Source organism: Melozone crissalis, unplaced genomic scaffold (assembly GCF_028551555.1).
Source record: "Melozone crissalis strain CALT ecotype California unplaced genomic scaffold, PUWL_Pcris_2 ptg000006l_1, whole genome shotgun sequence".
Lineage (NCBI taxonomy): Eukaryota > Metazoa > Chordata > Aves > Passeriformes > Passerellidae > Melozone > Melozone crissalis.
Genome location: NW_026535784.1, coordinates 9,487,422 through 9,631,600, shown reverse-complemented (window position 1 = coordinate 9,631,600; position 144,179 = coordinate 9,487,422). Strand labels below are relative to the sequence as shown.

General features: G+C 37.6%; 1 protein-coding gene across 2 annotated transcripts; it reads right to left on the bottom strand.

The window, feature by feature from the left end:
* Nucleotides 1-74,636: 74,636 nt before the first annotated feature.
* RAB28 (RAB28, member RAS oncogene family) lies at nt 74,637-137,592 on the bottom strand. 2 transcript variants are annotated; one of them, XM_054295793.1, is made up of 8 exons: nt 137,197-137,592; nt 130,222-130,318; nt 124,920-125,008; nt 116,291-116,420; nt 84,288-84,391; nt 81,423-81,500; nt 76,215-76,312; nt 75,223-75,309 (listed from the first exon to the last, which is right to left on the bottom strand). In XM_054295793.1, the coding sequence occupies exons 1-7, from the start codon at nt 137,272-137,274 to the stop codon at nt 76,220-76,222; spliced, it is 669 nt and encodes a 222-aa protein (XP_054151768.1). In that variant the 5' UTR covers nt 137,275-137,592; the 3' UTR covers nt 75,223-75,309; nt 76,215-76,219. The 2 variants fall into 2 exon arrangements, with proteins under 2 accessions (XP_054151769.1, XP_054151768.1); XM_054295794.1 differs by lacking the exon at nt 76,215-76,312 and having other exon boundaries at nt 74,637-75,309.
* Nucleotides 137,593-144,179: the final 6,587 nt, after the last annotated feature.

The window sequence follows — 144,179 nt, the reverse complement described above, 5'->3', positions numbered from 1 at the left end:
GCTTTTCATAAACTTCCTAATTTACCTTTTCAAAGAAATAAGAATTGATGTTCTATCAATAATCTACTCTAATAGTTATGTCCAAGGAGTAGATTTCCTTCAGGTTACATCCTGCAAAACTGTAAAAAGGCATTCATGAAGCAAACAAACTACATCATGAAATCTGGTACTCTACTTTGGTATATTGTTATATGCACCTTACAAGAAATATCATTTGAGGGGCTAGGGAAACCCAGAAAATCAGTCCCTCTCCTGTCATTTCCTCTGTCTCTCATGTGCAGTCACACACCCATAGAGATAAACACATTGCTTCCAATGACCACAGACATCATCATCCCTTTTCCTCATTCACCCTCCCTCCCTGCTGCCCTTGGAAGCTCATTCCTCTACCAAACCAATTTTATCTCTTTGATTCATTCACCACTCTGAACAATGTTGCTTTTCCACAGCATTTTTAGATCTTACCACAGGTCTGCTTATCTTACATACCACTCACCCCCTTGCTTCCAGATAACTTTATAATTGCACAGAGCATTTTCATTTCTCAGTGGATGAATTAACACATGTAACAGCAGCTAGAAACCAGAAGTAAATTCCACACAGATCAATCAGTCTGCTCCCTGCAGACCGCCAACAAATTCTCTCTGTATTTGTGAATGTTTTGGATTTAGGGTTTGTGAGTTACTGCCTAGACAACACAAGGTTTGAAAACTCTTCTGTTTGTGTCCATTAGGAAATTTACTCCAAATGAAACTACACCTGGAATCTATACAAATAATGAAGTATGACCAAGTTTTCAGAAGGACAGAGCTTTTGAGGAAAAAGCTGGTGAGTGATCACTTTCATATCAGTTCTATATGGGCACAGAACCTCATCCAATTTCCCTTTTCTCCATTCTATGGTGTTATAATAATCAATACACACAAAAATAAATAAAACTCACTCCCCTTTCCATTTCCAGAAATGCCTATTCTGGCTAACAGAATAATGAGGAGTAGAAGGAAGTATCAGGTACCTTACACAAAAGTGTTTCCTACAAGGCAATTTTGAATGTAGTTTCAGTATTAGGCACTCATTCCCCCATTTAAAACATGGAAAGAGAGAAAAAAAAGCTTAAATAATCAATGCTCCAACTTAAAATCTGGCAGTGCTTGTCTTTCTGCTTCCCAGGAGAGGATTAATTTGTTTCTTCTCATTCTTTGCTCTTTATTATTTCAATTGGAGGATATAAAAGTGCTATTGAGAGTCTTGAAGGATAAACACTTTATGTGGTAACTGCTTAAATAAGAATAAAATTTATTGAGAGTGCAGACATTTTTATCACATTAATGTGACCTATTAATGATAAAGGAAAATCCCTTCATCTAACGAGCTCTGTGTTTACAAATGTAACAAGAGATGTTTTAATTCTCACCATAAATCTAAGGAAGTTAAAATCTTAACCCCAAGGTACTTAATATAGTTGATTCTGTATTTAATGGGAATGTTGTTAACATTTATATTGTTTTTGTTACCTACAACACAGAGATCAACTATTTCAATATTCATTTCATTTTATTGGTAAAGTTTAACAGGTATTTCAAAGAAACCTACCTGTAATAAAAGTGAGATAAAATCATACCTGCTATAAAAGAAAAGGCTGCAAATTTATTAACACAAGTAACACATGGAGTTGCATGTGACCAGAAGGCCACAATCTTATAATCTAAACATATTTTTTAAATCAGACACAATTAATTTGACAGTATTAATTTAATAGAGACAAATTAAGACAAGGCTCAGCCATTCTTTCTTTCTGAAAACACATTTTGTTGCATTTTAGCACAGTTTTCAGCAGATTTTTTTCATTAAAGCCAAAATATTTCCCAGAGTTAAAAGGCTATCCACATTCAATGTGAAAAGAGTAGGGTTTGATGACTGGTGTATGATGAGGTGCAGTTCTGTCACTAGGGACTGCCTTTCACACCTTATACTAGTCAAGAATGTCTGCAATTAGCTGTATCTCAGGTTCCTTAGAATACTCATTGTTAACCACTTTGCTGCAGTAGGGAAGTGCTCAAGGGCTTTGGTCATCTCTTATGTGACCAAGACTGTGCTCATCAAATGATAAAAGTGTAGATAGCATCTCTCAAAGTTTCTGACAGATTTTCATGAGCCTGGATGGTCCTAAGGATTTACCCACATATTTAAGGGATTTGGTTGGGTTGAGAAGTGCAGCATGAGGCAATGAACAGGTTTCCCAGCAAAAGCAAAGGGAAGCTCATTAAAACAAGAGGTTTTGTGGCTGGAGAGAAATCTGAGATATGGTCAGGTACAGATCCCAGGTTTCTAAGATGAGTCTCTATCATTTTGAGGCTTTCAGTCTTGTCTCCTAGTGTTTCAAATCCATGAATATCTGAAAAATATACCTTCAGCAAATACTGAGCTATATTCTCCAAGAATCACTTTACTTGTTAGCTCAACTGAAGTTTAAAACCAACTCCTGTATTGTTATGTGAGTTAAAGTTACAGCTAAAGCTCTAATGCCACCGTGCCTTTCAGAAAACTCTCAGAAACTTGAGCAGAAATTTCTTCTGCCAAGAATGAACCACTTCAGAGCCAGGAATCATGCCAGGTCAGTAACTTTCACTGGCACTGATGTATTCTACTAGGGAACATGAAAAATAAAGAATATAGAAGTCTTAAAAATGTAATATCATATCCCCTCATGCAAAACCACTTCCATTCTAGATAACACAGGCCATGATTTTAATATATTTCAAGATCCTTGTCCATTTAAAAATGATAAGATTTCACGGTTTTCCCTACGCCACTTCAGACATCATAACCCTTTTTCTCCAAGAGCCTGTCAGGTTAAATGAATGATACATTTAACCATCCACAGCAATTAAAGTGCATGGCCTGAAACCAAAATTTTCTGAGTTTCAGTTGCAAATATTTGTATAGTTTAAAAGGTAAAAAAAAATTACTTAGCAGTCAAAGTTTCACAAACAACTGGAAAAATTATTGAAGAGAGCGTTTTATTTTTAATTCAAAGTCCAAATAAAGAATAAGTACACTCTACATTTCTCTCTATGTGTATCTCAGCCATCAGTTAAAAAAAATTAAGTTCAATAGAAACTGGCAGTGTAAGAATCACATTCCTTCTGCCCTTTGCTCAGGCATGATGCCACATAAGTTTGATGCCATAAAATTTAATTTTTTTCATTTTGAATGATTTACAGTGGAGCAGAACCTATAAATCAGAACAGTAACAGGGGTTATGAATAGGGATGTATGTTTTTCCAAAATGTCTAAATGAAATATTTTGAAACATGGTAAAAGAACTGCACAGTTCTCCACCTGGCAGCCATAATTGAAGTTAATAACACTTGTTTAGACATAAGGAAACTCTTTGACACCTAGACTTTTTTTTTAATAAAATGATCAAACAATCATCATCTAGTTTCAAGAAATCAAAGGAGTTAGTTCTGGCAATATGTTATATGAAGACAGTCTTTCTTTCAGCTATGTTTCCAACTACATCCAATAATTTTGAAAATACACACCAATTCCTTAGCACAATTCCTTATTTAAATCATACACCGTATTATTAATTATTACAGCTCTTAGGAGCCATTGCCGTAATGGTAGTGACAGGCAATATAAAACACATTCTATGAGGAGGCTTTGATAACTTCAACATGTACTATCAATTTTACAGCATTTCAGATGCATGTTTAGACTTTGCAGTCTCTCCTTTGCATATGTCACAGGCAGCAGATGATAAGCTACAAGTGCTTATTTCCCCACAGACAGTTGTACCAAGCCTTGGGATATTCCACTTCTTGTCCATGATGGCATTCAGAAAGCAAAACCTCATAAGTGAATACGGTTTCTTCATTCAGGAAAAAACCTTTCTTAAAGTGAATGAAGCCAAACTGGTAAAAGTTTCTCTATTCACTCTGTTCACTAATTTCTTCTGGGCCTGGTTTTCCAGTGTTCTTGACAAACCTAAGGACAAGGGTGCAGAGAGATTGATGAAACTCTTATTTTCTGATCCTGAATCTTCAATCCAACAGATTTGCTCAGTCCTGGAAGTTGTGAAATAGTTTGTCTCTTTTCCTATAAGCTTTCTATGGCCAAGCCCTCATTGAGTTCTGGGTAGAACATCTAGGTCTTTTGTTACATGTTCATTTCTATTGTTTCCCCAAAAATCATGAAAGAATCACATTTGCAGGCCATCCTGTGTTGGAGAGCTGCTTGCTTACAGCCACTTTATCTCCACAGTGGAAGGGAAGAATCTTTCATGAGACCAGCTGCTGAGTAAAATATTCAGGAACAGGCACCTCACAACTAAGGTTTGTGTAGCAAGAGAAGGAATTATCCTTGTACCTAAATTCATGCTCTTATCACATTTTCCTTGCATGTGTGCTTTTTCCTTACCCTATTAAACTGCCTTTATCTCAACCCACGACCTTCCTCACTTTTGCTTTTCTGATTCTCTCCCCCATCAGACTGTGGGGGCAGCAAGAGAGAGGCTGTGTGGAGTTGTGTGGCCAGCTGAGGTTAAGCTATAACACCCACCTTTATATCATGCAGGCTGAAAATTCTCACTGTGAGGATTAATGCATCTTCTCCCAGATTTGTTAAATACCAACCACTCAGATGTTGTACAGAGTGTACTAATTCAGCATAAGGTGAGGCTATAAAACTATTAATTTAGAATAAGTGCCTTGCCTTGATTAAAACATAAATAATTTTAGGGAAACTTCCATTCAGTTGGGAACAAAGCAACCTAACCAGACACCAAATCAGAAGTGTGTGAGCTCAGTTAGGAATTTGCATTAAACCTATTGCAAGTTCATGTGTCTTTCAAAGCCTGAAGCTCATTTACCCAGGCCATGTCCACATGGATATAATTTATGTTAATAAACAATAATGACTGACAACCAAAAGATTTTTTTAAAGTTGTTGCAAAGGATCTGATCCTTCATGGACTGTTCAGATAAAATTCTTGTAGATTTCGAAAGGAGGATCTGCAGCAGCCCAGCAGCCCAAGTAGGCACAGAAAACATGAAAAGCCATCAGATGGTGATGTCACAAACCAGGGTCTGCCCTTATAAACCCAGGAAATGCCAATCCATTTATATCTCATCATCTTAACCCTGAACTTCTGGGTAATGGCTTTACCCCGTATTCCCTCCTTTTCCAAGATGTTGTCCTGTTCCCTCTTAACTTGATTTACTCTACTTATTTCAGCTGCTGACTTTGGCACTTTATTCCAGCTCTAACCAACCACAGTATAAAGACATATGCCTGAGCTGCTCAAGTGCAGAGGACTCATTCACAAAGCTCCAGCCCAGGTGAATAAGCTCCTCCTTAAACTGGGTTAAAAACATTTAACAAAGACCCTCAGACACCATGGACAAGGATGCCCATACCTACTAAGCCCAGGACAAAAAAACAAGGCTAAAACGATATCAGCATTTGATTTATTATTCAGTTTGGCTGTTTTATGTAGAAGAAAAATCAAAGGGAAAGGCATATTTTGTAGTCTCACAAGCCAAAGAGCACACTCACATGCAGCTGAGGGAAGCCCTGCATTTTGTCACTTGAAAGTCTTCCTAAAATTTTGTACATTTTTCACTCAAAAATCAAACACCAAGTGCACGTGCATAAAAGTCACAGTCAGATTCCTCAGCTGGGCAAATGAAGTTTGTTTTTCCAATTTGAACTACAGAAAACTCCTCCTCATATAATTCTCTTCAAAGTCTAAAATTTGTTCCAATGATAATTGCTGAATTTATGTGTATTTAGAACCCAGTACTTAAACAAAATAGCTACATTGGGTGATTATGTTTAAATACTGTGCCAATTTCTTTGAATAGGAATGTAGCAAATTACTACTGATTACACAAATACTGATTAAAATTTTAAGGCAAATAAATAATGAAGAGGGATGTTATTTATTTATCCAAATGCTCTTAAAAGTGCAGCCATGCCAAGCACAACTTCCAAGGAAAGCAGTGGATGGAAACACAGTGTTATGTCAGTGGACAGCCTGGACTGAATCATTAGGACAGCAGTGATTACTGTTTTAATATTTGCTCCAACTGCCTCTCTATTTCCCTTATTCTTTCTATAACACTATAAACTGCAGTCTTACCAGGAAAATTCTGACATTAACTTTGCACTTGCAATACATGTTGAGCTTACTTGGGATTTCCTTTAGCACAAGCTAATGGTGAAAATGCAACCTGCAAAGTCAAGGAAAATGTTTTCAAATTTTGTACATTGCTCCTCCACACAGCACCTGCAAGTACCTTCTAAAACCTTTGGATGCAAATGCAAATCTGCCTCTAGAAACCACTAATGCCTCTCCCAAACACTACCTTCAATCTGGTTTACAAGGAAGATATCGACAGATGAATAATTTCTGCCTAGGGCTAGGCAGAGAATTATTATTTAGATACTCTTGAATAAAAACTGCTTCTAAACTAACCTGATCCTTGGTAGACTGTGGTAATAGCACGTAGCATACACAGAGGATAAAATTATTGAAGTTCCATACAGTTCATAGTGGAGTCTCAGGTGACACCAGTCAGTAGAACTTCAGTTATACTGATAACAAGGACAGGAGGCTGATTTGCATGAGCTGATGCTATCTGAGCAGAGAGAGTTGAAATTATGCGATAGTATTGCAAACAAAAGTTGGGATCCAGGGCTGAGGTACAGCTGGACAAGGATGTGTGTTATGCACTGCCTTTGTGCCAGCTATGAAACTGATCTCTGAGAATGCCACAAACCTTGGCTCATACGGACCTGTAGGGCTCTAGACAGATCTTCTGTATTTCTCTCTCTGTATCAACATCTCCTCACACAAGCTGAAAGCAAAGTTCCATTGTGCTTTACACCATAGATGTGTCTCTTCTCAGGTATATTGTTTTGGTTTGAAAAGACAGGTGTCTGCTAAGAAAGGCAGGAGCCTCTCTTGAAATGGAAAATGTAAACCCCTCTCTCTGAATTATTATAATTTTGAAATTAAGGGGCCTTCAGGCGAAGATATGGGAGTAGGAATAGCTGTTCTTTATTAGGAAAATAAAAATAAAAATGCAGTAATACAGAACAACATTGACAGAGTCAGAATATGACCTGACACTCTGTGGATCAGCATGTTGGTAGCAGTCCCATTAAATGGTGGCTGCAGTCCTCCTGGAGTGACAGGTGTGGTTCTGTTGAAACAGTGATCCTGTAGAAGGATGTAGTCTTCCTCTGAAGGTCCAGTGGTGGTGTAGATAGGCCTGGTTCCTTCTGGGAATGCAGTGGGAAAAAGCTGCCTGTGGTGTTCCAAGGCTCAGTTTATACCCAGGTAGGAATGCTTGGCTCCTCCCCCTGGGCAGAGCATCTACCAATGGGATTCTGTAATTTTACCAGTCATTCAGTGACACCCAATGGCCCATTAACAGAAGATACCGCCCCAGAAGGAAGATGGGTTGCGGAAGACATAAAGAAAACTGTCCCACCTGGTTTTAACAGCTGACCCATTAACAGAAGATAATGCCCCACCTGGTTCTAACAGATGGCAATAGAATACACACTCCCAGCCACACCTCGCATTGCAACCTAAGACAAGAATTTAGTTCCATTATGTCCATCCTGTTCCCGTTTAAAAGCAACCTAAAAAAGGAACAAAATGGTCCAAGTAGAAGAAATAGGTACAGGCATTTTTATGATCGTGTTTCTAATGTGGGGTTTTTTTTAATTAAATTTTGAAACTGAATCATTCACACTCTAATTTCTTTTGGCAACCAGGAAAGAAAAGCTAAACCAGATGAAAACCTGTGGTTTATACACTGATACCAAATCTCATTCACAGATTTTCATACAGATTTTTCTTAGAAACAGAATAGACCTTAAATGAAAGGAACTGCCCCTGCCCATCAGCCACAGAACAGGATGGTTCAACTCACAGCAGAATTGACATTTTACCTTCACATAATCTTCATGTGGATATATATAACAAACCCACAGACACTGCAGAAGCAAAGCCTTTACTGATCATGAAGGAAATCTATAAACACACATACAGACTCTAATTATTAGATATGACCATTAAAACCTGGAATCACTTATCTGCTGCTTCATTTGAAATACACTATTACCACACACATTTTCTTTATTTTTGTCTTTTATTTTCTCATTTCACCAACTCCACTGGATAAACAGAAACAACCCTAACGTCCCCAAAACAGAACTAAAAATAAAACTTATAATTTAAGTGTGAACTGAAAGGTCAATGTGTATTTGCTACTTCCCCTTAAATATTTCAGAAATCAGGTATATAGATCTCTTATCTATAATCTGTAGGGAAAATAAAGTATTAAGTTCAGTTTCTGCACTAGTTTACACAATTTTCAGCCCTGGAAGTACTCACCATCCCTGTTTTTTAACTACACCATTACTTAATCAAAATATTTTAAACACAGTCACAGGAATAAACAGAGCTGAACTGAAATGTTATGGTGTCTAACTTTTCTGTAGCTCTCTTTGTCTTTTATTTTAAGAAAAACTGCTATGGTACAATGCAGATAACAAAAATATGATGTCATTGGGGAAATATATGCTTATTTTTAAAGATTCTGCTGGGAGTCTCTGTATATGTAGAACTGCTCAAAATGAAACTCAGGTTTTGTCCAGTTGATTTCTTGCAAACCATACACCAGATTTCATTTCTCTCTGGTGTTATTTGTAGAAATATGTATCAGTGAGATCAGAAAAATATTCTACATTCTGTTTTTTAAACATGTCCCAATAAGAAGTCTGTTATATTTCTAGTAGTGGAGCATATTAAGTTACCTTTTAAGTCCCTGCCATTTGGGAGCTCCTTCATTCAAAGTAGAACCCCAGTTTAGCTTCAGGCTAGAACTTAGCAATAATCATGTTATTTTAAGGATATAATTTAGACTTTCTATAAATTCAAAGTGTTCAGTTAACCGTGTTCTGTTTATTTTTGGAATATTTTCTGACACCTTGTTACACAATTAATCTACACCCTCAGTTTTGACCCTGGTCATAAGAATAGAGGCCTGAAATACATAACCCATGCCACCTGTAGCATAATGTACCCTTTCACTCTTATCCCACTCATAGATAACAGCTTTCTGAAACAAAAATGGTCACTCTGGAAATCATCAGCTCAACACTGCCAGAAGAAACAAAAATGTACAGAAGTGTAAACAAGAGAAAAGAGCGGATGAAAGAAATCATTAACATCTAAAGCCTCCAACTCCATTTAAGCAGGTAAGGATTTTGTCTTGGGCTTCACATGGGTGAGAATTCATCAACATCCAAAGGCAAATCAGAATTTGCATCTCAACTTGACTGAATGATGCTATCAGTACCTCTTGCAGTCAGGAGTTATGGACTCCTGCCATATGCATGACCTCCAGCGTTTTCTTTGACTCAAACATGAAACAAAATCAACCAATTGAAAATCCAGGTTACCCTCTCAATAACATAACAGACACATACTCAAATATGACAATGAATAAATACAAAAAACAAAGTGAATAGAGGTGGAAATGGTTGGATAACTAATAAAAATATTGAAAATCTGGGGGTTTTTGAGTTACTGTTACCATAATATCGCACTTGTGCTTCTCTTTTTGTCTAATAGTATATCCCAGTGAAAACAGCAGACATTAACGGTCCTGTCTTTCCAGTAAAATTCAATCTCAGCTGGTGTGGTGCAGTAAATGGCAATACTAACAGATACAGGAACAGTACTTAGAGTCTGCCCTCCTTTGGCACTCTCACCATCTTCACAAAACCACTTAGTACACAGCATCCTGGTTGCTCTTTGTGATGGTATCAAAAAGGTACAAATAAGTTTCAAAAAAGGGTTTATTTTAATTTAAATAGTAGCTAAAAGTTAATGCTTAAAATACAGTAGTAATTTTCGTACAATAGATTAATTAAGAAATTAGGTACTTAATCTGGGGTCCTTTAAGATCATTCAGACAAATTAAGGAAACTCTCCAGTCAGTAATAAATCTTAAACTATTCATTCCCTTTAGCTACTTCACTAAACCCTTTTACTTTGTAGTAAACTTTCTAATCTTTCATTTTCATTTCAGCTACAGCTACTGAGAGATCTGTATGAATAAGAAAACTATTCAAACTAAGTAGCAGTTCAATATTTGTCTGTCAGAAAAAGGAACTAATCAAAGTCATCCCCACTTAGGGCACTCTAGTGCAGAACAGCATGGGCATAATAATGTATAGCAGCTTTTGTACATACATGACAAATGAAGCAAGAGCTGATTAATTGTCTAGCAGTTCTAAAATGGTCTGTAATTTCCTTCACATGTCACTCCATTAGTTCTTAGCTCCTGAACTTTCCACTTAAAAAAATTACTTGTGATTTGCTGAGTAATAAATGTGCATTTTTATTCAACAGAAAAGTTTCCATCTCCCGAATCTTGAAATATGTGCAGAGTGTCAGATCCTATTATTGCTTTTAGATTGGGATTTTCTTTACAAATATTAGCATCAACTCAGAAATGCACGGAGAATACTCAGAGAAATTTCCCTGGAAGAAGGGTGAAGTATAACTTGATCTCATTAAGAGTTCCTAGCTTCAAGTTCAGAGAAAGCCAAACAGAGAAAGTCCATTGTTCTGGGATTAAGGTCTCAGAGGTTCTATATAGGCTCAGCCAAAATGAACCTTGGGCATCTTGAGATGTATGTATTTCCAAATCTTACTGACCCAATTCAGCTCTCCTGTCTGTGGTGGTTGAAAACTCACAGTGCCCAGGCTCCTAACTCGGGTTCCTTGTTTAGGTGCTTAGAGCTGGAATAGACAAACAGGGGCCTTGGAGCTCAAGTGAGTTGCTCAGGGTGGTACAGGTTGGTCTGAACAAGATGAGAAGTGGAAATAAGTTGGGAAATCCCAGCTGTCTTGTAGCACATCACAGAATCACCCAATCCTTAAGGTCAGAAAGGACACAGTCCTGAGGCCTCAGCACCAAACACTGGGCAGAGGTTCTGAGACTTGAGCATGCTTAGTGTAAAAAGGCACTTGAAATACAAACTGTTTAGGTGTTACAGACCCTGAGAAATCTGCTGAAGAGGCTTTGGTTCTAATGGCTTTATGTCTTATATTGTGGTGCCCAAAACACCAACCAGCGCATTGGTATCTTCACCTGAAAATACAGTTCTTCCAAAAGAATAATTAATAAAAGCTGCAATAAAAGGAAAAACAAAGAAATTAAAGTAAAACCCATTGTTTTAACACAAAGCTTTTCTTTGAAAAAAAAAAAAAAAGGCAGCAAGGACTCCATGAAGTTCAATTCAGGTTTGTTGATTACTATTTATTTTGCACAAAAGATGTTTAACTCCAATTATGATCAATAGCAACCTAAAATAGACATGTTATGAGCTGTGCCCAAGAAAGGCAGTCCCACTCAGCCTCTTGAATGCTGGAGCCCAAGAGTATTTATTTGTGAAATGTTTTACATGACCTGAGCAATCTGACATTTTAATGATCTAGCAGGTAGATTTTTGCTTGAGTTGTGAAAATAGGCTTTCTGGAGAGCGGTTATAGGAGCCCAGGAACAGCTGCTCCTCAGGCCTATAGAAAGCTTTTATTCCACAGGCTGGCCTCCTTTCAGTGAGGCCCTCTCTTTAACCTGCAGGGATCATGCAGGAAACATAAAAGTTACTGAGGCCTCACTGACCTTGTCAAGGCCACGTGTGGGAATTTTTAATGTTTGAGTTGCTTCAAAATTATAGCAATTACTAGAAATATTCCAAGAAAAAAGGACTTTTATTTTCTTCTGCCAGTTCAGATTTCCCGACTGAAATTGTCATTTTCATCTGCTAGTCCTTTTATTTAAAAAAAAAAAAAGTTATAGACACTGTTTAGTCACTGGATAACAGATGTTATCAAACTTTGTGGCACTCAGTCATAATTAAGTCAGTCTTAATATGCATCTGTCAGAAACCATTGACCTTTTCTGATGATGGCAGGGAAAAGGCTTTGATACTCTATCACACATTTAAAGTTTTTTGAAGGAAAAATGTCAAAGGTTTGGGTGTTCTGGCAGGAAATTACCTCTTGCGCTCTTAATGACAAATGTTTTTAGCTTAATCTAAGTAAACAATTACATGGTGTTGCTTCAGTTGGGATTTCTAATCCAAAATAACATCTTTCGTATGCTTCCCTACCAAAGAATCAAGGAATTGTAGAACTTATGTAAATTTTAAGGTGACCATCTATCAGAACAAAGGAGTAAAATGCAACTTATAGCTTGCACATACGAAATGTGGAGATAAAGGGAAATTTGGAAAAGAAATTAAAAGAAAATTTGTTTTAGGTAGAGTTTAACCATTTGATTTACCTTTAATGCTATGGACAGCACAAGGCCAAGATACTCAAAAAGCTGCTTGAAAAAAGGACATGTAGCTCATCAACAGCCAGCATTTGAAACCTGTCCCATGCTCCATGTTTCTCTTGGCTCTCCTACCATAATTTTTGCCAAAAATGGACGTCAGGTACCTGCTAGAGATCCTTGTTTGCAAAGTCAAGACACTGACTAGAACTACCCTGAATGTACAGGTAGCTAAAATGTCTCATGCTGTTGATACAACCTCACCAAGCAGGCATTCCATGACCCGGTGAGGGCTGCTAAGTGGGCTGACAAAGAGAACGCAGCACACGGAAACACTGCCCAGTGGCTGCAGCACTAATCTGACGTCTCCGCAATCCCAGGTGCAATCTCCTCCCTGACCATGCTAATGGTGTTGTCTGGGACAAAAAAAATTTCAATGCAGGTTCCCAGGCATATAGTCATCCAAAGCTCCCTGGTATCAGCATTATTGGAGGATTTATGCCATGAAATTCCCTTAATATCTGCCTGTGTCATAACTCCATATATAAAATATTAGTAATATTTCTTTGCTTCAGGGAAGTGTTGCAAGGATTAATGAGTTAAAGATGAAGAAGATGTAAGGGAGAGCATTAACTGCTTTTAACAGACAAAGGCAACATTATTTTTCAAGCGCTATCACTTTCAGAAAGCCAGATGTGTGTGCATTCATTACTGAATTTATGTAACAAAATTTCTAAAACCTGTATTGAGGAGTTGCAAAGAACATTTTAAAGGTCTCATTTCAGTATTTTACACTCATTTAATCTTTTATCAAGATTTTTTAATTATCTTTCAAAATGTGTGTCTATCCATTTAGATACCAAGCTCCTAAATATCTCATGGATTTACCAGTGCACAAGAAGAAGGTGGTGTTTTTATAGCTTGATTCTTTTAAGCAGGTTACTGTATTCTTTAGCTTCAAGGAGAACATAAATTTACCTAAGCACACACACAAATTCCAGCTTGAAAGCTGTACCAAATCCATGGCAAACAAACAAAAAGTTTATTTGGGAGATGAAGGAACATAATCTTTTCCCAGTGCATCTGCAGTGTAGACTGCAAGACAAATGGCAGTGACTAAAAGATCAAATAACATTCCTCATTGGCTAAAACAAACAAATAATCTAATACCAAGGATTACAGATCATTGTTTAATATATATCTCTCCTTGACCATTGGAAGAAATGTACATGGGTAGTGTTTTATGTTTAGCCTCACGAAAATTTGCCCCAAATACAGGGTACTCTGCATAATCAAATTTCAGTTTTGAAATAGTTTTTTCTTTCCTATTCCACAAAGGAAGCCAGTGCTTCCCAATACTGCCCTGGGAATGCCATTACTGCACCTACCTAAACAACAAAAACAGAATAGAAAATGAACTCACATGGATGAGAGAGGAAGGGAGAGGCAGCAGCCCCAAGATAGGAAAATAAAAATGCCCCTCACATTCAGATGTGGCAGGGATTGAGTTAAAGAGACAGTGCCAGGTGTTTCAGTCATCATTCACATTCTGTGATTTGATGGCACATAATATTGCTTGGTTTTTTGTATTAACAGGGCTTTAATGGGGTTTAAACCTGTCATTGTCCCACTGACAACTTAAAATTTTGAAGCATGCTTCTAGTTTATAGGAAAGACAATGAAAATCACTTCAAATGAGGAAGTGGTATTCAGAAGGAAAACCATGACTCTGCTTTTGCTTTTATGCAATGACACGTAGATGTTTCTATGAATTTTTTCCTTTTTACGGCTATCAAGTTTTACTGTAAAATTTACACTATCTTTATTATGAAATACCGGGCCTTTCTTCTGAAAGTTATTTCCCAACTGAAATAATGAGTATGGTAATTTCATCTGAAAGCAATTTTCTACAATGAGATTTGAAAGTGTAACATAATATTTTCTCCAATTAAACATTACTATATTGCATTTCTTGATATTTCTCCAATTTCTAATCATAATTAACCATGAAAATATTAATTATCAATATTTCACATTTGTATAAGCCAGGCCCATCACTGAAATATAATTTTCTTCCCGTTACACCTATTCTGATTTTCTGCAACCAGACACTCAAAGGGCTCAAGCTGGAAATTACGGGAGCAGTTCTAGAGCAGAGATTTGAGCTGAGCACACTGTCTTGGTTCAAGACCAGAGTCTCAGAACTGCCACACTTCCATTTCCTAGCTCTCTCTGGCTCCAGAACCTGCAGACAGAAGTTGCCAAAGAAGACATCAGTCATAACTTTTAACTCCAGGTGAGTAATCAAGACTTGGTCACTTTCACCCTCATTATTCCACTGAAAACTGACTTCATATTATCCTTAGTATAGTGCTCTATTGTCCCATACCTGTCCTTATTCTCTGTTTAGTGCTACTCCCTTCCTAATTTACGATGCCCAACATGGATGGACACCTTTTGGGTTCATTCCATATTTTCCTTCATTTAATTCCCTTATTAAACATTACTTTCTTTTCCCTCTACTTTTACGGGGGGCTCAAACCTCCACACTGATCTACAAACACAGCAGATGGTGTGGAAATTTGGACCCAAGCCTCGTGAACAGTTTCTACTTCTCTTATGATCCAAACTAAATGCCCTGATCTGGCAGGAGTTCAGAAATCCAAACAAGAGTGCTGATCCCGCCAGACTTCAGCACGTATCACACTGCAGGGAGGCAAAAGGGCCGTTTTGCTTCCATGTCCTGGCTTCCACCTTCAAAGTCAAGCATGCACCTTAGCTGCCAAAGGGAAATTGCAGTCAGAGCTCTTTTTCACTCATGCTAATCCCCTACTGCTGGAACAGCATCTCACTTGCTGCCCAGGGATCAGGTCCACATGCAGGTGTCACCAACCTTCCGCCCATCCTCTGCTCAGGCTGACCCTGATCTATCCAGCTGCAGGGAGAAGGATGAGGACCTACATGTGCACAGTCAGGACAGAACTGTCACAGCTAACAAGGAAGCATTGGATGGAGTTGACCTTACCTCCAGAGGTTGTTTTGATTTTTTTTTTCTCCATCTGGAGGGCAATGCTGGGGTCTAATATTTATCTGAACATTCAGGGAACACTCAATGCTTTGTCAGGACTTGGTATGAATACTGAATTCTGAAAAACTTTGAGTGTACCATGAAACTGGAAAAATTCAGTTGCATGCTGAGAGGGGTGCCTGGGATGGAGGGTAAGGTTAAAAACAAGAGTGATAGAAACTATAAATCTTGAAAAATTGTTGTTTGACCAACAAATATTCTTCCCTTGATGTCTATTAAATTCTACAGTGCAGGCAGTGCTCAAAAACTCAGAGGTAAATGTGTTACATGCAGACCAGCCTTGATGGTAAGCAATTGAGGGGAAAAAACCTCAAAGAAGATGATGAAAGGCTTAAATTTCAAATGAGATCTTTCTTGCTCAAAATTAGGCAGATTCAGAAAGAACCAGCCACTGTTGAAGGGAAGGAAAATTTCTCTAGGGGAAAAATGCCAAAGCTTCTTTGTCTGAGCCTGGCTAACACTGGGAACGCAAAACTGTCTGGAAGATTTCACTGGCCACACTGTGGTTTCTACCCCACTCTGACAGAGAAAGGCTAAAGAGGTATTTTTAAAGCTTTGAAATACCTCATAGAGGGAAGGAAGGCTTTTGATTTCCCATAAAGGCTCTATGCTTAACAAACAATCACTTGACTCAGACAATCCAAATTTCCACTGTCCACAGAAGGAGCTGTGATGAGAACTCTCACAGGGCCTGATTGACCACATGCTATTGACCTGAATAGGGTAGGAGATTGATATAATATGCCATGATATGATGATATGACCTGTTGACATCTATCCTCTTTCACCTCTCCATGGCTGCAAGTATAAGTATAGTGCTGCATCAGGAATTTCTCCTGAGAGCTGCACTGCTGTTAGGCAGGTTACAAACACGGGAAATTGTGAAGGTCTGTTCCTTTTCCAAAGCCAGCCATAGGCAATTGTTGTGCTTACTGTTGAGGACCTCATGTCAGACAGGTTTTGTCTCAGGCTCCTCATCCACAGGTCCTCTGAAAGGGTCAGGGAGCAGCTCTGCTCTCACACATCATCTCAGTGAGTAGATGGTACCACTCAATTTCCCTACCTCCTTCCACTCTGCACTGACTGTGTTAGCAACATGGGTGGGAACTAACAAATAAGACTCAGTATTGTTAAGCCTGAGCCAGTTTTGGCTGGAGAGAAGAAAGCAGCTAGAACACAGTTCAATTAAGTAATCTTTGACTACTTCTAGTGACTGTGACAACCGTTAGCAACCTGTAGGGGTTTATATCCCCACCTGCTGCTCAAAGTCTATGTAGCACCAACTCCCTTTTCTGTTACTGTGCCTTAGCTGTGGTCCTTTCTTTTATAAATAAACATAGACCCTTGACCAATTTATAGCCTACAAACATAACTGAGGGAAAGCAGAGGGAAAGTCACACTAGATAGGTAAAGATGAACGCCAGTCCGACAACAGGAAGTCATTAATCAGCTAAAGAACAAAAGTTAATATGTAGCTTGCCAAAAGCATTTGAGATTTCCATTTGTCTCTAAACAAGAAAAGATTTCACATGGTTCCCTATGCCATCATAACTATGTAAGCAGATTTCTGCAAAGGTTTTCCTGTTGTTATAAACTCATCTACTCAATTATGTCAACAAGCATACAGCAGATACAGGAAGCCCACTGTACTTGGAACCCTACAGATAAACAGGGATAGAGCTGCCACTTAGATCCACCCAGAAACCAAGTAAGGTGTGTTAGCTCTTAGAAATAGCACTTGAGCAGAAGTCCAGGAATTGTGCTGACTGCTTACCTGTTTGCAGAGGGAGCCAAGGGGTAAATGCTGAAGGGCAAAGCCCCATGAGACTCATATTTCTCCCTTTGTCGTGTTACTGGAGCGGTTGATGGCAGCAATAACTCAAAATGAAGTCTTGCTCCATATAAAAGAAAGTTTATCTAGTCAGAGGGACATCTTTAATTTGCTTCTTGCCCTTGGACCAATATATCAGTCTATTTACTGGGAAGAGACTGTGATATTACAGTGTCTTTGTAACCACGAACAGCAGAGAAAGGTGTAGAAAAACTAGGATTCCTGTCTCTTCCTCAATGATGTTCTGTCACAATTTTCCAAGTAGGATTCAGATTTCTAGGTTTCTCCTGGATTACTTGTCCCTGAAAAAAAATCTCAGAAGCAAAAACAAGCAGAAAATTGGCTGCAGTCTGAGAAGTAAAAGGGAGGAACTTTTATAGCCCTCTTCAGTTAAGGTGCAGACAGCAGTTAACCCTAAGTTTCTCTCCCCTTGCACATAAGGGGTCATGGGTAATCACTTATGACTAATTGCACACTTGTGTCAGAGAGATGCCTTTTCACATCTGGTTCGGATAATCCCACAGTCCTGAAATGTTCCACCAAATGTTGCAAAAAAATACAACCTGTGCAGTGTAACAGCTGGCGGATGACCCGAGCCTGCAAACTGACACCTAATAACACATTTGTACCCTGCAAGAAGATCTTATTACAGCATGGTCATTTTACATGATGAAGGATTATCATCTTCAGGATGAGAATTCCACCTTTAAAGTAGAGGCATAAACATTGGAGGAAATGCTGACTACAAACTGACCAATGTGCTACAAAGCCAAATGCCAACCTTGGCGAGAGAGGTCAGGACAAGGAAAAAGATCCTTGTTATGAAGTTTGAGCAGCAGCTTCCCAGTCAGGGGTCTGAACTTTCTGACACATCCACAGCTTCAACCTGTCCCATGATTATTTTCTGTAAAGCACCCCTTACCCACCTCAAATGCCTCCTTTCTAATCTCTCTACAAAAAGGTTAAGTTAGATACGACATTCCTGATACATGAAAATGGTGAAAATTTTTTTTTACTGCCAAGGAATTAGTGTTGCAAATGGCCATTTTCAAATGGCTTCCCCAAGATATCCTATACTTCATTCACAAGTGCTGATCATGCTTTGCCAGTCTACTCTCTATAGTATTTTTAATTATCCATTATTAGTGAGCTAATTAGCTCTCTCTAAAGTTTATGAACTTAGTGTTTCAGAAGTTTGATCCATGTATGACTTCTGTAGATATACTACAAGCAGTATGCAACATGTTCGGTGCCCTATCACAAACTGCTGAGTGTCAGTCCATAGCACAACCTTGCACACATGACATTAAGGAAAAGTCTCTCTCTGCACTGCAAGCACACTTCCAGGACTAATTATTAAATTACTAATGCAGAGGCACCCTTTGAGAAAAGGTAAAAAGATTTCCCTAATCTCCAAAGACACAAGCAAATAGCCTTCTCACTTTTAGAATACCTGTCTTCCAAGATAAAACTGTGTTTCTACAGATAATATATTCAAACCTATAAAGATTTTGTAGTGTATCAGAAAGAAAAGTGACAAAACTTAAGGTATGACAATTGTGGGTTTTTTAGCTCCAAGGTCTCAAGTGTTCAGTTTAATGATGTGGCATTTGTACAATCAGTGAACTATAATCACAGTGGATGTCTAGAGTTCCTGAAATTTTGGTGTATGTTGTTCTGTATTGCAGACACATAGTGAGCCACACAGTTCAAAGCTGGTTCCCTTTTATGTGTTCTAAGAATAAATTTGAGCTGACTTACAAAATTAATTGTTGACAATTCTGCAGCTAGGACTCCCATCCTAGGCCTCAGTGTTTTAAATACTTTAAAAAGAGAATATAGCAGAAGATGTATAAAATTCTGTCCTGGTCAAGAATCATGGATTTTGAGAAAGTGAGAGGAAATAATGTGCAAAGACTCCTGCACATTAGTAAGTTAATAATAAGGTAGTAGTAATAATAATAATCATAATGAATTTTACTAATGTTGAAAATAGGGAAAGACAAAAACTACATCCAATTCCAGAGAAAAGGTATAGCAGAAAGGAAATAGAAATTAAATTAATCACCAAAAGTGAGATGATGTAATACTCTAGCATTCAGTTCCCTCTAGCCTTCCTTTCACAATACAGTCCTCCTGGTTATACAGATTTTGTTTGTGTTACAGATTGGGAAGGCACATATATAAAAATACACTAAACCCTGAAAGACAACCTTGTCTGACTTTAAGTACCCCAATTGTCAACCTGTTCTTCAGAGCACTGCATCCTCTATGCTATGAGGTCAGCCTTGACACATTAGCTAAATAACCCATTTACCTCCCTGGTGTTCTTGTAGAAGCATCACACATTGATTTTATCTACCTGACTGTCATATGAGAGTACCACAGGAGAGCTCTGACTGCAAAGAACCTGGCAGGCCCTCCCTCCAGAGAGGGACAAACTCAGGTCGGTACTGATATCTGTCCTAGTCCCAGGATGTTCTGGCACGCACTGAGGCTGACTTCAGGCCACCCCAAGTCATGGGCTTGCACTCATACACTTTGGAAAAAAGGCATATTTGGGTTTGAGCCCAAATAAAATCAATACAGTCAGCAGGAGTGAAGTGAGCATTGGAAAAAGGTAAGATGTTCTACTCAAAGTTGGTTTTATTACTTAAAGAAAAAGTTTTTTAAAAAACCCCACTCATAAAAAACCCACACACACCAAACAGAGGAAAGATTCAGTCTTTTCTATTAAAAAAGTATGGAATAAAGGCACAAATTTTTGGTGCAATGTTCTGTTTTCATGAGAGGCCAATAACATTTAAATGCAAAAAGTTTCTGTTTGCTGTGCCAGATAGTGTTTCATGGAAGTGGAAGGCTAGTCCTTCTAACCAGAGAAGAGGGATCAATATCTGGTGAATGATGCTTCTTTTACAAGACCAATAATATGACCCTTGGAAAAAAAAAGTGCTTTTCTTTTATTAGTATAATCAAGAATAAATTCCACCATTTAAAAGACTTAATGCTAGAAGAGCCAAAATCATTGCAAAAACATTGCACAACATGGACAAAAGTAGATCTCCAACACACAAATGGAAACCTACATTAATGAAACCAGCTGGGAGTTCCATACATCCTCCAGCACACGGGCTGTATGTTCCACAAATCGTGAACTGCAGATGTAGGATAAGTCCTAAAAAGTTTATGTTAGGTGAGAGTCCACTTTATGGGTAGCACTGGCAAGACTCCACAAACCAAGTCAGTTTTGCATAATGAAATACACTCCTAGAAACAAAACCCAGCCCTAAAGTATAAACCATTTTGTCAGAGCTACACACTATAGGCTAAGCTGGAGAGCAACACCTTGTGCATTTAACTAAGTTACAAATATAACAAAAAATAACTTTTAGAAAACAGCAAGGAAAGTTGGGGGAAAAACCCTATGTAGTAGTTATATAATGTAACAAAAACTCCTGCAGTTGGGACCCTGTTCATAATCCCATCCCTTCAGCAGCTCTGCTAAGGCAGAACATGCTGGCAGCTCCAAAGAGCACACGTTTATTCACATCGTATTGTGCACTCTACCTCTTATTCATGCTGGAATATTTTGTCTCTGGAAAATAGAACCTAAAAGGACATGAAGGGGGCGGTTCTAAGGCTTTGTATAGCAGAAGGCTGCATGCAAACACACGAGACACGTTATCAGCACGTAGGCTTCAGAGCCCCTTCAGAACTTACACAGAGAAATATGTCAGAGGCTTAAATACATCTTTTTCTTACAAAGTGTAAAAACACAACATAACACAAGATATATGATGGTTTAAAACACTATTTCTTTGACTGTTGTAAAATAATATTTTCCTTTTTTTTCTGATCCTGGAAAGACAATGCAAGGGGGAAAAAAACAGCATAAAATCACAGAAAGGTTTGTGTGTAAAGGGACCTTAAAAATCACCCAGTTCCAACGTTCTGCTATATGCAAGGACACCTTCCATTAGATCAGGTCGATCAAAGCTCCATTCAGCCTGGCCTGGAACACTTCCAGGCATGCAGCATCCACGACTTTTCTGCATACCTTGTTCCAATGTCTCACCATCACCATAAAGAATTTCTTCCTGATATCCAATCTAAGCCTGCCCTCTTCCAGTATAAAGCCATTACTTGTCCTATCAGTACATGCCCTTGTGAACAGCCCCTCTCCAGCCTTTTTACAAGTTCACCTTAAGTACTAGAAGGGGCTCTAAGGTCTTCCTGAGAGCCTTCTCTTCCCCAGGCTGATCAGCCTCAACTCTCTCAGCCTGTCATAAGAGAGGTGCTCCAGCCCTCTGCTCATCTCCATGGCCTCCTCTGTACTTACTTCCACAGGTCCCTGTCCTTCCTGTGCTGGGGACTGCAGACCTCAGTGCAGCACTGCAGGTGAGGTCTCACTAGAGCAGAGAGGGAGAATTACTTCCCTTGCCTTGCTAGGTGCACATCTTTTAACACAGCCTGGAATATGGTTGGCTTTCTGGGCTGAGTGCACATTGCTGGGTCATGTTGAGCTTCTCACCAGCCAACATCCCTGAATCAATCTCCTCAGAGCTGCTGCCTATCCATTCTCCACCCAGCCTATATTTGTGCTTGGGATTGCCCTGACTCAGGTGCAGGACCTCACACTTGGCCTTATTGAACTTCATGAGGTTCACACGGGTGCGACTCTCAAGCCTGTCAAGGTCCCTCTGGATGGCATCCCTACAGCCCAGTGAGCAAATTCCACCACACAGACTGGTGTCATTGGCAAACCTGCTGAGGGTGCACTCAATCCCACTGCCCATGCTGACAACAACAACAAAAAAACATTCAATGAAAAAGCTAATGATGGCTTAATACAAAATTATGACAAAACTAGATGTCATCCTCCAGAACTACACAAGTAAATAATTACATCATACATAATAGCCTTTTTATGCTGTGCTAATAAAGCAAAGGCGGCATAAATTTGTCTCAAGAAATTCCTAGATTCAGGAGTGGCAGAGAAGCAGCACTGGCAGAGCCACAGTGCCCTGTTGCACTGATAACCTGAGAAGATGCTGGTGCAAGTTGTTACTTCCTCAAATTTATGCCCTGGCTGGTCCCGACTCCAGTTTTGTTTTCTTTACCCAACAGGTTTTTTTTCATGCTTGTCTCTCTGGAAGTGGAGGCCTTGAACCCTTAACCAGCATTTTGGTTGGAACTAGGAACTTCTTGATCTCACCCATGTTTTTCCAATTCGGATTCACAAAAGAAATTTTAAAAACCTTAATGAAAATCAGAGGCGGGCTGGAAAACTTGAAAAAAATGTGTGTTAGTCCCAGTCCCTGTTCTCTTGTTTTGTCTATAACCACAATTTATAACTACATAAATAGTAAACTCCAGATTGACAAATCTCTCACCCATAGGCTTCTGTGCTGAGGTAATCAGGTAAAATATGGATCCAGGTTCATGCTCATCCATCAGGTTTTGTTTAGAGGTATTATAAAACAGGTTTAACATTGTTCCCCCACCCTTTGTCCTAAACTTTGGGCACTCTTGGCAGGTAGATTGGGTTGCTGTGGGAATATTTGCAGTGGAAGACAGAATTTTTTCCTATATACTCCTGTTGAGACCTTCAATAAATTAAATTGGTGGTTTTGAAGTTTTTCTGCCTACTTGCTACCATAAGTCTCTAAATAGAGCCTCTATAGTTTTTTCTGTATAACGCATCTTAGTGTTTATAAGGTGGTAGAAGTTGTGGAACTTACCTGCAGGCTTGCCAAGGTCAGTGTATGAGCATAGCTCTGCTTTATTAGACTTTGGAAACATTCCCATTTGGAGGTTCATTTTCAAATGTATAAATCTCAGTTGGTAAAATACCATGACCTTCTAGCAGCTTCTAAGCAAAAACCTACACTCACCTCATACATCAGCATAAATTTAACTCATATCACCTTTTATTCCTCCTCCTTCCACAGCTGGTCCAGGGCTCAGTGGGAAGCTGCTGAGTTTCACATCCCAAGGGAGCACTTTGCTTTGCAGTGGTTGCCACCATACCAGTGTGGCAAGAGCCATTTTTATCTCTGTGGGTTCTTGCCAGAAAATAAAAAGATCCTAAAATTACTCTGAACTCCCAAAAATAATTGCTATAGCAAGTAATTCTGAGCTATAGAAAATGTGGAAAAGAATTGCTCTGCTTCTTCCCCTTAAAACCAAAGGCAATGAGATTAATTTTTGTTATGTGATTTCTGCAGAGCTGCTATCCATACATTCCAAGAAACTTTGGGTGAAAAAATCTAAGAGCAGTTTTATTCCAGCAGGGGAAGGAGAAACAGTTTGCACCTTCCAGTTTGCATGCATGATCAAGGACTACTGCCCTCTGTGAAGGCTCTTCTCTCTACCCCAACAAAATCACACCACAATGCCCTTCTCCCCAGGCCTTAAAACTACCTTGAATTCAGAATCCTCCCCAGAGAAGCTCCAGAGCTACCCAAAAATCTTCCTGGAAGATGTACAATACAAGCCTTGTCTACTGGTACCAGCCAGCTTGGCATAGGTGATCCTCATCTGAGCCAATTCCACTAACTCATTGGATGGTGGCAGTCTCCAGAGGAGGAAAGACTGCAGGCATCTGCATACTTACTCAGAAATTCACATTATGTAGAGGTCCATGTTGGTGGGTGTTCTTGTCAGGATCATGCTCAGCCAATTGATATCAAATGTGACTGAAAATGTGAAAATTCTACCATGTTGCCTCTTGGGCTTGGAATTCTTCCTCCTAAATCTTGAAGATGAGGTTAGATCTTATTTCCAATTATGGATTATTTATACAATCCATTTTAAACAACCAAAATGTTGTATTTACAACCTCTTTATTGCCCACCTATAACCCAACATATCCTCCAGTCCTTGGGACTGAACCTGTTCATGATATACTGTGGGCTGTGTCCACTCACAGTGTTGTTCAGTGCAAAATATATGCTTTTATGATCAATTCAGCTGCAAAAAAGGGACAAAGGACAAATTCATCTATTAACTCTCCAACGTAGAAACCATTTTATTCTATTTTTCAACAGCATTCTTGTGGAATGTCTGTTTATATTAGAAATGTTAAAATTTTGGGAAATAAAAGAGACAGGAGAAGAAGAATTTTTTTTAAAAGGAGGTAAAGTAAGACAAAATAAAAGAAATTTGAAGTGCAGAAACCTACAAAACACAGGAAACCAAGGAAAGGGAAGCAAGAGGGAAAGGGGGCAAGCATTGCACAGGAACACTCACAGCCAGTGTAAAGACTGGTCAGTAAAAGTATATGCAAAGATACTTCTAAACCTTTGCAAGTGCAGGGAGAGTAACACTAAAAGTGGTGCTGAGCTGAGAGAAGGTGACTCCATCAGCAAGAGCTCTTGCTCTTCAGCCCTGAAGTTTGGAGTGGGGGCTCCTCCACCTCCTCACTGCAGCCTGGAACCCACACTAGCTCCCCCATCCCATCAGCTCCATACAGCACAGTCACTGCTGGGGACCAGAGGAGACCTGTGCACAGTCACTCACACACGAGCAGAGAGGGAAACTTGTAGTCAAGGCTGTTCAGAGCATTCTTTTCTGAAAAGCTTTTCTTTTTAAAAAATCCAAATTCCCTGCACTATTCTATTTCTTCTGCCTCCTATAAACACTAGCATACCCTCAGTGTTGGGGTGAGAAGTGCACTCCTACCATCTTGAATGAAAAGATTAATTTAAAGCCTTCTAGAATTCCCTAAAATCAAAATACTCTCTGACTATTACCCTGTCGGAAACATTGCAGTCAACTGCTCAACAGCAGTATTACAGATATAAAGTAAACAATAGCATACTCTATTAATTAGTTTACAAAATGCCATGTACATTCTAGATGTTCAAAAAAGATCATTTCCTACCCAAAGAAACTACTTCATAGCACAATGACAGCACACTGGGTAGAAATGAAAGTAAACTGAGAAAGCAAACAGCAAGAGAGGCACCATTAAAACACAAGCGAGACATTCTGCTTTGGCTGGGGATAAAGTGGGAGACAGAATAATAGCCCTTCTAGCACTGAATCTACACAGCTATTAAAAGAAAGTTTTTAATTTAAAGCCAGTTCCATTCACCACATTTAAATCTCACTGAATTACAGATTCCTAGGAGCCAGATATTTGTGCGCGTGCTGCCGCGTGTGTAATTCACACTCCAGCCCTAAGTGATTACTGGCCCGGCCAGCTGACATATGGGAAATATTTGCACAGAGCTGTGACACAGGGAAGTTTGTGGTTAAAAAAAAAAAAAAAAAAAAAAGGAGGGGGACACACACACACAAAAAAAAAGGTGCTGTTAGTACAGAGCCTGTGCCACTCCAGCTGAGTGAAGCCAAAGTTTCACTTGGAAGGTTTCCCACTAGAACTTCCATCCTCTCAACAGTGTTAGTTAGAAAAGTCGTTTGCATTCATAATGCTTTGCTTTCACAGGAAGAGAGACCTATTGCAGCAGAGCAGCAACTGCATCTCTCTCTAAAAACCTACCTATTCAAAGAAGTATTACCAACTGAAATATTACTTAAATGAAAATGAGAGTTGTCAGGGGAACTCAGATGTTGAGCTCTACTTATGTTTGCGAGGTCTATCTAAGAGGAGAAATCTCAGCTGCTCTCGCTAGCAGTACTGGTGACACATTCAAGCTAGCAGTGCTACTCTGCCACGCTGCAGTGCCAGGGAATGCCAGAGAACAGCAGTGCTGCCTCCTTAGACAGGCTCAAGCTCCAGCTCATCCCAGCTACTGATCTCTAACCATCCCAGGCAGGTTTTGGCACAAGTCACCTCGAGCTGCAAGTCATCTCTGAGTGCACATTGTGCAATTTCATTTCTCCCTCCTGCTGCTCTCTGGGCATCTTCAGATGGAGATGTTTGCTGTGCTCAGTGCCTGCCATGCTGCAGTCTGCTACTACACTCTGTTGAACTGGTGCCAGCCAGAGGTGACTGGCTTTCAGTGGTGGGAGCATTAACACATTGTATAAACAAGCGAGGCTGTAAAGCCCTTTTGAATCCACCTGAATGATAACTGCTTATGTAGCAAAGGAGAGAGAGAGTTCACATTCAGTTTGTCTGTTCTGGTTATGTTGCAGAAGAGGCACAATTTTGTACCATGGAACACCAACTCATTTACATGCTTTGGGCCTCATCCTGTCTCATTTATTCAGCTTACCTCAGTAGGACAGGCACAGAGAGAGGGACTATGAGCCCTTCAGGCTACATCTTTGCCAAATAGGTTTTTGCCATTACTGAATTACTTCTAAGATACAGCTTCTACTCATATAACTAGCTTTTAGTAGGGAGAAAACTGCTCAAAATTCTTTCAATGTTCTTCATGCTTTAAAAAAAAAAAAGATTTGACACTTCATGCACGAGATGAACCAAACCAATTCATGGAAATGTACATCCCATAACTAGGGAAAGTATTTTGTTACCATTGGTGTTAGTAGCTTATGAGAACTGACAAGATCACAGCCCACAGTGGTGTGGCTAAATGCCTGCAGAAAGAAAAAGGCTTTTGTAAGTTTGCTGGAAAGAACCTTCTTGCAGCCCTGACTTCAGACTGAAATGGAAGAAATATTCTACTTTCAAATGTGAATCACAAAATTATTGCTAGCATATTTCTCTTCATCAGCCAAATGATTTGTCTTATAAATACATTTTTTTGCTAATTCCTCAGAGGATGACAGCTGGGTGGTAGATTTATACAGCTAAGAAAAAAATTTGAGAGGAATCCAGACATTTTGAGGCATCTGAACTTTTCCAAACTTCCAGACCTTTAGAGCTTCATTCCTCACTGTTAAACACACAGTAGATCCTCTAACCATGTCATTACAGCTTACCATGAATAAAACCACCCAAACTCTACATATTTAGGAATGTAAATCAATAATATCTTGCCATTTTATCTGAGGTAAGAGTCTAAAATGAATTACTTCTGAATAGTCAACTGTTATTATCAAGGATATTCTTTCAGGATTCAGGGAAAATATGGGAGAGGGGGAAAAAAGATGGCATAGTCTTTGGCACTCTCATCCACTAATTTTTTTAAAAATAAAAGCACAGTAATTTTTTTAACATTTTTCATTGGTTTCCTATGAGTAAGAGAGGAGTAAATGGATAGCACGCTGGTGTGAGGCAAAGCTTAGTACTAGAAATCATTAAATACTCAAAATTTTTCATGCTAGATTCAGAACTTCAGAAAAGCTATAAGTTAGTATTGGCAAGAGAGTTTTCAAAAAACAAACCAGGCCATCTTCCTATAAACTGAACTATTGGAATAGAGATGCCCATATTTACCCACGAGAAAGAGAAATAAAAACTAAGGAAAATATCACCACACCTTTGGCCTCACTGAAAGAAATATTTTAGATGTGGAAGAACCAAAAGACATCAGGATTTTCAAGTAAAAACCACCTGCATTTAATCTGAACAAATGCAAGCAAACAAATTTGGATCACAGGCAGAATGAGTAAAGTCTTTTAAGTTGTAGCTCCAAGTTTCTTGAGAAGGGCTGACAGACTGCAGAAACATCTGTAGAGGAGTTCCAAGCACCTCAGGAGAGCTTTGTTGAACAGTGTGTTCACAAGCACGATCACATCAGAGAGGGGTGCTCAGGTGATTCCTACCTGAGGTACCAAGAGCAGCTGAGGTCTGGAAGAGCAGACCTCAGGGCAGCTGGAGTTCAAGCACAGCTGAGGATCAGGTTCTTCTCTGGGGTGTTTGGTGTTCATTCTTTGTTGGCTACTGGTATCAAACAAATTGAGAAAATGAACAGGTTTTGCAAACAGAGCTACAATTGCTTCTCCTGTTTGCCTAAGTTCAACTACTGGTATGGATTACACTGCAGGTATGCACAGTGAAAGTAGTTCAGCACCAAAAATTTTAAAAAATAAAATAAAAAAAAAGAATAAGTCAACCAGGGAAAAGCAAGTGGCTAAGTGACTAAGGATTGATAACAGAACCATTTTCTGCAAATTTTTTTCTTGACTCTGAAGTCAAATAGCAAGGACAGGCATGCATCGAAAAAGACATAACCCACATTCCATAACGCTTATGTTTTGCATCCTTAAAAATATCCTTAAAAATAGTCGTTTTTACCGCAAATATTAATTCCTGTCCCAAACACTCTGTAATCTTGCTCTGTGCTTTTAAACAGCAGCCATGTTTTGACACAGGACCGCTGTATTCCAAGGGTGAGAAAAATCAATGCACTACTGTTTGAGTGGTCTGTAGACTGCTTTGAGAACTAACCAGCAAAAGTGCCCTGCATTTATTTCATTATTTATTGTTATTGTGCAGAGGTGGCTATAAAGTCTGCTGGAATTCAGACCCCATGTGTATTTGATTGCTGGGCTCTGGGCTTGGACAGAGGGCACCTCTGTCCAATTAGGAGCTTTCCAAGGGAACATGGCAGAGGTATCCATTCCAGGGATTGTATTTTATTTACTTTGCTTCTTAAACAGAAATATCAACCAGTTTTCCATTGCAGGACCAGACCTGGTGATCCTCATTCATCCTGGTAAGCAAAAGTCTTTTTTTAAAAAATCTGCCACACAGAGAAGTAAAATACAAAAAAGTTCTTCTTTGTCAATATCATTAATACACATACCAAGAACCACAAAGTATGTGTATTTCATAAGAACAACTAATACTTGGTTTCCTTAACAAATACATATCTTTCATATAAATCTGGCCAGGGATTTATGATGCTGAGAACATATCAGATCTCATGGATTTATTCATAAATTATATATTCCTACTACTACATTTTACACCATGAGTTTTGAGTAATTGTTGAAAATCTCACTTATATACTAGAGCTAAAAAATTAGCTTGTTTGCTCAAATTAAAGACCTGGGATTTAGTTAACCTGATCAGCTCTCTTTTACAGTGATAAACATTTGGAAAAGCAGACTGGATTCCATGTAATTCCATTCAATTTAATTTCAGAAATCAAATCTGTAAATCTTCATTTTTCTGTTTTAAAAGTGCAGCTGACAAAGAACATTTCATACAACCATGTTTTTCATGGTCTAATACTCCGGAGAGTAGTGACAACTTAGTGACAAACTGCTGTCATCTGACTGTCATCATCATCCTCTAGTATCTAAATATTAGCAAACTGCCTAGGAACTTGCCAAGAGATAAGCAACAAGTCAGCAGTAAAACTACTTGAATGAAGGATTCTAAGATTGCCTACTTGCTATGTAGGGACTCTTTTGAAATGCAGGACTTCTGGAAAGAACTCTTGGACTCTTGCCTTTAGTCTGGATAAACTTGTAAACCCTCTGACAGAAAGGGAGAAGCATCAAGAGATAAAAAAGTGTATGAAATTTCAAGGCATTTTAAATTATTCTTTGTTATTTTTTCCTCAAGAAAGACTCTTATGTTCACAGGTAGAGATTTTAAAAATAGCTGAGTGGCTTCCTGGCTGAGGCAAACAGAAAGATACAATTCAGGGTTATTGGCTGCCTAGCAGACATTACATTCTGGCTTTCTCTGCGCATTCACACAAGTAGTTGCCTGTATGTACACAGTCATAGAATTAGAATATGCTGAGTTGGAAGGGACCCGTCAGGACTGGCAAGTACAACTCCTGGCCCTGCTCAGGACACCACCAAGAATCACACCATGTACCCAAGAGTATTGTCCAAACACTCCTTGAATTCTGCCAGGCTTGGTGCTGTGTAACTTCCCTGAGGAACCTGTGCCAGTGCTAAACCACCCTCCATGTGAAAAGCTTTTTCCTGATATCCAACCTAAACCTCCCCCAACTCACCTTCATGCTGTTTCCTGAAATCCTGTCACTGGTCATGAGCATGAAGAGATCACTATCTTCCCCTCTGCTTCAGTCCAAGTTGTGAAAGTTATCTTCAAATTAATGACAGGATTGCTTCAGTTAATAATGAAAGCTACTTTGGTACCCAGCAGTTTAAGGAAGCCACTGCTTATTTCATCAAATCCTACCCAGCTCTTCAGACAAATCACTACTTTAAATATTCAGGTACTTTGCCACTCACAAGAGCAAAGGCTGAATCCACTGATTTCTGTTTCATTAGTATCCATTTATTGCTGCAGCATATACTACAGTTGTGACAAAAATAGTGGCTTTTCTTGTGTTTGTTTTTTTCTTTTTATTTCAGAATTTTTGGTGTTTTCTTTTTATTTTAGAACCATTACCAGAGGACTTGGGAAACTACTGAGTTCAATCCCATGCAATACTATACAAAAGAAATTAAAGTACCTTCCATGGGTATTGGAAAATCAAAACTGTGGAAAAACCAGAAGAGCCGACTATTTGAAACAGGCTGAAAAGGACAAACCTACACAACATCATGTTGTGTTTAATGCTACATTTGCATGTCAAGATTGCTCTACTAGATGTGGTCACTGATGGTATTTGAGATACAGTGCAGAATCCATGCAAAACCTCACTGGGAAAGGGGACCGATTAGTTGTTTTCTCTTTTCTGTGCTGCTTAGGCATATTCACTTGCCTTGAAATAATCAAGTAAATTAAACATATTCTTCATCTCTGCCTCTGCCTTAGCTCTTCATTCCCAAAACTACTCACAAAGCCAATTATATAGAATCCTATAAGGTAAATATCCCTAGTTGTATAAAAACAAACCCACTACATGTTGTTTATTTTTATGAACTGCTAAGAATCACAAGAAAAGTCATCTTCTCAAAACACACTCAAGAGCAAAAAATCATCATACGAAGGTACTGGCAAAAAGCTGATACAAAAGAGTAGAAGTTAAACGAGTCACAGCACTCATAAAGAAACAGATTTGACTAAAAACATTACTTAGTCAATGCTTCCCAGACTTACATTCTCAAAGTAGCACTGTAATTAGTAGAATGCGATGCTAACAATGAACATTCATTAAAAAAAACCACTAGAAACTGAAGTTCTTTTGGTCACTCACAGTTAAATATCCTATTTGAGCTCCTAATTCCTCAGTTTTTACTCAGACAAAAGCAAGGATATGCCTCACTTTCTGAACCAGTTTTGTCAGGGATTATTCAATAAATGTTTATGTAACAGACATTAAGGGTTTTGAGGGAATTTTCCCAACCCTTGTTTCCTTCTTTTACCTCTGGAGGGAGGCACCTCATTTCAGACCCCAGGGCAAGGAACACCAGAACCTGGGCTGCAAAGATTTCACTTTGCTGTAGTAAAGCTGTCATGTTATGTGAATTTCCTCAGAGCAGGGCTCACAGGGAAAGCATGTGTGGGGTCCCCCACTGCAAAGGAAAAAAAAGAGAAAATCTCCACTTGGAAGGCTCTTGTGGACTCCAGGATCTCACATCCCAGTGAACGTGTCCAAGTGACCAAACTCACAGCTAGAAACAGTAACTTAATCCCCTCTTCCAAACACATTTTAGCAACATATGGAAGCCACTAAGTGGGTTGCAACAGATAAGTGACCACACATAACAAAATGAGACTCTTCAAAATAGTTGTAACAGAGGAAAACAACAAAACCTGGAGCAAATAAAAAATTACCAGAATGAAAAGAAGGCATATTAGACCAGGCCTGAAAGATCTGAGTGAATCCAGTTCAACTTATTTATATAAAATTTTGTTTGAAAAAGGATGCCTGATTTCAGCAGACCCATCAGCTTTTACATGAGCATGAAAAGGGTTTATAGGAAACAAGTAGTACCACTGCCCAGAGCTGGTATCAGAAAGCCCAATATCAGAGCAGAAAGCTTTCAGCCAGCAGGGAGACTGAAGGAAGTGAGTTCTTGAATGAGTAAATCCCTGAATGAGTAATCTACCTACTTAGTACTAATAGGAGTTAGTGCAAGAAAGGAGAGAATCAAATCCATGCCTTTCTGAATCCAAATGATTTTCAACAGATGCACACTGCACAAATATTTACAGAAGTGAAAGGGTGACTCACTGCTTGCATATAAGTTTGTCTTAATGAAATTATTGTCTTGCAGAGTTATATTTTAAGTAGGTGGTCTCCCATTTTTTAATTAATATTTGCTTCCTTTTTTTAAAGGCAGCTACACTGCCCATAAAATGTTAAGGCTAGTTTCAAAGTCTTGCCATTCTGTGCTGTTTAAATAGCACAGCTCTAGAAACCAACACATTTTGAACACATTACCCACCCACATTACTACTCATTAAAGGAGCAGCTGCATCCCAAAGCCTCATGCAGACTGGAGGAGTTTGGAGATCCTGAAGTCAGTGTGGGACCTACTGACCCGCATTGCTCCTCATCTGGTGCACTTACACAGGAGATGAGGCCACTGTTCCAAACACACCTCATCACCTCCCTTTGCTTCATTCTTTGTGATTCTCACAAGGTGACCTTTTCAGTCACCTGCACATTTTAGTTTAGAGGTCTTTGTTTGTTTTCTGAATAGCTCATATTTGTGGCTCTCAAGCATGTGCCCTTTGACCCCATCTTCCCAAAGGACCGTCATTTTGGTCATACCTACTTGCTTTTCCTAAACCACAAAACAACACTGTGAATCTTGTCACAAGGTGGTTACTTCTGCTGCTAATCTCCAGACACACAGCTCTACATCTGTTGCTATTGTGTCAGATCTCTTTGGAGGTGTTTTTTTTTTAATCAATGCTCTTTTTCTTTTATCATAACCATGATAGATTTCTTCTAGATTTGATCAAATCAAAATTTTTGCTTTTTCCTCTCCTTAAAACTTGTTTTAACTGTTGGAAACTGCATAATTAATAAATGTCTGCTTTTATGATTTTGAAGTAAGAGGTGAGTGCCACCAGAGATACCTTTGGGTATCCTCTGGTCCGCAGTAGGAGAGCCATGTCTTCCCAGGGACACATGAGACCTTCAAAACTTCTGTATGATGCCTGGCAGCCCCACAGAACCATCACACCCACACCCTAGGAAATCCTTATAACATGGGTGCATGTGGCCGGGCAGCAGAACTGACCTCTATCACTTATATCAGGCTTTAATGTGCCCTGCAAACAAAACAGGCTCAGGAGCTCTCATCCCAGAGACTGTACAGCACAAGAATTTATAGCTGCAATACTAAGGTGCAACACAATGTCTATTTATACCTTGAATGTCTATTTATATGTCTATTTATACCTTGAAGATTACTGAAGGTGTAAACTGGCCAGGAAAAAGCAGTCTGTACAAGCATTCAGAGAATAGAGACAGTAGGCTCTGAACGAGAGAGGAAGAGAGTTTTTGACAGTGAGTGTGAATCAAAGGGAAAGACAAAGGAATCTTTCAGAGGGGCTGGATGGACAGATTTTTTAAATAATTTAGAGGAAAGACAACAACCATCTGTGTTTAAGTAAAAGTTTGCCACAACAACCTCCAGATTTAGAAATCTCTCTGAAACTTGTGGATACTTCAGGTTGAAAGATTAACACAGATGGGGGGGTCAACATAGTTTTATGTTTTATGTGTTATATGTAAACACACATATACAGAATGTCTTTTTTTCCTTGCCCTTCAGGTTCTTAAAAATCACAAGAGACAGAAATATAAACAAATAGCTGTTACTAGTTAGCTTTACATTGAATAAACCTCTAGTAGAACACAAAACTAAACACAAAAGCCTGAGTATGTGGTCAGTAGAATTCCTAAACCCTAAGCCAGAGTAACCCATCTCCCTAATACAGCTTTGTGCATAAGCACACACACATATGTCTAACATACAGGATTGAAGTATCAGGACTCTGTTCTTAGCTACACAAAAGCTTTTCCACCTGACACTAAACATTAGTTCCAGATAGCCTAAATCATCACAGCTACATTGATATCATTAACCCTTGTTAGCAATTATGTGTACAATCTTCAGACATCAAATTTATAGTAAGCATACTAAGCTGAACTAAAAAAAAAATTAAAATGCATGTTCTGTTTGACGTAGTAAGATGCAATAATTTTCTTGCATTAAATGACACTCATAGAAAATTTTAAATTATTAAGTTAAAGACTGTCGCATATCACCGTTGCTTTTTCAAACAAGCTGACCATCTTTTTGCTTGCACTGATTTCAGCCAGAGCTGCACTCCCTTAGTTTGTATGAAAACTTCACAGTTTTCTTACTGTGTAAACACAGGAGTAACAGAAAATAAGGACAAAGCAAAACACCCAAAAGGACAGAGCTGGAATATTTGTATATTACAGTAATCTAAATTTTATCTTCTTTGTATTCAAATTGACATTGAGAGGGAAATCTTGTCATGTTTTTGAAAACATCTCTATTGGTAGCTGTAGAAAAGCTGTCAGAGGTACCTGGCCTTCTGCTGCTGGGTCACTCTTGCAGAAGATTTTTGAGCCAGTTCAGCCTCCCACTAATAACAAACAGATGTACTTAATGCTACTGAATGTAAATATTATTCTAACGCACTTTTGCCTAGTTTTCCATGAGGCCTTATTTTGAACTGCACATGCTTTTGAATCCCCCTGCCCAAGGGTTCTGCAGGTGGCCCATCTCACAGTGCCATTAGAAAGTTAATTACCTACAAGGGAAGTTTAAACAAGTTGTTCCAAAAGCAGTGGAACTAATAAAGCCTGGTTTCCTAGAGATTTGGGGCTTGCATCATTCCCTGCTCTGTAATGCTACAGTCCAAGCCCCTTTTCCATACTCCTTTGATAAATTCCCCTCTCTGTGATCCACAATGCTCTCCTCCACCCCTCCTGTATCCATCAGCTTCAGGTCAAGCTAGAGGCACTGTGCTTGTCTCTGAACATTGTGCATGCCAGTGGCTTGATCAGGGTATGCTGAATATTTTCCATCCATCCATCCATGTATAAATGTCTTTCCTAGCTCTAGTTTTCTCATAATAAAGAGGAGCTTCACAATTTTGAAAAAACATTGGCACTTAAATTCAGTTAAAATGGTCAACAAGTTCAAAAATTTCTTTAGAATAAAAATATCTAATCATACTCAGTGAATGATTTTATTATATATACTCCTTTAGAAATTTAGTTGAGATGATATGAGCTTCCTCTCATATCATCTGTGTATATTTTCACATTGGTTAAAAGGACATTTTATGTCTTAATCTTCTAAATAGGATCAAATCTTTAAGACCATTTTAATCACCATCTTCTTCATCTTAAAGATAATTAGACCTACAGAAAAATAACCGCACACCTTCCAAAACTTATCAAGTAACATGTAGTACTAAAATTAAAATGAGAATTTTAATTTTTTACTGCTGCAGGGAATGAGATTATAGTCTGAATCACTCTCAGATACCTGAACTCTTCAAGGACCAGAGTGTTTTATTTCCTTTTGATAAGCCTGTCCCACAACTCTCATAGCATCCTTTCTTCACTAAGCAATGGTCTGAAAGTGTAATTTTCTTGGACTTTCTACTCAGTCCTCCTTATGACTGTTGTGAATACCATAGGTCTGTAATCTATACAGTGCAGGTTTCCTAGCCCCTCACTCACAGAGAGATTAGACTTTTACAAGAGAGACCTTTCTTAATAGCAAAAATAATAAATGTACCTCCTAAAATAACATCTGTGAATCTGGCCCAACTCACCCAAAGATATTTTTCTATCACCCAGTAACTATAACATGCATGCATATTATTATCCCTGGGCTCTGTGGGCCCATTTTGATTAATCTTTCCCCAGGACACAGAGCCTTCCAAGCTATGAATCACTTTTGCTTGATTTTCTCTGCACTTTTCCATGTCAGCAGTTTTCCTGCCCCACCACATGATGACAAGAGCAGCATGCAGCATTTGTTGACTGCCAAGTGTTACACTCACTGTCACACAAGTAGGAAAGGCAGAGGAAACAGATCAGCTTTGTTTAAGGATGTGCAGTGACTTTGTAGGCACCTCCAGCTTCATCCATCAAAATACCAAACATTTCTTCCCAAAACAATCCCCGAGATTCCCCACAGACTGTGTGAACATGTGAGGCAAAATTGCTTTATCACAGTTTGGTATGACACAGCCCACAGGAGCTCAAGTGGTCACTACACCCCTGCAACACCCTGGGATAACACCCATTTCTGTAGGCTGAGTCCATCTGGAGAGCCTGACCAGTGACACACCTGACCTCCAACACTCTTATTTCACCCTCTTTAATGAGCCCACAGCTGCCCAGCTTCTTTCCAATGCCCACCAGTTTCATATCAGCCTTCCCCTTTGAATCTTTCCTTGTCCCTAATTTTGATGTGTTGCTGACTCTGCAGCAAAGCTACACCCTTCTTTTGGTGGAGAATATGTTAAATACTTTTTCATGACAATAGTCATTAAAGATCTATCATGAGTCAAGCCTTTGGTCAGGACTTTGTTTATTCTGCATGAGAGTTTCAATGGAACATGCTCCAACTGTGTGCATTCATCTTACAGCTGATGAGAGACATAGGGAGAATTTTGTTTTGACCTACCCAAAATAAACATTTTCAAGAAAAGAGATACAAAATAAATAGCAAAAAGACTGTAAAATATTGAGGAAACTTGGAATGTCTTTGAAGATTACATAGTGTCTTCCCATGTAAAGAGATTAATTTCTTTTCAAAATCCTCTTCAAACTGTAAATTATCAAATAAACATCTATTTCAGTCATTATTTAGAACTTTAATAGCAGAAGGATAAAATTACTACAGAGAACTATTAAAGGAAGAGGAGGTTAAGGTTCTAATTCATTTTAAAATGTATGAAATCTCTGGTAGGATATTGCACACAAGCACATGGGCAGCAACAAAAGAATCTAAATCTCTGCTCGGGGTCTGGGAGCAGACGAGTCCTGGAGTGGGCTGCAAGCCCCAGCAAAATTCACCCTACACAGCACAGTGTCCTACTCCTCCCTATGCTCAGGCAGCTCATCTGGTTCTGCCCCAGTGCCCTGTGATCCCACAAGGACAGGCAGTGAAGGTGTTTTCCCTTGCAGCTTTGCCCACTTCTTCAAGGAAAAACAAGAAGCCAAGGCAAGGAGGAGGTGGGAAGAGAAATGAACGCCTAGTTGTTCTCTGCAAGGGCGCCTATGAAGAAATAAACAACTCACATTACTCACAGGAGGGGGTGAAAGGAAAGTGGAGCCAGTCTGCAGGAGCTGGATTTTCCTGGCTCCAGCAAACCCCTCCTGGAGCAATATATTGAGCCACCTCACACCCCTCACTTCCTTATCTGAAACCAACTGTCCACTTGCAAGAAGCATTTTGCCTTCCCTCACAGACCTGTCCCCAGCTGCTTCACACAGGTAAGGGAACAGAGGAACCAAGAAGTCCAAGGCACAGACAGAGACTGGGGAGGAGGAAAATAGCCACATGAGTCACCAGGAGTAGGAAATTCCAGTATCATCCAGGAAAGAGATGGGAATAGGCTACGCTGTTTGCAGAGAGGTGTCCGAGCTGTAAAGTTGCCAACTTTCCTTTTGACCTGCAACAGAGTTAGTGGTGTGGCTAACACACAGCAGGGAAGCTGCTCAGGGACTGAGGAAACCAAAAACACCACCTCTGTTTACTGCGCCAGATCTGAGATTTGAGCAGCAGCACGGCAAACTGGAACACACAGAGCATCCGCTGTAGTTTCTGCGGACACAAATTGTTTGAATATGCTTAATCCAAAACATTTTACCGATTTTGAGAGGAAACTAAGGGAGGCAAAATACACATCTTCTTAGAGGCTTACATATTAAATATACAATTTCAAGCACATGGAATGTTCAGAACTCTACATATTTGCTTTGAAACTCATAGGTTAGATGATGCTCATGCTAGAGTTCTTGTCTTCCAAAAATTAAAACTTCCAACTTATTCTACATTCCTCTGCACTCAGTATAACTTAAAATTACCTTTTCAACTCTCCCATTTTTGGAGATTGCATACTACCATCTATTTCTTTATGCTTGCAGTAACTAACAAAATGGGATTGTAACCAAAATCACAAATTGGCCTAACCCCCAAAATTATGAAAGATACTGTGAGTAGTGGAAACTTCTGGGAAACACTGCCTAATATGCAACCACCAGATGACTGTACAATGCATTTATAACTGTATTAGAAGAGTAACTTAAAATCTGAATATAACCATTGTGATGAATGATGGTATTTGAATTGTCTTAGAGGACAGTTCTCTCTTCCACTGAAGATACATCCTAGGGGAAGGATTTATGGAATTCACATTTCGTTCAACCCCAATTTTCTTAAGGCAATACAGAGGAACACACAAACTCCAGGTCAGCCCTGAAAAGACTGCAGCCCAATGGAAAGCAGTGGCAATGCAGACTGAACAGAGGACCTGCTGGGAGGAATGTTGGGAGCATTGTGCAAGGGCAGGACTCCATGTGACCCACCTGCTCTCAGGTCACCTTGGCCTCGTGAGTACCTCTAACACCAGCCTCCCACCTGAAACCTCATTACAGACTGCCAAACTAGGAATCCCACATCCAGCTCTCAGGCATGAGCCAAATTACAGCCTGGTAAGCAAATGGACAAACTCATCTCTCAGTCACTTTCTTCAAACCCATTGTTTGGCACCTTTATTCAATGTCTGGGGTGGCTTCTGGCCCCTACCTTGAATTTGACAATGTCTCTTCCAAAGAGTAGAGCCCAGAAGTCAGTCGCAGACAATGCACAGGTGTGGCATTCACATTCTATGAAAACTCCCTTCACCCAGGATTTTTCTCCTGGGAAGATGAGAAGCCTCAGAGAAAAAAGAAAACAATAATTATCTCATTTGCTTCTCCTGTGTTTTGCTCATGTGGAATATGTCTGGAGATTGTTTATCCACAGGTGATCATTTCATTAGTTTCTGCTGTGAGTTGTTTTCAGTCATTGGTGAATCACGACCAAGCTGTGCCAAGATTCTGGAGAGAGTCAAGTTTTCATTAATATCTTTTTAGCATTCTGTAAGTATCCTTTCTGTATTCTTTAGTTAGTTTGGTATAGCATTTTTTAACATAATATAGTATCATAAAATAATAAATTAGCCTTCTGAGAACATGGAGTCAGATTCATCATTCCTCCCTGCCACAAGGGTCCCCACAAATACAATACACAGGAACACTTACATTTGCTTATCAGTAGATAGATGACTTTGGTGTCCAGCTCCATTTTTTCAGACATAAATTACACATCAAGAACCTCAAGATTCACTGGTCTGCAATAAAGTCAGGTCTAACTACCACTGAGACTTTGAAAAATGTGTTAAGTTCCTTATCTCTGAGTTGACCTTGGTAATTTTTTTCCTTCAATCCATTTTGGAGACAGGCATATGTCAGAGGGTCAAGCTGACTGAATTTGGGTGTCTGTCTGCAGGACAGTATAAAGCAAATCCTCATTCTGTTAGAGATCCAGAGACTTCAGGTCTCCTCTCCTGCATGATCCATTCTCTATGATAGTTATATTACAGCATTATCAGATATCCCAATTCTGACCAAGGCTCTTTGTCTAACATTAGGATCCCATGCAGGAGTTTCCTACTTGTTGGCCAAAATTTACAAGAGTGAGCTTTGACCCAACTCAGTCTAACATCATCCACAGCCTAGCAAATGTACAGACTTTATTAGTGGGCTCCCAGTCCTTAACCACAATATTGCTGTGCTTCAGCTAACCATAGTCCATGCTACCATCATCAACATTGTACTTGTCCAGAGAGAAAATTTCCTGGGAGTCATTTTGCAGTCTAGGGCCAGGAATGAGGCAGCTTGCAGTAGTAAAAAAGAAAAGCTGAAATGTAGCGCCACTGGAGCTGGCCAGTGACCGAAAACCTGAACATTCACATACAAAATCCTGGCCCTGTTAAAGGGAATGAGCAATTCTCACTGATTTCAGCAAGACCTGGATTTCTCACAGATGCAGTCAGAAAAATGTTTAAAAAAAAAAAAAATCAGCCTCAACACTCAGTCAAATAGTCACATTCCTGCTTCTGTAAAGAACCAAAATCCTCTCAACCCCCAGAGCATGAAAACCACCCCCATACCTTATGTAATTGTTTTTATCTTCAAAAGCACAGCAGTTATTCCAGAAAATGGATCAAGAGGCTTGTTAAATGTTAAACAAGTTACACTCTTCTGTCTCTCCCCTATGTTTCCTCCTGTTTATTTTAAAAGGGAACTTTATAATCCAAGAACTTTATTCCCATCCTGCAATGCTTCCAGCAAATGAGTTATGGACATTACAAGGCCGATAAAATACTTACGGGATTTCAGAATTAGTTTTACCTTTTCTAAAATCATCAATTCTTAAAATAAAGTATGAGGATTATCCGGTGGAAATGTGTTTTATCAAAAGGAAAAAGACTGCACCTATATTTAGTCCCATTCAATACAGACAGTTTCAAAGGAGTACTGTAAGTAAAACTCTTAGACAACACTATATAAACACATTATTTAAGCTACATTCTGGATCTGATTAATTATAACAGGAGATCAAATGTTAACAACTTAAGAATCTTCCCTCCCATTGACACATATGGAGTACTTTAAAGAGTACTATAATTTCAGAGTAATAAATAACAGCTCTCACCTAAATTACATGGACATTATCTTTTGATTGTTTTAAGGTGAATGCAAAATACAGAGTTTTTATTGCAGGCTCATTTGGTAAAAGTTGCCCATATATGGCAGCTGAGAGAACCAAAGCAGAAAATTATGTCCTTTGTAAGAACATTTAATGCACAATCCTGTTCTGTTTTCTGTACAACAGTTATGCTTATGACAGGTGTGCATTCCTGCAGCACTTACAATGTGTTTTTATATGAAAAAGACATTCATATTCATCCTTAGCTGAGAACATGTCTTGCATTGCTCTGCGTGTTACAGTAATCCTGTTTCTTAAGAGAATAAGCCAGGCCAACTTTCTCAGCATTTAAAGTCCAAATTCAATTTGTATCCTTACCATTTTGCTTCCAGCTATTTTCTCAAATACTGGAAAACTTCCACTAAGCTCCACTTCTTACAAAAATATATTGAATGTTTATTGCCTGATAACAATTACAGCAATTTTCAGTATGATTAGAACTGCCACATCCTGTAGTCACCAATTTAAGTGAAAGGGAAAAACCATCTCCAGTCCAAACCATAACACAGATAGTCCACGCTCACTCCAGATGAGAGAAAGCAGAAACACAAGCATGTGATCCCAAGCTCCCAATACAAGGTTTTATATGCCACATATCACCTTATAAAATTCTGTAATGGAAGTGAATCCTTTATTTGAGGTTTTGGCTATTTTCTTTTTTTTTTTCCATTTTTCAGAAGCAGACATACTGGCCCAAAGCTTCATTTTGAATTAACAGTCAAAGTAGTCAGCCTTAAGATGGAAGAATTACAAGGAAAGCAAGCCCAGTATTTTGGCAAAATTACAGCTGAAAGCCATGGCTGAAATCTACTTGCCTGAGTTTTCATGGAGCACAACCAGACTTTTTAGGAGAAACACCTTTTACTTAACATATATGAGTCTGGCATCAACCAGCAACCTACCCCTGTTGCAGGAGTTCAGCAGTTCCCAGACTCTGAATTTGGGTGACTTCAGCCCATGAAACATGGAAAGAGCAGAGGAACAGACGCACTTTTGCTCCTGCTTGAAGTAGGCAGGATTTGTACCAAGTCACAACAGCGCTCTGGTAACTCCAAAGATATGTCACCTTTATATGTCACCGCATCCCCACTCCATTAAAAAGTAGACACCAGAAACCAAATTTGGCCTTGTATGCTCTGATAGCTGTAATAAAAAAAAAAAAAAAAAAAAAAAAAACAACCCTCCAGAATTCAAAATGTCCACTTCCCTGTAACACCTATCACATCTTTATCCCACTCACCACAGGTTGTTGTCATTATAGTGCAAGAGTTCTATTGTCATTACATTCCAAGGGGTCCACATTGCTAGAGTTTCATACCTCTGCGATGTTTCTTGTAGGCATCTCCTCTAGGCACTGACTCTGCCTTATCCTCACAGCAGCCACTGACTCCAGTTCCCCTCAACCAACCAACCCACTGTTTTATAACGCTCTTATGATTGGCTACAGCTGTGGCCTGTTAACATCAGGTGCCTGCTCCTAATTTTCAGTAATTGGTTCAGCTGTAACTCCTTACGGAATAAGATTACTTTCTATACTACCTACATTATATTCCCCTACATCTGGTAACTCAAATATAAGGTTTAACTTTCTTATTTGCTTTTCTTCAGAAAGCAGCAATTGAATGGTTCATACCGTTTGTTGTTAACTTGTCAAATATTAAACATTTTTCATGTCAGAACTCAACTAAAGTTTGAAAACAAACTTACTTTCTATTGGAAACATGGGAGGAAAACAGCAAAAAAAAAAAAAAAAAAAAAAAGAAGACCCAATATTTTATCTTGAAAATGGTTACAGAAAAAAAAATAAAAGTATATTTCTTTAAAATTGCACACTCAAAGTAACTTTATTCTTTAGATAGGCTCATTTGTTTTCCATTATATGCTGTTGTTTTCCAATAAATAGATACACAGAATATATCTTAGAAGATGTAATTGTTATTTCCAGAACTGAGAAGGAAAAATCTTAGATATTTAATTAGTGTCTGAGCTCAAATGAGTCATGACTCAACCACCTCCTATCTCCTGAAATGAGTCTCAAGACTTCAGCCCTGCTCTACTGTCCCACCCTCCCCTCTACCCTCCCCAAAACCATCCCATTGCACAGCAGCATCACCAGGAAATCACCTCCTCTGAAACGTGACCTTTCATTTCAGCCCCTCCATTACCTTCTTTGCTTCCTGAAGTTTCCATTCCTCACCAATTCCCTTCTGGTCCATGGGCATGCACCACATTTTCTTTGGGCATTAACCTCATGTTTCCTTATAAGCATGCAATTAAGAGAAACCTTCAGAAAGAAAGGCAGATGATATGATAAACTCAGAATCTGGGGTATTTTGCCTTCTTTGTCTTACTGCTGGGGAAGGCAATTTGCTCTAGGTCTGAAGAGGCACTGAATTAATCATTGGCCCTGACCAGCAAGGTGCATATAAATATTTCTATATAGTACCATTTCAGTCAAGATTATGCGCAATATTTAAAATGTTTATCACACGGTTAGGATGGTTTGTGTAGAAAGCTATGAAATGCTACAATGATGATGGCAGCATTGGAACTGCATGGAAAACTATCCGTTAATTTTTCTACATTAATCTTAATATTTTTCAATACTGTGTCAGAATTGTTTACCACTTCAAAGCAGCAAGTGATAAATACAAAAACATAACTCCTGTGAATAAGCACTTTGTAGATTTCAACTGCATGAACTTCATAAGAAAAAGGCAGTAAACCTTCCAAAATGTTAGGTGATGTTTCTAAAAACATCCTTGTTGTTCAGGAGCTTGAACATACATCTTTTGAACTTGCACTTCCACAATTATGAAAAATATCATAAAGTAAATATAAAGAAATGTAAAGTGTTGAAATCTAACACCTGAACTAAGTTCAAGCCCTGTGGAATACGTTCATTCTTTTAAACTTAGTTTAGGATTAACAAGTAACACAAGTCAGAGCCAGGGTGAAATATTGAAACTGTCATATTGAGAGATGAATGCATAGTACAAGCTTACAGAAACAGGTCTGGACTTTCTGCTTATATAATGGGTCAACCAGACAAAAGCTGTAGCTCCAGGTTAAAGGTACATATTTATGAAACAGGTACCACCTTCCTCCTTTTCTTCTACTCCCAGAGCATTTCTAACAGAGTGGAGTTTTGTCTGCTGCTGGTTTTCAGTGCTATGACACTGTAGTGACTTGAAGGTTGGAGCTCTAATTCTTTAGCCTTTGGGAGAGAACCAGCCCTTCAGCTTTTTTACTTATTTACTCCATATGTGACTCATAGCTAATAGCAGTCCCCTGTTTTATTCTCCCTTCTCAATACTGCTCAGAAAAAAAAGAGAGCATAGTTCCTGTGCAGCTAAGCCACAAAAGAATTATGATCTCTTTGGTCTTCTTGAAACTAGGACAAGTCAAGGAGTCCTTTGACTTTGAGGGTTTGTGAATCCTGTCACAAAGCCAACAAATCAGCTCAGAAGATGTAAGCAGTGCTTACCATGTGCTGTGTAGTTTATCCAGGTCTGGCACGCCTGGCCCTGAGACACTGGAACACGTAGCTGACCCATGGTCCAGGACAGCCTCAGAGTGCTGGGCTCACAGGCTGGAAGCTCTTATTCTGTCAGCTGCTGCACAGCCTCATCCCAGCCATGGTCAGCAGAAACAGGCCTACCCTGTTCATTTCAGCTACAGCACATTGTCACAAATCCCACTCACTGTGTGCAGGTGGCCAAGTGCCTCTGAATGCAGGACCTGCTGCAGCAAAAGGTAGAGCCCTGGCTGTAACTGGAAATGTGTCACAGCTCAGCAACACTGAGAACCAGAATGCTTGGATTAGGGGAGACAGCGAGTGTCCGCCTTGGAGCACTTGCTGCTGTCGATGTCCAAGAAGTGGTTGAGTGATGTTCTTAGACAAATAGTTTCAGTCCAAGATTGCTCTGTGTGAAGACTGGGTTTGGACTCATTGATCCTAAGGGGTCCCTTCAAACTCAGGTTATTATTAATCCAAGGAGCTGGGTCTGGGGTGACTTCATGGTGGTGGAAGATATCTTATTCAGTGCTCTACTCCAGTAAATGAGCTTCATATAATCCTTTCATGACAGAGATGATTGGCATAAACCCTGCAAGGTCTGCAATTATTAAAGGCTGCTTTTAAAGGGAACAAACTGCTGAGAAGTAGAATCAGCTGGGACAGTAGTGTCCCAGTATAAATATTTTGCTGTTGTATGTGGACTGTCATTAACTTCTATATGAATGAAAGTTTCACAAACAGAGGTTCCACCTCCTTCCAAAAAAAAAAAAAATAAACAACTATAGGTGAGCCAGGGTAAAATTCACATTGTAAGCAACAGAGTTCAATGTGCTAAAAACCATTAATCATGCTGAGGTCAACCAGTACTTTACATATTTCCTCCCCAAACTCTGTCTTGTGGATGTCTGTCTCCTAACAGATTTTGTATTGCTGAGTTGTAAAGCGTTCCTGATGAATTGTTTTTGGCACTCAGTCCAAAGTCTTGAAAGCCCAAGCCCTTGAAAATAAAAAGCAGAACCTTACTTCAACATCCCTGTTGGACACAGCACTGGAACACACTCTCTACATTGTGTGCATAACAGGAGAGGAGTCTATTGCCCGTGCATTGGTTTGTCTGTGATATCAAGGAGGCACGAGGCTATCAGCAGTGTTACAAAGCAAAGCCACTAAGAAATGAGAGCACATTTGAAAGAAAGGCTGTTGGTATTAAATTTATTCCTCCTTTATTCTACCCCAGTAACTCTGGAACTTGTTACTGCCTAACTCCCACCATCAGACAGTGATCCAGTACATTCTTCCTGCTGCCCTGTTACTCTCCCTGCCTTTCCTTAACCTCTCACTCTCATTAGTTTCCTCATACTTCTGACAGAAATGTGCCTTACTCTCCTTCACTGTTTGAAGAAGAAATGCACAAAACCCATTCTGGCTTCCATCCTTTTATCCTGCCTTTTCAACAGTTGCCATGAACAGGCATTCTGAATTCTTCCCCACTGACCTCATTCTTTACCCAGTCCAGTGTGACTTCTCCCTTGAAATTTCATCCTTTCAGATACAGTGAAGTACACCTCCCACCTGAATCCAGATGTTCTTATTCCACCGTTAGAGTCCCTCAATTTTTATCTCTTTCTCATGCTTCTCCTTACATCCAGCCTTCCTTTGTTATTTGTGTTTTGATTTGGCATTCAACACATCATCCTTTTCTTTCCAACTTTCAACAAAGAATCCCAACACTCCATCTTCAGTTTATGCCCTTTCTCTTTCAGCTTCCATACCTTCCATACCACCTTAAAATTGCAACCCGCACAATTTTTTTGAGCAGAATAATTTTATCAGCTGTGTATTAAAGAGTCAAATTCACTACATTCAAAATAATTAGTATTGAATTCTGTCATTCTGTAAACAGCAATGTTCCTAGACTGCAGAGAAAGCAGAGCCCCTCTTTTTCCTTTTTTTTCTCTCTCTTTCATATGAAATTTTTGTCTGAGAACTGCTGTGGTATTTTTAAGCAGTAAGCATCAAAGCAATATATAATTAACTGTCATATGGCATGTTATGATATGTTATACAGTTATACCTCATCTACACATATTCTGTCAAAATTTATTTTGTCCTTCAGAAGACCACTCAGAACTTCCTACGTTATCCATAATCAATAACATAAGAGGACAACTCTTCTATTCTCAGAAAAATAAAACTTCAATTTATATTCCCTTTCAGGTGTAAAAATTATACTACTAATGTGCCTTGTGGCTGGGGGTTTCAATGTGTTTAACTGCCCAGGCTAATTTTTCATAAAGCTTACAACTGGATTTGAAAGATCATTTCTCTTTTTGTTTTTACAAAGGTCAATAGGAATCTATTCCTGGATTTCAGCAGAAGCTTGATCAGACACCTGTTTTCTGTGATAGTCAGCTTCATTCATCACTGTTATCTACTATTTATTCTTCACCACTTGACTAGGTTGTGATTAAAACACAACTAAACTAAACAAGTCAAAGAAAGTTAAGAGACTTTAACAATCATGGCAGCTTTAATTAAATAATAAATGCAAATAACTGTTCATAACATTAAAAATATATTCTGCATAAGAATTAACAAACTGTAATGAAGAAAAATTTAATGGAATTCTGCAGTCTTCATTCCAGCAAAAAATTCTTTAAATACAGCATACAATAATTTTTAAAAAAACAGTTATGGATTGTTCAGTGGGATTAAAATTTCAGCTATGACTGTAAAAGCATATTAATGTGAGGATCATCTCTTGATGTAAGTTATTACATTCACTTAGTTATCCTACTTTTTATAAGATTATTTCTCCATGTCATGTCTTGTTTTTTTTTTACCATTAAATGCTCAGAAATGGAATATTCAACTCTATGTTTATAAATAACTTAGCACAACAGGACCTCCATCCTGGTTATGAGATTCAGAAACAATTCAGCTTCTAATTTTAGTGACTTCATCATTACTCATGGCCAGCCACAAGAACAGTCCCATTTAACTCTAGTTAAATATGTCTGTAAAAAATATTGGTGTCAACCCCTTGTTTTGTGTGATAAAAACTATAGAATAAATGAATGAGCATTATCATTTTATCTCTCAGGTATGTTTTTATACAGCCCCTTCTGTCAATAAACTGAATGTTCCATTTAGTTCTTCATGGAAATCCCTGATTGATGTTCCACCTGGACATTGCTACGAAGGGCTGTGTTGGCCTCTAACCTCGGCTGCCCCAGTATCTGCTGGGGGTAAGTGGATGCAGCAAAAAATTTCTTGGTCCTTGGAGCTTGCAATGGTCTGATTTAAAGCAACCCACGCCACATCTGAGTAGCTGTGACCCCAGAGGGCTGCCTGCCAGCTGGGATCTGCCAGAACATCGTGTGCTTTGGACATTCCCCTGTTCCCACAGTAACGGCTTTGCCGGGGGCTGCAGGGAATGTGCTAAGCAATGAGAATACCCAGCTGAGGAGACACAGCAGTTTTCCAGACATCTACAATGTAAAATAAAAGAGCTCAGACTGACACACTCCAAAGCTGTGTGCAAAAGCAAAACTCTCTTATTCCAGGACTGAAAGATCTCACCATGCTACACCAGCTGTGGCTCTGAAGGAGAGAAGGGGCAATGTTGTCAATGAAGGCATTTCTATTTTAATTTATAGGATAGCTAAGATAAACAAAGCAAAACTGCAATTGTATTCGGACAGAGAGCACTAAAATAAATCCAGATAACAGAGATCTGTGGTTTCAGGGCACCATTCTGTCTTGAAGCAGTACTATCTTGTCCGTAATTTTACATGTGCATTTAAAACTGTCCATTCATGGAAAAAATCATTTTTGTAAAATCAATGTATATAAATAAGTGAGATATAGTTATGAAATATGTTTACATCCCAAGTATCTTTGCAAGGTAAAATACATACTTGGGATGGGCCTAAACCAATACACATCAGCATGTTAAATTACATGTTTCTTAAAAATAACTTTTTTTTAATAAGGCCTAAAAGCGAGGCTCTAACTACAAAGAGCACTTAAAAGTCCCAACCCGTTTCTAATCAATCATTCCTAATCAACTACCTTAGCTCATCATCTCCTGCTCATTCACTTCCTGTCCCAATCGACTACCCAGGACTGCTCAACAACATTGGGTGGTTATTGAATTCTTCTCCCATCGATCATGGTGCTCCAGTGCTGGGTTTCTGGAGCTGTGAATAGTTTTGCAAATCCCTGATGAAATGCAAAAAGCACTTTGGGGGAAAGTTGATAAATGAAAGCTCCATAGAACTTTTTTGTTTAGCACAAGATCTTAATGGAGCATGATCGTGGTGGGTGGTGTTCACCTTCCATGGGGGGCGAGGAGCAAGCCAGAAAACAATCTTGCTGAGAAGAAGAAGGCAGGGACAGTAAACATGCAACCACGGGCTTTGTAAGAGATGATTTTTGAAACAAGCCTATTCCAGTATGCAACACATATTTTCTATTGCTTTGAAATTGCATCTGCTTTTTGTAAGATTATTATGTAACAAAAGCCTATTTGCCAGAGTATGTGGTTACACATTTTCTACTGACTTTACAAATTGTTCAAATTTCAGTATTTGTTGGCTTCATTATAGACCAGTGTTATTACTGGCAGCTACTATAAGGTATTATAAAAACTTTTATTATTGCTACCATAGTGTGGCATTAGGGATCAGAAACTCATCTGAAATAAGTGAAATCTGAAAGGGCAGGAGTCAATTTACATTGTATTACATTTTAAAATCTTATTAAAATAAATTATATTTTCCCAAAAGATCAAGGTACAAACAGATCTCCCAGATGTGTGATGGCTTCTGAGGTGCCCTCAATAAGAGCCTTCTGTTTCAAACCAAATCCTGCCTGATTATTCTGCTCAGTTGAAGAGGCTCCGTTTGACTCGCCTTTGTGCTTCAGCTCACTTCCTATCCAAGGCACTTATTGGACTCATTTAGAGTTGATCTTCCCCCCAATCTTTCATATTTTCTATTGGTTTTGATCTCATACTAGCTGAACACAGATTTTCCACCACAATCACCCATAAACATATGCAGTAAGGAGGAAGCCATGGTGTGATGAGCCATGCACACAGAAGCTGAAGGGTTGGCCTGGGTCAAATCCAAAACAACCAGCCCTATTCTAGATAAATTGGCCACTGAGGTGTTTCAGTGTCACACTGGGGGAGGTGTTTCAGTGTCACATTTCTGCCAGTGTGGCACACTCTGACAGGCAGAGGAACCAACAGATTTCAACCAATTGCTAATCTAAGTGGCTGCTAACCTAATTTAATTGCTCAGCTTATTTCCCATCTGAGTGGCACCAAGCACCAGGCAATCCTGCGTCAGAAATGCAGGCTCCTTTGCAACATCACAGAGGGAGCACATACAGCATTTTGAGGAAACTAGAAAATCAGAAAAAATTCCATTCCCAAACAAGATGGGTTAAATCTGTTCATTGCTTATGTTTTTGCTTTGTTTCATCAGTAAACTGAAAAACAAAAAATTGGTTCATAAAATCTCCAATTATATACTCAGGTAAGTGTTTTCCTTCAAAATACTAAACTAAATTGTACAAGCACGTGGAGTTTTAGGGCAGCAAACCTGTGCCTACATTGACCCTGATAAACTGAGACCACAGAATGTTCCTATATTAATTAACAAGCAGGAAAATTTCAGGCTGAAAAGAATAAACACATATGAGAATGTTACACAAGCTGTTGGTTTGGAAAACTCTACAAAAACATCAATTATTTTTCTGTCTTTGAAAGCAAAGTGGTCGAAGAACATGAGAATTGTTTATAATCCAAATGCCCTGAGTATGTGCAGGGCTTCCCTAACTTTTCAGTGACACACCAAATGCAGGGGCTGAACTATTTCACTTCACCGAGCTGCCCTGAGTGCTAATGTCAGCAGAAGCCACCGCACACCCCTGAGGGCAAAACTCATCAGGTCTGCTCTCAGGTCAAGACATTCAGAAAAATCAGGTTTAAGGTCAAATGTGGTGGGACAAAAGGACAGAAAACAAAGCCAAGAAGCCAGCAAAATGAAGCTTTAATCCAAATTTATGGCAGCACTATATGCAAACTACTAGAAAGTATACACCCAGTTTGCTAAGTTTTACTGGGGGAGAAGGAAGGTCAGAGGAGTGCATGGCTTTCTGCAGCATTACCAGCCCGAGTAAATGTCCAGTATCTGCTGGTTTCACTAGATTTGACACAGCATCTGTAATACAGGCACTTACAGCATTGCCACTCTTGATAAATTGCCAAAACATCAGCTCCATTCTTGGGTAAGGACACAAGGCCTTCGCTGAGCTCGCTCTTCATGAACACTGCACGAGAGAAACCATGATCAGTGTCACACTGCAGAGGTACAAATGACAGGTTATTTTGACACCTACTGGTCAACTCCACGTACAGCATTGTTAAATTCCCAAATTCCCAGGCTTCAACAGTGCCAAGAGAATGCAGATGTTTAAGTCAGACTCAGTACAATAAAAACTATTTTTCTTTCCTTTTAGGTTTTTTTTTTTTCTACTGGAAGTCAGTGTATGATTGGGAACTGTAAAGGCAGGACTGACTGCTAAATATCCCAGGCTAGTCTGAATCACAGGTTTACTTTAAAATAATTTGAGAAGATAAGGACAGGGAGAGAATAGGAAGGAAGAAGAACACAGGGACTGGGAAGCAGGATGCTGCTTGGAGAATGTAACATTTACTTTGTAAGCACCAGTGTGGTTAATGGCTCTAAAATAGCTCTTATGCACTGAGGCATGAAATCCATTGCCAGGTCCAGGTGTTGAAAAAGGACTTGACTGATAAGAAAAGGCTGGCCAGAATTGAGAGCACCACCAATGATATAAACAACTGTCATCTGGGGGAAAAAAGGATTGATCACCACTGGAAGCTAATCAGAACACCATTGCCCCTAAATACAGTTAGAGGATTATAGTATCAGGATCTATGCAGAGAGAGGGTGCTGGTATATTACAAGTCAGTTAAAATGCATCATGAAAGTAAAACCTGTGGATACAGGATGAAAAGATTAATGAACTTCACAAGATTTTGACTCTGGGAGTCAAAAAGCATGGTTACTGTCAGTCTGTCCTGGTAGAGAAGCAGTAGATGCTGACACAAAGTGATGATTCTGATTAGTTAGTTGGAGCTCCAAAATGGAGAAATTATTAATTGTTAATACTCTTTGAGAGAGGAACTGAGTGCATTCATTTAAGCACCAATCTCTGGATTCTCCAATCTTCTTTGCAAGAGCTTCCACACTCCACATTTCTCTGGCTGTGCAGCTGAACAGAAAAGGGTTACCACAGAGAAATGTTCAGTTGAAAGAGAACAAATTTTCTATCTTTCTGCTCTTCCCAGCCAGTCCTTTGGATTTAGCTACACTGTAGAAAGCTCAAGCAACAATTCATACCATATGTTTTGCAAGTAAGGAGTACAGCAACATATTGCAAGAAAAAGCAACATTTTGCAAGAATACAAGACAAACATACTTCACAATTTTTTTAACCTATGAAATTTAACAATTAGCACCATATATCACATTATGCACAAAGGAAAGGTGAGAAATGGGCAAAATAATAGATTCTAAATAGTTGAGGTCTAGTACTAGCTCGCCTTATCAGCCAGACTTGGACATGCAGCAGCTGTTCAGTTGGAACAGTAAAGAAGTACATTTATGATAAGAGATGTAAAAAATTTTCCAAGCTGAAAAGTTTGTGAAAAATCTTCATGCTGAACACTGCAAGGGATAAAAGTCTTAATATTTTTTATTTCTTCCCTCTGTTATTATGCTAGGGGCAATTTATTTTCACTCTGCCATTAAATGGAAACTTGTCCTCCATGGATAAGGAAACTGATTTGGGCCCAGCATAGTGATTTCTCATATAATACAGAGAGAGCAGACATTTTCATACAAATTTCTGCCCTTCTTAGTCCTATTTCTTTATCACCCTCAACCTCCATATTTTTTTATTTTTTAGAGAGAAGAACTCCATTACTCTTTTTTTTTTTTTTTTGCTTTTTTTCCACTGATTTTTTCCCTGCCCTTTTACCATACTGTTGAAATGAAACATGAACCTAGTAATGCTCAAGATTGAGCTGAACCTTGAAAGTGACGACATCTGAACAGGTTTCAAATTAGACAAAATGAATTCTCCATTCAGTTGCTTAGGAAAAGATATAAACCTGTTTAGAGAGATGTGGAGACTGACTTATGTTTTCAAACAGCACAGAATGTCTTTACAAGAATTCTGTGCAGTATTTGGGATACTGAGTCATTGCAGAAGGATTTTGTACCCCACAACACAGAGGGGTCCAGTGTTGAGAGCACTCATACAGAGCTCCTATTTTACTTGGGACATTTTTTAGGCAATGAGTTTATCAGTTAATATCACCTCTGCATGGTTGCAATTAAAAAATCAGAGCAAAGCCAAAAATGAAATACTATGAGAACCTCTTTTGAAGGTTGTCCTTATCTGGAAAAATATGTCTCCTCAGGCTGTTTATCCCACTGAGATGGGGAACAATTTTTGCTCTCCTCTGAAAATTTTAGTCCCAGTAACATAAAGCATTGAGGTGAGAGTGATACAAGCATAAATACGGATACAAGAGGAATTCTGGCGTGAGGATTTAGCCTGTGCCTGTAAGCAAGGGCAGTCATTGGCATCTGCAGAGTAAGAGGTGTTGACTGCAGTTCCTCAAGTGTTGTTAAACACATTATTCTTTGTATTTGACTTCACTGGATGTGGACATCAGTGTATTAGGTGTAGCCTGACCCTGAGCAGAAGAATGATCTCCATGACAGAAACATTGCAATTCCAGTACCAGACAAGAAGGTACAGAAACTGCAGAGGTGCAAGAAAAGTATAAAGAAAACTGAACAAGTCATCTTGAAGGGCAGCAATCTCAGGGGCCAGGTGCTAATACTCTTTTTGTAGGCTTCTTGGGAAAACAGACTTTTAAGAACTGATACTTAAAATTCATCTGCATGTAAAGCCAGTGTCAGTCTCTCCTACCCAATAAAACAATAAGAAAAATTCTTGAGTTTATGCCCTCTAGCTAATTCAGCTAAAGAGCTAGAGGGAGCATCCATTGCATCTCATTTTAGCAGTGCAGAATCAAGGTTCTTGAAACTTTATACCAACAAATGGTGAAGCTAAAAGTCCCTGGTAGCCATTGAGCCTGAGGTCAGATATTCCACAGCTGCACTCCAAACACAAAAAGAACTTTTATCTTAAGCCTCCCATGATACTTCAGATGCCTTAAGCAAAATTCTCCCCTTTCACATGCACACTGGGTTTCATCTCTACTGTTTTTGCTCTCCTCCTGTGGGCAGTTAGTGGGATTCCCACTTGAGCAGAGCAGGCAGACGTGATCTCTTGATTCCTCAGGGAAAGAAGTTTTATTTTAACAAGTCTGCCCAGGAAGATCTGAAGGGATGATATTATTACTATTATTGTTGTTGTTGTTGTTACATTCAACTCCTTCCAGCATCAAGAATGCATGTACCCATTCCTGTTGGAAGAACAGGAAGATTGTGAAAAAATTTTGTGGCTTCATTCCCCTTCCTCACCAAGATCTTATCTCCTCATGGTATCATTAACACACCACACTTTTACTGGATAAGGAAAGACACTGTCCTGTGTGTCAACACATACCTGAGTGTAACAGCTCAGGGATGGGTTAAGAATTACACCCAAAAGCACTTAATAAAGCCTTTATTTCCAGTGATGAAGGTTACATGCAGGGGCTAAAGAGTACAGGGATGACAAGACTAGTATTGTTGTGTGCTGCTTGCTGTGCAACTGCAGTTTGTACAAGCAGAAAGAAGCCATGTGTCAGAAGAGAGGAGAGAAGAGGGAGTCAGTAGTTGCCCAAACTAATGCAATTTTGCATCTGTATGGGTTGCAGATATATATATGGGTAAAACAAAGGAAACCCCAGAGCCCACTTTTCCTTCCACTAACTCTCTGGCCTCTGAATTCTGATCATCTGCTCCCCCTACAGCTATAGTTCTCTTGGCTTTTTGGAGGATTTAATTTCAAATTATACATGTGCAGAACCAGACTGAAATCCCATTTTACCACTGGTTTGATCACTACTGCCTGAACTATAATTCTAAAATATAGTGACTGTAATGCAGTTATGCTTCTGGTTTGCTCTTTGTAGCATAATAAGATACAGAAGCCAGGAACCCACTGTGTCAAGCAATGTGCAAACATATCCCTGTACAATTCTTCTTCCATGAGTTTACAATTTAAATACACAAGGGTTGAACTATGTTAACAGTGCTGCTACTTCCCTTTTTTTTACTAGGCTCTGAAAGACCTAAACATCAAGTTGACTGTATATGTTATAAACATTTTCTAAACATTTTTTACCCAAAAGGCAGGATAGCAGCTCTGAAAGTATAAGTACAACACAGAGTCACTTAAAACACACATAACTTTCCCATGCCTCTCCCTGGCAATCCATTTAACACAAACACCCACTACTGTTTTCTCCTAACACCTTTATGTTAAATATTTCCACCAAAACCAGAGCTTCCCTTTACCTTCAAGGCACCATTTGGCAATCACCTCATCCCTTTGCCCAGAAAGCAGTGTCTCCTAAGTGCCCCATTTCTGACTGGCTTTTCCCACACTACCATAAGTTTAGCTGAGCTTCCTGCTAGACATGGCAGAATCCACTTAAAGTATTTCTGTTGCAAGCTAATTTCTCCTTGCTACACTTAATAGAGAGCAGTTTCTGTACTGTGCTAAATTACCTTTTTTGTCTTAGATGATACCCAAAGATGGCAGGTCTTGTAGGGCCTATGACTGAAATGGCTCCAATGGATAGCTTGACATGGAAACAAAGCTGAAGTTTATGATAAATATAATGCCACCTTCACTTTTGAATTAATTCCATCTTCTTCTTCCCAAATATGTAACTTGAAATTAATCCTTTCAGCATGTTTCCCAGTGCATATTCTCTTTCCACCTTTAAGCACTAAACTGCATGAGCAAGGGACTGGTTCTGTTTTGTATCTCACATGGAACTGAGCAGCTCTGTAAGTTGTGATGGATATGTGAAAGTGAACAAGGGAAAATACCACCTGAAGTTTCCATTGCAGACCACTGACTAAATTCATACCCAGACATTAAATATTGATTTCCAGAACAGACTGAAATAGTTTCCCCTTTGTGACCCACTAAGAGACCTATGGTAATTTAGCTTTTTTCTTTCAGGAATCATGTACTTAAGGTTTAACTGGTTGATTGAAGTTGCATAAATTTAAGATCTTGATGGAGATTCTCATTTGTTGTAAAAATATATGTTTCTTGCCCTATTAAAATTATTTAAAAGTCATTTTAATGAAAGAATACCTCAGAATAATATTTCTGTCACATGTACATTGCTCAGGAAAACTTTCTACATTTTAAGCAGTTTACCCTTATTGCCATCAGTGCCTTCATCTTCATATATTGAATATTAAATAGCTGATTCTGATAATTAAAAAGATCCAGACACTTATTTAATGGACATTTATTTGCTGAAGAGGCTACCATTTTAAAGCTATTCATCATGTGTTAAGTAGTTTATTACATGTAACTAGCCCATTCAAAATTCAAGGAGCTTTGATTTCACTAATATTAATATTTGTCCTAAGTTACTACTAATGATGGATACCAGTTTGAAACAATCTCTTTTCCTCTATATATATGACCTGCAACCACCCAAGCTGTGAGCCTGCTGCAGATGCACCAAAGTATTCATCTTCTAGTTACAGTCATGTCTAGGTTTTCCTCTTTGCTCTATACCTTATCAAAACAGCTGTAGGAGTTTGGTGAGAAATGAGCAATCTGATTTTATTGTGTATTCTAAATAGTTGACTACTCAGCCAAAATAAACTTTGGCCTTCTAGTAGTTTAAAGGCAGTATTGGCACATGTAAAACAAAACACACAACAATACATACCATGATGAGTGCCAGATGTTCCTGGCCAAAAACACACAGCTGTTGGGCTTCGATCACCTGGACTCATTTTAAAGCCAAAGACAGCAGTCACTTTTGTTGAGCTGTCAGATTAACAGCAGGACTGCAAAGACTGGAAGCAAGGGTGGGTCGTCTCAGTTACACTGAAGAATGCCAATTTATGCCTCATCAGCCAGCTGTCATGTAAAATTCCTTATGATAGACAGAACTAAAAATAACTCATTTGTCTTAAATGCACTTATGTACTTTGAAATAATCTAGTTGTAGTTACTCTTCTATCAGAAGTTGAATGTTTCTCAAGCTAAGTGCAAAACTCAATAGACCACAATTCCTCTGTTCTTCTATCCAGAAATATCATTGAGCAGTTCAGAGAGAACTTATTCAGGAAGACTAAATATCACCATGCCATGAATCAAAAAGCAAATGTACTGCCAAACCCTGAATTCTCTATAATAATAAAATAATAGCCAGGAATTATTATTATCCTTCATATTCAAGCACAAGATAAATATTGGGTGATACATATCCCTGATAAAGAGCTTCAATAAAGATTAATAGATTACAGAAAACAATTGAACTAATAAAAGTGGAGTTACCCTCTTGCTGGAATAAACTCTGGCAAAACAAGTCCTCAGAAGGGCACTTCCCTTAAAAGGATATAGCTACAGGATTTTAAGTTATTTTGATGAAAACCAGTTGTAAGACTAAACACAATATTCATTTCCAGTGCTGAATTACAGTAAAAGTAATAAATATTTTCCTCAGTTTTCTGAGCATTCAAACATCAGGATCGTGCATTTTGTAAGGATTCAGGAGTTACAGTATTTGGATTAGTGATCTAAAATTCTGCTAGCTTGCACAGACACAAACATAAGCAAACTATTTGCAAATGACAATAACCAAGTGAATAGTCTATTTTTAAACCTATTTTTCTTGATATTTATCCTACTAATGTCTCTATTGGAAGGCACCTAAAACCATGTTGTGTTTACACTTGTTTCAGTTCTTTCTTTGAAATTCAGTTGGGGCCAATTCCACAAGTATGTTTACCTGTGTGCTTTATATTCTCATTTTCTTACTATTTGACAAAATCATCTTTTGGCCTTTTTAGTTACATTAATACATAAAATAAAACTCCTTTTGGCAAGATATTCTTGCCTATAGTAAGAAATTTTAAAGAATTCTGATTACATAAAGAAGCAAAGCTTGAACAAAAACTATCTGAACTGGCAGCAATCATTCTACTTAAGAGACTAGAGCACATATGGGATGTTTTCTCTTACTGAAGAAAAAGTAAAATTCACATGGTGCTAGTTCACAAAAGATTTGGCTCCCAGAGTCCACACCTTAAATTCCTTCTTCTCAGCGTCCATGTTCACATCCATATTGAATTTCCCCAGGACAACTCTGTAAACGGTAAAATTATACACTTAAGTTTTTTAGTTTTGTGTCTCTTAAGAGGACTTACTCTGGCCTCACTTAGAACTAATATGCTCTAATATTTGTTTGATATGGAAATTAGGTCATGATAGGAACTTCAGGGTGCATTAAACATTTTCTGAAAAATTGAAATCAGCCTTTAGGGAAAGACTTTATGCAAAGAATCTGTGAGGCCCATCTGCTTTGCATAGGGTATGAGAGCCCACGAGATTCTTATAGTTTCATATTCTGCTATTAGGTAAGGACTTTATTGCTTCCTAAATAAATACAGCAATTCAATCCATAAACTTACCACTGTATAACATATTTGGTACGACAGGCCTGACATTACCCATCTGAACATGTGATTACCAGAGACAGGTGAACAATTCTTCCTTCAAAGCACTGCATTTCTACATGTGCTGAAAGAAACATCAAGAAAAAAAATGAAACTATCGTAAGGAAACATAACAAATATCTGAAATATTTTCATTGCTGTAAAATCTCACAGGTGGTCTCATGGAAATACCCCCTTTTTATTAAGTCTAATAAATTCAATGCTTCCTGCAGTTGTAGCCTCAACTGAAGAATTTAATTGCTAAAATAGCACAAAACATTTATTCACACATCTGGTTGGAATTCCTTTTCTCTGACAAATTTAATCAGTGTAATTATCTATTTGACAGACACACAGACAAGGAGAAACCTCAACAAGATACATGCTTCAATTAATCTTTACAAAAATTTGTATAATCTAACAGATGGATCAAACTTTATGCAAGTATTTGACCAAAGGCTATAAATCAACAGTGACATGTTTTCTTCCAGGCAAAGAAATATTAATGTTGTTTCACGAAGTTAGACAATGGAATTGTTAATCTTACAATAGTTCCCTTCCTATCTACTACATAGAGAATATTAATGATACAGCATTCTTAACCGTGGCAAAGAAAGGATAGGTTTAATATGTGTTATTCTTGTTAAGTAATTTTCTTTTATTAATGTAAAGAACTTTATAGCTTTGCACTACAGCAAATTAATTCACAGTAACACTGATGAACAAACAGTAAAATTCCCCAAGAGGCAGACCCACAGTCACCATCTAATCTCACAGCATTCTGTCAAAGCACAGGCGCTGCTCTGGTTTCAGATTTTTCACTGCATTTTAAAAAATGCAAAAAATTGTGATATGAAAATAAAATTTGACCAGGAAAGGTGTCAGTATTGTAGGAAAAGCTCCAAAAGATGATTTGTGCTGTATAGGAGAGAGGTCTGTGTCACTGCTGCCCCTGCCTGTGACAGATGTCACCCCAGCACTGCCTGTCCCTGGCCAGGAGTTTCTGCTGCTCCAGTGCCCGGGGCATTGGCACCACCAGGGCCAGGCTCACCTGCAGTCAGGGCTCTGAGAGCTGCTCTGGGTGTATGGGCTGAAAGCCTCTCAGTTCAGATCAGCCTGGACCTCCCAGGCTGCCCTCAGAAGGAAAAGTAAACTCTCCGCTTCTCCCCCACTAACCAAAACACCCAGCAGCTGAGGAGCCGTGGTCTGCTGCAGGTCATGTGTCACCCCCCTCGCTCCCTGTGCCCCCACACACCCACCTGGCCACGCTGACAGTGACACCCAAAGCCTCAGCAGCCACAGGAGCTCCTGCCACCCCCCTGAGGAGTGACACACCAGACACACAGCAGATCTCACCAGGGAAGGGGGTTTTCTTGCAGCTGAGTGCCTGCAGGCCCTACAGAGATGCAGGCCCTATAGTGCCTGCAGACCCTACAGAGACGCAGGCCTTATATCACCTGCAGGCCTTACAGAGATGCAGACCCTATAGTGCCTGCAGGCCTTACAGAGATGCAGACCCTATAGAGACGCAGGCCCTACAGAGGTGCAGGCCAGGCTATACAGAGATGCAGGCCAGGCCCTACAGAGATGCAGACCCTATAGTGCCTGCAGGCCCTACAGAGATGCAGGCCCTATAGAGGTGCAGGTCCTACAGAGATGCAGGCCCTATAGAGATGCAGGTCCTACAGAGATGCAGGCCCTACAGAGATGTTCAGAACTGCTGCTGCCTTGTAAACAGCTGTTGCTGATCAGCTGGGTGCTGGCACCTTCCCACACACCAGCTCAAGCAGCTTTAAACCAAGGGAAGAATTAAACTTGCAGCTCTCTCCTGCTATGAGAGTGAGCACCATGGCTAAGACGAATGCCAAATCCATTCATTATTCAGGCAACCTTCAAAAAGAAGCCTTGTTCCTCAGCAGAGCATGCTGCTGTCACAGTATGCCTTAAGATTGGTACCTTGGAGTGGCAATACTTCTTACTCCTTTAAGCACAAGTGAGAAGCCACAGGAAGAAATTTTATCTGGCATGAAAATATAGTCTCCTGGTTATGACCTTCAGCATTCTGCTCTGTGAGAAGTAATAGGAGATTTGACAGCAATTAAGGAGCAGGCAACATGCAGAGCAATTCAAACAGTGTAATGTAGAATTGGGTGGGAAAAAGAATTTCATTTAAATCTTCCACTTGTTAAATACATTTTTCCATCTGTCTCTGAGTCAGCAGCATCCCACTCAAGGCTGACACAAAGCTCAAGACGAAACAAAACTGCTCCAAAGTATTTTTGAACTTAACCTATCAAGCCAAAATTTAAAACCATTTGAGGTTCACTCACTCTCAAAGAGAGGGTGGGGGTATTCCTTTCTGAACCATGAGTGGACTTCAAAGGTATACTCTTTTTACTTCAATGTGAAAAGCAGACCTAGTCCTCTAAAGCTACAAAGCCCAAACGCCCTTGATGTCTTAAAGATTATTTCAAATCAAATCAAAATTAATACCAGATGGGGAGGGGCAAGAGGGCCAGAAGAAGTGAAAAAAAAAACTTTCTGTTTTATCTGCAGTTATTTTTGGCATTTCACAGAGGTACTTTAATTTCTTTACCCTTTAGTCTGCTATGACTAACTAATTCCAAGCTTTACTGGTAGTGACTATTGGCAATTTTGCTCACTTGTCAGATAATCACAGAAGTTGATTTTACCAGATTTTTTATTTCATAGTGCTAGGCAAATACATAAAAAGTTATTTGCAAATACTATTCCCTTGTCGATTATGTCTTCTGCTTCTTCTGCACTGGTATTTGCAACCTGCTTCTTTACTTGGGCCCTGGATCCTGCTGGAGCTTGTGGACAGAACTTGCTGCTCACATGGAGCCAGGCAGTGGGACTGTGCATGAATCAAAAGCCATCTCATGCAGACCATGAATACATGTGGTCAAACTGCATTTAGAGAAAGAAAAAAAACAACTCTTATTTCACAGTGTAGAAATAGCTATTACAAATTCAACTTGGAAACAGGGAGCAAGATAGCACATTTTTCAGTCTTATGCTTTCCATAAAGAAACAAAAAGAATAATGTGCAAAACCAACAAATGATCCTATGGCACGAAAAACTTGCAGTAACCAGCATAAGAAAAAAACCCCCACAGACTAAAATTAATTTGCATGGATTACTGATGGAACTTTAAGAACATGAACTCATTCCCAACACAACCTGTTTGTGGTAACTTGGAATAATCTTGAGGGATATATTTTAAGAAGATGAAAAGGTCCCTTTTTACAATGTTGCTAGTTCAATCTAACTGAAAACCAACAAAAATATAGGATAATTTGCTTTAAAGTCTACTAAACTTCTCTTGGCAGCCTTGGCTTCACCATAGCTTATTTATTTATGCATGTATATTATATCCAACATATATATTATATTATAGTATATTATATCTATAATATGATATGATATGATATGATATGATATGATATGATATAATATAATATAATATAATATAATATAATATAATATAATATAATATAATAATCAAGAAATTCATATGGAAAAACCTTAAGGCTACAAAACCAGAAACAGGAAAGTTAGCAAAAAAGGCAAAGTTGCCTGTTCATGCCTATACATTTTGACCCTATCTCTCATTACACAACCACTTACTCTTTCCCCTAAAGAAAATCTCACCCAGATACTGGATGAGATATTTTCTCCCTCCCTCACCCAGAAAGCTGTGGCACATTCTGTTACTTACTGCCTGAAAGCCTTGCTAGGAGGGCAGGATTCATTTCCTCAGTGGCAGATGTGGTGTTGCACATCCCCATAGTAACTGACTGCTTCAACCACGTGTGCATTTTCACAACACTCCTGTCTCCATCCTCCATCACTCTGCTTGCTCCCAATCCCTTTGGCAGCCTGTCCCCTTCCACAGTTTCATGCCCCAGTCACCCAATTCCTCACACAATCTTAGTCTCAGCCACACCTAGAGAATAAGTTTTCCATCCAAGTCATGACTCCAGCAAAAACAAAATTTAGAAAAGGTGGGGTTAGACCCAGACTTCCTTGAATTTCTTCTCATGAGCTCCTCTCCAGCTCCTGAAGACCCACTCGAGAGTTTAAACAGCCACAACAGCCAAAATTTAGCAAAAATTTTAAAAATCCTGTGCAGAGAATTGGAAGGGATAATTTAATGTGGTGAATCATTACAGAGGAAGTTGCAGCAGCTCTGCCAATAATTTTTATACAAGAAGACATCTGTTTTTAGGAAAAATAAATTTCAACTGAAAAAAAAAACAGCACATAGGGTTAAAAACACCCCCTAGTAGAGTATGGTGTTTTTAACACCCCCTAGTAGAGGGAAGCACTCACCAAGCCCACTTTCAAGATACTTCATTCTGCACCACTTTAAGGACCAGTTCTCAGCAAAACATGCCAAGGAGAGAAAAGTAATTTTATAGAAAGCAGGCAACATTAACAGTTGTAGTGAGAAATTATTTATATGTATTTTCTAGTTCAAAAACCAAAATATCTTACATATTCTGAATTGACTCTTGCTATGATTTCAGATTTGAGGTTTTTAAAAAAAAAGGAAATAATATGAAATGACACTTCATTACTGGATTTGTTGGAGGGCAAGAGTAATGTTTAAACACAATGTTAAAACTTCTTGTCTCTACAGTAACTAAAAAAATATTCTTGGAAACTTTCTCCCATTTTTGGTTGTTCAATCAGCATTTTGGTGGTTAAATCAGCACACTCATGCATGTTGAGGAACAGCCTCTGTTGATGAGTTGGTCACTCACAAACACAAATCCTGATTCTCATTACTAAGGTTGTGTTTCTCTGCATCCCTGCCTGCAGGCTCTTCTGGAACTGATAAACAAAGCTGCATTACAGAATGTGATCTGGATAATTCAGGCAAGCCAGACATGGGTGCATATCTGGGACCAAACATATCTCTTCTGCATATTCCAAGGTTGAACTTCATGATCTTGGAGGTCTTTTCCAACCTTAATGATTCTGTGATTCTATCATCACTGAGTGCCAGCTCCTAAGAGGAGACCACAGAGCCACATGGGGAACACTACACTAATTCAAAATTTTACTGTCCTAAAACCTAATGGTTTGTCCTCTGTTGGCCTCTGGACAGATGCCTCTGCAGCCCTCAGAGTGTGGCACTGTTTCTGCATCTCAGAGTTCACAGTCTGAATGCAGATGCTCGGGGCCAAGACTGGCAGCCTTGGATCCAAGTGCTGGAGGTTTGTGTGCACTCGCTGGGTCACCGCTGTCCCCTGGAGCTCCCCTGCTGAGGACAGCGCTGCAGCTGAGCTCCTCCAGTGCACTCCCCCGGCCAACAACAAAACACTTTCATTTATGTAGACTGAAAAATGCCATGGCAGCATAGGCACACTGGCCTTTCACTCTGCAGTTTCACCTCTGGTAGCAAATCTCTGTTACAGGCATGAACAAAACTAACCTTTTCTTTTATCAAATAATTTATACAAGAATTCCACCTGCAATATCAGCTTCCAGAGAACTCACAGCAATCAGGAGCATTCAGACTCTACAGGAAGCCTCCCCACCTCCAAACATCATAGAACAAGGCAGATAAATCTTTTCTACTTGCAGCTTTAAGAGCAAGTACAATATGTCAAGTAAAAAAATAAAAAAATTAGCAGCATACTGAAAAAAAATGAAGTGGGGTTTGTTTCAGTATTATCAAATCCCAGTAAATTTCTGGAACATTTATTCAGCTGTTCTGGATAAAATGTAATATCTTAAATATTTTGAAGTATCATCAGATATAAGTCTCTCTCATAAATTACAAATTGAAAGGTCAATGACTCTGTGAATATAAATGGTAACCAATTAGAAATCAAAGGCAGAAGTCCAACTATTATGAAATCCATCTCCTGACTCTACTAAGAGGAGATTAAGTAATGTGTATCTCCATGGATAAACTCTTATTTATTAAAATTTAATAAATGGTTTGAAGGCCACATCACCTTAGTATAGGAACAACCTTGGATCAAGGAGCCTCTGCTTTTTGTCCATAACTACTTTATAATTAATACTTTATAATTGCTCATAGTTTTAACACTTTCTAAAAGAGCCACTCTGCAGGCAAGGGACATAAACCCTCCTTAGGGTGGTGCCAGCCATCTCCTTGGGTAGTGATGTATTGATCTGAAGGAATGGGAAACTTGTAATCTCAGAACACAACACATACGGATTTCCTGAGCTGCTGCTGCGTGTGTGTCACAGAACCAGGGGGAAGTCCAGATCTCCTGGCCCTGATCCAAGAGCTCTGTCCATGGCCCTCTTTTTAAGTGCCTGAGGAGCAGCATTGAACCAGAATTCCTTTCTGATGGGGATCTGCCTAGGTGTCACCATTTAGCACTGAAGAAAGGATTTTTTATACAATAACACAGAAGCTCTTGTACAGTCAAGGCGTCCTCTGATCCTAGCAGTGATGGCTCAGGCAGTGCCACCAAATATGACAGTCATGTCCCTAGCTCTTCCCTCCTACTCAAGACAGTGTTGCAATGCCACCATGTAACTTCTTCATGTTGAAAAAATATTGTGGGCATTGCTATCCACACTGCACATGAATGTAGCATTTTGAAGAGCAGAAATTTATGGACAGACTTCCTTTGCTTCCCCTGGGAATCCAGGAAGCCTTTTTTGGCCTCCACCTTGAAAAATGGAAACAGAAGGGCTACTCAGCCTTTACCATCTGAACAAGTAATTTTAATGACCAAAGCCAGTGTCAAGAAGCATCACAGATCACAGAAGAGCTGGCTGCCTTTGTTCAAATCCCACCTACAGAGCTTTTTATTTCCCCCTCTAAGGGTACATCTGAACCTCTCTTCACCCTTATCTCTCTGCATCCGTGTTTGGCTCCTGACTCCTACTTACAATGTGAACTCTTTGTGATAATGCCGTCATTTGTTTTTGCATTTGAACAGCAATCAACTTTTGCTAATTCCAGAACAACATTGGCGTTTTAGCACTTTATGATAAAGATAACGAATAGATATTTTTCTGTTTCCCCTAGCAAAGAAACAACGCCCTCCAAATCACAAAGAGGAATGTCTATATTTGATTGATTTGACCAAATGTAGATCATTTACATGACATCTTCACTTATGTGGCATAAACATTTACATACATGACATACTCACACAGCAAATACAAATTAGCAAGCTATTCCTAGGGATTGTAGTTTCCATAGAAGAGGGCAACTTCAGCATTGGTCCAGGTGGGCATAATGACATTAGTTAGTGACAGCCATATAGTAAACACACGATTCTCCCTCATGGCTGTTCTTGATCCAGGAACAAAACTACACAAGAAAGCTTCTAACCACTATGGAGTCATATATGCCATAAAGTTACACTCCCTTCCTCAAGTCACTTATTCACCTTCAGATGGACAAGAGAATAGAAAGGTACACTGGAAACTGCAACCGTTCCTTTTGTGAAAAAAGTGCCAGAAAACACAGGGATGAATGCAAAGTGTTTCTTTGCAAGGGATTTCAGACTGCCTGAAAGGGGACTCTGTGCATGTCCTCTCTCTTTCTTCTCTGCTGTTTCAAGAAATCACTAAAGAGGTACAGAAAAGGGGTAGGTAATTTTGTGCTTAAGGTAATCATCTTTCTTCATTGAAGTTTATATTTTAAAAGAAAACACAAATCATTTTATATAAAAAGAAGTTAAAGATATCAATTTTCAAAACCTGAGGTAACCCTAGCCCTGCAATCAGATGCTCAAGTACTCATCTCATCTTAGGCATCTGAAATATCTCCTATATGGAACAGTGAGACCTGTCTTTTGGTGCCAGATATTCTTTGATGAGGCAGCTGATTAAAAAAACTTGAAAATCAGTATCTGTTGTGTTTATGCCATTAACAGCAACATGAAAGGGAAAACAAATGATGGCTTGAATATCTTGGAGCCCAGGAAAGGATGTGTTTGTCACTTGTCTTTACAACTTTTGCATGGCCTGAGGACTGCAGATACTAAAAAGGTGTTCATTTTCCCAGGTCTGTGATTCCATGAGTTGTTTTCACCTAAACACTGACCAGTAGTGCCTCTGTGCTCCAGCTCACTGTCACCTCAGCCATGCTTAAAGAATGCATGCCAGGCAACATGGATCCCGTCTTCTAATGCTCCTCTTCCATATTTTTTAAGCTGGATCATTTTCCCAGTTTATATTATAACATATATAATTGGGCTGCCTTAATGACAGTGAAGTGGAGGGAGAATTTGAAATACTGCAATCTGATACTGCTGTGAACATCCAAGTGCTTTGGTGAAATGACAGTGAGAGCTGGTTTGAATTCCTGTTCTCCAACCATCTTCCCATTGCCCTACTTCCCACTGCAGTTCTTTCTGCACCATGCAAATAAAAGGTGAGTTCTGGTCAGGAATGGTCTGGCCATTTTTGCTCCACAGCAAACAACAACATTCCAGTGCTCCTTGGACCTGCTTTATTTACTGTATTGATGTAGTCAACAGAGCTTAGAGATGGATATATCTACTATCTACCACTAAATACTGCAGCTATTTCCAAATTTTAGCCATGTAGTCTGATATATGCTTCTAGCAGTACTGAAACACTTGGCTTAAAACAGTAAGTAGAGATAGGTAGAGAGAGAACCCAACACCTAAAACTTTGCTAGCACCAACTACCAAGACACTCATTATGTGACAAAGTGTTTGGAGACTCCCATATATTTATATGCACACAGATGTACGTGTGTGTGTGTGAGCACAATGTCCTGCTAAAGTACACAGGGATAGAAGAAACAGCTCAGAATGATTGCTGCTGAGGGTGGCTGCAGATGTGAAGGGCACAACAGAAACCACTGCTCCAATGAGCGAACAGTAAAAGAAAAAATATTTTTTAAAAGTGGTTTTGGTAACTTTTTGGTTTTTACAAAAATAATTAGGGAAAGGAACAGACCAGAAAAAAGACTAATTTTTTCATTAATTTAAAGGAATCCCAAGACTGACTAAACTGATTAAGGCACGCTTAGGCAAAGCATTCATCTATCCCCAGGCTTTGCCGGAATGCCTCAGTGACCACTTGCATTAGCCTTCAGCTGCCAGTTGTGTGTCTTCAGAGCAGAAATAGACAACATCTTTCAATGTTTATGAGTTGCATGATGCAAACAGTCAACTAACCTTGCTGGGATAACTCTCATAAACTTGGGCCTATTTTTTACCTGAAATACACCTTGTCCAGGTCCATCCCAAATATTTGGCTACATGAGGGATACCATCAGACTGTACACTTGCACAATGGAAGCATTGACAAGAATCCTAGAAAATATTGCTTGATGCCTCCCATGTCTAAACAAGGAACCAGTCAAAGCTCCCTCTCCACCACAGTACACAGGCACAGGACATTCCCACAAACGCCCACGGCAGCCCGCTGGATGGAGTGCTGTGGTCAGCCTGCAAAGAGCTCCAAGACATAGACAGCTTAAGTGGTTTGTACAAATGCACACAGGGAGCATTTGCAGCTTCTCTAATTCAGAGCCAAAGATTCTACCTATTTCCATTGAAAATGCTGGTCTGCAGTGTCCTGTTCCAAATAAATTCAAAGATACTGTCATCTGAATTTCTTGGTGAATATGTGCCAATTAGACTAATAAGATCCTATAAACAGGCAAAAAACCCCAATTCACCAATCACCAATTTTTATTGCCTAGCACTAGTACCACGCTAGGGGGTTAGGGGCAGAGAAACAACCACAAACACCAGAATTATCATTAACTGCTTGTAGCAACCCCTTTGAATGGATATTGCAGCACCATACTGAATGCTCCTCAGAGAGTCAGCTAATGAATTGCCTGCACAAGCATCTGGATTCAGACGTTCTCAAAACCTGCATCAGAAACTGTGTCCAACCTGAATCAGTATGGTTCTCAACCAAAGAGGAAAAGACTGCCCACAGCAGGAGGATGCAGAAACATCCAACCTGTTATCACAACTAGAACAACTACAGTAAGTTTACACCTACCCGAAAACAAATAATAATTTTTAAAAGTCAGCTGGTGTCTTATCCAAAAGACAGTGGAAGACATTCAGCTGCTGCTGACATGTGCAAATCAAACTAATTGTGTCTCAGTCAATTAACTTACACTTTCCCAGCTGCAGTATCTGGCTGAAGTTTCTCCAAGCCTGCTCAGGTGCACTTGAGTGTCACCACTACCTGTCACCTGAGTCTCTGCTGCTGGGGACCTGGCTGGCACCAGGTGCCCTTGACAAAGGAGATTGGGAAGCCACCTCATCAGTTCAGCAGCTGACCACATGGAAACAGTTAAACTCTGAATTTTCAAAGGTTGGTTGCTTAGTCAGGAAGATTAGCAGAACCTAAGTGAAAATAAAAAAGATAGAGAGGACCCTCTTTAAGACTCCTGATTATATCCAAGCTTACTGGCACAAACACAAGTTGCACTTTTGTATGACCTGTTGAATACAGGCTATTTGCATCCCTGAATTTCTGCATGATAAAACTATTGAAGAGGTTCAACCGAAAAAGTTCCATTTCCTTTCTTGTGTGTGATTCCTGGGGGATATGATTAGTTTTCTTGTAGTTTATGCTAGGCTGTGAGCTCACTCCCTGTTATGAATGGGTTGTCTGTATAATTGTTACCAATTACATGCAAATTGCTCCTAAATGGCACAGACAGCCCATTTGTGCCAAACGTTGGTTTACACTTTGCTCTCTTTCCAAGACAGTGGAGAGATAAAAAAGCAATTGGATTGATGAGTGGGATGTCAACATTTCTCTCCAGTTTCCATTATGCAGTTAAACATTGCCTCACCATTTTTTGACAAATACTGGAATATTTCCAGAAATCACACTTCATTTTTTCCAAGATGGTGATCAAATACCTCCCCAAATCTGAGTAAGGAGTATCAGCTCTTGTTTATCCTCCATGTCAGATCTGCAATTCAGACACTACAAATGGGAACTTGATATGTTTTCCTGCACAATCAGTTGGAATTTAGTTTGCAATGAGACTTGTCAAATGCCTCCAGATTCTTTTGTTTCTGATTCATTATGGATCTGAGAAGCACTTGTTCCAAAAATAGCACTTGCCCAATGTCAAGTAAATGTTCTGCTCACAAAACTGAACCACATTTCAACTTCTATTTTTCCAATTTCCATATCATTCATGCTAGAGAAAATATCAGAAAAACAACTGATCATATGAGAAACTTTTTTTTTTCTTTTTTTTTTTTCTTTTTAACTTGGGAGTGGCTTTATGTAGTGGCTTTATACCCTTCACAATGGGTAAAAAATCTAAGAAACACTGAAATTCCTGAAAGAATTTTATCCTCACAGGCATTTATTTCAATGGAGCCAGAATTTCTGTGTCAGCAAAGTATGACAGAATGTATTTAGCTTCAAGTGCGTACTTAAACAGCATAGACTTCAAGGGAACTTAAATACATGCTTAATTTTGAGCATATGCTTAAGTGTTTTTGGCGAATAGTATTGAACCACAGCATTAATCTCTTTTTTAAAGGAGAGAATGTCTTCCAAAGCAACATTTACTTTTCAGGGCACAGTGTGTATTTTTTAAATCCTCCTTTGATGTTTCTTGGTCTACTTTGTTTTTAAAAGCTCACCAGAAATCAAAAAGGATTAGTAGGTCATGATCCTCCAAGCTACCTGGTATAGATCAGCCCAGGAAAGGACAGAAATGAAGTTTAGCTAGCAAAGAAAAAATGCTTGCCTGAAGCAATTTGAAGGACTTTTTCTGAGTCACAAATTAATTAAAACTGCTTTGGTATTTTGTTTTCTATTTATAATCATTATAACTTAAAGAATACTTTAAATAAGAAAAGGAGAAAGCAGAATATGGGATATTTAACAGATCATAACAACCAAATTTATTAATGTTATTAATATTAATGAATATTAATGTGCATTAAATATCTTCAACTAAGCCACTGATATTTCATACAACAAGCAGTTTTTTCCTCTCATCCTTAAAAGAAAAACTTTCCTGAACCAAAGTATGCTTACCACTTTTTTTTAAAATAGAGACTTGAATTAATATTTTCTTAAAAGCATTGATTGCTAGTATGATATTCCAGAGTAGAAGTAGAGGAAGTCTTGAAAGTGATATTAAAAAAAGATCTGGATTCCTACTTCCTCCAGAATTCAGGGCTCTAAATGTGGTATCTGAGCAAACATCAGCTCTTGACCTCAAATCTATATTCTTCACTGAGGTTCGTCCACTAGGATAAGGACTGCTGTGTAGCAGTTAAAGACAAAACAAACCTGAAATTTGTACCTTCTGAGGTTTGGTTCTGACCAGCCTTTGAAACAAGATTGCTTTCAGTCAATCGGTTATTTCAGCACTTGACATCACCCCCACATAAAACAAGGCAAATGGCCAATTAGCTAACTGGAAGTTTTCCAGTTCAAAATGGTGCCAAAATGAATGAAGATGAAGTGGAGTAGGAAAAAAAAAAAAAAAGAGTTTAAATTGGCTGAACAGTCAGCTCTCTATGGGAAGCTGAAAATAGAAATCAGTTCATGGAACTCAGGAGCTTCACTATCTTCTATTTGGGGAAGATCAAACTTCGGCATTTGCAAGTTAAACAGGGATCCCCAAGGCTTCTAGAGAGTACTTTATAAAAAGAGGTTTTATACAGGACCTGTGTATTTTGCAAATAAAACTGCAGCACATTAAATTCTAATCACATTCTATTCATAGCATCTGAAATCAGAGTATAAATTTGCTTCCTACAGATAATTATCTGGACTGGAGTTTTAATCTTACACGTATGCCATTACCCCTGTGCAAACATGGATAACTTTTAGCTTTTCTTTTCAGCAACATTCAGCTATTTTGACATTTTAAGTGGTTATGAATTGGTTTTAAATAAAGACAGCCTAAAGAAATCAGATTATATGTTAAGCAATAGTATTTGAACTGAGAAAGAAAAGAATACAGCCTAGTAGAATAACAACTTTGCTTGGGAAATAATGTGCAAATTCCAGAAAGAAAAGTAGTTAATCATGCCAACTTTGTAAATATAACTTCTATAAAAATCAGTGCTGCTTTAAATACATCTATCAGGCCCCTCAAACAAATTGTTAAGCTACATCAGAAATGCATATAAGTATCCTAAATAGGAAAAATTCCCCTGCAGAAAATTTCCCATTATTATAAACTTGTTAGTTATGTTACAGAACAGCACTTCAATCTTCTGTCAAAACATTAGCAGCACACTACAGTCCAAGTTAGATATACCAATGTTTACCGACTAAATTGTACCCTCTAGTACAACTTTGTAAAAAGGTCAAGATCATCATGAAGCAAAGATTATAAATCTTTGTGAAAAAGCAACCATATTCCTGATATAAAATAAATTTTCAAAGGAAAAATACAACTGCAATTTATCTAAATTGTCATTCTCAAAAAAAAAAAGCAGAATAACAAACTTCAAATATTACTATATTTTTCTTTACAAAATTATTATAAAATTTTGGATATCAGGCTATCAGGTGCACCTGCTGACAAGCAAATTAGCTCTGCATTTAAAAGATGCTGCCTGATGCAAAATTCCTTTTCTTCCAGTGAAAATCAAGCAGTGATTTAAAGAAATGGGGGTTTCAGATGCCTAATGATGCAGACAGAAATGACAATTATCAAATTCCTCAAACAAGCACATTTCACATAATTTGGTGACCTTGTACGTGTCTAAACTTAAAAAAAAAGTCCGTTTAAAAAGCAGCTTCACATGTTTTTATGACTTTTATGAACTGTCAAAAGAACAATGTATTCAGAGAGATTGTGAACTCATCACAGGTTCTGGCACTCACAGCATCCCATGTTGCAAGGGAAAAGAACTTCACACTGTCGTTTGTTAAACAGATTCATTTTGGCTCACCAAACTTTAGAACCACAAAAGACAAGTTGCATGAGTCTAATAATGTTTCAGATCCATGTTTTAAAAGCACTGATACTCGACCATGCAGCCAAACACAATGAACCTCCTGGTATCCACCACATCACAGAGGCTGACCTTAGCAAGGAGCTGAACTTAGCAACAACCTTTAACTGCAGAGCTGTTACTGAAATGATTAGTTACAACAGCTCTGAGCAGGCAGATCACTTCACCAGTGTGCATCTGTGTAAGATCAGGGCCTGAACATGTTTCTTCCCTTCATCTGGCCTCAGCTTCAGGAAAAAACACGTTTCACTTGTCCCAGCCCACTCCCCATGTCAGTGGACATTAAGCACATGTCGCCTCACTTTTGGAGAGCACTGCATTTTTTTACCTCGTAACTGTTTGCTGAATTGCCTTCCACCAGTTCTCACCTTGGAAAAAATTTTTTAAGTGCATTAATATGGTACAATTCAACTCTACTATACATGAATCACATGACTCAGTAGTGGGACATTACTTACAGAAGGCACCTGGACCCAGAGGAGTCCTTACACAGTCCTTCTCTAAGCAGATTTGTGTCTATCCCTCCAGTCACCAGAGCCCTTGCCTTCCCTGCAGAACACTGTCTATTCCCTCTCTCCATACTGCTTAATGCTTCAGAATCATCTCTAACCTTGCTGCTCTGCCTGGAGGAACTTGTGCCATAGCACCAGCAACAGCAGTGCTGCATCTTCAACCATAGCTGCTGCAGCACTTCAAAGGCAGCTACCACAGCCCAGGATTTAGACTGCAGCTGGAAATTGAAGGCTCAAGGTGGAGTCCCCAGGGCTGAGCAAAAAGAGCAAAGCTCATTTGTAAGGATTAAAAGGTGGACAGGTAATGGATCTCTGTGGGGCAGGAAGGAGAGGGAAAAGCAGAGAGAGTGGAAGTCAGTATACAATACAAAAAGCTGAGGAGGTTAAGAGGGGCAGCAAAAGGAGGGGCTGAGGGCACAGAAGAGAGGAGATTCCTGGTTAGTGTAAATAATATACATGTATGTTAGGGAGAAAGAATGAGGGCAGTCTGGAAACATAAACAAAAATATCTTCAGAGAAGGTAGGCCTTTAACATAGCAGTTGGTGAAAAGATCAAGAGGAATAAAATACAAAAGGATGTACAAGTCAAAGACAGCTAGAAAAATAGGCATTGAGAGTAAAAAACTGTGATGAGACCAAGACATAAAATCCATCTGTAAAACAGCTTGTACTGGGACACATATAACATTTTTCATACTGCAGAATACCCAAAATATAAAAGCAAAAATTTTTATTGTTCAAGGTGATAATGGACTCTGCATATGAAGTTATAAAAAAGCATTTTCTTTTGAAAAGTAAAATTACAGAAATTTTTTAAAGAAAAAAACTTAAACAACTAAAGAAGTTGGGTGTTTATGACCATACTACATATGACTTGGGAAGCAGGACCACGAAGATGATACACCTGGACTAGAGAAAGACCACAGCCACCTGCCTGAGCTACATTGTGCTCAGCTTCTCAGAGGGGGGCAGTTCTTGTCAATATCTGAACATTCGAGCAGAGCTGAGGCCACAAACACACCAAGAAATGTAAAGATTTAAAAAACGTTCCATCTGCCTTGGAGGCCATAAACTTGTGAAGTGAGTAACTATAAAGAAAAACTCTTTGAAGAGGAGTTGTCATCTGGTGGTAGTGGAAGAGAGTTCTCCTCCATAGCTGCAGTTAAATATACAGTAAAGCAATGCAGTGGGACACAAACCCTATGGGAAGGAGCAAGAATTCAGACTAGAATGAATTATTTACTGCAAATCACACCTACCTTAGTGCAGCATAATTTCTCAATATCTCAGCTTCTTAGAATTCCCCAGATCTGAATGCTAAACAATGCACACTAAGTCATATCACAGAGTTATATAATTATGTGTTAAGCGAATAAATAGGATTTTTTGCCATCTGCAATTTTTTTGACATAGTTAAAATATTTTAGCTATTTTGTTAAACTACTAATAGTTTAGTTGTTCCAACTAATAAGTACTTGCTTAAACAGCTTAACATTCACAACTTAACTCATAATTTTCACTTGCAATATACAAGCCTCCTTCATAGCCTCATTACTCTCTGAATCTCCAAATGTTTCCTTGTTATTAGAAAGAACATTCTAGAGTTTAAACAGGAAAAGATTTCTAGTTTGGGCATTGAGATGGCTTAACTTCTTTCTCTTCTTAGCTTTCTGTTTAGATGTGCCAGCAGAGAACTGTGTGCGCTGCTAGAAAAGCAACAGGGAACAAGTGTGAAGATCACAGAGCACACAGTTTTTTCTTTGTCATTTATTCTATATTCGAAAGAAAAGAATATCAGGCCAAAAGTCATTCTGTTAGTTATTTAAAGTGACTGATGCTAATTGATCTATCAACAGTTTCTAATGCATGATGAATATACCACTCATCATTTACAGACCAAACTGTTGACTGAGACTTATGCATATTCATAAAGACATATAAGCCTATTTATTAGTGCAAGAAGAAATGCTGATGTGGTGATAAAAATACACAAAAACACTAGCATTTTTCAGACCATCCATGGAGACAATTTGAGACTTCAGAGAAATAGCTATTTTTATAATAACAGCTTTATTTCAAGCACTGTTTCTCACTGGATACAACTTACACATTTTGTGCTAAGTGTATATATATTAATTGAACACTTTCAAAATTATCCCTAGATAAAATATATATTATGTGTTTAAAGTTATTCCAACAACAGTTTTTCCAAGTAACATTTTGTTGAGTGTTAGTTCAAATAACTGGAGAAAAAAAAATTAAAAATGCTTTGGCAAAATACCATTCCACGGTGATGTCTTTAAAAGCATTTTGAGTGCAGGGCTTCCTCATCTATTTTTATTCTGGTATCAGTCAAATAGAGAGAAGGAAACATAAACACAGTTATACAGTTTCATTTAAATATAATTTAAAGAATATAGACTGAAATTTTTCAAGTGTGTTGTCTCATGTTTGAATTTGAGCCAGTCAAAAAACTGCCTGCTGCTTCCTAATGGACAATGGTGAAGATGTTTCTGAAACCTCTAATGGCATTGTTGTGCTGGTCCCTGTTAAAACAAGTTCCTGGTATCCCAGAGCCTGCATCAAGGCAGGAGCACTGCAAAGGTATCGAGCCAGAGAAGAACAGGGTGGTCACTGAACTGCACACATTGAGCTCCTGGAAGGATTGGCGGCTCTTGTCACAGGCTCCTGACTGTAGTTGACAATATCTGCCTTCACCACTCTCTGTCACAAAAGAAAACACAGTAACAATCAGAAAAGAGAAACTTCATGCTGGCAAAGCATTCAACAGATTTTGATGAAATACAAAGGGGAAAATAACAAACAAATCAGTATTTTTTTTCCACTACCTTACAGGAAACCTTATCAAGTGCTAATGCTTGTTATAATTCTAGGTTTATTCATGCTAAGCAGAAGCAAGTGCCTTGGTAGGTTATCACAACACTACAAAAGGACTAGAATTTTCTTCCTAAAGCAGTGAATAAAGTTTTACTTCCATGAAAATTTTTCTGTGTCAGAGTAATAAAACAGAATTTATTTGCAAAAGTTGTGCCATTCATTCTTTAATAATAACTGCCTAAATTGTAACTGGAAATTGTACCTAAGTCTTTTTGTCTTTACTCCAAGCATTTCATCAGAAAATAGAATTCAAAGTAAATTTTAAATACAGCAATATTTTTAAAAAGCTTTGATAGGCACACTGGCTAAAGATTATATTAACCTAAAAAGAAGCTCTGCATACTATATTTATTCTCTAGTACAATCTAACAGATATTACACATTCTATTTACAAAGCACATGATAAGACTGATGCTCTCTCCTACATGAGGAGCCAGAAATGTACTATTTTGCATACATTTCCATCTGAGACAGCTATGTAATATTTTGAATGTACAGCACTGAATACAGTAACATGAAGCGTTTCAAAGTTTCTACAAACTATCTGACTATTAGAAACACTACATAATTAATTGTAATTAAAAACTTGTTCCAAAATAATATGTTGAGTATTACAAGTACTTACACGTACAATACACAATCTTCCAAAAGAACTTACTTTAACAGTTGTTACTTCATGTAAAAGCAATGCAGCTCATAAAAAAGAAACAAACCAAGTTTTCCATCAATACCTGAACTACTGCATTGAGCAGACTTTGCTCTGGCAGTTGGAAGTGTGATGTTGGTTATCTTCTTCAGGATATTTCACTAGTTCTGCCCTGACAACATTCTGTTAACCATGTATCAACATGATGGATAGAGGGCAAGGAGAAGAATGTAAAAAGAAAAGAGAAGGAAAACAATGGAGAGATTAATCAGTAGTTGAAAAGAATGAATGGATAACATAAGATTATGCAGAAGCAAAAGGAAAGTGCATTTTCAGGCCTTAGGCAGATACAAGAGCAACAGTCTGGCTGAAAGCGGCACTCAGCACCAGGGCTGCCTGTTGAGCTTTTTCCAGAACATGCCCTCTCAAAGCACCAAAGTGAAAGGCTCATACATGCAATCAGCAAAAATGTATTAAAGCTAGAGAAGGGACAGGATAAAAAGGCAGGGAATTTAGTGGAAGAAAAGATGACAGTGGCCTATTCCTACTTTAAATCAAATATACTTAAATACTACATTTTTAGCTCATAACAAGTGCATTAGCTGCATACATGCATCTTTTCCATCACATAACTATCACATTACACCTAAATATCTAATCCAAAAGCAGTGACCAAATTAACAACCACATATCAAAATGCTCTAAGTTTTGATTTATCTTTGCTTCATTTAAAAATAAAAGGCTCCCATTTTTCCCCTTAGAGACAAACCAACAAAACTGTTTTCTTATTATTAATACAGGTAATAGATACAGGGTTCTCATTATTAATACAGGGTCAATACAGGGTTCATGCGAAGGGAAGTAAAATTCATGGAACGATTTCATCAAAGAAGCAGCAGAGGAGGTAAGTCTGCTATGAAAGATACCCTAAACCAGTTTAATGCTTTTTCTTAAATACTTCAACTTTCCTACAATATATTCTCAAAGTTAAAATGAATTCATAAATAATTAAATTATATTATTTTAAGGGAAACAATATATAAAGTGGATTAGGAATATATAAACAGTATGCATTAAAGATTACCTCTGTAAATAAAACCTGTATGTCAAACAAGCAACAATAATTAAATAGGCTTGCAAAGGACCTGGATTTATTAGCTGCTGAAGTACTCTTCTTGAGCTTAATTCATCACATTCATATTATCTTATCTAGTGGACAACACTCATGATTTACTGGACTCCTGGCCTGATGTTATCAAGAGAAAGGTTGCCCAATCCCATGTAGGGCAGTAGTAGGAGTTTTAGCATTAAACAGCATTATCTGACCTCACAGGACCTGGTTTCTTCATACCAATCATTTGACTAGAGCTGAGGGGCAAAAAAAAAACCCAAGAGAAAAAGTCCTGCAATCAGCAGGCAATTAATTGTTCCTAAAACATTGGTCTAAATCCCATCCTGTAAACACAGGCAGGTTAGTGACCTATGCTTAGCTACACTGTAGCAAAAAACTGACGATCATAAATGACTTGGATTTTCTAATGGAATTTCATCCAAATAACAGTTTAAAAATATCATTGCAACATTTCTTTCATTAACTTTTTGGTAATTAAAAACTTGGGCCTCTTTGCATCAGATCCTACATCAAGTGTATCATTGCCATGGTTCAAATCACTGTCAATAATGAGAAATGACCTTTCTTGGTCCAGGTGCTCTGTATTTCAGTTCTGACTTATCTGCCAAACACTTTATTGTACAAAGCTGGCACACACACACTGGTCTGCTGAACCAGTATTTAGTTAGAGAGAAAACTACACATCACTTACAAAAATGCTAGCTCTTGCCAATGCCAAGGAACAAAGCTGTACCCCATGCAGTTTTTACACTATGGTTGGAAGTAAAAAATACAGAAAGAAAAACATTTGATTAATAAAGGAGCTATTTCCTCACATTTCATCAGACCCTTGCAATTTAAAAGGGAGAGTATTTTAAGGACTGAAAAGTCAGACTCTGCAATTTTCTCATTTTGAAACTGTTCTATTTGAAAAAACATGCTCTACTTTCCAGTCACACATGAAGAGTAATCTAGTTCTTTGTTTCACCAGTTTTGTCCAAATAAAGGTTTGATTAACAGCCATCTCAGCACGTGAACAGACAAGGTTTAGTAGCTCTAGCTGAGATAGTTTAAAAACTTACCACCCCCAAATGTCTGTCCTACTCCTCTGCTGGAGATCATTGCTGCCAAAGGAGAGCTGCTGGAATGTAACGTGTACTTGCACCTCATCCACTTCAGCACAGTCTGGCAGTTTCTCTTTAAAACAACTTTCAGCAGCAGTTTAAGCTAAACTGCTCAACTTCACCCTGATGTGGCCAAAGCACATGATCACCTTCCATGTTCTGATTCTGATGTGGGAGCAATACATTCCAACAAAAGGGCAGCAGCAAATAGCTTGGGCTGCATTAATGTCTTAAACTGCTGCAGCTGTTTTCTGAAACAATGCAGAGTAAATATAATTCAATCTCCAAGGCTTGTTCTTGCAGTCAATTAACAGAAATTGTGCTGCTAATCTGAAGGCAACCAAGAACCTCACATACTTTTCACAAGAGCATCTGCAGTTCTGCTACTCATCAAAGCTCAAAAGTCATGAGCCAAACCCCACAAATTCATACAAGTTAAAATACTATGTTTGGGATTCCTATTACTTAGTTGTATCCACCTATGAGTCATATCTAAAATCTTCTAGACTATAATAATCATAACTGACTCTAAACACAAGAAATAAGATCTTCAGGCACAAAATCAAGCACTAGAAATAATTTTAAAGCATGTTCTCAATACTAGACAATAAAAATACACATATAGTATTTGACTGTTGGCATTTTACACAAATTCAGTATTTAATGCCTAGATTGAATGAACATATCTGATGTTGTCTGACAAACAGATTCAAGCAAGAATGATCTCAGTTTTTAAAACAAGGAAATCTTACATTACACAAAATATGGAAAATGCAAATATATAGTCCAGTGTGTAAATAATGCACATTTGTAAAAACCAAAATCCTTATTTAAAGATTGAATCCAAGTCAACACTTGTATACTTTACAGATAAGTCACATTTACTATTGTCTTGTATTTATTAGATTCTTTATAGCATTTATCTAGCATCTGGTTATCTACTGATCTAATTTTATAGCCCAGTACCTAGAGTATTCAATGCCTAAAAACTTTAAGGAACACACATCATATAATTGACCCACAAATTAAGGAACACACGTGCCCATTTTAGAGATGGAAGAGGGAAAAACTCACACCACCATCACACCTGCATTTGTCATACCAGAGTCTATGGTAAAACAGAAACCTGATTATGGCATTGTCCTCTAACTCCACCTCCTTCCAGCCAAGAGAACAGCTCCATGCTGTTGGCAAACAGCATCTGCACATCACCTCAATTAGACTTTTCTACTGCAGACAAATTAATTTCTCTCAAGTGAATTTATCTTCCTGAGGATATGAAGGTTCAAGTTTTCACTCTCCAGATTATGAAGAGACTTTCACTTTTCTGTTCTTATGAAGTATTGGGGGTGTTTGGTTCCATACAACGAGCCTTAAGATACAGCTAACAGACTTTCCAACTTTCTCATTGGGGGAACTCTTAGAATCCCTTCAAAATAACCCTCTCAAAAGGAGCAAAGGTTTTACTGATAACAAAGAGCTATTGCTTCTTTGGAGTAGATTAAAATTATGCCCCATTAACAGAACTTTGCAAATTAAGCATCTCACACTCCTTAGCTACAAACACATGTTGCACCACATAGTGACTTCTGCTGTACCTGAAAGGCAACAGTGAAGTTAATTTTCTGTCCAAATTCATTTACTGGCTTTGTTTCTTCTTTTGTTGCTTATTTTGTCAGTGGTGGTGGTTTTTCAGAGATTTTTTTTTACCTTTTTTGTTGATAATTAGAGCCTAGATTCACATCAACAGTAATATATGCCACAACATTTAATTTATGCAAATTAACTATTTATAGGCTATTGCTAATGCAACTTGTGTAATATCAACTGACCCATACATTCCATTGATCTACTCAACAAAATTAAAAGCTAATTACAATACTAAAGTAGAAGGAAGCCTACTTAAATCTGATACCAGTTTGATATAATTATGTACTCTTGAACTGGGGCCATATGGACCTTCCTACTTTAAAAACAATCTATAACCAGACCCTTTCTTTGGAATGATAAAGTTTTCCATATAAGCTATTATCTCCTTTAAATTTAATTACACACCTTTCTACAGTCTTACACCTGAGTTACAGAACACCACTCATAGCACAGAAAGGTCTTGGACTGATAGTCCAGTGTTAGCTAAACAACCAAAGAAAAACTGAAGAACTCTATGTGCTCAATTATTTAGAGACAAATAATCACAGAGCTCAAAATAATAGATGGATAGTACCTTAGCAGTAAAAGAACATTTAAAAGACACACTTAGTATTTCTCTGCCTATAAATTACAGCTTTTTAAAACTAATTTGTTTGTTAAGTATGCTCTGTAAGTTTATTTTACAATTTTACTGTTTGTAATACAGTTTTCTAGTTAACCACTTCAACACAGATTGCAAACACTGCTGTGGCAAAGCACTTTCAGAAATTACGTATTTATTGTATCATTCAAAAAGAAGGAGACCAAGCTGTGCATAAGAAATGCTTTGCCATTTATTTTAAATAAACTTATAGGCTTATTTTGTGGTACTTGTTTAACACTGGTATTGAAAAGCAGATCTAGGAAATTACACCATTTTAGAATAGCAACACTTGGGTTCACTAAGTAAATTTAAATAATTGTAATCTCAAATGTCATTACACAGGGTTGCCTCAGTAGTTTAATCTTGCCTTTTGAGGTTTCTGAAACTAGGCTGTAGAAAAATTTTTCAGTTTAAACGATATAATACCATATCATATCATTAGCATATAATTTCATTAATATCTTCTATGCTACCTTATATGCACACATATTTAATGTCCAAACTAATCTTAAGCGCTATTTTTAAACAAATATCCTTAGAAATAAATTTTTTTCTTCATTTTTGAACATGTTCTTTCTTATTTCAGGGAGTTGATCATGATGGATAAGTAAGGAATTATCGTACTTCAAAAAAGCTGTTATGAAATCAAATATTTACCTTCAGAACAACAGATGAAGATTTATTTAAAGAACAGTTATAAATCCACAAGATCACTTTTAATACTAAATAAAATACTAAAAAATCCATGTATTTGTGGAAAATCACCTGTGATTGTTCCAATTCTGCTTTGTTTAATTTGATGCCGAGTATGTCAGCAGCAATTCTTTGAAAACACAGGAAGACCTATGGAAAGAAAATAAATTGCATTTCAATGATTAAAACCAGACATCCTTGAGGTTCTTTCAAATATATCAAACCATTCCTGAACAGTAAACAATGATATACAAAATTACAACCTGTGCAAAACAGATCTGAAAAAAAACTCATCTGGTACTTTCAATTTTGTTTAAAAATTTGAGAAAATAACTCAACAATGGTACAAGGAACGAACAGTATGCTGGATTGTTAAGCAACACTTCTACTTTGCCTCCAGAGACCTAAGTTTAAACAAGCTTTTACACAACCCACCTCTCAAATCCTACTCTTGGTGCTATAAAATATGAATAAGGGTATTCACTAATGTTGAGCACAAAAATGTATTACCAGTGTATTGTGAAATAAGAGATGTAAGTTTCTGAAACTAAGAATAACAGAACTGTACATCTACATCACAAAAATCTCTACCACATATGTCCAAAAAACAGCAGTATGAGAGAGTTCTGAAGACTCCTACAAAACATTCACTGAATAGTATTAGGAACAAGCAGGATGTTGTACAGCCTGCAGCAGCAGCCTGGCAGAGCTAGACTTTGGACATGGTTTAACACATAATACTGGGTGGCAATGCTGTTTTAAACAAGTGCTTTAATTCATCTCATGACAGTCTACCTATCTCACTGTTTAGGTAAAACTGCATTTTAAATGTGATGAAAGAATATGACATGTTCAAGAGGAGCAGCTTAAGTGTGCAGTCCTGCTAAACACTGTATTGCCAAGCTACAAGTTATATTTTATCTGCAGGGCTGTTAACAATGTCTGAGCTCACCATCTAAACACCTAACAAACATTGGTCTGCGTCATGCAGCTGCCACCCACAAAAAAAAAAATCTATGTACATGCTCACCGTCATTTTCAGTGAAAATTAAGAAAAATACTATTTACACAATCTCTTCCAACACCCGAGATGGAAACCAGAAATAAATTAGTGGCACAACCAATGAAGTGTGGTCACTTCTAAAACAATTGCTCTTTCTCTCAACTCCTTGGTATAGTACTGGTCTGTTCTACCAACATGTACACAACAAGAAAGGGCACACTGAACAGAGATTCTGAGGCTCAGAGACCCAGTTTAACCCACACCAGCTCAGGAGCTCTGAGCTACATCACCTGCCCTGAGGACACTGCAAAAAACATCAAGCACAAGTGCAGTGATTCAGCTATGTGATTTGGTGGACAGTAACACAGTTAGTAATAATAAAACTGTAATAATAAAATTACATGAATTTTTTTTGCCCCTGAGATGACTTTCAGATTTTTCTATACACACAAAATCAGCTTTTGCAAATAAGTCTGTTGAAAAGATCTGACAGAAACAAAACAAATCATATAACTGAGTAAGACACCTCTAGTCTATATTCACAGTAGCAATGGATGCCTCTTCTAAAATCACTGTCTAGGGATAAACACTCCATCTTCTAAATGATCAGTGTGCAGCAGCAGTGAAAGGGATAATTCAAATTTATATTGAAACTAAAAATGAACTATTGAAACTACTTCTTCTGTTAGTAGATATTTAGGCAGAGATTTCCTGTTAATGTTTTCTAGTCATGTTCAGATTAACTTTTATTTTAAACAGTAAATTATGAAAAGTAAAATCGGTATATATAGTGGAATGTTGATGTAAATAATGACTTAAAAAGCTGAAATAAAGATTCTGTCATAATAAGAAATGAAAAATGCATCAATTATAAAATTAATTGATTTTGGTGGTCTCCTTGTGAAAAGAATATATTTTATCAGATGCACATTTTACCAAGTGTAGTATTACGAATTTTTTTTTCTGTTTCTGGCATAAAAAGCCTGTATTTTCACACTTAAAACAAAAAAAATATGCCAAGGATTTAACGCAAACTACAAAGAGAATCAGGACTCACTGCATTTATAACAGCAGCATTGTTAGGCTTTACAGAAAAACCATTATCTTACAAAATTAGGCAGTTCACTGCACAAGATTCATCAAAGAACTGAACAAGTCATTCCATTTGTGGACTATACTTCCATGTACTTGACCATGGTCTTGCTATTCAATCACATTAAAGTAAACTTTCTTGTCAACAGTAATATTAAGGAGACAGATACAAGACTGTTTTATGGGAATGACAAACTCATTAGACATGAGACAGAAATCAAGCAAAACAATACAAAATTATTTAATTTGACTGATAGTGTCAACTGAAAAAGAACCTTTTCTTTCATATGCTTCCAACTAAAACAAATAACCCAGTTAGCTCAGAGTCAAAAGATTGTTCAAAAATGTACTCTGCAAAGCATCTGGTACAAATGTCAGAATGTTCAAATTTCAATGGAGCTGCAAAGGGAATGTCTCTCATGGCTCAGAACTCATATTAAAATCTTTTATTGCAACAGGGTCTTGTCACATTATTTACCAATTGTTGGAAAATTCTATATTGATGGTCTATAGATGGGACTCCACCTGGAATAAAGAAATATACTTAACTACAGGCTGACAGCAAACAGAGATTTAGCTGGTCTCAGTTTTCACACTGATGTATAAGCCAGATCATTTCCATTAAAATCTGTACCTCAAACTGAAAATCAGATGAGAAACCACTGTAATTTAATAAGAATAGTACACATTCATACAAAAATCTACTTTTCATGCAACAAAGGGAGTCAAAAAAGGGCCTGCAGCACTCTGAGTTCTCAACAGTTGTGAAGAAAAATATAACTGCTGCATCTTGGAAAAAAAAAACACAGACATCTACAAGTTTGGGGTTTTTCCTTACTTACAGAATCTCCTGTCTTGGCTGACACAAAATGGCTACTGAAGTTGTTTTCCTGACAGAATCGCTGGTGCTTGTCAGCTTTCACTGTGCGAATATGCTCCAAGTCAACTAAAAATAAGTTGAAGAAATGAAAAATTGTTACACTGGATCCTGTTTAGTTACTGACATTAGAAATTTTTCATTGGAAACACACCAGATATAATACTTTCCTTTACAGGTAGATGCAAGTGCAAGTCTCTTTCTCTCTGTAATAATTTGCTAAAATAAAAGCAATTAATTATATCAGACTAATTTTATTCGCAAAACTGAAATAAAACCCTAACTAAAATTTTATGGCCAAATGCAACAAATTCATATCTCAAAGTACAAATTTATTTCTGCATACACTCAAATACTTTGTAAAACTCTGCTGATAGCTACATACTAAAACAAGACAACTAATATTCCATACTCTGTTTGAAGCAAGATGCACATTGGGGATTCCAGTGTAACTTGAAGACTTATACAAAATAAATTCACCAGGCACATCTGAATCGACATATTTTTCCAAAGTAAAAATGTAAATAAGAATTTTATTGCAGAACATGGCAAAGGAAAAACATTCACTATAATAAAAAAATTGACTGAGTAAAAGCAGTGATGCTTAGTTACTTACATATGAGACTTTCAATTCCACAAAGGTGTGGTTCAGAAAATTTTAAAGAGTAAAATGCACATTTCAAGACACATACATATTTTCATTTTTATCACTTTACAACCATTGGAAGCAGAGCAAAGCTTTCAAATGGTATTTTATGCTGAAAAGTACTGGTTGCTTCCAAAATCTCACAGAACTCAAGCCTTGTGCAGGTTTTATTGTGTACATTCCAGTTTCTCCAATCTGATCCTAAAGTAATTGGAAACTATATTGAACAGTTTCTCTTTTTTTTATTGCATTACAGTTCCTATAAGGGTGTTGACTCAATGTAGTCAAATTATAAGGCAAATATATTCAGAAGGATTTCAGGACAAGCAAGCTCTTTGAGTTAATACAGGAAAAAAAACTTCAACTGATTTCCTGAGGAAGGGACCCAACTGACTTGTAAAAACTTGTAAATTTGCAAATCTAGTAAGCCTGTATAATAGTGTTATTTGATTATCAGCTGAAAAAATGCTCTCCTACTACATAAAAGGCTTTATTTTTAAATGATATTGGAGGTCTTTAATTTGTAGGCTCTGGAGATTTTCTCTTGGAGATTTTTAGTCTAACAGGGGATTCCTACACCCCATTTATACTGCTTACCTTGGTTAATGTGGAGTTTTTGACACGTATTACTGTTCCTTGCACATCAGTAAGGCCTTGTTTGTAAGAACAGGCCTAAAATCATCCAGTTACCACAGACATTAATTTGTGAAGGACTAAAATACTAAGCTATTAACACTAATGTTTCTAGTATAGTTTTTCTATAATACTAAATGTCCACTCTATAATAAAGTTTCATTTTAAAAGAGAAGAACAAATACATTTACTAAAATAAAGCCTGAAGTCAATAACAATTTTGTTAAAAACTCATGCATTTAATTTTATTCTCTGAAAAATAACTACCAAGATAAAAGATAGACTCTTTTGAAATGCCTTTAAGAACAAAATACAGCATACTGACTAAAACATTTCATTATTAACTATTATTTTTATGCTTCATATATTACTTTTAAGTGCAGCTTAGAAAAAACAACAGTGAGGTTATTCTTGTGGGAAAAATAAAAATGCATTTTCTTTATTTTCATTTCATGAACTTTTAAAGGAACTTAAACCCCACTTCCAGATTTCACTCATTATACTTCTCTGATTATACCTGAACTCCAAAAACCTACACTCAATTAGAGTAGAACTAAATAAATAGATAGACAGCATTTACACTATATTCCTCTACAAGACCATGACATGCTTACATAAATTCATAAAAACAAGTTCACTAGTTAGAATCTCTCTCAAACTCTCTTTCCCAGGAAGGAAAGAATAGAGAGTGTACAAAGAAAACAACAGGCTAAAAGGTTGATGGATTTCCAGGAAAAAAATGCCACAGGCATATTGGAAATCATCCTCAAATGCTTCTTATTTCCTATAAAGAAACATCAATAATAATATATGCTCAGTAGAGTATATCCTTTACTACAGAAGAGAAATTAAAGCACACGAGATCATAGAAACAAACAGACTGAAGGTGAAAAATCAAGGTGTCATTATGTTTTTGAATTTTGTGTATTTCTCAGTCCTTCTCCCCAGTCACAAGTACTTCACTTTCTGCCTCCTGAGCTTCAGGCTGTCTGCTCTCAACTGTAGAGGCACTGCCATGCCAGGGAACTGCCAGGTGACAGTCCATGTGTGCATTCAGAGCCCACAGAAAATGCCAGGTGATTCATGTTACGTTAGCTCTCGGTGAAAAAGGGCACATTTTTAGCACAAGAAGTGCTTCAAGAGTTAATAAATATTCAACTACCCAAATCTGCAGTTTGAAGTCAATGAAGGACAATGACCCTAAGTCCAATTGCTTTGCATTGCCCACGGGCCAAGGGCATAATCATAGAGTTACTGAAGATCAGCTGAAGACGGTGAGCAGTTACCCTCCAGTCTTTTTACTTTAACATCTGACATTGGTCAGCTCAACAGGCAAAATTCTTAGCACACCAGGAGATAAGTCTTGTCCAGCTTTTATTTAGACATCACAGCAAAAAGACTTTGGGGGGAGATTTGGAGGAGAAAAAGGATTTTCTAAAAAAGATGTTTATAAGGAATGCAGGGACTTTACAGACAGAAAACTAACAGCTGGCCAGTGTGGGCTCATATGATGAGCCAATTAACAGCAGGAATAGGTATCTTGGGATGAAGAATGATATGAGAATGCACTTAAGCCATGAAAAGTTTAACAGCAAAGACAAATAAGTTTTGGATAGAAAGAAAGCAAATAAGATACATAAATACTGTTTGATTTTATAAACCTGGAAAATGATCTTGCAGAATATTCTAAATGACTAGATAACACAGCAATAGCCAAGAAAAAGGAATTATTGAAATTTAGATACAAAATGAGAATATTTTAACTCTGGTAATGGCTATGCTAGGCTATATCTAACAAAGGTCTCAAAGAAGGAATCTGCAAGATTTGGCCACACATCAAACACAAACATTTAGAGAAAGGCCCAAAGTGAAGTTTACGTGCCAGATGGTACAGTCATCCTCTTCATCTTCAGGAATGAGAAAGAGGGTAATAGCAGGGCAAAATTAATAGCTTCATTTTCATCAAGTAGAATACAAACTGATGGCTAGAGATTCACAATGGGATGAAGAAAGGAGACAAAAGGACACAAGACACAAGTTTGATAAGTAGAAAGAGATTTAACTATTTGCAAACAGTGACACACGACAGCACACAAATGTTACAAACCAGTATTTTTGATTGAGTGCTTGAATACAAACTCTCTTATGTGCATTAAATGATATTTTCTGATCATGAAAAGCTAAGGCACACCCAAGATGTGTAAATGTTGGAGAAGGCAGTGAGGGTATTTCTTTGATCTACGATTTCAAAAATTCTAAATGTCTTAAAAATGGGATCAACAGGCAGAAAGGGCAGTTAAAAGTATACATTATGAAAGCAATAGTTAAAATATCAAAAGAGTACATTGCTAATTCCCTGGCTAGAATGGAACCACTTAATATATTTGCACTAAATGGAATGCTTACATGAAAACTTGTATCAAGAGAAGCAGAGGGACGTCATGAGCAATGGGGGAAAGAGAATGAGATAGTATTGTTCCCCAGACTAGCCTGATGAGGACAGGAAAAGGGGGCTCATGAGCCTCCAAAGTCCCTTTCAAAGAAAAGGCATCCACAATGTAGGCTGTTGCAGTTTTGCTCATTTTTATGCCTGAAATACACACTAAAAGCCTCAAGTGACAATACAAACAATACATGGCTGACAGATATTCTCCAAAATTTATCTCCATTGCCTTGCTTATCCTTTAAAGAGCCCATCTTGTTGATTCTCTAAAATAAGACTAAACACTCATCTTTAAGCTTTTTTTAGTATGAAGAGTCATTTCAATTACACTAGCAAGAAAAAGTGGTTCCATAACAGGTTGATGCACATCTGTATGTACAGGTATCTCATAAAGATACCAGAACAACAAAAACAGAATAGAAACTTTGAGAATTCAAATGCAGCTCTCAGCAAGGCAAACAGATCCAATGAAATTCTCGGAGCAAGCACAGATCAACATCTGCTGTTGCAAAAGTAAGGTAAGACTTACTAAAATGCTTGCTTCTCATAAATTCCAGGGAGTTCCATTTTGATTTATAGGTGAGATTAAACAGAGATCTAGTGAGGTGAAAAGAGAAAACAGAATATAGGAGGAAAGTATTGAACTCCCACAGAAATCCCAAGGATACTCCCTCTAAGGCATTCCTGAAGACTTCTTGGAAGAAAACCAACTCTATCCCAGCCAAAACCAACAAAGAAAAAAAAAGAAGAAAAAAAGAAAACACCTGTAAGAACAACACTACAAGCGACATTTCAAAGAAGGACAAAAAAGTAAGATTAAGTAATAAACAGAGAGACCTGATTAGGTTATATCTTCAGGTGATCTATAGAAGGATTTTCAATAACTACCCTTCAAATTACTATTATACATCAATTACTTGCAGTGAAAATCTCATGGACAATGCTAAATCAAAATGGAAAAGGAAACCATACTTTAAAATACTGCAAGGCAAGATACCTATCTTATGGTTTAAAAATTCTGAGGAAACACTCGAGACAGCACAAATTCTTCTTCAAAGTCGAAAGTCTATATGAATTTACTTGAGAAATTAAGTCACTAAAATTTTAGTTTATTGGGCTGTGGCACGGGAATGGAAAAACCTTTAAAAGTACTAGATAAAACACAAATGAGTGCTTTACAATCTACCCACACCCAGCCATTCAACAGCAATTCCATCTTGATTGAATAGTTCTGCTGCTTTTGGCTCTGAAACCACTAATGGTAAATAAATTAATATCAAAGTTGTTTCTCTTCCACTATTTAGATGCTTGTGTCATTCCATAAGCTAAAAATGTCCTGCAATGAACCACACAGCACCACCATGCACAGACTATCATTTTCATTCCTCTACACCATATCTGATGTAGCAGCTTAAAAACTACTTGAACTCAGCTGGTTCTCTAAAATCCAGGAGCTAGGACCAATATAATTATCTCAGCAGTTTGCTGTGAGGTCTAGAGTGTGATATCTAATCCCAGAACTGTATAGTCTTAAAATCAAGGTAATAATAAAATACATGTAACTATTTACCTAAAACAACTGGTACAATGACAAAGCCAGGAAGTACTTTAAAATATGTATCATCAGTCAGAAGAATGATGAATGTTCTGGTTTTATAATCTTTCAAAACTATGTCAGTAAATAACTGCACATGCTCTCAAAAAGACAACAGAGCATTATCTGTGCAGAATGTAAAGGCTGCTACTCATTCTATTTCTCTCTCTTTCCCCCAGGACTGCAAGTCTCTTCTTTCATAACATCATGGGAGAAGAGCTTCATGTAAAATTATAGGGGTTTTTTTAGTAGGAAAACATCCATTTTGCATGAATGTTCCTTTTAATTTTGGAAGAACCAGAAAAACTGTCTGTAACTTGTACAGGTACTTCCAAGCAGCTGAGAAACTAGTGACAGTACTTGCTGATGACAGCATGGACAACTGAGTATAATGCATGTGAAGCAAGTCTGAGTGTTTAATACTTTGTTGGGACTTCACCTGGATTGTGAGATTATACTTCCAAACCATAAGCTGTTTTCAATGATTGTACCAGTGATAATTAACCCAACCACTTTCTAAACCATATGTATTGGAAAGAAACAAGAGACAATTTAGAGTTTCAGTGCAGGGATGCCTCTCCACCCAAATCTGACAACCTCCTGCTTTCAGACCTTGAATTGTAAAAACTGCAAAGGATTCAGTTGCAAAGGGGCAGTTCTCTTTAAGATTAACTTTTTTTTTAATTGATAACAGTATTTTCCATTAAAACTGGTAGTAAGACATAAATGAAGTTACAACTCTCTGGTTTTTACTTATCTTTCATATTATAGCTATTTCATATTTCAATATAACTAAGAATAGTTTTAAAGTTATGAGTAAACATCTTTATTAATCTACAGTACCACACAAAAATATGTTCTTTTATAATATGCTGTGAAAAATGAAATATAAATCTTTCTGCAAAGTATTTGCAGCTGTGCACACAAGGTATACAATTACATAATGTTTAAATAATGAGCTATCACGATTAGCCCACACAGACATGACAAGTAAAATGCTTTAATAATTTATTAATTTGATTTACATGTGCTTAAAATTATGTACACATTTCCTCTTCTAAAAATACTCCAGGGTCATTAAAAAAGGGATCTGTATATGACAATGTCTTTTTCAACCTATTTTTTGCTATAATTTCTGACTGATTTCTTAAGAACAAAGCTGGCTTGGGCACCTGAAAACCTAGCAGACTGAGGACAACACCACTGTTATGCAGCACTGTCCTCGTGCAGTGCACACTGCTCAACAAGCACAGTCAGTTCAATTCCAGAACATGACGGTTCCGCTTCCTCCGTGCGTAAGCAAACGTGTATGAAAAAGGGAATTAAAAGAGGGATTTCTCCAGGAGGTGCCAAATATTCACTATTGTTAAAAATAAACCAGAAATAAAGCTGAACTCTGACAGCAACATTCTAGGTAAAAGGATTTACTTTCCAGTTCATCACAGCATGTCAACAGAGAATAGCTTAGCATGGCCCACTGCTCTGGCCAGAAGGAACCCCCTTTCAAGCCTCTTCTGCCATAAGCAATATTATCTGGTTTTAATCCTAATTCTACCACCAAGCCAAAGAAAAAAGTAAAATTAAAAAAGGGCAAAAAAAAAAAAAAAACCAACCTCCCTAGTTTTTTATGGTACAGTTTACCAGCAACCTACTTTTATTTTTCTCATTAAAAGATGGTGCTATTTCATTATATCTTAGAATTTTAAAGAGTATTTCAATAGGTTACCTAGAATTTCAAGCAACTGCACTTTCATTTTCTATTTAGACACAAAGGCTCTTTCTGTGTAAATAGAAAGCATCAAATATCTAATTATTATTATCCAACATAATCAGATTTATACAGAAATAACAATAACTTAACTTGCCCACAAACTGGTCTGAAGCACTAGCAGACTTTGTGTATCAACTAGCTTTTTGAAAATCTGTTTTGATTTGGTACTTCTAAATAACTACAGCACACATTCTCGAATATTCAATCCCAAATGTTAGAGTGCAAACTGCTGTTTTTCATAGTTAATTTTCTGTTAATACTTTCAATCTTTTTCTCACACTAAAATTGTGTAACTGCCAAGAAAAGAAAACTCTTTCATGGAAGTCCTGAAAACTATGCCCCTACTCTGATTTAAGGAAGCTCAAAAGGAAATATAAATATAGTTCCAGTACAGATTTTCTCAGTAATTTTTTTAGGTTATCAAGAAAACATCTAGAGTGTTGATCTGGTTATACTCATGTCAGACAAACTACATGTCACATTAACTACCTCCAGGAAGTTATTCCAAACACAAAATAAACTGTTTATGCCACTTCTCAGATAGATAGCATGACAGATTGTTATTAATTGAAGACAGATGAAATACATTAATTTGATTGCAAGCATGTGTTTACTTTCTCACTGTCATGAACACTCTACTGCTGATGCTTTCCTATGAGGATATAGTAACAAATCAAATGTTGTATTAGAAGACTTGCTAAGGCAGAATAATAGGTGTTGCTGCACTTTACTACTTTAAAAACTACACTTAACATTTCCAGCTACAACAGGAAATCACTGGTTTCAGAAAGCAAAAAAATGATAGCTTAAAATCTCTTGTAATTTACACAAAACACTGTAACACATCCTCCTCTAGAAAATTAGAACTATCAGCAAATATGCTTCTCAATTACAATAAGAAAAATACAGCTTTCTAAATGACAAATCTATTATTTGAGTGCCTTCCAAAAGACAAATTCCTACAGATACAAGACATGAAAATGTATGCCTAATATGGGAAAGGAAAGGTGAACAATTCCTAGGTCTCTGCTTAAAAACAGAAAGACCTCATGCCTGCGAATGAGGTTTGCCTGGTTTTATGCACAACTCTCACATAGGCCTCCACTTATTTGTACAAAGCTTATGTGAAATTATCTTTCTTGTCCAAAAAATGTCATACAAAGACACAAAACCTGAGCTTCTTGGAATAAGGATATTTCACACATTAAAATAAAACTGATGAGGCTGACAGTTTCTTCTAACACGGGAAATAATGAAAAAATAATGTGTTTAGCATGACAAGTTCTCTGATTGGCATTTATGAAAGTAGCTGCAGTTATTACATTAACTTCTCTTTACAAAAAATACCCCATATTAAATGAGACTTTCAAATGCTGTTAAACAACAAACAATTACAGCACTTCTGCTAAAGCTCTAAAACAGCGGTTCTTGAGCATCTTAGGTTAATGAGGTTAACACTTGCAAGATTTAAAATAGGTTTCAACAGAAAACAAGAAGACCAGCCAGAAGCAAATGCCTCCCTCTCAGCACCAAGTGCAGCTAACTAAAGAGTGTGACAGGATTCTTGCCTAATAACAAGCATGTTTAATGTCTGGTAGATGGCAGGTCATTTTTAAGATGATGTTAACCTTTGCAAATACAAAGAGCAGGCATATTTTCATACAAAAATAAAATTTCTTATGAAGGAAAAACAATACATCCAAGTTTCTTTTCAAAACTGGGATGACAGATGACTGGCTTACACAGCTAAAGAGACAGTTAAAGAGAAAATAAGAAATTTTTTTTCCCAGCTAGACATTTCCCATTTTCATTTTTAATAAATTCTTGGCAGAATTTCTTGCAACCATTTCTCATTTGGCTGAATGGACTAAGACTACACTGACAGCTGGAATCTGATCTCTTCTGTTAGGTACCTGTACCACTTACCCCTACCCCTAATGCTGACATTTTTGGAAACAAGTATTCAGAAAAGATTATATTATTAAACTAATACAAATTTGAGTCACCTTGAATATTATTTTAGGATTAAAACATAACTGGAAGTACTCTGCTTTTTTTATTTTTGAAAGGGTAAGGTCACAGAAAGCAAGAGGGGTGGAGGAAAGGCACTGTTGACTGCCTTCTCCCCATCCTGCAACTCAAGTGGCCAAGTACACTGAAGATCTATTGAGGCAGCAGACAGTGCCTCAGAACACATTAACCGAGGCACAGGGAGTTTGGATGTGGTGCACACACCTCTGTGCAGATGATTTTATGATGCATCTCTGTTCACTGCAGTGTACAGACATAAACAAACACATCCTTTGGATAAGCCAAACAAACCAAGTGGGGCTGTGAATGAAAAAGAACATGAAACACTTTTGTGCATTCTGGTATGGAGAATGAACAGCCTGGCTCCAGCAAACTACTGCTACTCTCCCAAAAGTACCGTGTCACAAGATTTTGATGTTCCCTAATTTCACACCTATGGTTAATTAGTTTTCACTTTCCACACAAAAACATGTCCAAAGATTACAAGCTACTCCTGGAGAGAAGACAATTTTTTCACTGTTGCTTTTTATACAGTCTGTCAGACTCTCATATGGCCCTAGTGTAAGATCACAGGAAATTTCACTGAGCCATCAATTTACTGCTTTGTGCACTAAGTCATCTTTCATCTTCTTTCATACTTGTGTTCAGACTTCCTAATCTTTGTGCCAATCAGAAATTTAGGTTATAAAGTTAAGTTAAATGTGTTAATCTAGACTCAAACATCTTTATGAGTGCCTATTTCCTAAAGAAAAGGAGAAATGAGAAAAAGTCTAGGACAGGAGAACACAACCCAGCTGAATTTATCTTCCTATATTAGTTCAATTATAAAAATCACAGGGCAGGCACAGTGACCAGCACAGGACAGGAACACAGTTGAAAATGTTTATTGAATGATGCTGAGAAAGCAAGGCAAATAAAAATAAGCTGTGTTCACACAAACCATAATCCCAATGCCCAATACCAGTCCCCACAGGAACATTAAAACACCAACATTAGACAAGGACATGTTAATGAAATTATAAATTATACTGCAATAGCATTAGTTCAACCATATCTGAGAAACAGAAATTCTGTTAACGAAGAACCATAACTCAAATACAGTAGAACATGAAAATATGTAATAATTCTTTTGTATCTCTGAAACTCTAGTTGCTGCATTTCTTCTCACATTCTTAGAATTTTATGTAAGTAATATATATGATATTTCACATTTTGATCCAGCATCCTTCATAAACACAGTAATTAGGCATATACATTGAAAAAAAAATCAAGTTTCAAGTGAGACATCATGTTCTAATTGTAACGTGTTAGCAATACCAACAAGAAAAAAGTTATACCACTTAGAATGAAGATTTTCCCTCACCCTTTATAAAGGGTAGTCTAAGACTACCCTTTATAGAGCAACATATAAGAAACATAGAAACATTTGATTCATAATATTTTGAGAGTATTTTCAATGCTGCAGTGGCTGCACTATATTTTTCAAATGTTCATATGCACTACAAGTTCATTTCTATGTGCCTAACTTCAAAAACCACATTTCTCTTTAGATTAGACATTATTGAGTTTGACAGTAGTTTCCAAAGTTCCCTGTAATGAACTTCAATGACTGCCCCAGCACTTTAAAACAAGACTTGCTGACAGAAAAAAAAGAAACTCTTCTCTGATTCAACATGAAACTATTTTTATCAGGATTACTGCAAGTCAAAAAAAATGCTTAGATTGATTTAGCTGAGCTAAATAGTGACAAACTGCTAGGTTCAATAGATTTTTTCAAAAATAAATTTCCTCCTTATATTATTAAAGTTATGTTTTAGGACAGAGGTTGAAAAGGGTAAAAAAAAAAAAAAGCCTGTTTTTCCTACTAATTCAAACAGAGATGTCCATTGTTTTGGCTGAATTTAACAATTCCAAAAGGTCAACAGAGTGTAAAAAAAGATATTATAGTAATGCAATTTCTGAAATTCTAAGTTGAATGAATATTATTTTAAGTGTTCTTTAAGTGCATTATTGAAGACATGAAGTTGCAGTGTACTAAATATTCAGAAGATGGTGCTAGTCTAATATATACACAAGCCATGTGTGGATCAGCTTTTCTTCATCTCTTTCAAAATCTTCTCTAGTTTTCACGTATCTACTACATTATCACAGAATTTATCAATACCAGGACAAAGTATAGTCATCATCATTTAAGTACTAAGAGGACTACCAAATAATACCATTCTGAAATTCATGAAGATTTACAGGATTGACAGGCATAAAATATAAAGCTCACTGTAATTTCAGAAATTCAGGATCTTGCAATCTGTATGAAAACTTATACAACATTTCTTACATCCTGCCTTCACTCACATCTGTTTCCTTCTGCAGTCACAGTTCCAAGACCTACTGATGCCAGCACCAAAGTTTGGAAAGTCTCACCTGTCCCACTCCTGGCTCTTCATCCCCACCTTCATGCCAGAGTGTAACTATTCCCTCCTCACCTACTTAGGAGGCCATGCAGCTCCTGTGAGCTTACCAAGCTCAGTGAGCTGATCCATGTTAAAAATAGCCATTTCTTTTTGGCTGCTCCATTTAACCCAGATCAGGTCTCAGATCCGATTTCCCATGGAGCAGCAGTGGTAACTTCAAGCTGCAAACGTGCTTCAGCACAAGGCCAACCAATTGTGGAACTGCAGCCTCCTTGAGCTTGCAAGGGTTGAATTCCTTCTCAGCACTGAAAAGGGCTGGCAAGTTAACAAAGTTAGTCTCATTATTGCATATGAAAAACTAATTTTTTCATATTATTAAAGGCAGATATCTATTTATTAGTTATGAGATGCAATCTGTAGCTCTGGACAGAAATCAAAACTAATTCCATCTGCCCTCCCCCCACCAAATCCCTACAAAATCTTGGAACCAATTTCCAGTTTTGCCTATCATTCAAACATTATACAGCCCCTTCCATACTAAGTAGAGTTGGACAAATACTTTCTTCCAAAAAATAGTAAATCTGGACATATTAAAACATCAAAAAACAGTCTTATCCTTACCTAGCAGTTCCTAAAACAGAGTTTTCCAAATAATGCATAGGAACATATCTCAGAGTAATCTATTTCATGAAGCCATAGAAATGAACTATTAATACCAAACTTACTTCTATAAAAAGCATTCACCTAAAAAAAACGCAATTCCTCAGAGGGCCCATGCCAGCACTCTGGATGGCTACTGCTGCATCCATCCACACAGACTGTTTCCACAGGTATGCCTCTGTTGACACCAGGCCAGCAGCTGTGTTTGGCTATCCTCTCCAGTGTGATGCTTTTATCCAATCCTCTGAATTATTTGCTCCAGAGCCAACCCAGGTTAACTCCAGGGCCCTTCCATGCCTGATTCCTTTGTGGTTCCAGCAGATGTAATAAGGAGTTGGAGACACTTAGTGCTTCTCCTACATACCCCTCTGGGAACTCTCCCACAACAAAAATTATAAATGAACATGAAATCATTCACTGGGATATAAAAGCAAGCCTTTAATGTTCAAAGATCAGGCCAAGTCAGTATTACTGTTATTACAATAAACCTCCAGCATTAAGCAATTTCAAACATCAGTTCTTCTTCCAAAATTTTTCAATGTAGAGACAAGATTGGCACATATCTGAGAGAAATTACTCAGTTACTAGGCAATTTATTACTGCTTAACTGTTCCATGTGTATCAAATCCTGTTTAACAGCAGCCCAGTTTTTCTTCCATTTGGAAGCTTTTGTAACTAATTATTTCTAAGCCAAACTGATTTCAACTGGCAGTTAAAAAATTAATAGTCCAAATGAAATTTATATTAAATGACTTTTTATAAGCAAAAAAGTGAGGCTGCTTAGTAAATAAATATAACATTCTTCAATTAACTACAGAAGGAGAAATTAAACCCAAGCACATTCAGATCAATGATAGCAAATTTATCAGCTAATTCTTAAAATGAGCCACAGCATTTCAAAGACTACAAGAACTGAACTCAAGCTACTTATACTTAACAATATGATGATTTCAGAGCAGACACTAGAAATCCTATGCATTTGCCAACTCACATACTTCATCATCACAATCTAGCCATGCAGGCAAAAAAGCCTACCTGAATTTTAATCAATACATCAGTTGGTTCATCACTGTCTTGAAGAACTATTCTTACCTCTGAGCAGAGTGAGTATATAGCTCATTTCTCCCTGACATAAATTTCTATCATAATGTGAACATGTGGTCCAGAATTCATTAGCTTAACAGAAAGCTGTTATTGACTCAGCTATTGAGGAAAAGCTACAAAAGCCTTTTCCCAAACAAATTTAAAACATCAAATAGTGGACACACTAAGATGGATTATATTAATATTGTAACTTTACTGTATTAACCAGTCTCAGATGAGCAGAGAGAACCAAGTCATCAGGCAATCTACAAGGGACTGAACAAAAATCATTAACAACCTTGTCCAAGACTTTAGAAGCTATATAATGCATAAAGGAACCAAGGGAATAAGAAAAGTACTTTATACACAATTTGTTACAAATGAAGGCACATACTCTTTATCAATGCAAACCCAGCCATCTGCCTTTGCAAAGCAATCAAATTCCCTCTTATTATTTCTCTCTCACACGCAAAAAGAAAAAAAAATAAAATTAACCAAACCAACCTCACACCAAAAAGACTATCATCAAGAAAGTAGATGGTTCAGCAGAAAAGGCAGGCCTCAAATCAGTTAGAAAAGTGATAGTTTCTTTAGTACTTTAAGCTACCATATATGCAAATCAAAGGGATGATCCTGGCTTTTCCTGGGCTACTGGCTGAGCACTTCCAAAGCTTCTCAAGTGATAGCACCACTGCAGAAAAAAAGGAATCCACATGTTCAAAGAAAACTTGTCTTTGTTCTGCTCATTTGAGGCTGGATTAGTGAACAAAACTGACTTCATGCAGTGCTACCATGACTGCAGAGGACAAAAGTGAAAGTGGGTGAAGACAATGACAAAACCACCTCAGACCAGGCTGTGTTGTGGGAAATACATCACTGAGAACAGCTAAATTTGAACACAATGCATGCTCTCGTAAGTTTTTGTCAGGATTCTTTGACTTGAAAATATTAAGTAAGTTGGGGTTCAGCTGGAACTTCTTTTTGTGAACTTTTTAACATTTCTTTTCTGAGACTTCCTAAAACCAAAGGTGATTTTAAGAGTTTCTGCTTCATTCCATTTTTAACTTAGAGAAATCAGCTACATCTGACTTAAAGCAGAATTTAGTTGCTGAAAGTGTATTTTCCCAGACTATTTGGTCAGTCATGATCTCAAACAGTGAAACAAACCCAATTATTTTTTTATAGTTTGGAGTCCTCAAGGATCAGCAGAACTTCCTTTGCTAGGTTTGGAAAAAGAAAGGAGAATTTGCATCAAGAAGCTAACAAGTCCCTTGCAAATAACCCCAAGATATTATCTACTAAAATTTTAGCACAGCCCTGCTGACGACCTAATTTCTTTGTGACTTAGAATACTCCTCCTCTTCTAATATACATTAAGAGTTTCCACAGGCACAATTTCCATGGGTGAAGTGTTCTAAATTAGGATAGTAAATAAACTTTTTTAGCTAATGGTTAAACATTTGTTTAGGCCATCACTTTGACCACTCTTTGACAAATTTATGTCAACATCAAAATTCCATTTAAAACATATTAATAAAAATATATTAAAGAACATGTTTGATTCTTAGAACCTTTCAGTATCACAATTTTCTTTAATATAGTCTAGGCAAGACACAGAGTTTTCAGAAGAGTCTGTGAGATTCGCACAGTTCAACTGGTTAAGAGCAGATACTTTAAAATAATGACCTTGAAGGCCTAAAATTAATTAACCAGTGACTACTGAGTACTCAGTACCTCTCTTTGTTCCCCAGCCTTCTTAATTACTTTATCCAAAGACAATTGTACTGAAAAATAATTAAGACTGGAGAGCAACCACCAGAATCCAGATCACAGTCTCTCACTTGCAGTGTTCTAACCAACCACTAGAAAGTAATGCACACAAACACAACCTGAGGCACCAAGGTCAAAATTGCAAGGATGTGTGGAGGTGTTTTGTTCACTGTCCCAGAAGGTTTTTTGGAGCTTGGAGTAGGGGAGAAGGAGTTGCAACAGCTTGAGAGAGTGAATTTGGGGTTTTTTAAAGTCCAATACTTGAAGGTCTAACACAGTCCACTCCAGCAACTTTCCTTTAAGAGCATTCAGCAGCAGGTACTGAGGCAGGAAAATAAGAAACAGTACAACTACAGTGATCACTCCTTGATACACACCCCACTTTGAGACAGCCTGAGTTCCCCAGCCTGACACTCCATCTCCAGTTTGCCAGGAATACAGCTGAAATGTCTTATAGCCACTGGTGGGCCAGCCCTTCACAAGCCTCTATGGTTCCTTTCTGAAGGCATGTGTACTTCTGGCTTCTACAATGAATAGAACTTCAACAATTTAGTTGTTCACAATGTGAAAAGAGTAATTTAATATGTTTATTTTAAGCTTGTTGCTTAAACAAAAGGCATGAGATTTCCTTGGGTTTGTATTGAAAAGACGCCATGTAATTGTTCTCTACCCTCTTTTCATGGTTTTATACACCTGTTTGTCTTTTCCTGACTTCTAGGAAGCTCAATCTATTTTGCTCTTCCTCATATAAAAGCTTTTTCATTCCTCTGGTCACCACTGCTCTCCTTTGTAAACTGGGATCATCAAAATTTTTCTCAATTCTTGAGGATAGTTCTGAGATTCATACCCAAAATTCTAATCCCAGTCTTATCAGAGCTTTGCAGTTTGACACCAGGGATACACATTGTGTTGGAAAGAAATTACTCACCTGGGATTTTGCTTGTCCTACTTGTTTCTTCTTTTCATTTCAGAAATGATGGTAGGAAATTTGTGGGGAATTCAAGCTAAACATAAAAATGAGATATCTAACAAACTGGAAGTGATAAAAAAGCTTTTTGGGTTCTTACTTTCTAATAATATGAAATCAAAACACACTCAGACATATAAGGAGAAAACAATGACAAAGTTACTTAGAAAGAATTGACATTCTTGCAACCCAACTCATCTTCACCAGCTGTCTATGCAAAGCAAACAATGGCATATTCCAAAAGCAGATGTATTAAATGAATGCCACACCAAGCCTTTGAACATGAAGTATTTGGCTGCACACCACAGGCCACACTGTTGGGAGCAAAAATGATACTGAAGGTATTTCCACAAGTGTGGAAACCACACCACAGCAAAGCAACAAGTACCAAGACCAGTGACAGCACCAGTTATGACAGGCTGTAATCTGCTAAGATTACAAGCCAACAGACACTCCAACAACCTCAATTAAAAATAAAAAAAAAAAGAAAATTTCAGCTTTGAAGAAACTTCAGTAGCATCTCTGCTCCCACATAAAACATTCAATGACTACACCTTAGATGCTCCCCAGCTGTCTGAAGACAATTCCATATCAAGATGCATGCTCTGAACGAGCACTGACACAGTAGGCTCAGGCTAAGTGAACTCAGTATGGCCCTGCCATGGGGTAACCTGGTGGCACAAGTCACATCTGCTCCAAGTGCCACCAACCTCTGGGAAGGCTTTGCAGTGTGACCACGCATCACATCATAAGTGACCATGCATCACTTATGGAATAGACCAGCCAGACAGGACAAAAACAAATTGCTCAAACAAATCCCAGAGATATGTACGCATGGATATAAGGTTATGGAGCATTTTACACTCTAGCCCCATGACCCCCAATATCAGTAAAGAGAAAATGTTCTTGAAGGAATGACTTTTTGCTTTTCCTCTTTCAGAAGTTAGAATAAACAAGGAAAAGTCTAAGTCTTGCCTCTTTCTTTTAAATATTCAACATCAGATGAACTCTCTGCCTGTTTCTGTCCAACTGATTTTAATCAGATTTAGTAACCTAGACTAAAAAAGAGAAATCCTATGATTACCTCAAAATACTTAAATCATGAGCAGGACTATAATGCCTGCGAAATATGGCACAAGGGAAGTATTATGCTTAGACTTGGAACTTGGGAATTTCAATGAACAAGATCCCTCATTAGAATCAAATGGGGACAGATGTACTTAAATGTGGGTGGGCATGGGCGGACATCAGCCCCTCCAACCTTTCTAATGAGCAATTTCCTCAGATTCAAAGAAAAATTTCATAAAAAGTTAAAGAGAAATGGCAACTTGCCTCCTATTACCACTGGCCTAACTGCTTGGGCTGCTGGTTCTATAAAAAAGGTTTTTTTCAAAGAAAATTATTGTTAAAACCATTTGGCTGAAAGTGAAGAGCTATTGAAAAGTACACTCAAACTGGCAGCTTGCTCTTAAAATTCCCCCCAGCACTTTTATAAGTATCGTTTTGCTTGTGGCTTTTAACAGCTGTTCACACACGTCTAAGCTAGATGTGAACTTTTATTTTCCCAAAACTAAATGGGAAGCTTTAAACAGCATTTGATTTATTTTTTTTTTAATTAAAAGCGGAGGTTAAAAGGACTGTGGAAATGGATGATGCAGCTGTGCTGATGCTAGGGAAAATAATTCCAGAACAAGAAGTGAGGTAGAGTAAACACACAAAATAAGTTTCCCTACACTAAGTGCACACCACACTCAAGTGATTTTATTTGCTAAAGAGAAGTTAACTCTATGTTTCTTCGAAAACATTTTGCAAAATTAAACTAAATTTTGTTTTGCAAATATAATAGAATTGTGACGTCTACTATGCTTTTCCCTTGGACCAATCCTAAAATTGATTCCAGAATGAAGTGGCTTCACAGGTTCCAATGTTGTTCGCAAATTCTTTTAGAAACTCAAAAAACTCAGACACTCAGGTCAGAACTAGCTCATTAATATTGCCAGATATTTACTGGTTTGGTTATCAAAATAACTGAAGTTCCCCTACATTTAGACATCTCCTTTTTGGAAGAATTAAACATTTAGAGTCACACTTGCAATGGTACTGAGAGATTGAAAGATGAAAACAGGCATCCTAGGGGCACTTTTTTAAGTACCAAAGCAACTGGGCAGCTAGGCAATGGTTTAAGCCCATTTGAAAACCCCACCAGACAGCAGTCTACATTTTTAACACCAGCATACTCAAAAAAAATTCAGCCTTCTTGGCCTAATTACTTAACAAGCAGCACTAAATACAAAATTCTAACAAAAAACCCACAGAAAGAATAAAAATAGCACAGCTTATTTCTACTTGTACATGTTAAGTACAAAAGCACACTATGACAATATAACAATTCTGGATATCAACACATATTTAAAGTACATTCTACTAAAGTTCTTACAGAAAACATAAAAGCAGCTCTAAGGGAGAAAATGCATAGGATTATGAAGGAAATACCACATTAATTCATGTAGATTATGCACCCAGTAGACTGTAACAGCTCCAAAAGAAATCTTCTTCGGTACACTAGTAGAGCTACTACTTAAACCAAAAGAATTTAGTAGTTCATCCATCAAGTTTATTCAAAGAAGCTGTTAGATCTTTTGTAATAGAGTAAAAAACTATGCAAAGTAAGCCAGAGAATAGAAAAGAGGAAAAGAAAAAGAAAAAGAAAAAGAAAAAGAAAAAGAAAAAGAAAAAGAAAAAGAAAAAGAAAAAAGAAAAAAGCCCGCTATATTGGGCTGATGAAGTAACACATCCTGGTCATCTATGGATGAAAAGAAAACCAACAACATTGAGGGCATTGTCTTTGCACCAAGCAGAAGGGACAAGGTGTAGAGTATGAAGCAGATGAAAAAGTGGAAGAAGAGAGACAAGTAATCCAGCCTGGACAGTAGAGCCTAACAGAGAGAGGCAAATGGAAAATTACAGTGATGCAGTCATTTGCTGGATTCCCTTGTTCACCCACATACAAGAGGCTCACTATAAATATGAAAATCTGAGCTAATCAAAACCAGAAATCCAGAACATTCCAGTCAGGTCCAATAAAAAATATTGCAACCTAGATCCCTTCCTTGGGTTTCCTCTGGGACAACAGCCTCTGGTATATTGTCTTTGATGACACAAAGCCTTGATTTCTCTTGGGTTAGTTCCTTGCTAAGTCCAGGGCACACATCAAGTCATGCAGGTGCATACAAATTACATTTGTACCTTTTAACAAATCAAAAGCCAAAAATAAAAATTTACCACAGGTAAACACAAGGATATAGCAAATACAGCATTCATGTCTCTGACCCCTCTATAAAAAAAAAAACAACATGCTTTAAGAACTGACATTAATATACTGAACACCACTTGCAGATAAAATGATCCAGAGTGCACCAATTCAAGTTTTGTATTAGAGCAAAATGAAAACTTAAGATCCAGAACTGTTAAAATACTCTGAGTCACTTTATGTTTTATTTCCTAATAGTACTGTCCTCAGCATTACAAATGAACTAATCATAAGAGTATCACTCAATGGAAAGACAGAAAGAGCTATCAATGACAATATACATTTTGCTGAAATATAGTTTCTTAATATTCCACAAGCGAGCTGGAGAAAAAATTGGCCAAGCAACTTTAAAAATGGATACACACTATCAACATGACAGAGATTGACCCACACTATAAAATGTTCCAAAATGGATGACATAGAAACAGAAAATGCCTTGCTGCTACAAGACGTTTCTTTGTCCAAAGGATTATCAGATATCCCTTCTTTTCCCTACTGTCAGTTAGTATGAGCCTAAATGTACGAGAAAGTAGCTCCCAAAAGGTACACAGAAATTTTCCTGTCCTGAGAATTCTCAGCTGCAAGGGTTGCCCTCAGATTAAACAACTACAAAAGCATGTGGTTTTGCAACCTAATAAATAAGGCATAACACAGTTACAGTAATCAAATTCAAATTAAAAGAAAGCATTCAAATAAAAAGTAACCATTTCCATCAACAAAGCAATATAATCTGTTTAGGACAAGGAAAGTGATTTTATTGCACATTTGCTCAGTATTCCTTCTACGTATTGGTTTCCTAATCACAGACTTTGTCAGGAACCTGACTTTGTTTAGTAATGGCAGGATGTTAGCAGTCAGTACTGCTTTAGAGAAAAACTGATGGCCTTCCAAATGATCTGCTCTAGTTCAATCTGAATTACTGGACATGAAGTAAAAGATAGAGAACAAAATATGTCCTGTGCTGTGCAGACCAAGCCTGATTATGAAAGAAGGCTTGTGGCTAAAATCTCTGAAACAAATCTTAGTCACAGTGATGTCAAAAGTCAAACAGTACCACTGACAATGGAACTAGGCAGTTTTAAACTTTTGATTTTTCAGTTCCCTCTCAAAGCAGATCAGATCTTAAAGCTTACCCTCACATATCTGTCAATATGACCAAAAAAGTAGGGTACTATTCCATGTAAATATGACAATTAAAATAATCTTTCTATGATCATTTATTTCAAAATTAGGAGATAAGGGGAGTTAACAGTTGAAAGACTGTAAGTATGCTTCAATTTTAGAGAAACAATGTATAAGATATTTTTCTACCCAGTTTGCTCTCTAGCATCCTGCTTCCATTATTAGTTCATTGCCATGCTCCAAGCTGAAAAATATGAAGGAAACTGCAGTCTTGTTTCAGTGCTTTTGAAGGCAATGAGACTGCTTGGAACAAGTGAGGGTGAGTGTATATGGTGGGATTGTGATGTTGCTATAGTACTCTTTCATGAACAGTAATTACTCTGCAAGTGTGTAAAGCAGACAGGCCCAGTTGCATAAGGCTCAATGCAAGTTTTATGAACTGCAGAAAAGCATGATTAGTATGGGGGGAAAAACATGTTTCACACTTTTATTGTAAAGAACATGAGAATCTCACAGAAACTGCCAGAACAGATGTTCATAAATTGGGCCCTTAATCTGCAGCACTTTCCAGGTTTTAAGCTATATCCACTGGTCTGTAGAACATATTCCTCTCTTTTTAATATAATTCTTCTGTTTAGTTTTTTTAATAAATAAGTTTATGACTTTAGTAGTGTTGCCAGCTGTTCAATTTTGATTTACTGTCAGAGTCTGCTTTAATATATAGTGGCTTTTGTGGCTTACCCATATAGATTACATTTTAAGCTTCAAGATATCACTATAAAGCAGCTGGAAAAAGTGCTGGCTGTGCTCAGAAACCAGCATTATTGCCCTAGTGATCAACCACTGAAACACGCAACTAGACCAGTAACCATTCTCTAATAAACTTTTGTATACACCATTCCCAAAATAAAACTGCAAAACTTACAGTGTAAAAGCAGGTCATCTTAACACATGTACTTTAAGAAGTCAGCCCAATAAAATTGCTCAATTATTAATTAGGCAGCATATTAGCTAGCAATAGAGATGTCTACAACGACTGCTCCTTAATCTTTCTTTATATTGTTTCCTTTACTTCTTCTGTACAGCTTGACACAACTTAAGAAATAAAAGGTTTTAGAGCTGCTTTAGGGAGTGCTTTCTAAAAATTTACTTTAAAGCAGTACTGAATATTACTGGGAAAGAACTGTCAGTACTCTTCACACTGAACCATTTTCAACCTTGCAAAATTACAATACAACCAGACTAAGCTTCTTTTCTCCAGTATCTGCAAGTACACGGGGTAATGTTATTAAAATAAACTACCACAACAGTATATTTAGAATTAAACAATGAATTAAACTCAAAAACTCTGGAAATTCTCTACAGCTGAACTAGTTCAGAACTATCAGTCATAACTACTAGGGCTCATATATTACATTGAAAACTACTTTTTCTGCTCAAAAAGATTCCTTTCTCCATACAAAACTAACTCCCTGAAAAAAATTCCAATCAAGAGAACCAAACAGTTTCAATCAGAAGGATCAGTATGGTGCCTTGTGAGAGGGATTTTTTTGCTTGTCTTACACTGTTATTTCCTCCCAAGTTTAGATTTGCCAGTTGGACAGTATTCCTGGTGCACTACTCTCACAAAGTCCTATCATACCTAAGGGGAAGGCAAACCTACATCATGGAAAATATAATGAGAAAAATAAAACAACAACTAAACCAGCCTTTCTACCCATATCATCAGCAGCAAAGCCTGTAGGAGAATGAAGAATGAAGAAAAGCATAAAGATACATATCCCATGAGACATTACAGTGGCATTTGCAAAACAAAACACATCAAGCTCCTGGAAATGTATGAAGTAAGGTTTTAGGAACTGAGGGTCTCTCTTCCTGTCCACAGCATCAAAGGTGTGCTATCTGTACAAATCTTGGTTTTTCCAGCCTTCATGTTAAATTATCTACCACAAAAAAATGCTTGGTTACAAAATCTAACAATTTAAAGCTGTCCTAAATACACATCATGATTATATCCCTGGATTTTTCCAAAGCAAGCCTTTCCCAAGGCATTTTACTGTTCTTGTGTTCCATTCAACTATTTAGGCCGTACCTTTTTTTTTAATGCTTTTTGTTTAGATATGAAACAAAAAGCAATAGTCCTGATGGCAGTTTTTCAATGGTATGACCTAGGTATGATTGAGTTCTCCAGTCAAAGTCAGAAAGATTTAATGTTATTCCTCTTTCTGTACACATACTTCAAGACTTTAATGAATTCTACCATGTGTAGAATTCTACATACTAGTATTATACCAGTACAATATATTCCTGTCATCACACATAATTAGGTAAAAATATTGGACAAAATTTGCAACCAAAGAAAACTCTCATAGTATACATATTAAAAAAGGTAATCCAGAAGAATATTATAAACTAGGGGCTAGCACGAGAACACCAGAGTAAACTTGGAGTAGCTCACTAATTCTGCTATAAATTTACACCCATGTAAACAACAAAAATTTTTATCTTAAGACTACTTCTGAAAAAAAACTAGATTTAAAAAACCAAAAATATATCATGAAAATTTCATAGGGAACTCAGTATTTTTGAAATAGAAACTATGTGTAATGTACATAAAGGCCTCCTCTTGTACAACTTTATTTTAAATAAATAAATTAGATTACTAATTTACCATTTATCATCACTTTACTCCACCCTCCTTAATCAACAAATTTCAGTAAATCTTAATTGATTTTAAACTGAATTTAATGTGGAGTCTTAAACCTTTCCTTCTAAAACAAGCCTGTTTTGAAGTTATCCTCCAAACCACAATGGCTGGAAGCACAGAGTGTAAATAACAACAACACTCTCTGCATTTAACCAACAGACTTATCTCGGTGATCTGTTTGATACTGGCCTAGTAGTTACTTCTGTGGTAACATCTTCACAGTCTCATATTACACACACATAAGGAATGACTTTTTTTTTTCCAAATACAAATTTTCCCCTCAAAAAACCATGATCTATAAAAAACACCAAAGTAGAATGCAGAAAGAAACTACAGCACAATTGGTACCTCATCAAGACATGCCTTCTCAAATACTGGAACAATATTTGAACTCATAACCATAAGTGCTTAATATGCTTAAAGCTCTACCCAAAAAAAGCCACGCATTTAGCAGAGCACACGTTCCTGTACTGAAATGGGTATCATAAACCCACAGTGTCTCAGGAATGGAGCTGTTACTGTGGGCTAAACTCAAAATGGCACCATTAATTTCCACTTCACTAGCAAAACCCCAATAAACATGATGATGTCCTGACAATTACACAATTAAAAAATGTACACACAATGCATTCCCTGTAATTTTTCTTTGTTCTTCGATCTCTATGCACATCAGCCATACCACAAAGAAAGTGAAGGTTATCCATTATGATTATTTCCCATATTAGCATAAACTATCCCTCATTCTCTAAATTGAACTGGAATAATAACTGCTTACTTCCAATAAAAGTCTTGATTTTCTTTTTCTGGTTGATTGAAATCAGTAGAACAAGCTGAAGTTTTCCCTGTTGGTTAGGAATAAATTTCTCTTCCACACTCTCTGCCCATACAGAGTATTACATTTATTCAACTACTACCTGCATTTCAGTTAAAACACTGTACAACTGTTACTGTATTTATCAGTCTGACTCTGAAACTTGAAAGCTTTAAAAAAATATTAGTTTACTGACTTATCTAGCTTTTAAATAGAAAATAATGCTACAATAACATTTGTCTTTTTCTCCATTTTATCCAAAATCTTAATAGTAATGCCCTATTCACATTCAAAATTTGCTTATCTTCTCTCATCAACTTCCTTCAATAATAATATATGAGAATATATTTCCACAGTAGCTAATGGAGACATTCCTACAAATCAATGTGCTGCAGTGATACAGAAATAAAAGCTTACTTCACTGTAATGATGCTTCCAGACTTCCCTCAAGTCAGGTGGTTACTTGCAGTTAATGATCTGTGACATACCACACAAGTAGTCCTAAAAAGACTTATTATCCACTGCATGTGCAACAATATTTGCTTTATGGATGGCTAAATGAATGAAGACATTCAATGTAACTGTAAAAGTAAAATCAAAAGAAAACTTACAAGTAACATGTTTTCTTTGAGTAAAAGAGCTGTGAACATTTTCCATTAATACTTAACCTTTTGCTGGAGCAGTGCAACCACATATAATGCTTGAATCCATAAAGCCCAAGAGCTGCTCAGGGTTAACACTGATTAACTACTCCAAATCAAATGTTATAACTTTTAAAAATTTCAGAGAGTTTCCCTCCACTAATGAAATCGAAATTGCATTTATGTCATGTGGCAAAGGTAGGAGCAGGACAACCGGCAAAGAAAAGAAATTCTGCCCTGTTTTAAAACCAGGTATTTTTTTTCAATCTAATAAAACAGACGTGAATTTGACTGGGTTTTAAAACTATGTACATTATGCTCCACTGACTTCTATTAATATACTAATAGAAAAGAATAGCAAATTAACCTAAAATAAGCTCCAATCCAACAGCACAATATCTCCCATGACTCTCAGACTGTGCAGACATTCACACATTTTCTGTTTATAATTTTTTTCATTTACTAGACTCAGCTTTTGTCCACCATATGTCCACCGTAGATTAACTATTCCCTTAGGTACAATTAAGGGCTTTCCATTTGTTGTAAGAAGACCTAAGTATGAAGGACGCAGCCAGAAAAAACATTTCTACCTAAACCAAAAACAGAAGCACATTCAGCCTGAACTATAGTTTATGCAGCATCTTTTTTTATTGGGCGTATGTCTACATTGCTAAATAAACCACAGACAAAATCCATGGAAACAGTAAGAGATCTCTCAGCATTTCATTTGTGTATTATTATAAAAACATGATACATATACTGTTCTAACCTTTGTATTTAAACAGTTTACTTCTATTTGCATTTTTCAATGACATCTCTACAGATTTCTCTCAATTTAAGCATAACTGTTAGGGAATGAGAATATATTATTTACTGGTATTTCTGTAGCACTGGTGTTTGAGTTCCAACTACACTAACAACTGTCTACCAGGTCCTTCAACTTGGTTGTGGTTCTTGGTTAGTCATAGCACGCAAAACTCAAGGGCACAAAACAAAAATCTCAAGTGCAGCCTCAAGTTTTTACATGTAGGAAGAAGAAAGCAGTTTATTCATTGTCACTAAAATAAAAAAAAAAGTGTAGCATAACTTAACTGTTTATTAGTTGGAATAGTTCATGACTATTCACTTTCTCACTCACTTTCTTGTACAAGCACTGTACGATACAAATGAGAAAACATTTTTTCTGCAAATAGTTTGCACAGATCTGAACTGCCCTGGTTCAACTGAATGCAAATTCATTGATTTTCATAGAACTACACCTGTTTATGTCAGGACTCTGTCTAGCTGTACAAATCTCAAACTCAGACAAGCAGTACAACAGTAACATGTCTTCTGTGTGCAAGTTGTGTATATTGTTCACCTTCAACTCTGTCATGAACCCCAGACTGCAGCAGAACACAAATGAAAAAAGAAGCTCACTACTAACTAATGCTATCTGGGATGATTACAGGCATTTGACAAGGATTATTAATTATCTTTTGAGCATCATGAAAAAAAGGATTCACCATCAAAAACTATACTGTATACATGCTTCAATAATGGCTGGAGCACTCTAAGAAAGTCCAGAAGTCTAAAAACTTGCCTTTAACCAGGTTACTAATCAGCTTCTGTGTCCACTGCCTTCTCATCCAAGGGATCATTTAGTGAAGGATTCTGAAAGAAGGCTTGAAGTAAAACACAGGCTGATTTGCAGCCCTTTGCAACAGATATATTTATCACAGCAAGTCACACGAAGACAGGAGCCAAAATGCAATACATACACACAGATCCTTGTAATCTTTCCTGCCAGGTGTTTTCCCTTCACAGACAATACAAAATGGCAAGGTAAATACTATACAAGAGCAATAAACCTTTCTTCTTTTGTTCTGTATAAAATTCTGTAAACTCAGATCCTTTCCAAAGAACGGCACTTGAGGCTCAAGCTCTGTCTACTAATCACAGTTTAGTAGACTTGTCCACATGGCAATTTAACAGGCATAATTTAATAGATCCCTTCAGCATGGATGGTACTCAGCCCTATTAATGTTAAGCTAAGCATGATTTAGGATCAAAATCTTGCAAGACAAATGCTTTCTCAGACAAGCAAGGTAATTTTTTCACTCAAAAATGTGTGTGCTCCTAGGTTGCTCCCGCTGCTAAAGTAATACAGAGCATATTGAGATACTGGGTTGGAAATATAATATTATGGCAAATAAAAGATCATTTTTACCTGTGGTTTTCTCTTCCGTTAATTTAAGTTTCTTGTTAAAAAGCTACCTGACCTTTGAAACAAATCCATAGGACTCCAATTTTCTATTAATCTTACAAGCTGAGACAAACATTTGGTTGAGACAAACAGGTTTGGTTGAGACAAACAAGGTTGAGACAAACATTTTATATATATTTTAAAACAGGGTATCATTCTACATTTATTCAAATGAGTTGGTAAAATTATTGTAGCACAGGACAAGGTTTTCTTTTTCAGGGAGTCTCTACATGTAAGTAGTTTACCCTCCAATCCCAAGAGCATGTGTAAGGCTCAGGTGACCAACCTGCTGGTGGGCATACAGGAACTTTAGCTTTATCAGGCATAAGACTCTAAAGAACAGGGCTCTTTGCATTAGCTGCTCAACACTTGTCTTAATTACAGGTGAAGGACCTTAAAAGGGTGAGCCCGCAGGAAGCAAGAGCAGAAAACTGGGGACGGTTGGGAGGGACAAGAGAATGAATGCACAGCTTTGAATTTAAATAAAACAGATTATCAAAGTGAGTATTAATGAAGAAATTTTCTGAGTACAACGGAGGAGACTAAGTATATAATGCAGCAACAGAGTCAAAAAGTACACTGGGCAAGTCCCATGACTAGCCAGATTCACATTGGTACACAAAACACCAAATGTTAATTTGTATCTGGGCTGGAAAATGTTTCTTTCTCTGCTCAGATAAGATAGGTAAAAACATTTTATGTTGCATGTAAGGGCAAGTTAAAGGGTACACTGAAATGTAACCTTTAAACTTCACAATGTAACAGCATCCCACTTCCTGTTCAGAGATAGCACTCCAAGATCAATTAATCACGGCCAAGACGAACAAACGGTCAACATTCTTAATTAGTGTTGATGCATTTTCCTCTGTGCCCTCATCTGTCATGAAGATTGTTTAAAAATCTGAGTTATTAGTCTTTATTGAGGAGTGGATCTGGTTAATATCTCTAAGAACAGAAATCATTCATCTAGCCACTATACACCAGTACCTGATAATTCCTACCCCCTACATAAGCTACAGATAACCAGTGCCCTAAGACCATCTTGGGAGCTATAAATCACAATGAGTATAGCTCCCATGCAACCTGGGTTAATTTTTGTTTACAATATATCCACTGAAAATGCTGGTATGACACTTGAGGAGACTGCTTATAGATTAGTGCAGAAGAAAATACATAAAGCCATCAAGGTAGAAAGGAAGCAAATACATCAATCATATGAAACATGGTAAACCCTCTCTAATTCACACTTAATGACTAGAAGATCCATTTTGATCACTGAACTTTATCAATACCTAATTTAAGCAAAGATCCTAAGTGCACAAAACACAATTCATTCACTTGATAACTATAGTCTCATTTATACCATACAAATCAAAGTATTTGACAGCAACATATATACAAAAGTTTTGAGTTATTGCATAGAAACTCCAAAACATAAAGTTAAAATTAACTGTAAGGGTTACTTCCCAATCAGCAGTGCAAAGCAAGTGGTACTAGCAACACAGATATAAGCACACTTCAAATATACTTTGTATTCAATAAGAATAAAATAACACAAGGTAAGCTACTAGGAAAGTCAATTGTAAGATTCAATGTCAACTGTGAAGTTCAGGATTATTAAGATCTTATGACTTAGAATTAATAGGAAAAAATATCTCTACATTAAATTTTATAATTCCTTCTGTTGTTCATCAAATGCACAGACAAAAATCTATGGAAAGACAATTGATAATTGAGCACTGGTGCAGAAAGCAGGTCTGGGCCAGATCTTGATTCAAATCAGCTTTCTACTGTCTGATCAAATGTGTCGGACAGGCTATAGAGAAAAAGAAAAAAGGTACAGGAAGAAAAAAGAATGAAACTGAAACTAAGCGCCCAGAGGGAACCCAGACAGCTTCAATAAAGTCCTGGTTTTACAACGGAGATCAGCATTTCTGAAGCTCTTGCTCTCCCAATTTTTTTTAATAAATTAGTGGGCAACGACATGCCTTCATCTAAAAAAAAACCACCAAAAACAAACAAACAAAAACCAAAACAAGCAAACAAAATGAGAAGTGGAAAAAATGGAAAATAAAAAAGAGGTGGGAAGGTCCAGAATTTCAGAATTTAGGTATCAATTCATACTGCTCTACTATTTTCAAATAAATCTCTGATGGATAAGACACCAGCAGCTGATAGGAGCTTTTTAAGTAGAAATTACCTTTCAAATGTTTCATGATTAAATCTTAACCTCTTACAATCACAACAGGACATTTTAATAGCTTGACACCACTCTGAAGTTAATTATCATGCTTTAAACAGACACAGCAGCTTACTGTGTTCATGCTGCTAATCTATTGCAATACACAATAAACCAGAACAGTGAAAACAAGCACTGTTTCATTTAAATCAGCACTGAACAGTTTCTTCAAGTTTTATGGAATACTAGAGAAATCCCCACAAACTTAACATTTAAGAAAATGACTACAAATTTATACTGGAAACCGCTAATAAATTACCTATAAAACTGCATGACTTAACAGTAGTAAACAATTATGCACCAGATACTGCTAGGTATCAAATAATTTGCTTTCAATGACAAAATTACTCAGGGAAGTTGTATAGAATTCAAGTGTAGAGTTTTCTGCATCATATTGTGTAGAGAAATATTTTTGTTTTCTTCCAAGCTATAGCTTTTTCCCTAGAGAAAATCCAGGTATGTCTCCCCCAAATGGAAAAAATACACACGTATTTCAGACTGTCTAAGAGAAAACAGAAAATACTTACTAAGAGAAAACAGACAAAGGACAGCCCAAGTTAAGTAACTAAGTTTAAGCCAAAGTTTCAAAACAGAGGCTGAGCTTCCAAATTCTTATCAGTCTAAAGACTGGCCCAAAGCTTTCCAAATGCTATGAATGAAAATAACTGCATACTTGGCAAATTTTAAAAGCTTTTATCAGAAAGAAAGTTAAGTGTTAGAATAACTTGCCTGTGGATATTGACATTTCTAATCTTTCAATGAGCTTACCTGGATATTTTCCTAAAAGACATGTACAGCTCAAAAAAACAAGTACAATCCTGAGACAGAAACCACTCACTGGAGTATTTCTTCTGAATGATGCATGAGGTCAAGTAAGTCCATCAATTCATCAAATGGCTTTTCCTGGCTCTTAACCTATTATTGCTCTTGCATTGCATATGAGTGTTTTATCACTTACTAAGCAAAAAAGTTGAACAGAGTGATTCCTCTTTAATAATTTGCTAGTACCAATAGTATTATCTCTTCATAATATGTGAGAGTCAAAACCATGCTTCTATATAAACGCTTTGTTTTCCATTTATGTAACGACAACAGCCTACTATTAATTTTTGAGTATTGGGGTGGAAGCCCTCCTAGATATTCTTATCCTACTACAGAATTCAGAAAAGCAATATACTTTCAAAGTCTAATTTTTACCATGCTGAAATAAAAATAAAGCAAAAACATCCCTCTGTAAACAGTATCCCCTGCATGCTCAACATGTGCAACAGCAACAAACATCCTTAGCATCACATGAAATCAATATTTTGCTGCTTTTCTTTATACAGCTTCTGAAGGAAAACAAGGCAGCAAGTAACTCCTTCAACTGCTATTTCCATAAAATGAAAGCCCTTTCACTAGTCAGTGTCAGCATTTGTCTGAAAACTCACCTAGGAAACCAGATTCTACTTCCAGATGCTCCCAAGGAAACATCAGATATTAAAGAATTGTGGGCATGTATATTTGAAAAAAAAAAGAAATAACCAACCTCCAAATCAAAGACAATGTATCATTTTCTACACCTATTGTGCCAGTTTAGCAAAGGAACATTTTTTTTATGCTATGTTACAGTGTATCTTACTGCAAATACTTAGTAATATTTGCACAACTCCAGCAAGGAAGTCCAAATTTAGGGCAAAATAGAAACCAGTGAAAAATACTTTTCATTTGAATTTCAACAGAATTTGTATTACTGACTCTGGTCAGCTAGAGTACAACACCGTCAGTGTTACGCTTTCAGAAGTGCTATTTATATATTGTAACTTTAAGACCTTCTCTGTTTTCTTCACAGGAAATTAGTCTTTCATAATTAATGTCATAAAATGTTACAGCAACACTGTAGCAATACTACAATTAATGGTTCTGAATGAAAGTGTTGTCTCTGCATTGTTTTCAAATTATTTTAAACAATTCTAATATGCTGGATAAGGTTCTTCTCTCAGGTTTGTTGATGACATGGTCACTGTAACACAAACAAATTATTTGTGAAGTGAAAAAAATATCAAATATTTTCTGTTGCTCAAATAACACATTTGTTGTGTTTAAAAATTATGTACCCACTTCTATCACTTTGATTCTAAAATTTTTATATGTTGCTTTTACCATCTTCAACAGAAAAATGGGTAAGAAAGCCAGGATCAAGACATCAGGTATGTTAATAATAATGTTTGTGTAAGATTTTTTAATTGGAAATGGGGAAATTTGGAATCTATATAATTAGGAAACTATCTAAGTGATTATTATATAAAGTGACGTATTTTGGTGGTCAGAAGAAAACCCTTATATTATACTTATATGATCAAAAAAAGGAGGCTAAAAATCCCAAAACAACACAAATCACCTGATGTGCACAACTACAGATAACCTTGAAAAAAGTCTGATAAGCAATTCCTAGGTATTATGCCTAATGCATAGTGTAGTTTTTTAAACATATACCACTAGTTAATGCAGCAGTCTCTTAACATACAGAACCATGAAATATACCTTTTAATACACCCAGAAATGCTCCTCAATTCTCCATTGCCGTGGTTATTTCCTGGGGTCTATCAAATTCAAACATGGGGGAGTGATCTCCCTCCTCCTGTATGCTGCTCTCCAAGCAAAGAGGACACAGGGAGAGAGGCTGCAGGCTAGGCAAAGCATGATGCAACAAATCCCATAACATAATCTCTCTGCCCACAGCCATAATCCTGAAGTATACCCAAATATGTCATCTGTACACAGCAAAAACACACAAGATAGTATTCAGTTGCATTTTGCTAAATATACATATACCTTATGTCATTTCTTTAATAGCAAACCACATCCAGAGTATTTCAATTATAAGTAAATATAAGTAACTTACTTTTATTTCCAACCAAGGCCACAAGTGGCTGTGTTTCTGATCCTTCATTCACTTTTTTTACCACATTATACCAGTCTTCCAAATTTTCAAAACTCTGGCCATTGGTAATATCATAAACCAAGAGAATGCCCTAAATAAAAAGACATGTTTAAAATGTTACAGACTGGAAAATAATTTAACATGGTAAGATTTGCAGCAGTCTAAATTATTATTGTCATAGAATAGAGCAGTAACAAATAATGGCATCACATCTTTCAAGGGTCAGTTAAAGGAATTATAAATTTCTACACTATACACATACAGTATTTCTCCTGCATTTCATGTGTTCCAAATGCACATTTCAGGAAATAAATGGCAATACAGTCAAGAGCACAATAATTTATATCAGAAATATTACAAACTGTATAGACTTTATGATAAACCCAAAATAGCATTTCACATTAACAGGAAAATAAAAATTACACTGGAGAAGGTCTTTTGTTTTAACAAATATTAGTTGTAGTTTCAATGTTCCCTTTTTTGAAAGAAAAACAAAAGGCAGTTCAATTATACATTTCTGCACATTGTCTGTTTCCGCTGCCTTTTGGGGATAAAGGCCAGATTCCATTCCTTCAGCGTTGCAGAAGATAAGAAGTTATGGGTGAGCTTTAAACTTTCAAAAGAGAACCTAAAGACATGGTGAGAACTCAAAAAGGAGTCCCATATATTTCCAAGGTTTTGGGCCAAGCTACAGGTGACAAATACTTAAAGCAGACACTTCTGATGATTCCTCAGCACAGATATTCAGTATTATAAAGCACAGCCTATTAACCATCCAAATGTCATCTCTGTCCCCTCCACAATTCTAAGATCAGCTCTCAGATCTTATTGAGTCTTCTGCTCCTGCTTTCCACTACACCCTAATAAAATCAATGTCTTGTAAATGAGGAGTAAAGTCAGAATTGGTTTCAGGCACACTTGTTCTCATGAAGTTCACACTTGGCAAAAAAACCCTACATCTGCACACTGTCGCTCACATGAAATTTTCACAAATATTCTGAAAAAACAGTATGATCCATACAAAAATAGCTGGGTGAAAGACCTACTCTCAATGGAAAAGATTTTTCAAGCTTTTTCAGGCATTTGTCTGGGCCCAGTTTTAACTGATAGTTAAAAGGAGTGTCTCAGATCATAAGGAGTGCCTTAGATCACAAAACAGAGTGCACACTTAATAACTTCACATTTGATAACAAATTAGTATAGACTGCAAGATTATTTGAGGAGAGCTCAGATTTTATGATGACAAACAGTGTAAAAATAATAAGATGAAATTCAATAAATACCATGACAAGTTCAAAGGAAGCAATAGCCAAGTGTACAATAGGAAGCCTCTGGCTCAGCAGCAAGTTCCATATAATAGGATCAAGGAGTTACAGCTCACAGATGAATATGTCAAACTTATTTTGCAAATATCACATTGACATAAATCATTCCAGGAAAAAAAATCCATCTTTGGACACTTGAATGCCAAAAAAGGGTACAAAAGAAGTATCACAGGTTTGGAAACCATGACTGACATGGAAAAAGTGGGAAAAAAACCTGTCTGCTTCAACAAATGCATGACTTAGGCATGATGATGCTGGTAACAAATTTCAAGAGAAGATAACAGGAGCTCTCTTTGTATATGCTGTTATACATAGTTTGCAGAAGCCACTAAATTGGGAAGACCAGCCAATGTGCCCAAGGGCAGGGTTATCTCAAAGGGGTATGTAGACATGCTCAAGGAATGGGTGAACAGGAACCTTTCAACACTCAACAAGGACAAGTGCCAACTCCTGCAGCTGGGAAGGAATGAGCAATACAGGCTGAGGGGAGCAATACATGACTGGCTGGAGAGCAACTGAAAACGACCTGCCAGATCTGAGCCAGCAACATTCCCTGGCAGCAAGGATGGCCAACGTAATCCTGGGCTGCATTAGCAGAATTACAGCCACCAGTCCAGCAAACTTTTCTACTCAGCACTTGTTGGGTCATAGCTAAAACAACACATCCAGTCAGAACACATCTCTAGGTCCCTCAAGATAGAAGTGGAGTAACTTCAGCAGAGGGCTAGCAAAATGATGAGAGGCTGGAGCACTTGTTTTATGAGCAAGAGATGAATAAACCCAAATTCTTCAGCATGGAGAGGAAATGGCCCTCGGAAGACCTAAAAGCAGCCTTCCCATACCCATGAGGAAGCAAAGAAGGAGATGGAGCCAGGCTCTTCACAGCAGTGCACAGCAAGATAAAACCTAGTGGGCATAAGCTGAAATAAGAGAAATTCAAACCATAACTAATGAAAAGCTTTTTCACCATGAGGAAGATAAAGCAGGTTGACCAGAGGTTGCTCAGTCTCCATCCTTAGAAGTTTACAAGCAGGACTCAATAGATCCTTGAGCAGCCTAGCTCCATCTCTCAGTTGACCCTACTTAGAGAGTGTTGTACTCCAACCTCCTGACATCCTTCCACCCCGCACTTTCTTACAAATCTGTGATCAATACAACATGTAGTGACAAGTTTAACTCACAGCAAGAAGATTATAGCAAGAGTACTAAAAACAAGCAAAAAACAAAACAAAAAACCCTATGGAGACTAAGAATAGCAAAGCTCTGAAATACACCACCTATAACAGTCGTGTACACCAACACTGAAAAAATTTTTGAAGGTTGATAAAAGTCATTACACATGGATAGCTTTGAAGGAGGGCAGCAGATGCTACTGAGATCCCTCCAACTCCTACTTTCTTATGACAGCAATACCACCCTATCTTGTTTCCTCCAATGTTACTAACTCCTTGGCAAACTTGATTTTTTTGTTCCTTATATAGTTGCTATTAATTTCTGAGGAAGAGCTTGCATCAGTTCCTTCAAGGAAATTAAGAATTATGACACCCAACTCTTGCTATCTTGCTATCTTTCCTTCTTTACTAATCAAATATAAGATTAAACATCCACTTCCCTCTTCCAATTTTGGTACAATTTATTACTTAATATCTTACACCTCTAAGTTCATCTCAGTTAATTTCTCCTGACTATTTTTATAACTACCCAAATGCCTGGGCACTTGGCATTAAATTGTCAAATTAAATTGTCTCACAATCTAAGTTTTGCTCTAGGAAGGACATACTTAAGTTATTAAATGCTCAGTGGAAAAGAAACTCAATCTAAAGGATAGGTATGGTAAAAAAAACACCAGCCATAATGCTGGAAGTTGTAAATGAGGAAGAGCACATGGCAATGCTTCTTTCACCAGCTGTCGAGTTCTTTCACCAGCTTGTAGAAGAGCAGATTATCTAAACAATCTTCAACACTAATCAGAGTTCGATGGAGAATAAATAAGAAAGTGTGAGCATTTAAGGTTAGTCAACTCTTTCTAACCAATTCTTCATCAAAATTCCACTCTGCTTCATGTCTTCTAGACAACTGTAGCCTACCTACCCCTTTGGATGAAGGGGTATTCACAGTGGATTTACCATCAAAGAAATCATTTAACAAAGTTTGCAACTAGGGCTGACTTCACTTCCTTTTGGTCCCTTTCTCTGTGATCTAAAACACTGCTTCTAAAGCACATTCTTTTCTTAAACATTTTTTTTAGTCTTGCCAATATTTGCTGCACTTTCAAAAAGCAAAGATGGCAGGTATAACATCATATAGATGCAAAACAAAGGCAGCATGGCATCCAGATCATAAAGAATACTTTCTGCTTAGATTTTCACCACAACAGCACTCTATAAACAACTTAGTATGATAGAGATAATTAATGAAAGACTAGTCACAACTCCATGGCTAAAATTTATTTCATCTTTTTCTTTTATTTTACAGAGAAATCCCATAACTTCTTTCAAAAAAAATACATCATATTTTCGACAAACAGTATATGGAGTACAGACCAAGTAGACAGCATAAAAACTGTTGTTTCCCTATTATGTGTGAGGAATTCAGGAGGAAAATTAACACTGCCATTTTTACACAAAAGTACTGTATTTCCCTGCCATGAAAGAGGATTGAAACACATGGTAGACGACATGCCAAGAACAGCACATTGATTCTCCAGTCTCCAGCAACATGGTGAATAGTCCCTGCTTGCATAATTACACTCTAGTAAGAGACATTTTGTCTATGTTAGTGCACATGTGAGTGCTTTTTGTTTAGGAATTACAGAGCATTTTCAAAAATAGGTCACTGGAAACTGAAAATATTGCAGAAATTATTTGCTGCTCCCTGGAGAAAGTAGAGTCTGCAGTACTCCTATTAACAAGCCAATTTATGATGTAGCATATGCCAGATCTTAATAATAATTTAAACTAGATATGTGGGTAGGGGCAGCAATTACAGGTAAGTATGGGAGCGCTTCTGAAAGATTTACCATGCAAACAGCAGCAGCCTTATTTCAAAACTGAAGTGTTAGTATGGACGTGTTGTAACCAGGCAATATATTTGTAGTGATAATCAAAATTTAAGACATGCCAGTTAATGTCAAGATCTGGCACAAAAAAAGGAAGTTAGAGAAAACAATAATTAAAAATATATGTTTTCTTCTTCATTTATCCTCAGCTACCCTCGTCCTATGACTGACTTTTGCATCAAGGAACTTTCTAATTTTCATTAATATTATAAAATAAGTCAGGCCAAAATTCTAGAGTATTTTTTCTAGTCACAGAATATTAATTTAGTAAAGAGCATGTAATTGTTGCAGAAACGTGCAGATGAAAACAGAGTTTTTTGCAAATGAAAGCAGCTTACAGTCCACACATACTTAACCACTCCTGTCTTTGCTGATCATGTGATCCTGAGGACATGGTCACTCAAATACATGTGATTAAGTGATTAAATTGCCATAATTGAATTATTTACTCTCTATCAGTACAGCTGTGGCAACTGACTACAGTTACTCTCAGCATCTCTCAATTCTGAGATAAATGTGGTAGTTTTAAATAGCTTTCAGTCAGTGTTGATTATTAACACCCTTTATTCATAAAGATCAAAGGGCTCTTCTTTTCCACAGCTTGCAGAGTTCTTCTGCCCCATCACTGAAATTCAGCTACCAAGACAGGATGCAGTAACACATTGTTCTAAATGAGCAATATCAGAAGAAAAAATTAAAAATGTGCAGGGAGAAAGCAACTGCTTAAAGACAGAAATGAATTGCAATTCCTCCAACTGCAACCCATGAAAGTTCTCATGCTCAAATCTGCCATTCTTTTTTTAAAATATGGCACAAAAAATAGGGGATCTCAATCAAAATATGGCATCTTAAGAGCAACCTAACCAAAAGATCTATCCTAGAGAATTGATTCATCTCTCATTAGAGAGAAGGAAACCTCTAATGGCAAGTTTTTGCAGTGAAGTTTAGATGGATACTCCATTTACTCTTGTTGATGTTCTGATCAAATTTCAACCAAGATCAGGTGAACTGTAGACCATAATCTTTTCAGTTGCTAGAGATTCTCTAAACTTCCATCTCCAGCTAGCCATAGAATTTCAGAAGAAGTCCTACCATACATATTTAATTCTGAGCACAAAAATAAGAATTTAGCAGCTTATGATTTCTGAATCTCAGAATGATCAAACAGACAGAAACCTACACAAGGCTATCGGCATCTGCCAGAGATATGCTACAAACAATTCCACACATGTACTTTAAATCTGAATTATTTAGATTTGAAGAATATACAAACACAATTTCTGCAGCAGATCCAAGTCACCAGCTTTACCTGTATCCATACAGCTTGTGTACTTTACAAACAAGATGTTTAAAATCCCAGCTGCACCACACACGCTGACCAAGTGCACATCATAGGCACACACACTTTTTTTTTAGCGAACTTCACTCAAGTTACTAAAATATTTTAAAGGCTCTCTTGCACTGAGGAACCCCAAACTAAATACAGTACTTCAAATGTAGCCTCAAAAATGTCAGAAAACATGATAATCACTTTCCTTGATTTGACTACTTCATTCTTACTAACACAGATCAGTACTCAATTAGCTTTTACTGTTGCAAGGATGCATTGCAAAGTCCCATTCAACTGTTTTTTTACCTCAATAAGATATCCATCCAAGAGCTTTTTCCTCCAAAGCCATTTCCCAGAATGACTGAGGTAGGAAGGGACCTCTGGAAGTCATTTGGTGCAATGATGCTGTTCAAGCAGTGGCACCCAAAGCCAGCTGCTCAGGACCATGTCCAGACTGCTTTTGGGTATCTCTGAGGATGGAGACTCTACAACCTCTCTGGTCAACTTGTGCCAGTTCTCAGTCATCCTCACAGCAGAAAATGTGTTTCCTGATGTTCACAAGGAATCCCCTGTGTCAGTTTGTGCCTATAGCTCTGGTTCTCTACACAAAAGAGCCTGCTTCTTTCTTCTTTGCATCCTTCCTGCATGGTAGATATACATTGATTAGCCTTCTATTCTCCAGACTGAACAGTCACAGCTCTCTCAGCCTTTCCTCATAGGACAGATGCTCCAGACCATTAATCACCTTTGTGGCCCTTCACTGCACACTCTCCAGTTGATTCCCAGCTGCATAAGATTGTTCTGTACCAGGTGCAGGACTTGGCATCTGTCATCAGCTGAACCTCCCAAGGTTTCTGTTGGTCCACTCCTTCAGCTGGTCATGGTCTCTCTCAGTAGCAGCCCTACACTCCAGCATAGTGACCATTCCTCCCCAAATTGGTGACATTCATAAACTTACAATGTTTTGCTCCATTGATAAAAGAATCAGTAAAAGAAACAAGCCCAGTACCAACCCTTAAGAAATAAAACTTATCATCAGGCATCAGTAAGACACTGAGCTATAGACCTTTAAATCCAGCTCTCCATTCAGATTTTCAGTAAATTTATTGTAATATTGTAATAATATTATGGGAGATTATGTCAAAGGCCCTGCTGAAGCAAAGACAAATTACATCCACTGCTCTCCTCTCCATGCAGCTAACCACCTAACCACAGACAACAATCAAGCTGGCTGTGCACATTTTACCTTTACAAACTCCATGCTACCTCTTCGCAGTTACTTTCTTGCTGTTTTGTTGCCCATTCACAGGAATTTTTTATCCATATTTAAAAGGATTTACCCTTACAAATACTCCTACTTGTTCTTCTTTGTTTTTCCTATTTTTCTTATAAAAAAGGTACCGATGTTCAACATTAAATAAGCTTATGCCTAGAAATAAGCTGAAAGCAGTGCTTTTTCAAACTATTCATGTCATTTCATGAATAGATGAAAATAGAGACAATTTTATGCATCTTTAACAGGCATTGTTATAAAGCTAATAGAAAAGTGTGTTAAAACTCAACTTTGATGATAAGAAGCCTCTTACAGACATTGGCAATACATGCAAACATTAGGAGAGAAAAATCATGAGTCCATTAAAAAAATTGGGTTAAAATGAGGACTGGAGGAAGATTAAAGACAAAGAGATTGGACATAGGGTTTTTTTGTTAATGTGTTCTGAATAACAAAAAAAAAATCAAACTTTAGTCTTATTGATATAAACTGCTTATGCACTTTTGGGTACAGGTATTAACTCTTTGACCTGCTATTTTTGGTAAGAAACTCCTACATTTATCACCAAATTCAATACAGACAAAGCTAATAGCCTTTTATTTCCTTCATTAAATTTACTTTGGACATATGGCAACAATTTGTGAATAATCAAATTCCCTCTGTCAAGGAAGCCACTTTCTCCTATTGCTTGCTAGATCTGTAACAGGTTAGCAAATGGGGTTTTATTAAAAAAAATAACATGCTATAAACAGATGCAACAGCTAAAAATATTGACATTGCTTTGAAAGTGACAAAACGTTACATTGACAAGTTTCTCTTTATCCAATTCACTAATAAATCCCAATTTCTTTCATTAGCCATTCCTGTGTTGTATAACATTATCAAATAGCACATGATATGCCTATTGGTCTCATTACAAACTCCAAATTAAGGAAAAAAGCACATATTAGGATCACTCACGCTAAGAAGTTTGGCATTCATAATACATCCTCCTAAATCATCTCATGACTCAAGATGCAGTTATAATACTTAACTCTTAATCCTACCATCCACTTAAAGTTGCTTAGTTAACCTGAAGATAAAGTTAATTTTCATTGGATAGGAGTTCTGCAAAAATATTTAGCTACCTGGTTGTCTCCTTTTGTTTGCCCCCTTATAACCCCAGTTGCATGTATGAGTTTAATGGTGTAGGATTGCTCTTAATTTCCTCCTTCTACCTTTTCCCCCCAGGAGGCAGCTGTTCTGAAAGCAGCCACTCTATCTACCATGTGGATATCCAAATAGCCTTTACTATTTATTGTGATTGCTTTTCTTAACTCAAGACACAAAGCCTGGAAACAACCATCTGTTCCTGGGAGTTATTCAGTTCTATAAATGCACACACTTGCTTTGCTTTTTATGTCAGCTCTAAAAAATTAGCTACACACCAAAATTAAAGTAGCGTATTAATATCAATTAAGTTTAGATTGAACAGACATTCAACATTTTTGAGATTCATTAATCAGTCACCTAAAAGCTAAATATAATGTAGGTATGCATACATTAATTTTCAATTAATTTTATATCATTGCTATAAAATATAATTATCAGCATTTATACTGTACCTGAGCTCCATAAATATATTTATCCAGCATTTTGCCTCCTATTGTTTGTCCCCCTACATCCCACACTTGAAGAGTAACATTCAGATTTCCTGGAAAAAAAATTATACAGATATTGTGTAACCTGGACAATTTACACACAAATATATTCAACAACAATAGCTTTTAACAAGTATACAAGAAACAGGAACTAAATTTTGAAACAAAAATAATTGTATCATCTGAGAAAAAAGTCATTTGTGTCCAGCTAAGTCTATAAGATACAATAAACTATAGCCAGCTATTAACATATCTAATAGTAACAGAAAATAATTGGAATTGCATAAAGTATAACACTCCTGAATAGAAATTATATAACATATTCCACTGAAAAAACATGAAAAAATGCACAAAGAACGTTCTGTAGTGGGGTACTTGGAACTGAAAGGTAACACAATTAATGCCAACTTATCCACATTATTTCACACTGTGTTCCTTCCTCACCCCCTCTACAAATCTTCCCTACAGATCAAGAAGTGAGGAAAATCTTCATGATAACTTCATTTTGGTAGTGATGCTGATAGTAGTAAACAGTTACAGAATTGTATAGTTGACAGAGTAAAAAAATGGAAATGCTGACACCCATCTAAGCTGAGGATGCAAACTATGATTAATTCCTCCACTCTTCACCTTCAGGCATGAAGCTAAATTGTACATGATTTACATAGTCTCATCTTCAAAGAATCTACACCAAGAATAGACCCTCCTTTCTACTCTAAACCATTTTTAAGCTACGTTGAAATTGTTAATAGGTTTTTAAAAACAAAACTAGCAAAAAATCGTGTAGAATATTTAACATCCTACAAATCATACATATTCTCTTAACATCCTACAAATCATACATATTCTCCAAGACAACTCAGCAACTCACAGATCAAAAATATACATAGAAAGGTAAGGTACCATATACATACAAACATATTAAAGTATACTTTGTCACATTTTGTATGGTAAAAACTGTTTTCAGAACTGTACTGGTTACCTGCAGCACCGAACTCTAACAGAGTAAGGACTTACAAACTTTTTTCTAACCCACACACAACTCACATGACACTTATATGTTAATACAAATTCTACATACTCACAAATAATCACAACTGCCCATTAATTTTACTCCTAGATTTTAAAAAATGCAACAAATTTCACATCACAACAATTACAAATCAAGTGAAAATAAACACATTACTTCGGCTTGCTAAGATATATTCTTAATTCAACTATTTTATGTAGTTGACAATCTGATTTTACCCCACATGATCCATTCAGTTGTAAATTTGTAACTGACACGCTGGCATTGGTTACACAAGGGAATGTGCTCCATGGAAATGTATCACTGTACTAGGTGAAAATAACAGCAAATTATAACTATATAGCTGAATATATGCTACCAGTGACATTACATGTACCACATTATATTTTTATTATGCAATCTTGCTTTAATCTGGTTAAAAGAGCAGATTCCCAAAACTACTACCTTGGTCTCAAAAATACAGAGATGAATGTGAAACAGTACTATTAGGCTACTCTGAGTTTTATCTAATACCAAGAAAAAATCTACATGGAGCTTAGAAAACACATCATAAACACCCCAATTCAATCAAGGCAACCTTTTATAATCAACAAAAAGCTTATTTGTTTTGATAATTCATATACTATGTATTAATGAATTAATTATTTTAAAAGCCTAGAATATAAATGATCGCAAACAATGCAGGAAAGCCTTCCATAAACCAGTGCATCCTCAGTCTGAAAAGACTACACATCCTCAGTGGGTAAACAAACTATGCAGGCTCAAAGGCTCACCACGCTGCAATATTCTACCCCTATGTATTCTGCTGGAAAGTCACTGTGCTATTCATGACACCTATTTTGGAAAAAAAAAACCTTTATGCATATTATCACTTTCAAAATCAGTAATTTTCAGATGCCTAATCTTGTGTTCAAGTACTCTAAAAAGTTTCAACTTGATTTTCCTCCTAAGGAAAATTATGCACAGCATTCTGGCCCCAGTATCTGGATAACTGCATGGAACAACCTTAAAAATTGTAGTGCAGTAAGTTACATTAAATAGTCTGTGACTGTCCAATTTAAAAAATCTCCTATTACAAATTATTTACTCTGTTTCATTAACAACAGGAAAAAAAAAAAAAAACAGGGAAAAAAAAAGATTGGGATGCTCATTTAAGGTGAACTTCTTAATTAGGACCTCACTAACTATGAAATTCATACTGATCATCTCCTGAGCAAAATGCTGCATTTTCCCTTTTTTCCAAATAGGTTCTGTAATATTTGCTTTGTGCTCAGATTGATTCTGGGGAAGAAAGAAGGATGTTAGGATTATTCTGACAAAAGGAAAAACTGCAGGCAATTTACCTAGCAAGTATTTAATTAACAACTGAGATAGTAGTTAATTGCAAAGTTCTCTGCAAAAAGTTGGAAATCTTCTATTTTTTCAATTTAACGGGAACATAAAAACTAGAGACTTACAACAAAACAAAAAGAAACCATGCATAATAAGACAGTTCTTAGAAACCGTCTCAACTCTCCAATAAAAATAACAGGAGAATACTGTCAAAATAACATGTAACACACTATTAAGGGACAAAAAATCCCCAGCATTTCTTTACTCTGTAGAAAATGCAGACAATGCAAAGCTGAAACACGTGAGGTAGCATGGTGCAGGTGTGCAGACTGCTCCTGGCATGGACTGAAGCCACTGGGCTGCAGCAGCAGTGACCCTGCAGGAGGACCCTTGGTGCACTGGTTAACCTTACCTGCAGTGCTGCACAGTCAAGACACAAGTCTGAACACTTTTTACACCAACAACTTTAAAAGAATCCTTTTAACAGGAGAATCCTGTTTACTGAGCTGCACCCACAACCTCCCAAAAAGTATACAACTATGGCTCTTAGGAGTCTCTATCAGCAGACCCTCTGAGTAACAGATACACTATTTAAGCACAAAAACCTACACCATAGCTGCATCCAGACTATACAAGATTCTGCATCAATAAATATAATGAAACTGATTAGCACTTAAAAAAAAAGTATTTTGAATAAACTGCATGAAGTGAATTTCTCATGTTGAACACTAGACACATGCTGAGCAACACTGAAAACATTCAAAATTCATCAAAGTACTTCTGATTTGTATTAAACTGTACTGTTTTACCATGCAAAACATTTACTATATTCATTGCAAAACTGCATTAGTTACTAAAACAATTGGAGACAAATGCCTCTTTTATCTTAAAAAAAATTAAAAGAAAACAAAAAAAATCCAGAAAAACAGTACTTTATTTTGTAAGTTATAATATATTTCAATGAAGCCCAATGCAAACTTCTGTGTAATTCTAGAAATCTGTAATTTTAATTTCTGGAATCTTTGCTTACATTGAAGAAGAAAAAAAAAAAACTACTGAACCATAGTTGTTCATCAATTCTCTTACTGAACAAGAGAAATCGACTCCTTTTTCCTACTGATACACATAATTTCTGTGCAGTGGTCTCAATTAACCTGTCAAGTAAACAAGCATAGAGTAAACTCTGCAAACCCAGAACTAATCTAGAAATTAGAAAAATCCACTTACTAAAGTAATGCTTCCCATTCCAGCATTTAGAAATGAAACCTCCCTCCCTCTTACTCCCTACAACTAATCCAGCTCACCTATGAAACAGAGAGCCATATATACCTAAACACATATGTAGGAATAGGCAAAACCAGAGTGACAACCTACAGAAAAATGTTTCTTCCTGAATATGAATGCAAATGCTACTGTTTTGAGGAAAACAGATGTACAGACTTTTTGGAGCTATTTTTACTGGCATTCTGATTTTATTACAAAATAAACTATGAATGAATGAAATTCACACACAATATAAACTATGAACAAAAATGAATGAAGCAACAGTTGATAATTTTCCAACTTTTCTACTCAACAAGGATATTTAGAATCCCAGTAACGTACTAATAGTTTCTGTGTGCTTAACAGCTGGAATAAAAACTTGCAAAATACAAGTTCTCAGCATGCACACTGCATGATTTGTGTACACATTCCACTTGCAAGTACTGCTGTTAAGCATTATACGTACTGGTATTTTTAGAGGCATGAGCAGGACAATAAAAAATTATTCTGTTGATTTTATGGAGAAATAAGCACTGGGATTTGGTACTTTATCATTAACCAGATACTAAAAAAGTTCAGCAAAATGGCCAAACCAAAATAGTGAACACAGGGGTAGTCTGAAAAGATTATTCTGTTTTACTTAAGAAAATACATAAACACAATCAAGAAATCATTTGCAATATAATTTTTTAAAAAATAAGTTCAAGAACTGTATACATTTTCTTATAACTTCAGTTTACAGATAAAATGCTTGCTTTCTGGGTTTCCTTCCTTCCTCATCCTCCACAAGGAGAAGACAGAACTACAGAACTTGCATCAGCTTTATCAAATCTCTCTACAGCTCTTAATAATTACACTAACTTTTTCTAACTTCTGATTTCTGAATCCAGAAGCAAATGTTTTCAATTAAATACTTGCATACTTAGAATATGAGCACACACAAATCAGTGAAAAGACGTATTTTAAACTGCAATTGTCCAGAGACAAACTTAACCAGCAATTATTCTTTTTTAATTATTTCTTTGCATTTTCCATGCAGTGTGCTGCAACTGGCATCTAAATAGTTTCTTTGCCTTCATGAAGTGAAACATCTTGAATGCTCAAACTGTACTTTTATGAGTGCCGAGGGACCCTAAATTTTAGTGGTCTATTAAATGCCAGCAATTTCATGCTGCCTTGCATAAAACAGCATTCACATATTAGAGCACTGTGAGTCCATAGCTGCATTATGCATCTCCCACACAACTCAAATATGAGCTGTGTATTTCATTTAAAAATATATATATTTCTTTCAAAACATATACTTTTTCAATTAATATCTTTAAAGTTCCATTTCATTGTTGTATGTTACACTACCCACATGGAAAGTGAGTGCACTTAAGCAGGGATTATAAAATTCATCAATATAGATAACACTCCTTTTATTTGAATTCAGTGTTTTACTTAGAGATGTAAGTTGCAAATGCATAACTCTATGACACCTGGCAGGAAAGTACGAACAAAATATTCTCCAAACAACCTAATTTACTTTGCCATAAAAATCACTGCACTTAGCTTATTTAGTACACATTACTCTGAAGAATCTGTTTCTGCAAGTCCTGCTGCCACCCAGCCTTTCAGAATTAGTTTTTATTCTCTTACCTGGCAATAATATCCTTTTCAAGAAGAAGTCCAGTCCTAAGGTTTGTTTGTACTGTTTTCCAAACGTTTCTTGAGCAAAACGGGTAGCTAAGGATGTCTAAAACAGAACAGTATCAAATTAAGTCGTCATTTTTAACAGCAACAAACTTTATGTTAACCCAAAAGTATGAAATACAGTTAAGCACTTTTTAAATCAATGAATGCTAACAGTGTTCATGGATTTGGATTGACAAGCACTCCAGTCAGTTTCAACATAATAACAGGAGGTGGCAAAGGCTACTAATTTATGCAAAAAGAAGCAAGGTGCATATTTGCATTGATTTCAAAAAAACTCTAATAGTTCTATTACAAAATACTGTGCAGATTTGAAGGAGGTATCATTAGTATGCTCAAACAGACATAAATCTAGGCAACACCATCTGTACCTGAAGATCTCAGTATTTTTAAAAAGCGTTCATTTCAAAAACAAGGGTCCTCCCTGGTAAGGAACACCATGATCCCAGACCAATTTTTTGGGAGAGAATAGAGACCTGCACAGTGCAGGATCCCACAGAGGGCTCCTGAGTGTGGCCAGATTCTGCCACTGTACATCAGTTTTGGGATCAGGGATTACACGAACTCTTAAATGGGAAGAGTCCTTTCTTGCACACAGAAAAAGAAGGTAAACACATATTAAGAATGCACATTTATAGATTTATTCCTTTCAGCAGAAATTTGAAAATTTATTTCTTCAATTGGTATTCTGTGGATTTATGAAAGCAAACCAATACACTGTTAACCTAATAATAAGCTTTTAGTGTATATGGCTGAAAGGATACACAACTAACCTGGGCAAACTACTGAAGCAAGGCACTTACATTCTATTGGTAGCAATTTAGTGTCTCCATTCAAGACAAAAAAAAAAAAAAAAGAAAAAAAAAAAAAAAAGAAAAACGAACAGGTGGGGGTAGAAAAGGAAAGAAATATACATACAAAGAGGCCCACAAAAAAAGTAAAGGAGAAAATAGTGGTACAATCATAAATAATTCAGAAGTTTGTATTGTGAAAAAAATACTAAATATTAAAAATTATAAAATACAAGCAACATCAAATTAGTGTACACTTAAAAATCTCTTGTTGGCATGACATTTGTAAACAAATATACAAATTAACTACAGAAAAAAAAATCTAAACATTTCTTTACCTATATAGAGAAGGAAAAATACTAAGAGGCTCACAAAACCTTTACACTGTCTAAGAAAAGTCAAAACAGGCCAGAAGGGTTTTTTCTTGCCAGTTTTCCATTTATCAAGCCATGAAGAGATAAGTCATACCAATTGTTATCAGAATTGCTGTTAGGAGCACATTTAATCAAAAATGCAATAGCAAAATAATGCAAATAGTTCTGAAATATGAGAATAGGCAAGGTCCTTGAATAGAAGGTTATAACAAAGATCTAAATTAGGCTAATGCCAAATGTACACAGAAAAAAAACACCCTTTTTAGCATTAAAACATTATCACCAGAGCTCCAGCATTAACACTCTATTATGAATTGGCAAATATTTATTCAACTATTAGATTTCCTATTAAATAAATAAAATAAGATTTACTGTTTTCATGTTTCTGTATCATATTTCTATTCCTATCACTGGAATATCATTCATATACAATGAATGATATTTTCATATCAGAAGACATGTTTAGGAAACAATTCCACAAGTCAGTGTTAGCCTAATGCAATATTTTCATTTACTTCACTGAACTCAAGCCACAAGAGGATTAAAAATAAAAAAAACAAATGGGGAAAAAAGCAAGTAAACTAGAAATAGCATGAGTACACTTATATATTTATATCCCTGTGGAAAGGGGGAAGACCACAGAGAACAAATCATGAGAAGATTCTTCTGCCTTCAGCTATGTGACAGTAATCCTAACTACACACACAAAATAAAATTCAATACAGATTCAGACTACAGTACTGAAAGAGTCAGTAGAACTGATTCATTTAATCTCAACAGTTAGCATGTCAAGATTACAATGACATCTTTAATTTATTATGACTTTAAAGATGTAGATGAGAATAAGACAATTGCATGAATACACTATTCAGTCCTCTTGAAATTTTCCTTTTTGGAAAAGTAACTAGTGCCTAGAGTACAGATTCAAGTAGCATCTGACTATATCACAGTATTCTATATTCTCCAACACACTAATTAAGATCCTCATTAAATAAGCAACCACTCTCTTCTTATTTTAAAGGCTCAGTAAATATTAGCTTATCATTCTTTGACATTCAATAATCCCTGAGGACTTCTAGGGCTGTTAGTAACAAGAAATGACACATATTCAATAAGAGCTGACCTATAAGAGTAGCAAATAATCAACAGCATGGCAAAGTCCTCTGAAACAGTTTTTCTCCACTGTGCTCTTGAATGCAAAGGAATTTATAGCACAAAATCATTGACTAACTCCTTCTTAAAATTTTTCCTAATAAATGTTAGAGCTCAAGGTGTTGAATTACCAGTCTAGGGTCCTCTATTTTTTCACAAAACAAGCATTTATCCACAAAATGCTAAGAGCAACAGTTCAAACTTCTTTACAACAATAAACAAAGAAGTTACGTCAATGCATATTCAAGTGCCTCTACAATGCAAATACTCCCTTCAAATCCCAGAACTGTTCCCTGCCATGCTTGCCAGAAAAGATTTTGCCCAACTGTTTTACCTGAGGACATGTTGAATACAATCTATATAAGAATTAATGAAAGTTAAATAATGGTTCAGTAGAACTGTAGTTGTAAAAATAAATAAGTAATCAGTGACCATTTTTAGAAAGGCTGCATTCCATACAATTCCACCCCTTACCGTCAGGTTCAGAAAACAATACAATACTATGAAGGCCTTTGTTCCTTTGCAGCTCTATTAAGACAAACAGTTCACCAGCTTGCATAGCAGAATTTCCAGCAAAACTTCCATCCGTTTGGAAGGTTCACACACCTAATGTCAACATCCTATTCTAAATATCATACTTTATTGAAGAAGGTTGGGGTTAAAGAAGCCTTGTTAAAAACAAGAAAATGTCTTTGAACTCTAATATACAGCAACCAAGATAGCAGTAAAAGAAAAAAAAAGTACGGTATTCTAAGTTCAAAATACAATAGGATATTTGGGAAGGCTTTTTTCAAAGAAGCAAAGATGGAATTTAACCTTACATAAAAGGCAAAACCCCACCAATGACACCTCTTTGAGCAAAGTCCTATAGAATTAAGTTTTGAGAAAGCACTGCCAAAGTGTAGTATCACAGTTGTAAGAAAGAAAACTAAACCAAAAATTCAATTAGATGCAAGCACATAGCTCTGAAGCCATGAATTTCCATTCACACACAAACTTTAGCCACAAATTGAAAATCTATTTTCCAAAAACCACATGTATCTATCCTTTCTCTCACTCACTTCTAGAACATCAATGCCATTATCCAAGCACAGCTACACTAATCCCTCAGTCATGTCCTGTCTTACTGACAAGAATTTTAGGACAAGCAAAACTAAAACAAACACTAGGCTAAATGATGAAATGCTTTAACTACCATAAAAACACATAACTGTCCAAGCTAATGTCCTTCCATCCCACTGCCAACTACTGATGCAACTTTCTCCATTGAAAAAGAGAAAATTATCATAACTTCTTGACATTTGATGTAGGTCTCTTTGATGCAGCTGGGCCAATCTGCACAGCACACTTCATTCAGTTCTCCATTTGCGAGACTCAACAGTGACAAAAATATTTTTGTCACCATCTATGAAGTTTTTGAGCCCAAGTATAACAAGACAATTCAAAATGCTTAAAAATCTTCTATCCTAAAAAATCCTTAAGTAAGCAGGACACCACTTTTTATGCCAACCTATGTTTTAGCTCCTACAACTCCCATAGCTTGAGTATTCATTATTTCATTTTCATCATCCATTGTTACCATTAGGAAAGGTAGGATGTTTCTGCTACCATACTCCAGTTCCAGCTACAACAGATAGCAAATGAACAGAACCTCAGCACACCTATTTTTCAGGACCTCCCTTTCCATTAATAGCTCTGAGATTTACTTCCAGAGGCCCAAAACCTTTTTCAACATTGGCAAATCATAACATTCTATCTTAAATCAGCATCCTTGTATATTTCAGTATTAAGCCAATCTATGCACAAAAAGAGCAGAAATAGCTGGATCATAACATCTTTTTCTTTTTTTTTTTTTTGTCAATCCATACTACTAGTAATGTTGGTTTATTTTAATGGAAAATCATTTTGGCCCAGGAAGAGTGGGTTGATTTAAAACCTAGACATGTAAGGCAGCTGTGTATATATATGTCCTTCCTATATTCAAAATCAAAGAGCCAACTGCTATTAATAATTGCTGGATTTTTTCATCCCCCCCATTGCCTCCACTTCTGATTGGTCTTTAGATTGTTTTCCTAGTTTGTCTAGTTCATTAAAATCATCCTCTATTATCTTCTGAGTAACCAGCCTTGCTTCCCTCAATTTTGATTTTCCACAGTTTACCATTACCTTGCATCTCTATTTTACTCTGAGTTTTACACATTCTACTGTCTCACTTCTCTTATGCCTTCTTCCACTTTTACTCTTCTTTACTTGTGTTTGCTCCAGCATTGCTTATTGCTACCCTTAAAAATTTAAGTATCCAGTTATCAATCCAACCACCTCAAAACAAATTAATAGAAGCACATCATGCCTCCCTTGCCTCATGGATAGAGCAATTCCTAGCTAGTGTAAGTACAAACATTACCTTTAGCTTGAACTGACATTGATTTGTTTTTAAGCTGCTACCAATCCCTTCACAGAACTCGAGTCACATTGCTTCTAAGCAATGGGTGAGGAAAACAGCAAGTTTCCACCTGACCCATAACAACAACTTTTTTGTTGTTCTTTTGGAAAAGAGGAGGTAAAAGAAGACAAATGTGAACACCTCACACTAAATACAAGATACAGCATTTCAGATATATCCCATCATTTTCTACACACCTCCTGTCTCATGATCCCAGAGTGACAGGAAGAGAAAAACCAACACCTTGCACAGTAAAAGAGAGGTAAGTATGCATGTGTGTGAAGACCAGCTGTGAACCAGATGTGAGAGCCAGGCAATTTAGAGCTGAAAACACATAGACATACACAGGTTTCAACAAGTAAGCGGAACGAGTAATCAACAAAAGAGAGAAGCCTCAACAATTTAGTCTTCTGAGGTAAAAAATAGTAGTAGGTACATTTTATCCTTCCATTCCATGACCCAATTCCTTCTTTATTTTTACAAGACCCTACAATAAATCTGTGAGTGCTGCCAGCCAGTGGGATGGTGGGAAGGAGCCTCTATTACAGCATCATCTAGGGAGGACGGGAGGAAAAGCAGCCCACCAGAGTACTGCTGCTGCTCGTGCCCAAGAACCTGCCCTGGAAGCATGAGATTCCTGGAGTCAGCAGGAGATGCAGTGAGTGGCAGCTCCTGTGAGAGAGGTATGAACCAACAGGAATATACATTAAAACTCAAGAATGCTTGAAAATCTATGCTTGGCAAGAGGTCTTGCCACAAGCTGCTCAACAGCAGCAGTGAAAGGATTCTTCAGTGTGAATGGGAAACTCCTGGGAAATGCTACTCATGAAGCAGCACTTCAGCTGTCAATGCTGTACATTTATTATGCTCTCATCACACAGCTGGTTGGAATTGCCCATCTACTGACTCACATGAACACAATACCACTTCAGACTGGGTTTAGAATCACTGGAGACAAAAAATGTTTTGTTTCTTTACAGAGCTCTGAGTAAGTAAGTGAGCAAAACCACATGTACTTTCACTTAGAGCTTATTCCTATTAATGCAAGGCACTACACTTAAACCAGCTCTACGAACATTTCCTTTTTTCATATGAACTGTGAAGCATGCAGAATTTCTTCTCCTTCTAGTTTCAAAAGTTAAGGACAGAAGAAAGAGCTGTATACTTCAATCATACATCATAATAAATTTACTATTTTCATGTGTGTCTCACAAAATTATTCAGGCTATATATGCCAATATGCAATGTTCAAGGGAATAGTTAGGATCGGTAACTATTTTAAATGGTCCAAAAGCAGCCTTTCTTTTGCCTTCTTTGGTCTCTCCTTGTCAAAATTTCTCTTTTACAAAGAGAAATTTGTTGGATTATTGTTTGATTGTTTTGATTATTGTTTGATTATTGTTGATAAATAAACGTTTATAAACAGGGTTTCATTATGGTGATTAAGATAGGGAAAAAAACAAAAACAAAAACATAGAAGTTATAAACTAAAATAGACCCAGCAGTGCCTTTTCAAACTCTGAACAGTAACTCCACTAGATGCAAAGTGTTTCATCCAGCTCGGGAGGCTGGCAGCTCTGTATCCGAAAGGAAGGGCGCTGCAGCCCCAGCTAAGCGACCTTCCCTGCTCGTCCCTTTGGAGGGGAGCCACCAACCCCCGTGCCCGATCCGGACCCCAGCCCTGCCCGCCCGGGGCACTGCAGCGGCCGAGAGCGGCTCTGGGCTGCTGCAGCGGCTGCGGCCGAGCAGCTCCTGCCTCCATCGCGCCATGGGCAGCGCAAGGGGACCACGGCAACTCCGTCAGCACAGCACGAACTACGTTACTGACCGCTCCTTTGCTCGCGGCTCAAGAAAATTGGATTAAAGTCGTGTACGTCTTTTAGGTGACGATACCTCCTCGGGTCGGAAGGCCGGCCAGAGGGTTCGGCTGCCGGGCACGGCGCGGACACCGGCGGGAAGAGCCCGCGTCCCCCGTGCCTGGCGGGCCTGGAGCCGAGGGGGAGCAGCCAGCGGGTATCGCGACAGCCGCAGCGCGACCTGGAAGCGCCGCGGGCTGCTCCCTCGTCAGCAGCAGAGCCCGGGCAGCGTGAGGGGGAAGGCGGCGAAGGGGCTCGGGGCACCGCGGCGAGGGAGAGGAGCTGCCGGCGGGGCCGGCACTGACCTTGCCGGTGGTGCCGTCCCCTAGCACCACCAGCTTGAGCTGGCGGTCCGGACTCTCCTCCTCCTCCGAGTCCGACATGATCTCTACGGCCCCGGCGGGAAAGAAGAGGCTGAGAGCAGCCGGGAGGAGCCGGGTGCAGGAGCGAGAACGGGACAGGGAGAAGAGCGAGCGCCGCGCTCACAAAGCCGGCACCAACGGTGGAGCCAGCACCGCCATCTTCCTCCGGCGCGCCCTCCGTCGCTATGGTCCGCGCGGAGCGAAACCAACGACAGCGCCGAGAAAAGGGGGGGAAGCGGTAAATCGAGGGCGGGAGATACAGCAACAAGTCCATCTACTGCTTCGGGACACACCCACTTCTTCCCCCACAGGATCGGGGGATGGTTCAGCCCGGCTGTCGGCCGCTCGCCGCCGTGGCTCGGGCCCCGCAGTGACGCCCTGCGCGGTAACCAAGCAACGGGGGGCGGGGCGGGGGCGGGTCTATGGCCCGGCCGCCCCGCTGAGGGGCGGGGCCGCCCTGTGTGGGGCTGATCGGGCGGGCGGCGGGAGTTTGCTATGGCAATTACATATGGCAACTAAATAAATAGCTATGGCAGCCAAATCATAGTCACTGACTGGTTTGCGTTGGAAGGGACCTTAAAGATCATCTCATTCCAGCACCTTTCTCTAGACTGGGCTGCTCAGAGCCCCGTCCAGCCTAGCCTGGAACACTGCTGGGATGGGGCAACCGCAGCTTCTCTGGGCAACCTGTGCCACGGCCTCACTGCCCCTCACAGCGAAGAATTTCCTCTTAATATCTAATCTAACCCTGCACTCTTTCAGTTTAGAGCCGTCCCCCCTGTTCTATCCCTGCATGCACTTCTATGAAGTCTCACTCTCATATCCCCTTTATGGGGGTACATAAAGGCCTGTGCAGTAAGGTCACTCTGGAGCCTTCTTTTCTGCAGACTGAACAATCCCGATTCTAGAGACTCCACCATTTTCTCACACAGTCTCAGAACTTTTCTATCCATATAAGCAATCAGTAAGAAAACTTGTCAAGGTAGCCCTAGCTGAATTTCAGGCCATTACTTTATTACATATAAAATACATTGTATAGCCAGGGAGAACAGGCTCTAACCTCCTCTTTTGCATCAGCCTTCCCTGAGTTTGAGAACTGCCAGTGTCCCTTCAGCCTGTCATCTTCCCCACAGACTAAACAACTCCTCTTCAGTCAGTCTTTCCCTCGGTTGTCTTTTCTAGACTTCTGATTATTCTTGTTGCTTTCCTTTGGCCCCTCTCCACTTTGTTGCAGTACTGTGCCAAAAACTGGATACAGTACTTCTGTTGAGGCCCTGGGAATACTGAGCAGAGTGGAAGTATTACTTCATGTGTCTTGCATACAAGACTTCTGTTTACATATCCCAGTATGATGTTTGTTTTCTTGACAGTGTGACATTGCTGACTCATATGAGTCCTGATTTACTAAAAGAGCCTCTGGATGCTCTCCTGTTATAGGCATTTCATACATGTTGAAGCTTTATTTCTGTTTGACTGTAGTGCTTTCTGCTTTTCCCCATTGAATTTAATCCTGTTTCAGGCAACTTGCAACATTTGTCTATAAAATTTTATTTATAATGTTATCCCCTAAAATGCATGCCAACCATCCTGACTTGCTTATATCTGGAAGTCTAAGAACCATACTCTATTCAAAAGTCATTAATAATGATATCCAATAGTACCAAATCTCTTCAAGCCTCCATTTGACATATTTTTCCAGTATGAGTGACAACAATTCTTTGGACATTGTTTGTATGACAATTTGAACAGAACCATCTGGAACTCTTTGAGGTATAGATGTATTTTAATGGATTCAATTACAAGCTAAGAATTTTTAGAACAAGTTTGTATAATGTCTGAATAGCAATCATACCTGTTTCAGTCTCTTTCATGTTTTCTTTGTGATATGTATGTCTGAAATTTCCAATATTACAAGTACACTGTTTTACTCAATCCTTAGTTGGATGAAGAAGGTTCTGTATTGATCATGTATTCATGTGTTTGCATAATTGAGGCTAAATGCTTTTCTAATGACATTCTGGGAAAAAAAATTAAAAATAGGGGGGCAGATACACCATAAAGTACATTAGATTCTAATGGAAAACAAGACACACACCTTTGTCACTCCATACTTTGAATCAAATTTAACATGTTCTTCATTATTTTCCACTTCAGATAATCATTTAGCCTAATTGTACTGCAAGTTCTCTTAACTTGGCACTTCAGCAAGATCAGCATCAGGGCTCAGCATTTCTTGGAAGGAAGAGCAATGGGGACAAACGTGGAATTTGCCCTTTATGATTTCTGACATATTGAATAGCTGTACAGTTGGCATTAGACATTTAAAAGCTCCACATCTCACACCAGGGCAGACACATGCTTGATAAACCACTGTTGGTGGAACTGCTCATATTTCTCAAATGCCACCTCAGTCACATTAAGAAAAAAATATGAAATAATAATTTAAAGCTTTCTTGATTTTGAGGGGAAACAGGTTCTATTTAACTCACAAGATGAGAAGCTACATGTGCAAAAGCAGGATGATAAGAGAGCAAGGTGCTCTAGGTGTCCAGACTATGTGTATTTTCATTTGAAATACCACAAAGAAATGTGTGTGTTGTAATAAACATCCCAAAATTTAGTTTACTTCTTCCCTTTCATCTTTGATGTTGTATTCATGGGCTTAAATTTATATTGACCCTGTGTATCTGATCTGTTTAAATAAGCAGTTATATATTAAAACATAATTTTGGAAGTACAATAATACTTGGTATGGATAAACATGCATGCTTGCTACTGGCTACTAAGAAAAATGAATGGAAACTACCTCAGGAGATGGCATAGGAATGCAATTGGGCAACTCAGCTCCCAAAAACCTCCTTGCTTAAGTCTATGAATGACAGGAATGTACTAAAATCACTTTTTACTGTATAAAAGATAAGTGTACAAGAAAAAAGGTGCCTGTTGGAGTTAATGCTTTAACAATAATACTACCAAAGAGTGTTGTTTACCATTATTTAACTTAAGCAGCATAACAGGGCAAACAATCTGACTGGAAATCTTTACACATCTTGCTTGCAATGTTCAGCAAGCTCATTAACAGCATGGTGTGGTCATTTTACAGAGTGGTACAAACTTTTGCTACAATACATCCCCTCTGGGAGGCTTTCAAATTGAACTATTTTTGTCATTGCCATCTTTACTAAATATGCATTTTATAGATGAAAGGAAGCTAGTCTCAAAGTGTTTGATACTTCACAGTTAAAGGAAATATATGAAGTGTGTTGAAAAGCACTGGAATTAACAAACAGATCACTGCAGTGAAAAAAAAATCATTGATGGCAATATAGAAATAATTTGAAACTCTTATGCATATTTAAAACATTAAGAAAAAATCCTTGAGCAGTTACTTTGAATGGAGTTTTCACTGAAAAGAGCCTGGGTCACCAAGTGACGCAGACAATAAATATATATTGTTAAGTAAATATATATTGTTTGACATTTGGTCTGTATTTTGTAACTTTCCATAAGTAGAATCACTGCAACTTCTGAATGAGTTTTTGGGAGACACAGGTAGTAGAGTGTGACAGCACAGGCCAGAGATGTTCAGGAGAGGATACAGGGAGCAGTGGAGGAGTTAGAGCTTATATGTAGGTAGGAAAGGAGGGCTGGATAGGGAAGTCTGTGGGAATTTCTAAGGGGCAGAGAAAAAGAGTGGGAGTTTTTAGTATTCACTCTTCACTGTCCACATTTTTATGTAACATCTTCATCCATCTCAAGAGACAGAGCCAAGTACCCAGCTCACCTCATTTGGGTTTAAAGGAATTTTCCTTCCTGGCCTCTGTGAATTTTTGTGTTGCACTTGTTCCCTTCTTCACATTTTCCCCTACAAACCTGGTTAAATTTTTCAGTGCAAGCCATTGATTTTCATTTCTGCTCATGTTTTGAGCTGGAAGTCAGAAATACTCTCTTTTTTAATCCTGTCATTTTGTTACCGTTTAATTAGAAAACTATTTTTGATAATCAGTTTCTGTTTGAAGAAATAGTACAGTTCCAGTTTTGATTCCTTTGCCTCCTTGCTCTTAAGCTACCCTAACTAAGTAATTGTGGCACACACAGTCCACCATGTTTGCAAATGCAAACTGTACAAATGCAAACTACACCTCTGAATGTGGGAGGGGTTTTTTGAATGTAGTATAAGGTTGTACTCCCTTATGCAAGTATCTACAAAATCACTAAAAATCATTGCCTACATAGGAAATAGATGTATGCTTCTCCCAAGCTCTGAAAAAAGGTGTGAATCAAGCTGAATGAGGTGGAATCTGCACTGAGAGAAAAAGGAATAGCATGTGTGAGAGCCTTCAACCTTTTTGCCATCCTCTTCAAGAATGCAGGGTCATTAGCTACCAAGTCATCTGTGCTGTCCTTACAGCACTTGATGGAAACAACACACTTCTCAGAGTGATTGACATGAACTATGTCCTCTGTTACCAATACAAGACATTCTTTTAATATTTGTTCTGCTTTTTGTGCCCATGCTTACACAACAACACTCTTTTGAGTTTCATTCATATCAGTTTTTGTATTTCAAGTCTCTGTAGCTGGGATCTGCACACACTCTTCTTCTTCAATGTGGACATTGACTTTCCATTTGTTTGAATGAGGAAAGTGTTCTTGAAAAGAAAAGCAAAAGTGGGCATTTAAAAAGAAAATATATTTACTTCCATTATAATGTTGGGTTTGCCACTCATCTCTGGAGCAGAGTAGAGAGCAACTGTTGGTTTTAATTGTACCACAGATCTGCAGATAAAACCCAAATTGTTTCTACATCACCAATACCATCTCTAATGTCTTTACCAGACACTATTTTCTTCTGCACTGCTTGATGACTGTGCCTTGAGTGAAACTCAGTGATTAATGTGCCTGACTAGACAGACAACTGAGTGGAAATGGTAAATAATTACTTGTTTTTGTACACGTAAAAAACAGTTCCTACTCAAGTTGGAAATCCTTGCTTTTGGAAGGGCATTCTTCCATCTTGCTTCCTACTAACCTAAGGTCATGTAAGGAGTGACTGTTTTTAACACTGTTGACTGCAGTGATGTAAAAGTCTCTGGCCCAGACACTGCAGTGAACAAGACTTTCCACTCAGTAATATGGTTAAGCTGAAGGCCACAACTTTTATGAACTACATTGCCTAACAAAACAGAGAAGAACCACTAGGCAGCTGTTCCCCACAAACTGCCCAGTAAAACAGGGTCAGTGAGGTTCACCAAGCACAGGACTGTGGAGGCCAAGCTAAATGTTTAGGAGAAAGCTGACCGCATCCTCCCTCTGGCAATAGTGACCATGGCATGTGGTCCCACTGGAACTATCTCCTCCTGCATTGACTCTGCTGGGGAGGGGAGAGAAATGTCAGCAGTAGCTTTTTAATGTGTGTAAGGCACTACCTTTTTCCCCGTAAAGGGAAATAACTCACTGACACTTAGCTAGTATTTAAGACATGAGCAGTAATTCTAGCCATAGTTAACATGAAAAACCCACATTGGAAACCTGCTCTCCAGTTGTGTGAATGGACAAACAAGTTCTCTTGTCTTCCCACTAGCTGAATTTACTAATAAAGCCACACCACATTTTCAGTGTGGTAAACACTTTTTCTCACTAAACTACACTATGTAACTCAGAGTATAAAGTCCAGCAACAGCGAGGCTAACAACAGTTACAGAAAGAAAATGGGTCAAAAAGACCTACAAAAAGAGAGCTAATTTATAAATTAAGTAATTCTAACTTCTACTGACACAGTCATGCAAATTTGGAATTTCCCACATGAACACAGAGGATCACTGGGAACTCCTGTTTCTTGACCCCAAACCACAATGCTTGTTGCAAAAATGGATAAGGCTGTCTTTCTCACAGTCTTGACCTGTTACCAGTCCAAAAAAAAAGCTTTTTTCTTTTTTCCTTTTCAACACCATGGAAAATCTAGAATTATTTTCTAGCCTGTACTGCAGCTTTAGAAGGACCCACCTGAATCACTGGTGTCCTGTTGTTGAATTCCTGAAGGATACCATCAAGTTCCATCACAAAAGCAGGAAAGCCATGTGCTCTCACCACTCTTCTTGGAAGTTTGTCTAAGGCCTGGTGGTTTCATTCCATGTTATGGGTTTACCCTTGCAGTTCTTTCCCCATCCTGCTGATGGTGGAGTGTGCAAGCAGCTGCATGCGGCTTGGTTGCCAGCTGGGGTAAACCACAACATCCCACCTGACAGAGAAACTTCCCCCCAATCACTTGGTCCCTCTCCCTCAGCAAGAGCAAGGTGAGAATCAGGACAAAAGCAAGAGATGAAGGTTGAGATAATCACAGTTTAATAAGTGAAGCAAAGCCACATACACAAGCAAATTCTTTTTAAAGGAAATGAATTCTCTACTTCCCATGAGCAGGCAGATGTTTAGATGCTTCCTGTAGGGCGGAGCCTCCGCCTGCCTATTTGGGAAGACGAGTACAATAATCTCAAATGTCCACTTTCCTCCCCCTTTTCCCCTGCTTTTTTTACCATGCACAATAATTGCATTTGCTTTTTTCACACAGAAATCACATTTCCATTAGATCTAGTAGCCATCTCATTCTTCTCTTGAACTATTAGCTATTAAATCTCATCTCCTCCTGAATACTCCTGAATATTTAGTTACTAGTTTCCAAGTGTATGACTTTACAGTCTATATGGCTGAATCTTACCCCACATTGAGGGTTTTGGGCCACAGTTATCCAGTTCTCTTGGCCCAGTATCTTGAGCCTCTGCCGTAGCTTCCCAAAATCCTCTTAGCCAGTTAATCAGCCTGATCCTGCTTTTTGTGGGCAGTTCTTTAAGAAATGCATTACACAATGTTGCACCTGAAACTTATTGCTCAGGTGGCCCATCCCCTGCAACCTGATACTTCTTTCAGTA

Bases quoted from the DNA above. Each gene is read 5' to 3' on its own strand.
- RAB28 (XM_054295794.1), bottom strand. From the start codon at position 137,274: ATGTCGGACTCGGAGGAGGAGGAGAGTCCGGACCGCCAGCTCAAGCTG. The intron at 116,421-124,919 runs GTACAGTATAAA...CTTTTTATTTAG, and splicing joins AATATATTTATGGAGCTCAG to GGCATTCTCTTGGTTTATGA. The intron at 81,501-84,287 runs GTAAGTAAGGAA...TTCTTTCCATAG, and splicing joins CAGCCAAGACAGGAGATTCT to GTCTTCCTGTGTTTTCAAAG.